The sequence below is a fragment of the Schistocerca piceifrons genome, chromosome 2, assembly GCF_021461385.2.
Source record: "Schistocerca piceifrons isolate TAMUIC-IGC-003096 chromosome 2, iqSchPice1.1, whole genome shotgun sequence".
Taxonomy (NCBI): Eukaryota; Metazoa; Arthropoda; class Insecta; order Orthoptera; family Acrididae; genus Schistocerca; species Schistocerca piceifrons.
In genome coordinates, this window is record NC_060139.1 from 413,082,228 (window position 1) to 413,226,406 (window position 144,179).

The 144,179-nt window shown below is 40.8% G+C and overlaps 1 protein-coding gene across 1 annotated transcript; it reads right to left on the reverse strand.

Annotated features, from left to right (window-relative positions):
* Positions 1 to 17,816: 17,816 nt before the first annotated feature.
* LOC124776678 (probable tRNA (guanine(26)-N(2))-dimethyltransferase) lies at positions 17,817 to 79,536 on the reverse strand. The gene is made up of 9 exons (XM_047251781.1): positions 79,246 to 79,536; positions 79,084 to 79,171; positions 65,099 to 65,286; positions 64,558 to 64,786; positions 59,175 to 59,323; positions 48,110 to 48,272; positions 46,443 to 46,657; positions 21,700 to 21,999; positions 17,817 to 18,048 (listed from the first exon to the last, which is right to left on the reverse strand). Exons 1-9 carry the CDS (start codon positions 79,470 to 79,472, stop codon positions 17,934 to 17,936), a joined length of 1,674 nt encoding a protein of 557 aa, XP_047107737.1. The 5' UTR covers positions 79,473 to 79,536; the 3' UTR covers positions 17,817 to 17,933.
* Positions 79,537 to 144,179: the final 64,643 nt, after the last annotated feature.

Sequence of the window (144,179 nt, forward strand, 5' to 3'; positions counted from 1 at the left end):
TGGACTCGCATTCGGGAGGACGACGGTTCAATCCCACGTTCGGCCATCCTGATTTAGGTTTTCCGTGATTTCCCTAAATCGCTCCAGGCAAATGCCGGGATGGTTCCTTTCAAACGGCACGGCTGACTTCCTTCCCTAATCCGATGAGGCCGATGACCTCGCTGTCTGGTCTCCTTACCCAAAAACAACCAACCAATCAAATGTTCCTTCAAAAAGGACACCCAGGAGAATTACCCTGATTTAATCTTTGTACCACTGAAAAATGAATGAAATAAGTATTATTATTGTCAGCGGTGTTGGGAAACAGCTGAAATTTTTAAAACTGGACAAAGCTCTAAGGTCGATGTAATCCCTATCAGATTCTACACTGAATTTGCGACTGAGTTAGACCCTCTTCTGGTTACAATGTTGTAGATCCCTTGAACAAAACATCATACCCAGTTCTTGCAAAGAAGCACAGACCACGCCCGTCTACAAGAAGGGTAGTAAAAGTGATACACAAAACTACTGTCCAATACCCTTGGCATTGATTTTGCTGTAGAATCTTAGAATATATTCTGTGCAAAACATAATGAAATATGTTAACATCGTGACCTCCTCAGTGCCAACCAGTATTGATTCCAAAAGCATCGATAATGTGAAACCCAACTCGCATTTTTCTCCCATGACATTCTGAAAGCCTTGGATCAAGGCAGCCAGGTAGGTGAACTATTTCTTGATTTCCGGAAAGCATTAGTACCACACCCACACTTATTGTCAAAAGTATGATCACATGGGCTACCAAGTGAAACTTGTGACTTGAGGACATTCTGATACGGAGGATGTAGAATGTTACCTTGGATGGGGAGTGATCATCAGATGTAGAAATGACTTGACCTGGCAGACAATCTTAAAAGTAATTTCACACTTTTTGCAGATGATGCAGTTATCTATGATGAAGTAATGTACGTAAGAAGCTGCATAATATTCTGTCAGATCTTGATAAGATTGCAAAGTGGTGCAAAGATTGGCAAGTTGCTTTAAATGTACAAAAATGTAAATTCATGCACTGCACAAAATGAAAAATACTTAGTATCCTATGACTGTAATATCAGTGAGTGACAGTTGGAATCGGCCAACTCAAACAAATACCTGGGTGTAACACTTTGTAAGGATATGAAATGGAATGAATATATAAGCTCATTTGTGAATAAAATAGGTGGTAGACTTTGGTTTTATCAGTAGAATACTAGGGAAATGCAATCAGTCTACAAAGCATATTACTTAAAAATCACTTGTGTGACTGACGCTAGAATACTTCTCAAGTGAGTGGAACCCACACCAACTACGACTAACAGGATATATTGAACATACACAGAAAAGGACAGCACGAATGGTCATAGGTTTGTTTGATCTGTGGGAGAGACACTGAAAGAACTGAATTGGCAGACTCTTGGAGATAGACGAAAACTATTCTGAGGAAGTCTATAAACAAAGTTTGCAGAACAGGCTTTAAATTATGACTCTAGGAATATACTACATATCGCTCACATTGGGATCGTGAGGACAAAATTAGAATAATTACTGCATGCACAGAGGCATTCAAACTATCATTCTTCCCATGCCCCATAAGTGAACGGAGTGGGAAGAAACCCTAATAACATACAATGGGACGTACACTATGCCAAGCACCTTACGGTGGTTTGCAGAGTCTAAATTTACATGTAGATGGGGATAATCCTCCTGGTTGGAACCCAGCAAATATTCCCAAATTATACAGGTAAAATACTTAGAAATCCACAGGAGCATATATCTTAATTCCATGTTTTTTTGGTTTGTCATATACAGGGTGATTATAATTAAAGTTAAATTTTGAAAACGCTGTAGAAATAGCACCGCAGGTCAGAATGGCGACAAATTGAAACGGAATATTATCTGAGAAGGGGGAAAACGTGTGGCAGAAGAAAAAAAATAGTGTGAAAATTGATCAACAGGTGGCGCTGTATGAGTCAGAATATATAAATGAAAACACCTGTCATACGCACGACCCATTGAAGTTGGCATAAACACGCCGGGTACGGCTTTTCCTCCTTTCGCATCTGTGACGTTCGCCATGACTGTCTCAGTGCAGAATCGCACTCTGCTTGTAAAGCTGTATTACAAGAATGATGACTGTGCAGACGTCGCTCTGCAAAAGTTCCAGACACTGAAGGGTTTGAAAAAAGGCGTTGATCCGACGACTGCCGTGGGTCTGGAGAAAGTGATTCGGAAATTCGAAAAGACGTTTGCTTTTGATGTGCAACGTGGTAGAGGGAGGAAACGAATTGAATCGAAGAGACAGGTGCTTCCGGTCCTGTTACTTGTACCGTCACTGGTAAGCGCTGTGTCTTTTGCGTAACCACATCATTCCCGCTCTCCAACAGCGTGGATGTATGGATGGGGTCATTTTTATGGCAGATGACGCACCTCCGCACATTGCAAATCCAGTTAAGCAGTTGCTGAAGTGCCATTTCTGAAATGCTAGAATTATCAGCCGCCATCTCCCTACAGCCTGGCCGTCCCGATCATCTGATGTTAATCCGTGTGACTTCTTGCTGTAGGGATATCTGAAAGCTGTTGTATTCAGTGTTCCTATTGCAAACTTAGCTGCACTGAAGACATGCATTGCACAACACATTCTGAACGTGATCCCGGAAACACTTCGATCAGTTGCGGAACATGCTGTGTCTCGATTTCAACTTGTTGCACAAACCGGTGGACAGCATATTGAATATGTTCTGCGACAGTCACACGGAAATTAATAATACCATTTGATTTTGATTGATGCTTTTTATGCGGTTTTTGGCCTTAGGACAATTAAAAATCGTTTTTTCTCATCCGATGTGATATGACCTTGCCATGGAGGATGGGCTTTCGTAGCTAACAGTATCACACCTGTACATCCATACACACTGAGCAGTACAGTTTGTTTAATGTCAAACGTACACCTTAGGCATTGCTGCATGATAAGTTCAATAGATATGGCGGTCGCCGTGCCATGTCCCAATGCAAGAAACATCAACTGACATCAGACTTACCAATCTAGACATTCAGAGCTACCTTCCAGTTTTTTACGTTTCGAAGGGATATTTTACTTATTCAGAGTTAGGTTGACTGCGCTGTAGCGAACGTGTACGCAAAGATGAAGCTCTCGTTGCCGATGCGCTGTCGAAATATACGCCGTTAAGCACAGTTCAGCAGATCAGCAGGATGTTTTGAAGAAAGTAAGTGCTTCTGTGGACCGTTCAAGTGCAGAACACGGTAGAAACAAAGTGGGAGCAATTGAAACAGTAGGAATTCTGCGAGAAGTACAACCCATCGTTGTAGTTGCAAATGACCAGAACGAGACCGAGGGCGATGGTCCCTCCCAGAAAAGGAAGAGGCGGAAAAGTATTATTAAAGCAATGTTATGCAATGAATACTGTGTTGACACTAATTGTTATGATATACGTGGAAGACTTAGTTAAAGTTACAGTTAACTGCATTTCCAGGTTCAGAAAGCCAAAAAATCGCATTCACGAAAAGCAAAAACAAGACGATTTCTCTAGTTTCTGGAGAGCCCTTCTCCAGCTTTGAAGCTGGAGACGGGAAGGGCATCCTGAAGAGAGGGAAAAAATTTCAGCAAAGAAAACGGCCCAGCACCGATTAAAGCTGAGGTAAAACCTTTAGAAGCCAAGCTCGGAGACGCCAAAAAGCTTTTGGAGCTCCACTTTGGTGAAGACTGAGCGACCAATGACAAATTTAAGTTCTACATCGAGGTGTTAGATGAGCAAGAAGGCACTCCAGGAGTCTCTCCTGCCGCTGCAACCATCCAAAGATTCCGGAAGCGATTTTGAGTTGATGGGCAGTGTTGAGATCGATGTCACTTAAAAACCATATTCAGCTCATTTCAATTTCTAGAATTTTTGTCGCTGTTTTAACTAAGATGCAACTTTCCGCCAATTATATTATTTTGTAAAATTTTGTCGATGTTTTGCTAAGATGCAATTTGGAGCTTGTTTTATTTTATCCATTATCTTGTGATGTCAAAAACGCGATGGCCTTCTTTTTTTTTTTTTTTTTTTTTTTTTAACCTAATGTTGAGCGTTCATATCTGTTCTCTTTTTGATGTTAAGTAAGTTTTTCCTGGTAAAATAATATCACCTTCGTATTTTTATATGATAATTTTGTAGAATTTTTATACTTCTCTTTGAAATAAAACGTATTCTATTTATATTCACAATAATTAAATTTACTTATTTTGAGAAAAGAAAGGAAGTATTTTACTTTAATAGTTTGTATGGGGAGAGTTTTCCGCGATTATCTCAGTATCGCTTATCGTGCAGTTAGCGGCTTTTGCAGCTGGGCTACTCAAATCTAGGGCGCCACATAATGAATTCGAAACGTTTTATGTTCATTACGAGCCGAAATTTTTCAATGCTGTCCCCATCAGTACCACACAGATCCTCTAACCTTTATCTGTTACCTTCTTTAACACCAACTAAAAATAAGAGGCCGATAAAGGCTTTGGCTTCAGTAACATCTACTGGTGTGACGTCTCTCTCATGCTGAAATGTACCTCTGACACTCTCAATATACTGATTTGTACACAAAACTATAACAGACATAATGTCGTCATCTATCTGTCAATTCCAGCATTCCAAAGGCGTTCTCGTTGCTTGCGCCCCCCGCCCCCCCTTAAGTCCAAGCAACTTACGAATAATATTGTGAGCCTTGAAATGTATCCTCTGCGATGATAGAACTTTATTCCATTTTGTCTCATTGTTCCATTCAATATAGTACTGATCGTTTTCCTCAAGTACTTGCTTGTCATCTTCACTGTCTTCTTCCTCTGTTTCTGAATCTTGCTGCCGAATTTCAACCACGTCATCACTAACTGTGTCCACTTCATACACAAAATGCTCTTGAACTTTATTATTACCCTCTTCGAACAAGATCTTTTTGATTTCCTCAACATGCTTTGGGTTGAGGACCTCATGTCTTACTGCAGTCTGCCATGATCAAGTATATCCCATATAAAATCATACACTCCTGGAAATTGAAATAAGAACACCGTGAATTCATTGTCCCAGGAAGGGGAAACTTTATTGACACATTCCTGGGGTCAGATTCATCACATGATCACACTGACAGAACCACAGGCACATAGACACAGGCAACAGAGCATGCACAATGTCGGCACTAGTACAGTGTATATCCACCTTCCGCAGCAATGCAGGCTGCTATTCTCCCTTGGAGACGATCGTAGAGATGCTGGATGTAGTCCTGTGGAACGGCTTGCCATGCCATTTCCACCTGGCGCCTCAGTTGGACCAGCGTTCGTGCTGGACGACGCTTCATCCAGTCCCAAACATGCTCAATGGGGGACAGATCCGGAGATCTTGCTGGCCAGGGTAGTTGACTTACACCTTCTAGAGCACGTTGGGTGGCACGGGATACATGCGGACGTGCATTGTCCTGTTGGAACAGCAAGTTCCCTTGCCGGTCTAGGAATGGTAGAACGATGGGTTCGATGACGGTTTGGATGTACTGTGCACTATTCAGTGTCCCCTCGACGATCACCAGTGGTGTACGGCCAGTGTAGGAGATCGCTCCCCACACCAAGATGCCGGGTGTTGGCCCTGTGTGCCTCGGTCGTATGCAGTCCTGATTGTGGCGCTCACCTGCACGGCGCCAAACACGCATACGACCATCATTGGCACCAAGGCAGAAGCAACTCTCATCGCTGAAGACGACACGTCTCCATTCGTCCCTCCATTCACGCCTGTCGCGACACCACTGGAGGCGGGCTGCACGATGTTGGGGCGTGAGCGGAAGACGGCCTAACGGTGTGCGGGACCGTAGCCCAGCTTCATGGAGACGGTTGCGAATGGTCCTCGCCGATACCCCAGGAGCAACAGTGTCCCTAATTTGCTGGGAAGTGGCGGTGCAGTCCCCTACGGCACTGCGTAGGATCCTACGGTCTTGGTGTGCATCCGTGCGTCGCTGCGGTCCGGTCCCAGGTCGACGGGCACGTGCACCTTCCGCCCACCACTGGCGACAACATCGATGTACTGTGGAGACCTCACGCCCCACGTGTTGAGCAATTCGGCGGTACGTCCACCCGGCCTCCCGCATGCCCACTATACGCCCTCGCTCAAAGTCCGTCAACTGCACATACGGTTCACGTCCACGCTGTCGCGGCATGCTACCAGTGTTAAAGACTGCGATGGAGCTCCGTATTCCACGGCAAACTGACTGACACTGACGGCGGCGGTGCACAAATGCTGCGCAGCTAGCGCCATTCGACGGCCAACACCGCGGTTCCTGGTGTGTCCGCTGTGCCGTGCGTGTGATCATTGCGTGTACAGCCCTCTCGCAGTGTCCGGAGCAAGTATGGTGGGTCTGACACACCGTAGTCAATGTGTTCTTTTTTCCATTCCAGGAGTGTATATTCTTGTAACATAATCCAGACAGATGCATTGTATCAATTTGTAACTTTATATTCAGACAACTGTACTATTTGATTAAACGGTCCAAAAATTACATTTTAAATTGGCTTTGCACAACTTACTAAGTTATGTTTATAACCAGAGAAACGAACTGTTGAAACCAAATGCGAGGAAGTGCAATGTATCAAACTGAGAAATCAGCACACACACCTCGACAACAGAGCAGTCGCGTCGATTCTGAAGCATAGAACAACGAAAAACGTTTGCAGGAGGGAAGTACTAGCGAGAAGGTGCGGTTGTTGTTGTTGTGGTCTTCAGTCCTGAGACTGGTTTGATGCAGCTCTCCATGCTACTCTATCCTGCGCAAGCTTTTTCATCTCCCAGTACTTACTGCAGTGCTGAAGAAGCTTGCACAGGCAGAGACCTATATCTAAGGACAGCAAAATCTGGCACCTTCATTTTGAAATGTAAGTGGTTTTCTTCTTGTAGTTAGTGGTTGGCACTGAAGGTGTCGCTCACCTTACCATAACCATCTGGTATATTCATTGTAATCTGAAAATGAGACAGTGATTTGGGTGGTACATATGCAAACCGTCTGGCTAGTGTTTCTCCACCAGCAGCACTCCAACCCCAGAAACTGTAGCAGACTTGAGTTAGCGACCATTTGAGAATGATGACCTCGTTTGCCCCTGTTTTCCTGTCGGGTCAGCTCCTTCAAAGCCCTGGTAAAGCTGTAAGTTGCTGCAACTTCAGCTTTCAGAGGCGCTGACTGGAATCTTCTACATCATCACCATAACGAATGAGTGTTTTTGCATCCTGAATATGTTCTCTTGCTTAATACCCTGTCATCAGACTGATGAGCACCTATCCCTCTACGGCGCCGTTCTGCTGATCAATACAGGAGCCGTTCATCGTCCCCTGTAATGCTGTGATGCAAAGCTCCTGCCTTTTCAAAAAACACTTTTCAGGGTTAACATTGTTGTTGTGGTCTTCACTCTTGAGACTGGTTTGAGGCAACTCTCCATGCTACCCTATCCTGTGCAAGCTTCTTCATCTTCCAGTACTTACTGCAACCTACATCCTTCTGAATCTGCTTCGTGTATTCATCTCTCGGTCTCCCTCTACGATTTTTACCGTCCACGCTGCCCTCCAATGGTAAATTTGTGATCGCTTGATGCCTCAGAACATGTCCTACCAACCGGTCCCTTCTTCTTGTCAAGCTGTGCCACAAACTCCTCTTCTCCCCAATTCTATTCAATATCTCCTCATTAGTTATGTCATATACCCATCTAATCTTCAGCATTCTTCTGTAGCACCACATTTCGAAAGTTTCTATTCTCTTCTTGTCCAAACTATTTATCGTCCATATTTCAATTCCATACATGGTACACTCCATACAAATACTTTCACAAACGACTTGCTGACACTTAAATCTATACTCGATGTTAACAAATTTCTCTTCTTCAGAAACACTTTCCTTGTCATTGCCAGTCTACATTTTATATCTTCACTACTTCGACCATCATCAGTTATTTTGCTCCCAAATAGCAAAACGCATCTAATACTTTAAGTGTCTCATTTTCTAATCAAACACCCTCAGCAACACCTAATTTCATTCAACTACATTCCATTATCCTCGTTTCGCTTTTGTTGATGTTCATCTTATATCCTCCTTTCCAGACACTGTCTATTCCGTTCAGCTGCTCTTCCAGGTCCTTTGCTGTCTCTGACAGAATTACAATGTCATCGGCAAATCTCAAAGTTTTTATTTCTTCTCCACGGATTTTAATTCATATTCCAAATTTTTCTTTTGTTTCCTTTACTGCTTGCTCAATGTACAGATTGAGCAACATCGGGGATAGGCTACAACCCTGTCTCACTCCCTTCCAAACCACTACTTCCCTTTCATGCCCCTCGACTCTTATTACTGCCATCTGGTTTCTGTACAAATTGTAAATAGCCTTTCGCTTCTTGTATTTGACCCCTGCCACCTTCAGAATTTGAAAGAGAGTATTCCAGTTAACATTGTCAAAAGCTTTCTCTAAGTCTACAAATGCTAGAAACGTAGATTTGCCTTTCCTTAATCTTTCTTCTAAGATAAGTCGTAAGGTCAGTATAGCCTCACGTGTTCCAATATTTCTACGGAAACCAAACTGATCTTCCCCGTGGTCGGCTTCTACCAGTTTTTCCATTTGCCTGTAAAGAATTTGTGTTAGTACGAGGGCCGTTCCAAAAGTAACCTCCGGTTGATTTAAAAAAATACACCAAGTTAAATAAAAATATTTTAATATATACATCTTACAACTACATCTTTGCACTATTTTTCTACATAGTCTCCATAGCGATTGAGGCACTTATCGTATCTCTTCACAAGCTTTGAAATTCCTTCTGCATAAAAATCACCCGCTTGTGCCTGGAGCCAGCCTGTGACCGCATCTTTGAGCTCTTCGTCGTCATCAAACTGCTGTGACCCGAGCCATTTCTTCAAATGCATGAAGAGGTGATAATCACTTGGCGCCAGGTCTGGGCTGTAAGGTGGATGGTTGATAACGTCCCACTTGAAGGACTCAAGAAGGCCCGTTGTTCTGCGAGCAGAGTGAGGACGGGCATTATCGCGCAAAAAAACGATACCGGAAGTCAGCATACCACGGCGTTTGTTCTGTATAGCCCGTCGTAACTTTTTTATTGTTTCACAGTACATGTCTTGATTAATGGTCGTACCACATTCCATGAATTCAACCAACAACACCCCTTTGGCATCCCAAAACACCGTTGCCATCAGTTTTCTGGCAGAAAAATCTTGCGAGGCTTTTCTTGGTTTGGTAGGCGAATTTGAATGTGCCCACATCTTTGATTGTTCTTTTGTCTCAGGGTTCACGTACTTAATCCAGGTTTCGTCACCGGTCACGATTCTGTTTAACAATGGTTCTCCTTCGTCCTCATAACGTGACAGAAAGTCTAATGCAGAGGCCATTCTTTGAGTTTTGTGGTGGTTGGTAAGAATTTTGGGCACCCATCGTGCACAGAACTTACGGTAACCCAATCTTGCTGTCACTATCTCGTACAAGAGAGTCTTAGAAATCTGTGGAAAACCAGTAGACAACTCTGACATTGAGAAACGTCGATTTTCACGAACTTTTGCATCAACTGTCTGAACGAGTTCGTCAGTCACCAATGATGGTCTACCACTCCCCTCTTCATCATGAACGTTTTCTCGTCCACTTTTAAATAAACGTACCCATTCACGGACAACTCCTTCACTCATAACTCTTGGTTCGTACACGGCACAAAGCTCACGATGAATAGCTGCTGCAGAATATCCTTTGGCTGTAAAAAACCTTATGACAGCACGCACTTCACATTTGGCTGGGTTTTCTATTGCAGCACACATTTCAAACTGCCACAAAAACTAAACTAGCGCAGGTACGACGTTCACTCGACCACGGCTTGATGCAGACTGACCTGTTGAGTGCGTGAACGCACAGATGGCGTCGCTACTCCCCCCACAACCCGCACTGTGACCAATCGGAGGTTACTTTCTGAACCGCCCTCGTATTTTGCAGCTGTGACTTATGAAACTGATAGTTCGGTAATTTTCACATCTGTCAACACCTGCTTTCTTTGGGATTGGAATTATTATATTCTTCTTGAGGTCTTGGGTATTTCGCCTGTCTCATACATCTAGCTCACCTGATGGCAGAGTTTTGTCAGGACTGGCTCTCCCAAGGCCGTCAGTAGTTCTAATGGAATGTTGTCTACTCCCGGGGCTTTGTTTCGACTCAGGTCTTTCAGTTCTCTGTCAAACTCTTCACGCAGTATCGTATCTCCCGTTTCATTTTCATCTACATTCTCTTCCATTTCCATAATATTGTCCTCAAGTACATCGCCCTTTTATAGACCCTCTATTTACCCCTTCCTCCTTTTTGCTTTTCCTTCTTTCCTTAGAACTGAGTTTCCATCTGAGCTCTTGATATTCATACAAGTGGTTCTCTTTTCTCCAAAGGTCTCTTTAATTTTGCTGTAGGCAGTATCTATCTTACCCCTAGTTAGATAAGCCTCTACATCCTTACATTTGTCCTCTAGCCATCCCTGCTTAACCATATTGCACTTCCTGTCAATCTCATTTTTTGAGACATTTGTATTCCTTTTTGCCTACTTCATTTACTGCATTTTTGTATTTTCTCCTTTCATCAATTAAACTCAATATTTCTTCTGTTACCCAAGGATTTCTACTAGCCCTCGTCTTTTAACCTACTTGATCCTCTGCTGCCTTCACTACTTCATCCCTCAGAGCTATCCATTCTTCTTCTACTGTACTTCTTTCCCCCATTCCTGTCAATTGTTCCCTTATGCTCTCCCTGAAACTCTGTACAACCTCTGGTTTAGTCAGTTTATCCAGGTCCCATCTCCTTAGATTCCCACTTTTTTTGCAGTTTCTTCAGTTTTAATCTACAGTTCATAACCAATAGATTGTGGTCAGAGTACACATCTACCCCTGGAAATGCCTTACAATTTAAAACCTGGTTCCTAAATCTCTGTCTTACCATTATATAATCTATCTGATACCTTCTAGTATCTAGCATGGTTAACATAAAAATATAATATTCTCTGTTCTTGTTATTCTAACTCAGCATACACAACATGGTTCATTGGCTGTTTAATAATTTACATGCTATTTCCTAAGATTAATTCAGTCAGTCAGTAGCTGATGCATTGGGAATTCGACTGGTCAAGTGCTTTTCCACTTGAAGTAGATACAGATTACGCAAAGTCGAGTCAGGAACACATTCTGAAGTAGCTGCCCAGTGATAATGTGACCCTATAAGTTCATCCAGCAAATAGAGAACATCAGATTGCCAGGTGTGGTTTAGGTGGGTTTTATTATGGATTGGTAGCACCTCCAAGAGTTTTCCTGGCCAGTACAATGAGGACTGTGTCATTTTCATTACAATGCTCCCAGTGACAGTAGCAAGGAGACAATAAGCAGTTCTTGCTGTATCGCAGTAATAACATTAATCAATAATACAAAACCTGCACTTCCAGTCTCATCATTCCGTTGGGTCACTGCTCATAACAATTTTTGATCACTATTTCAGCTGAAAACCGGAGAAAATCCAAAACATATCACTACTTTGGAAATATGGGCTCGTTGCCAGCACATTCCTTTGACATCCTAATGCTTATACTCTCCCTAGAAGTAAGTATACCTCACCATGTATGGGCGTGAACCATCCAGGTTATCCTTCTCAAAGGCGACGTTGAGGGGGGGGGGTCAGTCTCCTCCTCCTTCGAAATACTGGTCTCCTATGGTCCACTATGAACCATCAATGACCACATACACATTCAGCTACGTCAGCATACCCATAGTCCACTTACGCATTATTCTACCTACCAGACCAACTATTAAATAACGTATCAAAACAGAAACACAAATCACCCTTAACTCAGAAAACGTAATAACTCCAACAAAATAAGGTAACTATACACAGTGTGTCCCAGATCCAATACGACTTTGGATATGAAAAATAAAATTCGTAGATCATGTTCACAAAATCAATGTATTTATTGAAACTAGTCTCCCTTGAATCAATACACAGCTGAAATTGGTTTAGAAGTGTTTTCAAACAGTCACTGTAATCCTTTTTTGGAACTCCAGTACAATTTTCTCTGGTGTCTTTAGCTGCAACTTCATTGGCAACTTCAGTCTGGGGAATAACCAGAAGTCGCCCAGGGACAAGTCCGGCGAATGATGCAGGATTGTGATCCATTCACTGGCCAAAATCTCGCGCACGATCTTCACTTTGTTGGCTGTGGCGACCAGGAACCTGCCCCTCGGTATTCGACGAATTCTCGTCCACAAACGATAGGGGGCGCCGAGATAATATTCCGCCTTAACAGTTTGTCCTTCTGGTATGAGCTTCTTGTAAATGATTCCTTTAGAATAGGAGAATACTGTTAGTGTTGTCTTCACATAACTCCTCTGCAAACGCACTTTCTTTGGTCTTGGCTTCTGTGGGCTCAACCACGCTGCGCTCTGCCACTTTCTAAGAGGCTCGTATTGGAAACACCATGTCTCGTCGCCAATTACATCAACTTTGTGAAACCAGTGTAACTTTGCGCTGCCTGTAACAAGTCTTTGCATTGCTGGACTATGCCATGTTTTTCATCGCCAAAATTCTGGGCACAATAGCTTTCGGTATTCCTGATACCTGCTTGATGGTTTCTACGGAAAGACATCTCCTGATGCAATGATTTACACGAATTTTTGCACATTTTCGTTTGTACGACTTGTTCATGGATTTGATGCTCATGGGGCATCCTTACTGGCCTCTCTGCTGTCATGAAATAGAGCATACCACCGAAAAACATTTGAGCGGCTTACACAAACACTGCCATAAGCACTTTCCATCATATCAAACGTGTCATTAGCTGATCTGCCTAACTTCACACTAAACTCGATGCTGCCTTGCTGCTCCACCGCCATCTGTCAGAAAAGTACTGTTATATTCGTGACTAGGACGCCTGTTGCAGCGACGACCTTCTACATGGCTGTTGTTGAAACTTCAGTGCAACTCGCCATAAGATAGCGCTGCAGTATGGAATTTCACTCAAGCAGTCATAACGGAACAGGTACACACTATGTATGAACATGACAATTTACCATCAAGTTTCATCATATATTCCGTAGGCCTCTACACTTCTGCGTAAGGTACCTCGCAGGCAGCCTGCGCATGGGCTTTCGATTCCTTCTTTCCCTTCTTATTCCTTGTGACCTTCTTCGCAAGTAATAACACTAATACTTTTGTTAAGGCATCTGGAGAGTCTTTAAAACTTCTCACGTGCTTCAAGAGGACAACAGTTGTTTGTGTCAATAATTCTAACTTAATGTTTAAGGTCGTTTCTATGATTTGGTATGGCCCTTGGAAATGTATAACAAATTTCTTCGTTTTACCTTTTGGTGTAGAGGGGCTCATTATCCAATTCTATAATCCAGCAAGTTAACAATATGCTGTTGCGTGTTCTCTTGCTGTTCAGTTGCCTTAGTATTCGCATTTTTTCACTTGCTTCCATACGTCTCTTAAAATTTTTGCAATATTTCATACCAATTCCCACTTCTTCGCTATCCTGAGTTTAATAACTGAAAAAGGTGATGGCATGATCATTCTGTAAATTACCTCACATAGCAAGAACCCAACACTACCATTCACCTTCGAATTACAAGCAGCCAGAACATAGGGTAGGTAAACATACAAGTCATTGTGCTGGCTATTTACATAATAGCTTTAGGTTTTACAGACTGGTTCAGTGAATGAATACAGTCCTCCCATTAGCTTGTGGGTGCAAGGAACTAGTTCTTAGTTTCTGGATATGCAATAGGTGATGTATTTACTTGCGACATGAAGCTGGTGCTCTGACCTGTAATTATCGTTCTGGCTATGCCAAACTTCAGTAACCAGATATTCACAATTGCTTATACTACCATACTCGTTTGCTGATTTGAAATGGCAACCATCAGAATGTAACATGAAAAATGCTCTATGATATTTAACAGATAGCGTTTACCACCAATGTTTGGCAAAATGCACCCACGACATCCATCTCTATCACTTCAAATGGCTTGGCTGCATGCTATGAAGTAGTACTTTCTGATGGCTTAAATCAGCATGTTAAGCACAAGGCACACTGTTTCTCACAGCCTCTTTCTGCATCAGAATGTTAACCCACAATACGTTTTTCTTTATTGTCCAAGTCCTGACAACACGAGGTTGAGAGAGTCCTTTATTACTTCTCCTCTTATTGCTTCAAGCACTAAGATGCAAGGCTCAAGCTTCAGTGTCTTACATAACAATCCATTGCGCACAGCAAACTACAGCTACAGTTTGAATATTTCACAGTCTTTGTCAGTAGTTTGTGCCCTTTATCATTCTGTAAGGCTTCAACCAAGCATTTGTGTGACACTAGCCTTTCTGTTGATCCCATTTGAACTGCCATGCTTCCTGCCCAACTTCTGAACTACCTTAAAGTCGATATCACTTAATTTCAGTGCCTATCAAGTCAATCTGCTCGAAGGATCTTTCAACCTTAATCACCACTTTAATGCTGCTTGGTCAGTCATGATTTTGAATTTCCTGCCATGTGGGTAACACCCAAAATACGTGACACCGTATATTGAGCTTAACATTTCCTTTCCCATGGTTGAGTCATTATTTAGCTATACCTGTCTTGATGTGTAAGCTACCGGGTGCTCTTTTACTTCCTGACCTATGACGCATTTCCCATTCTATCATCTTTTTGCTCAAATTTCAGGACATGATACATTGAGGCACCAGGAACCATATGAGCACTAAGCACAAAGTTTAAGCTATGCTTTGTGACTGTATGGAAGTGAATATCAGAGAAATCGATAAGACAGATTTTTTAAATGTTATATACAACATGGTACTACAGTTGATTCACCATAAGATCAACAGGTGTCAGGAGCATGTACAAATGCTACCATTTCAACTCCAATGACATTGTGCTCTAGACCTTTATGGTTCTCAGTGCCTCTTCATAATTTGGAAATATTAATACAGAGCGAGTTGTTAGCGCCTCCTTTAATTTCTCAGATGTGGTATGGCATTCAGCCATTCACTAGAATTTCATATCTTTCTTTAATAGATGTTGTAATGTCAGTATTTCTTCCAAGTCATCTGTCTTCTGATTGGTTTGAAGCAGCCAACCACTTGCTGTCCTATGCCAACATCATCTTCTCAGAATAGCACTTACACCCTTCCTCAATAATTTTTAGATATATTCCAATATCCCTCTCCCTCTACAGTTTTTATGCTCTACAGCTACCTCTGCTACCATGGAAGTTATTCCCTGATGTCTTACACATCCTATCATCCTGTCTCTTGTCAGTTTTTTTTCCGTACAGTCCTTCCTTTGCCTTTGAATATGTCTGTTTGTGTCTGTAGATGTGTGGATGGATATGTGTGTGTGTGCGAGTGTATACCCGTCCTTTTCTTCCCCCTAAGGTAAGTCTTTCCGCTCCCGGGATTGGAATGACTCCTTACCCTCTCCCTTAAAACCCACATCCTTTTGTCTTTCCCTCTCCTTCCCTCTTTCCTGACGAAGCAACCGTTGGTTGCGAAAGCTAGAATTTTATGTGTATGTTTGTGTGTCTATCGACCTGCCAGCGCTTTCGTTTGGTAAGTGCACCATTGCCAAGACCACTTTCTCTGGTCACACTTTCTTCTACTCCTTCCCCTATCACAAGTTCCAATCCCCCATGACTAATAGATTATCATTTCCTTTTACATACTGAATTACCCACTGTCTATCTCTTCATCTTATGCTTCTGATGTTGGCATGTATGCCTGAACTGTTGTTGTTGGTATTGTTGCTAAAAATTCTAATGAGAACTACACTACCGCTGAACTGTTCACAGTAATTCACTCTCTGTCCTACTTTACCACTTATAACAAAACCTACTCCTGTTAGACCATTTTCTGCTGCTGTTGAAATGCCCCTATATTCATCTGAGCAAAAATCCTTATTTTCTTTCCATTTCACTTTAATAGCCTCCACTGTATCTACACCGAGCCTTTGCTTTTTCCTTTGCATACTGTTTATCTCTCCCTTGGCAGTCCCCTCCCAGAGACCTGAATGGGGGACTAATACGGAATTTTTTGTCAATGACACATTTTCAAGTACAGGCTACATATTCTGTGGATACATGTTGTGTGTCTCAAACGAAATGGTTGCGCTGTGAGACTCTGTCCACTCCTCCACAATCTTTGACAAGGCTGACGGTAGAACGATGGTGACTCCTTACATTGGGAGTCTTTTATTCAAAATTTTAGCAGTACCTAAGTTCATGAGGTATCAGGGAACAATGTGGGTGCTCAGTGTATTACACTTCATCTGTTTGAGAATAAAACTGATGGTGACCCATCAGAGTTGTGCAAAATGTTTAATAAATCACATCTTGTCAACATTTGGCAAGTTAAATCAAACTTTTTTGATATTTGATGAATTTTTGAAACCTGGTGTTCCTGACAACTGCATCACATGCAGCTACAGGTCTTTTAGGTGTCATCAATATCCTGACAAAATTAAATACTTGTTACTGAAACTACATTCTAAAAAGAGTGAAAGAGATAATTTTGACAATTACTGACCTATTTCTTTGCTACCAATTTTTTCAAAAGTTTTTGAGAAGGTAACGTAGAAGAGTAACGGCACATCTCAGTATGCATGATCTGCCATTAAGAATCACAGTTTGGTTTCTGGAAAGGAGTATCGATACAAAATGCAATTTCATCTTTTGAGTGTAGCACACTAAGAGGGCTAAATGGTAAGTTGAGGACAGTTGATATTTTCTTTGTTTTAACAAAACCACTTTAATGTGTGGTCTATACAACACTTTTGTATAATTTGGGACATTATGGGATTAGGGAGAGAGCTCAACAGTGGTTTACCTCATGTATGGAAAGCAGAAAACAAAAGGTTGTCCTCAAGTGTCAACCAACAGGGAACAGGTTTGACTCTGACTAAGGCCTTGTACAGTGGGGAAAACCACAAGGTTCATTTCTGGATCAACTGCTTTTCTCAATACGGCAGAGTATTGATTATCAGAACATCAGTCAACCGAACACCCACTTACCCGAACTGTTACTTGCTCGCACGTGCTTTTTCAAACTGTAACTCTGTCATGTCTGTACATGTATTTGATTATTGGATTTGCTGTTGACAATAGCGAATCATTCAGAAGAAACTGCAATAATCATTCAGTGAACACTACACAGAAAAATGATAAGAATTTGGATAATACTTCCTACAACACTGTACAGAATCCGCTATTCAACAAATTTCATTTTCTATAGGTTGCCAGCAGAATTGAAAAGATGAGTGATAAACTACTTGTATTCAAAACCAAGTTTAAAAGTTTCTTTGTGGCACAGCTTTCCTATTCTGAACAGATATTGCTCACAGTAGTTGATAATTTTCCTCTGTAATGTGTTATTTATTCATATACGCTCTCACATTTTTTGGGTTTTGTTAATTATTTAATTTTTTGTTCATAAATTTTATAATCAGTATTCTGTAAACTATGTACTGACTCCTTCCATACCAAGAAGCTTTGTCTTGTATTTCTATTGTTAAATAACCAAAAAATTGTGGGATATTCAACCAACTATTCAAATAGCAAGTGATTATGCTGAGAAACAGTGTGATACATTTGCTAATTATTGCATTACTATGCCTGTTGTTTCTATAACATATAGTTTGAGTCCACCATATCTTTTATCTTTTTGTTCCACCAATTCTTGCTTTATAGCATTCATACTGAAATATATAGAGAAAACTATGAGCTACTGATAATGGAGAGAGAAAGGCACTCTTTATTTCCAGGCACATGCTATCTCGTGAGATACAGTAGTTACATCTGGCAAAACAGATGCAGTACATTGTTTTTAAAACTAACTTTCCATTGTTTTACACAGGCACTGAAGCATCGTCTCTGAAGTGTTTGCCTGACGGACTAGTAGACAGTGATCGATTTCTCTTTCCTTGATTTTTCTTCCGTTTAGGTAACTCTTCAGAGGGTAAGCTGAAAAATTACAAAATTATTTACATAGCAATAATGAAGTAATAACTTGAATGGTTTTGTTAATTTTGTCTTTCTATAGCTAAAGAAATTTACCGTCACCTCTTCGGTTAAAGTTTAGTTTTGGGAAAGGTAGATGAACCTTTCCATGATAAAAATTCAAGCATTTAGCTTAGAATTATAAGTGAGGCCACTACTAAAATTTTAAAGATGAAAATGGAAAAACTGTTTTAAGCAATAAAGAGACCTGCAAATTTTAGCTGAATACTTTGAAAATATATTAAATTGTGAAGAGCCTAATGACAGCTAATTTCAAAAACCACAACATGAAAATCCGTCATTGGAACCACATATAGTAGAAGAAACAGAGAAGATTATCAAAGCACTGAGTAATAACAAAGCACCAGGAGAGGATGGGATAGTAGCAGACTGTGGAAACTAGGGGCTTATCCGCATGGCAGAAAATTCACAAAGTAATTAAAGACATTTGGACAAAAGGAATCATACCCAGTGACTGGAAACAAGCATTGATCCATCTTCTCCATAAAAAAGGAGATAAAACAGACACCAACAACTACAGGGCTATATTCTTGTTACCAGTAACATACAAAATACTGTCTAAAGCACTTGAGTACAGGAACAAGCAGACTTAATATAGGAGATTATCAAGCAGGATTTAGACAAGGCAGATCATGTGCAGAACAGATTATTAATTTAAAAACAATTTTGAGAGTGAAAACTATACAAAATAAAAATACAGCAGTTACTTTCGTAGACTTCAAGAAGGCCTATGACTCAGCTGACAGACAAACACTATCCACATACTTTATGAATCAGGGATGGACGAAAACGCCAGAAGACTTGTTAAACAAACGTTCACAGATACAACACCTACAATTAAATTTCAAGGCAAAATTTCTGAACCATTCAAAATCAAAACAGGAGTTCGACAAGGAGATGGACTGTCCCCAATTCTCTTTAACTAGGTTTTAGATAAAATAGTAAAAACATGGGAAAGCATATTAAAAACAGAGGCACAAAGGGTATAAGCATGAGCCAAGGAAAGAAAAAATTCAAAGTGAAATGTTTAGCCCTTGTGGATGATATGGCACTGATAACTGAAAACCGAACAGACGCAACAGTTATACTTGATCTGTTACAAGAGATTACTGAAACGACTGGGCTAAAAATATCCTATGAAAAAACTGAGTATATAGAACACACACATAATACAGAAATGAAACTTCCTGGCAGATTAAAACCGTGTGCAGGACCAAGACTTGAACTTGGGACCTTTGCCTTTAGCAGGCAAGTGCTCTACCAACTGACCTATCCAAGCAAGACTCACACCCCATCCTAAAAAAAGGGCTAAAGAAAAATTTAAGTAATCGAACTGACGTTGGAAACATATCTCCCTTTCCTGAAGAAATTTCATTTTAAATTATGAACATCAGAAACACGGTGTTAACTTGTTTTTAACTTCGTCTAATCTTAGCAAAAAGTTCCTACTCTCAAATAACATAGAAGATTCAATATCATCTATGCCCTGAATGCCTCGGTATATGATTCTCAAAGAAGACATGCTCAAGCTGAGCCCTGAAATGACATCCTTCCCTGATATCCTCCCTATTCAACCTAAAGTTCCCTTCCATCACCCCTCAAAACTTCACAATTTCTCACATCCTATGACATACCTACATCACCATTCTTAGTCCACAGTTCCTGCAAGTGCAACTACCACCTACACCAACTGCATCACTAGCATAACATACTAAAAAAAAAATATCAAAATTATTTATCAGTTCAAGTGTGTTCATCGCATGGTTATATTTTCTTATGGCTGACTATACCAGTTCAAAACTTGCCATGGAATTCGGTAGCTTGACGTAGGTGGAGGGGGCGGGGGGTTATGATTGGCAGAAGAATACACACAGGTGATGAAAAGGACATACTTTGGCATTGTTTGCCTTGTTCAGCTCTAGCAGGTGAAGATGAAATGTGCACCAAAGGCATTAAAAAAAAAAAGGATTGGTTACAGTTCTATTATGTTCAAAATGCTTGACTCCTCATGTTATAGGCAAGTACCGAAAGCCAAGAGCTTTTACAGGTATTTCAGATTTTCCTGTAATTTGTGGAGTTCTTCTCCATTTAGGGATGACCTCCAAATTGTTTAAAGACTGAGTTTTCCATAATTTCATACTTTCTGTGGGAAAAAATAATTAAAAAAAGGACTTTGTTTGCCCAAACAGACAACAGTTGTAGCATACCCTCCATCACAATTTACCTTCCAGCAAACATTACCTCTGTTTCAGCTAATGCATCAGGCAGTAATTAAAAATTACAAATGTCTTTACAGAGCTTCTTTTCTTCACGAGATCATACATTCATACAATTCAGGGGCAGATTAAAAAAAAATTAACATTAAAGAAGCTATTTTCGGAACTGCTTTGGTGTGGAATAAAGTTAAGCCTGCTACCCTTTGCTCTTTGGAAGAAATAAACTCCACTATTCCAATCAAAAATTAAGCTAGTGTTGAACCATTAGGTGTCGCTCAAAATAAAATATGAAATCTGCGATGAGATGAGGTTTGGGACTGGACAGACACTGACAACTAAGCACTTGTAGTTGAATTGCTTGGAACTTTGTGCTGGGTGAGAGATTCATGAGAAATGCAAGCCATGTAAGGAGCCAATACCATGCAGAACTCTCTGTAAAACAGAACTTGGGTTCCATACAGACCTGGCAACTTGTTTGTTTTCAACTCTTTCAGTTGCTTCTCTATGCCAGAGAGCCTATTACTATGTCCTCCATAAGGGAGTCTGTGTGATGCTCAGACTATGATATGTTTGTACAGTCCTCCAGTGAGAATGATTTCTTAAATGCAAAACTTAAAACTTAGCTTTTCTTTTGTTATCTTATATGACTCACCAGGCTGGTCAACAAGTGACTGGATAAGTGCCTTTGACCTGCTTAGCAATTTTACGTAGACAAGAATTTTCTCAGCTTCTCTGGAATATCTTTTGTTAAGATATGACAGTGGAAGTTGCCATATGCTTTGTTCTTTTTTGAACTGAGATTACAACCATCTCTCCTTCTTTAGCATTTCTTAAATTTCGATATTTAACCAAGGTGGGTTTTTTCTGCTGTTAATACACTTACTTGGCATATCCTTCCCCAGAGCACAATTCAGCGTTGTGTTTGCTATAATACAGACTTCATAAGCCTGTCTGAACAACTTGCAGGAATGTAGCTTGGAGACATCTTCAAGAACCAGTTGTTGAAGACATCACCCAGCTGCCTTCTCGTATGTTGTTTCAACATTTCATACACTGGAAGACATTCAGGTTTCACATTTATAAAGGCTGTTTGCATTTTCCCAAAAGTTTCTCTTATTCTGAACTATCCACTTATTTCCAGTCTGACTTATTCCCCTGCATGACAAATCTGTGTTTCCACTTATGTGTAACCTAACGTTAAATCTCTATTCAGAAAAACAGCATGAATTTCTACTCGTAGGCTACCATGTGAGGCTTTGGTCTACTTCAATGATATTTGTCCCAGCTGTGGCAGATATCACACAGTAACAAAAATTATGTAGCAAGAATCATGCTGTGCTGGCCTTTTTAGCATTTAAACAACAGAGACAGCAATTACCTTGCTTTGGCACGAGTGCCTGGGCCCCAGTACCGCTGTGGGTTTTCCTGGAAGCGTACAAGACCCATCTGGCGAGATTCTGGATTAGCCTTCTCATGCAGATTAAATGAGATTGTTGCTGCTGGTGTCCGGGAAAGTATAGCTGCAGCATGAGACGGGAGTCGATCCCTACGGACTGGATGAATCTGCTCCCAAGCCCGCATTACATCCCACAGAAAAGAAACTGGAGCATCAGTCTTCACAGAGTTTTTGTGAGCATGGGACAAAGATACTCGATAACCTGCATTTAGCAACGCAGACCTGAAACAGAAAATGAAAATTTTTATCAAACAGTCTAAAAACTAATTTTGACTTAAGCATCACAGAATCAGAAAGTGCTGTTAAAATGCTTCACTATTAAATTAACAGCATTTATTTCAGCTGCAATGATGCAGCCCAACTGACGACAATGTAAAAAAAGTAAAATAATTGAGAGACTAAAATGAAGATATATTCCTGATTACCTCCCAATGTGTAAATAATGGAACTACGAGGATGATTCATCAAATGGCAGAAGGTATGAATTTATGAGAAAAAGAAAAAGGAGGACTAATAGATTATAACTACATAGATTTTCTTAACAGAACTTTCCCTGTAGTTAGTGGTGGGCATGATAAAAAACACTTAAGATTTTTGCAAAGCAACAGCTAATAAAACTTAATCATCAACATGTACAGAGTTATTAGCAACATGGACAATCTGTGTACCATATTTTTAAGTAACCTCATAACAAGATTCTCTGTTTCCCTGCAGTATCAGTAATTGATATCTAAGTATTTCCAGTTATGAACATATAAACAATGATCAAGAAAACAAACTATCACTTGCCTTTAAGATGAAGTGCTCAAGCTTTCAGTTTGTTGTCTTTCTCCAGGGTGCCTGTCTGTTTCTTAAACTTTTTGCTCTGAAGAACTAAAGGAATTCTAAGTCTAAGCAGTCATATGTGCTTTTTACGTTCATATGTAGATATTTATCTGCCAGTCATACATATAGGACACACACGGTTTTTTGCCCATTTCAGAAGAAAATATAGGGAACAATGAAAGCAGGTCCCATACTTCACACTGACTTCCACTCAGAAATGGAAGGGACAGGTGATGGGGAGGGTGATGGAGGAGAGGATATTGACCACTGACCTTCCTCACACATTGCAACAACTATTCCTGTATTTTATGGTTTGTACTAAGTATCATCTTACGAACAAAAGATTTCTTTTTTTCTAATATTAAATTTACTTACTCCACTTATATGAGACAATTTCTTAACATTTCCCAGGGTGGCATAGCACCTCAGTGAGCACACTAAATTTGACTACAGAGGTTATCAATCAATACTCATATACATTTTTAATGGCTAAACCTGATTCAACAGTTACCTCACTTTCAATAGCACATAAAACATCTTAGCTAAAGGATGCATCAATAAGTCGTACATCAGGTCTCCAACTAGAGTCCTCTAACAGGAAATGAGGGGAGATGCATGCTCCTACTACATAATGATGCAGTAATGAAGGTTACCAAAGCACGTAATGAAAATCTGGCAATTAAAGATGGTTGCATACTGTGCACAATTCTCTCTCTCTCTCTCTCTCTCTCTCTCTCTCTGTGTGTGTGTGTGTGTGTGTGTGTGTGTGTGTGTGTGTGTGTGTTGTCCTCTAACTGCCCATTTCAGAATTCACACAGTTCTATAACTGAGTCGTTTACAGGCAAAGAAAACAGAATGATACCTTCAGTATCTTTCAGATGACTCCTTTAACAGCAGCTGTGTGGGATAGAACTATGAGAGGAAGATGCAGCAAGTGTATGGTATGAGAATGCTATACATGGGCACAGGAGCATGATGGCGATGACATGGAGAAGTGGATTGGGAGGAAGTGCAGGACAGAGGGATGTGGGTGCTGAGTGTTTCTGGGGAATAAGTGTGGGAAGACCACAGGAATGAAGAACATGTCACAAGGATAACTCCTATCCACATAATTCAGAAAAGCTTCCATCAGGATAACGATTCCTACGCAGAGTTTTCTGAAAATTTCACAAACACATTTCTCCCACTGTATCATCACACTCCCCTAATCTTCTCATCACCTCTAACAAGGAACCCCTTGAGTGCGAAGTCATAAGCTCAACCTTTAACACAACTCATTTGAAAGTGCTGTGTTAAAAATAATGCCAGGACAAATACTAGCTGCTACTGACTGACCATGTGCATCAGGAGGGCAACAGAAAATGAGTGTGTGTGTGATGTGCAGAGATCAACCTTCTATGAGATGTAACTATTACACTTCACAAAATGGACATCGCCAACGTTCAAGAAATGTTCAAAACAAACCATTAGCTTGCATCATGGACACCAAATGAAATAGCGTGCCAAAATGATCACAAAGGTTCACACCATCAAGATCGAAGGCCAACTCCTTGGGAGTTATAAACTGTGCAGCTTCTATCTCATTGATGGATTTGTCCAAGAGCCAGCAAAGCTTTTTTTTCTGTCAGTACTCAACACTTCCACTATTCAGTGAGTCGTGTTCTTTATTCCTAAATTATTAAAATTTTGCCACAACTTTACCTATTATATTTACAATTCCTTTACTGAAATAGTCTTTTGGTAATAGGAACATTCTGATTGTATTTATATTGTAACTTCCTGTTTAAGGGGAAAGAAGCATTATATTAAATATGAAGAAGTAACAAAGAATGAGGAGAGTTTACGAGTAAGGTAACTTAAGAAAAATACCAATGGAGAAAATGAAAGCAAGTTCTTCAAAAGAGAATGCATGAGTTGACTTAACACTTTGAAAACCTAGACTGAAAGGGTTGTGATGAATTAAGAGTACAGTTTATTTATTTACTTATTTATCTTTCGTTAGCTGTATGTACCTATTATTAAGTCTATTTGTGGTCTTGGTGTAGAAATCTGTTGAAAACCTACATTGAAAGGGCTGTGATGATTTAAGAGTAGTTTTGTGAACATTACACACACTGCCTTAAGCCAAGAAATCAAAAGTCTCGGAGTCCATACCAGGAAGCCAAACGAAGCTCAGGAGAGTTGTGAGTGGGGGATGTCCTAGTCCGCATTACGGAAAAAGAACAGACTCATGTTACCATCTACATTCATATTCTGCATCATAAAGGGCATAGCAGAGAGTACTTTTCATTGTACTATGTAATAGTGTTTCCTCCCATTCCATTCATGGATGGAGTCTGGGAAAAATGGCTGTGTGAGCTCTGTACTTCCAAGGTACATTTGTGAAGTGTCTCACCAATATTGAGATAAAATTAATAATCATGGAAACATCAGGTGTAATCGATACTTATAGCACCAATTTTAGCTGCCCATAGTGGTAATTATACATGTTGGTCAGCCTTATAGACAGTGGTGTAATAATGAATAGAAGAGAGAATACAGGTATAACATATTTTACTATTACTGTTATTATTGTGTAGTATTTATGTATTAGTATCTCCCATTTAGCTGAGAGTCTTGGTTTAGAAATCTGTTGAACACAAATGTAAACAACAATATGCACATTTGATAAATGATGCAGTTGGGTGTTGAGTGTCATGAATCTTCTGTGTCCTGTATAACACTGTCAAAAGCATCACATCAACTGGAAATGTAGCTTTCTTCCAGGCATGCTTGACCATGTTGTTGAATATGGGGGTACTGAATTGATTATGTATAAGTGCATGGTGTCTGATGATGGCGTTACGACTATGGGGTTCAATATCACTATTATAGAGTAAAACCCACTCATAAATATGTTTAGCAAACTATTTCCATTGGTAAGAAACATACATCCAAAAGCTCAGTAAAGGGTGTTGTGTCTGGTAGAGTAATTGTTACCTGTATGTGTTTATGTGGAATTAGGAACATGTCCTGTTCATGGATTGAAAATAAATCCAGAACCAGACAATATTTTGATCTAATGATGGGAGACATACTGTTATCTCACTGCTGTTCAAGGATACGCTTGTAATCCAGAACCAGACAGTATTTTGATCCAATGCTGGGAGACAGACAGTTATCTCACCACTGTTCAAGGATATGCTTGTCACATTGTCTGATTTTGAAGTTGTTATTTATATGTTTGAATGCTGGTTCATTTTCTTTTGCATAAGAGGCCAAACATACCACTTGGTTTACGGAACACAATGAGTAGTGGGCAAAGAAGTCAACCTTCCACAGAAAAACCTGGATAAATTGTACACAAATGTGATATTCTAGACGCTGATTGCACCCTGACAATCGTATCTCATTTGCCTATGCTACATAGTGTGTATTCTCTGTGATTGTCACATTTAAATCCAGATTGGTTGGTATTTAGAATTTCAGCTACTGAATAATTAGGAATGGTAGTGCCCATGAATTCAATACCAAATGCAATCACAGAATACTCTACATCTTCCTGCACTCAATTATGCTTGTATGTTACAAACTGCATAACTTTTTGGCTCACAGTCTTAAGAACTGCCTTAAATTTCCACACTCAAGTAGATCCAGTTTCGAAACTCATCAGTCCACGCACTCTGGCTATTGTACATGCCCATCACCTTATTTCGATATCATGCACAGCTATGGAATTAGTCCTTGCCTCTTGAAAAGTAGACCAAACATACTCAACTATTACCTCGGGTTTGTCACATTTTCCAAAACATTTCTGATATGAGATACAAAATTCCTGTGTTTGACACTTATGCTCAATTAACTTCTTGACATAATCAAAAGAAACATAGTCATTAGCTAAATCATCAGTAAAAGGCTCATAAACTGGTTTGAAATCAGTAGCATCCTTAGAAGGCATGTGCACCGGTTCTTCATTTTTCAGGATTTCAGTGGCAGTGGCATCTCCAAGTTTCATGGGCAAATCAAAGATAGTGTTTGCACAGTCTCTTTCCTCTTCCCACACTTCATGTGATGAAGAAAATAATTCAATCTGGTATAAAGCCTCTAACATCTTTTTTGTGTCAACTCTCATTGTGCATGATACAAACACAAATGCAGAATGTCCAATTACAGTTCACTATATAACTTAACACAATAATACAGTAGAGTTGAATATACATCTCTTGCCCTGTCAAGGCACTATAATGCCACACACACGGATTACCTGCAACCAAGGTTCTGTCACAAACCAGTTAGAATGGGCAGCAAAAATGTGTGTTAATGATGTCTAGTGGATCAGTTACGCCTAAGTACAAACATTAGTCCAATGCCCATGAGACACTTTGCAAATGTACCCTGTTAGTTTAAACTTGACTTCATCGTCCATAATTAAGCAACAAGTAGGGAGATGTAGTATATTCCTTGATTCGTAATTTTTGCCAGATATTGAAACTTTGTTAACAGATAGTTGCTGGCTATCTCAAAGCTTCTGCCAGTTCACATTTTTCAGAACTTCTGTAACTCTCTCCCATGTATCAACAAATCTGTGATCATTCTTACTGTCTTTCTTTCTAGACGTTCAATATCTCTTGTTGGTCCTGTACAATCTTTTGTAGATTGACTGCATTTTCTCTATACTCTAGCAGCCTTCCACTTGTTTCACCTATGATTCAGCTTGTATGATCATATTATTTCATATTCATTCCCATAAATTATTACACTCAGTGTTTTATGTGACTTGACTTGTTCTAGCTGTGACTCACTGATATTATAGTCACAAGACACTACAATTTTGTAATTTGTGACAGGCACATTTCCAAAGATTTAAAGCAATTAGATAATTTTTGTACCACCTCACCCTTTTCCCAATCTGTCTCAAATGTGCTAGAGAACACGAAAGAAATGGTGAGAAGAGGTAATCACAGCTAGGGTTTGGTTATCAAAAAATGATTTTTACTCAGTGAAACACATACAAGATGTAGAAAGTCAAGACTTTTCTCTTACTGGGGACAAAGTGGATGTGAACAGACAAGATGGATAAGAACATTATTTTTGAGAAATTATTTTGCAGATTGCATGTATTTTTCCTAGCATTTGATTTACGGTATCTGTAGGCTCTTCAGACCTTCAGCAGGAAAGTGCATGTGTTAATAATAGGGGGGGGGGGGGGGGGGATGTCTAATAGAATTATTCTGAGTGACTAAATAGAAACTTTTAATCGTGTCATAGTAGGAATTGATTTCAGCAACTCAATGTAATATATCTCTCTCAAAAGAAATACCACTTCTCAGTGGGCAATACAAGAGGAAAGAAGTAAGATTAAACTTCACCAGTGAGCCATATTGAAACAGACATAAATGTAAACACTTATGCCCCATATACCGTATTTACTCGAATCTAAGCCACACTTTTTTTCCAGTTTTTGTAATCCAAAAAACCGCCTGCGGCTTAGAATCGAGTGCAAAGTAAGCGGAAGTTCTGAAAAATGATGGTAGGTGCCGCCACAACTAACGTCTGCCATCGAATACATGTAGCGCTGCACAGACATGCTTTGCAGGCACAAAGATAAATACTGGCGCCAAAACCTCTGCGTCAGTAAATAAATTAAAAAAAAAAAAGGGTGGAAGACGAGATTTTTTTCTCTGCCCCGAGTTTCGACCACTGTATTTTCATACATTATCCAACGAAGTAAATACAAATTCCGTATTGTTCATCTTCGAATGTAGCAGCATTTCATTGTACTACAAAAATCCGACTGGCAAGACTGTTTGGAATGTTTGTCAATATGGCCAACTCTACGTTCTGAATTTTTTCCTACATGGGACAAACCCACCGTGGTTCAACAACGAAGTTAGGAAACTACTGCGAAAGCAAAGAGAGCTTCACTGCAAGTTTAAACGCAGCCAAAACCTCTCAGACAAACAGAAGCTAAACGATGTCAAAGTTAGCGTAAGGAGGGCTATGCGTGAAGCGTTCAGTGATTTCGAAAGTAAAATTCTATGTACCGACTTGACAGAAAATCCTAGGAAGTTCTGGTCTTATGTTAAATCAGTAAGTGGCTCGAAACAACATATCCAGACACTCCAGGATGATGATGGCATTGAAACAGAGGATGACACGCGTAAAGCCGAAATACTAAACACCTTTTTCCAAAGCTGTTTCACAGAGGAAGATCGCACTGCAGTTCCTTCTGTAAATTCTCGCACAAATGAAAAAATGGCTGACATCGGAATAAGTATCCAAGGAATAGAAAAGCGACTGGAATCACTCAACAGAGGAAAGTCCACTGGACCTGATGGGATACCAATTCGACTCTACACAGAGTACGTGAAAGAACTTGCCCCACTTCTAACAGCCGTGTACCGCAAGTCTCTAGAGGAACGGAAGGTTCCAAATGATTGGAAAAGAGCACAGGTAGTCCCAGTCTTCAAGAAGGGTCGTCGAGCAGATGCGCAAAGCTATAGACCTATATCTCTGACGTCGATCTGTTGTAGAATTTTAGAACATGTTTTTTGTTCGCGTATCATGTCGTTTTTGGAAACCCAGAATTTACTCTGTAGGAATCAACATGGATTCCGGAAACAGCGATTGTGTGAGACCCAACTCGCTTTATTTGTTCATGAGACACAGAAAATATTAGATACAGGCTCCCAGGTAGATGCTATTTTCCTTGACTTCCGGAAGGCGTTCGATACAGTTCCGCACTGTCACCTGATAAACAAAGTAAGAGCCTACGGAATATGAGACCAGCTCTGTGGCTGGATTGAGGAGTTTTTAGCAAACAGAACACAGCATGTTGTTATCAATGGAGAGACGTCTACAGATGTTGAAGTAACCTCTGGCCTGCCACAGGGGAGTGTTATGGGAACATTGCTTTTCACAATATATATAAATGACCTACTAGATAGTGTCGGAAGTTCCATGCGGCCTTTCGCGGATGATGCTGTAGTATACAGAGAAGTTGCAGCATTAGAAAATTGCAGCAAAATGCAGGAAAATATGCAGCGGATAGGCACTTGGTGCAGGGAGTGGCAACTGACCCTTAACATAGACAAATGTAATGTATTGCGAATACATAGAAAGAAGGACCCTTTATTGTATGATTATATGATAGCGGAACAAACACTGGTAGCAGTTACTTCTGTAAAATATCTGGGAGTATGCGTACGGAACAATTTGAAGTGGAATGATCATATAAAATTAATTGTTGGTAAGGAGGGTACCAGGTTGAGATTCATTGGGAGAGTCCTTAGAAAATGTAGTGCATCAACAAAAAAGGTGGCTTAAAAAACACTCATTCGACCTATTGCTCATCAGTGTGGGATCCGTACCAGATCGGGTTGACGGAGGAGATAGAGAAGATCCAAAGGAGTGCGGTGCGTTTCGTCACAGGGTTATTTGGTAAGCGTGATAGCGTTACGGAGATGTTTAGCAAACTCAAGTGGCAGACTTTGCAAGAGAGGCGCTCTGCATCGCGGTGTAGCTTGCTCGCCAGGTTTCGAGAGGGTGCATTTCTGGATGAGGTATCGAATATATTTCTTCCCCCTACTTATACCTCCCGAGGAGACCACGAATGTAAAATTAGAGAGATTCGAGCACGCACGGACGCTTTCCGACAGTCGTTCTTCCTGCGAACCATACGCGACTGAACAGAAATGGGAGGTAGTGACAGTGGCACGTAAAGTGCCCTCCGCCACACACCGTTGGGTGGGTTGCGGAGTATAAATGTAGATGTAGATGTAGATGTAGATGGTTGCTAATAGGAACTTTAATGAATTGTGAATCACATGCAGTATTCTCTTCACCATAAGAATAATACGAATATAAACATTTTGCCATGTATTCTTTCTTGTTTGCTGCTACCTCATTTAAATCCTGTATGCCTAATAAACTACGAAACTAGAGTGAGACAACAGTAAATACGGAAGAATATACATATCATGTCATGTTTATATTCGTATTATTTTTATGCTGAATAGTGATAGTCAGAAATGAAGCATGGCAATTGACTAGATTTTTAAATCTAAGATGACTCTAATTTCTGTGCAGAAAGTAACGTACTAAAGAGGCGCCTGCAAAGATTTTCAAACGGAGAAAAATTTTCGCTAAACTCTCGTTCAGAACATCTTCTATCATACGCAGTCAATTATTTGGTTCTTGTTGATCATTATCAAAGAAAGCAGCAGTGTACGTAACAACAAATGGCAGGCTCTTGCCATTGTTTCGCTAATGAGACGATTCCTCTCTCTCTCTTTTTAATTGTAAGCGGTGGTAGCGTGCACAAAGGCAAGCTTTTGTGGCGGTGTTCGTAGCGACAAACACTTGACTGTAGAAATGGCTTACGAAGTCACCGCCACACTTTTAATAGCGGGCCGACCGGTCCGCTGGAACAGTAAACAGAAAGATGAAACCCCAAACACTCTGATTAAATAAAAGTCGGTACTTATCTTTATTACTGAAGATACAGAAACACAGTAGTGAACTCGGTGTCTACAGAAATCTGTCTAGTTCGAGTCGGAGCGGCTAGGTCAGCGTCGGCTGACGACAAACAACAACTCTACTGCGATGAACACACAACTGACTAGCAAGTACACAATTCGGTGGCGAGTATACAACTGAGCGGCGAATCCAGAACTGTCCTAGCGCTCGCGACTCCAGCGCTTCAGAAGCAAGAAGCCAGCGGTGGCGCGCGCAGACTTGCGGCGATTTGCTGTCTCGCTGGCGCTGCTTATGCGGACGGCGTCCTGACTTTGATGCTGCCAACCTTTTGGCAGCGGGCTCGGGTGGCATTACTGGCTAGGACATAACACTCCTCCCCCCCAAATCGCCGCACCGTCGTTGAATAATGACGTGGCGAGCGTCGACGGCGGGGGAGGGGTCTGGCCGCAGGCGTAGCAGAAGAGTCTCCGCCCTGGAGACTGTTGTCGGTGGCAGTCCCCGGTCCGCACCCCAGCATTGGCTGCGCGGGGCCCCGGGAAACACCGACTGAAAACCGAGGTCAGGGTGCATGCCTGTGACCACGGGCACAGCTTCTGGTACTGGACGCGACGGGGCGTCGGGACACACGAAGAGAGGCAGCGGCTCCTGACGCTGCGTCGACGGCTGCTGAGTGGGCGCCGGACAAGGCGCTGCGGTGTCAGACTCCTTGGGGGTGCCCAAGGAAAGCGGCTGCAGGACAGGCTGCACAGCCACCGCTTGGGAAGGCGGCCCGGCTGAGGGGTCGACGTCCATCAGCTCCGAAGGCGGTGGCGACTGAAGAGGGACCGCAGGCGCCGGAGCGACCACCTGGGGCGCTCCCGAATGAAGCTGCGCGAGAGGCATCAACGGGACGGGCTGTCGGCGTGGTAGCGGCGACGGCTGCTGCTGCTGCTGCTGCCCTGGGGGCGGCAGCGAAGTCGGAAGGCGCGGCTGGAACCCGCCGCGGACCAAATCTGTGGACAAAGAACGAGCGGCAGAATCCGGGCGGCCAGCGCGGCGCAACTGGTTCTGATGCCTCCTGTGCACCCCAGTAGCACCTTGAACAGTATAAAAACCGCGACCCTGGACACTTATCACGGTACCACGTTCCCAACGACGGCGACCATGATAAACTCTGAAAAAAACGGCGTCGTTGCGCTGAAAACGCGTGCGATGCTCAGAAGCGGCGGGTCGATCCGGGGGGTGCAACAACCGTAGTAGGGTGCGATGACGACGGCCGTGGAGAAGCTCCGCAGGCGAAGGGCCGTCGCGTGGCGTGGTCCGGTACGACGACAGGAACGTGATGAGGGCCTGCTGACGAGAGTGCGTAGCACGAAGGCGGTGCATATGATCCTTGAATGTGCGTACAAAACGTTCCGCTGCACCATTCGATTGAGGGTGGAACGGCGGAGTAAGAACATGGCGAATGCCATTGGCAGAACAAATACTTTCAAATTCAGCAGAGGTAAATTGTGGACCATTGTCAGACACTAAAACTTCTGGAAGACCCTCAATACAAAAAATTGAAGTCAACACCTGTATAGTTTGTGCAGACGTTGTAGACTGCATGGGCACAACAAACGGAAAATTACTAAATGCATCTATCACGATGAGCCAACGAGAATTCCAATATGGACCAGCGAAATCAATATGTACTCGCTGCCAGGGACCGGCAGGGCGTGCCCACTCAAAATAGCGTTGAGGCGGAGCAGCTAGGTGTTCGGCACACGTCGAACAATCTGTAGGCATCTGCGTAATCTGCTTATCAATGCCGATCCATGTACAATGACGGCGGGCAAGCTGCTTGGTGCGGACCACTCCCCAATGACCTTGATGCAACAAGTCGAGGACCTTTGATTGGAGCACTTGGGGAACCACTACACGAAGCTGGTCATTCTCGGTGCGTAACAGCAAAACTCCGTGCGAAACAGACAACAGATGACGTTGCGGATAATAGCGACGAACCACAGGATCCGATATGTCCTTTGCCTTGGACGGCCAACCACGTTGAACAAAACGTAATAGTAAACTCAGATGAGGATCCGTAGCTGTCTCACGTGCCACCTGACGATAATCAATCGGAAAATCCCGGAGGGATTGATGCTCATCGGCGTCAATCTGATGGCAAGTGTCTTCAGAGGAATCGAAGACATCATCCGCAGCAATCGGCAATCTAGAAAGCGCGTCAGCGTTTGCATGCTGAGCTGTAGGGCGATACAGTATCTCATACTGGTATTGTGATAACAAAAGAGCCCAACGTTGTAGTCTCTGAGCTGTCCGCTGAGGAACTGGTTTAGACGGATGAAACAGTGACGTCAAAGGCTTGTGATCTGTTACTAAATAGAATGGTCTACCATAGAGGTAGTGATGAAATTTTGTGACACCGAACACAATAGCCAACGCTTCCTTGTCCAATTGGCTATAATTACACTGAGCTTTGTTGAGCAATTTAGATGCGAACGCAATAGGACGTTCGGTGTTACCGACTCGGTGAGACAACACAGCACCGAGGCCGAAAGAAGAGGCATCACAAGCTAACACCAGAGGCTTGTTAGGGTCGTAATGGACCAGACAACGATCATTCAATAAAGCCTCTTTAAGCTGCTGAAAGGCTGATTGGCAATCAGCTGACCACACAAACGGAACATTCTTACGGCGGAGACGATGCAACGGTGCAGCAATCTGTGATGCATTAGGTATAAACCTAATATAATACGTCAATGTGCCAAGAACTGCTTGCAATTCATGCAGATTGCGAGGGGCGGGCAAATCACGAATAGCTGCTAAATGTGACTGGGAGGGATGAATGCCTTGAGCATTAATAACATGTCCCAGATACTCCATCTCCGTAAGGAAAAATGAACATTTATCGATGTTGCAACGTAGGCCTGCCTGAGACAACACTTTAAACAAACACTCCAAATTACGGAAATGTTCAGCAGGCGTCCGACCGGACACAACAATATCGTCTAAATAGTTGCAACACGATGGCACATTAGCCAGAAGTTGTGACAAAAAACGCTGAAAAACAGCTGGAGCTGACGCACAACCAAAAGGCAAACGCAGAAATCGGAACAACCCCAACGACGTGTTTATGACAAAATACTGTTGTGATTGCTCGTCGAGGGGCAATTGCAAATATGCTTCACGGAGATCAATTTTGGAAAAGAAACGAGCTTCCCCTAACTTATCCATCAGCTCGTCCGGTCTAGGCAAAGGAAAAGAATCAATGACAGTCTGAGGATTAACTGTCGACTTAAAATCAGCACACAAACGTAACTTGCCAGACGGTTTCTTTATAATAACTAAGGGAGAAGCCCACTGGCTCGCTGAAACGGGTTGAATAACACCGTTGTTTTGCCAACGACGAAGTTCATCTTCTACAGGTGCCCGGAGGGCGTGAGGCACTGGACGAGCACGACAAAATCGAGGCTGAGCATTATCTTTTAACGTAATATGAGCGGCAAAGTTCGCAGCACAACCTAGTTCGTCTTTAAATATGTCACTGTATTGTTTACACAAATCGGTTATGCTGTCTTGAGGAACAACAACAGAATTAATTTGCAACACATTGTCTTGGATAGACAGGCCAAACAAGTCAAAACAGTCTAATCCGAAAATGTTTACACTGTCTGTAGCGCGGAGCACTGTGAATGAAACTGTTTTTGTATTGCCACGGAATGTGGCTGGCACGCTACATACACCTAACACAGGAATTTGTTCTCCACTATAAGTAGCCAAAGAATGTTTTGCCGCTGAAAGTTTAGGGCGGCCGATAGCCGCATACGTAGCACTATTTATGAGAGTCACAGACGCACCAGTGTCTAATTGAAAATTGAAGGTCTTATCCTGGATGCGTAGCTTCACAAATAGTTTATTACACTGTCTCTGGATCGGTGCAGTGGAGGCGGAAGACACAAAATCAGCGCGTTTAGCGCGTGTTTGCTGCTTACGACAACTCGTGGGTTGGGCGGGTGGAACAACAACTCCCGCGTCACTTGCAGTCGGTACATCACTTTTCACAGCGTTTGAATTACGCTTGGGTCACATAGCAGAGGGCTGGGTGGGTGGCTTATTGCGAACAAGTTTATTACCCACACGAACCGTGGAAGAGTCTTTAAACGCGACCTTCTGGGCGGGCTGGCTTTGAAGAACATGAATATCCATGGGCTGGGCAGCACTAAAATTGGTCTTTGACAAAAGTGACAAACCGCGTTTCTTAACGGGCAACGTTCACGAGGATGAGCAAGAACACACTTAGGGCAAGACTTAACTCTATCATTTTGCACACGCGGCTGACGAATGTGTTTAACATGACGCGGCCGGCTAGTGTTTACAGTCTGACTCTGCCGGTGGGGCCGCGGGCGTGACAGAACTTGCTTAGCACAGGCAATTTGAGAAATACATGGCTGACCTAACTCACACTCAGCATAGTCAAAAGTATCTTGGGCTTCAATGATGTTCATCACAGTCTCTAATGACGGGTCAGACAACTTTAAGATAGCAGCACGAATACGAGAATCTGCAATGTTTTGAGTAATAGCGTCTCGTAGCATGACATCACTGTAGGAAGCTCCACACACACAAATAAATCGGCACTGACGGGTGAGGCCCCGTAAATCTGTTAACCACTGTTTATTAGATTGATGTGGCAGTTTCTTTAATCTGAAGAGCTTGAATCTGGCTGCTGCCACATGAACTCGCGACTCGAAATACTCAGCAAGCTTGTTAACAACAACGTCATAGTCTAAAGTTTCTGGCTGGGATTCCGGGAACAACTTACAAAGTAGTCGATAGATTTCCACGCCTGCAGTGGAAATTAAATAAAGCTGCCGCTCAGTACCTGTGATTTTGTAGACTGACATGTGCGCCTGCAACTGCGCGAAATATTCTCGCCATTCTTCTCTGGATTCATTAAAAGCCCGGAACTGTGGTGCTGCCTGTGCTTGTTCCTTTTGTGTTGGAGGATTAGCCGCTTGTTTGGCGATTGCTTCCACCAGACTTTGTATTTGCTGACTCTGTAACAAGATCAACTGTTGTAATTCGGCAGACATAGTGAACACAAATTAAACCAGCCCCCAAAATTCTATCGCTACAATTAGGAAAACCAGAAACAAGTTGAACCAGCCCTGCACACGAGTTCGGAAGTCCTCGTCGCCAGTTTTGTGGCGGTGTTCGTAGCGACAAACACTTGGCTGTAGAAATGGCTTACGAAGTCACCGCCACACTTTTAATAGCGGGCCGACCGGTCCGCTGGAAGAGTAAACAGAAAGATGAAACCCCAAACACTCATATTAAATAAAAGTCGGTACTTATCTTTTATTAATGAAGATACAGTAACATAGTAGTGAACTCGGTGTCTACAGAAATCTGTCTAGTTCGAGTCGGAGCGGCTAGGTCAGCGTCGGCTGACGACAAACAACAACTCTACTGCGATGAACACACAACTGACTAGCAAGTACACAATTCGGTGGCGAGTATACAACTGAGCGGCGAATCCAGAACTGTCCTAGCGCTCGCGACTCCAGCGCTTCAGAAGCAAGAAGCCAGCGGTGGCGCGCGCAGACTTGCGGCGATTTGCTGTCTCGCTGGCGCTGCTTATGCGGACGGCGTCCGGACTTTGATGCTGCCAACCTTTTGGCAGCGGGCTCGGGTGGCATTACTGGCTAGGACATAACACAAGCCAAGCTGCGAGCGGCGACAGGGCGTAAACACTCATTATCAGAATGCGACAAACAATGCATGACACAGTACAGTAATACATTTTCAGCTTAGAGTGACGTAAACACCTATAACAAAGAGAACGGCGTTATCAGATCAAAGAAAAATAAGCAATCGATTCAAACCAGACGAAGCATGTGAAAAAGGAAAGGTACCCGTATACATACGGACGGAGCGCCTGACGCATAGCAATGGCTACCTGGTAAAGCTTAACTGCGAAGCTTACGACTCGAACCAAACTACTGTAGCTGTATCGTCATTCATTCGACCTAAATTGTGTCTCATATTACAATGGACCAGCTTTCAAATGGTTCAAATGGCTCTGAGCACTATGGGACTCAACTGCTGAGGTCATTAGTCCCCTAGAACTTAGAACTAGTTAAACCTAACTAACCTAAGGACATCACAAACATCCATGCCCGAGGCAGGATTCGAACCTACGACCGTAGCGGTCTTGCGGTTCCAGACTGCAGCGCCTTTAACCGCACGGCCACTTCGGCCAGCATGGACCAGCTTTGTTTCGATTTGGAGGTGCGACCTAAAACTTTTCTTTCCCTTTGAATTTCGAGTCTCAAATTTCAGGTGCGACTTAGATTCTGGAAATTTTTTTTCCCTTGATTTCGAGTCTGATTTTTCAGGTGCGGCTTAGATTCGAGTGCGGCTTAATTCGAGTGAATACGGTACACTGAGTTTGCAAAGTTTTAAAAACATGTATCTGGCTACTAATGTGCACATTGTTTGAAAACATTTTGGAACATGGAAACAGATTTCCCCAGTAGTGTTGGTAAAGATCAAAGGAAACAATGTTTCAGCCCAGATACCACATACCATTGCTTCGTGATGTCAGCGCAGGTTTATATTTCACGTTGTGTCATCTGGTAAACAGAGTTATTTCTTGTTGTCTTTTTGCTTGCTGTATTGAGTTTTCCCATAAGAAGAGGGGTTGGACAAGGCAGCAGATCATTGAATTGTTATCACTGTACCAGGCTGACAACTGTGTGTGAAATGTACAAAGCAAGCAGCACAAGAACAGTGCAAAAAATTAGATGCTCTGTAGAAAATGCTATATTTGTTACTAACAGTGACTGCGTTGAAAAGAAAATGAAGTACTTTGTTGTCCAGTATAGACGGGAAAATAGCAAGGTGGTGAAAAGCAAATGCATTGTGAATACAACAAGAACTGGAATTTTGAGTTTAAAGTCATCAATGGGAGTGGCTGTGTCACGGGCATCAACAAGCTGTGTTAATTCCTTTGTCATATTCAAAAGCAACCCCAAAGCAGAAGAACCTGTTGAGGAAGTAATTTTTTATGATTTATGCAAAAACATATCAAATGAATAATAATTCAATAACATGCATTGTCAATGATGTTTTTCATTTAGTTACCCTGTAATAATCCTTCAGGCTTTCCACCAGTGCTCCACAAACTTCAGGTGCTAATTGCGATATCGCTTACTTCGAAACGTGACATAAATATGCAATGTTCTCAAGTGAATCTCCTTTTTGCAAAACTAAATAGTAACAGCAGGTCTTTCGTTGACTGTAACTGCTTTCCTGAAATTTGTGTCTTTTTTTTAAACACACAGTATTACTGTATTCGCCAGAAGTTTAAAAATTAGGCGATAATATCTGAAAGAAATTATGGAAACAGAAGTGTCTTCCATATTCAGCTCCTGCAGCAAGTTATTCCTATCTGTTCTTCTGTGATATGTTTTTGCCCACCAATGACACAACGACAAATGACACCCTTCATTTTGTTTGTGTGAGCATTTGAGTATTAACAGTGCAGACACCATGTATCATTAAAGTTACCCTGTCACTAGTCATTAACAAAGCAGATGATAAAAAAACACGTTTGCCACCAGTGTGGACAGACACAGAGGCATGAAACAAAGATAGAAACATGCTGTGAAACATTACAGGAAACATACTTTCAATGGTTTCAGTGGCCATGTGCACACAGCTTTGCATATTTTCGACCTTGTTTTTGACTATTTCACTTCAAATTTAGATGCTTCGTGAACTTTCACTATGGAGAAGTTCCCCTGAATTTATTTTAAGGACTAATTAACCACTTTTACCATATTTACCCAATTGTAAGATGAGGTATTTTTCCCAAATTTGACATTTGAAAAATACAGGGTAACCTATTTCAAGATTTAGCTATTGCCACCAAGGTTAACATTTTTATGTTGTTTAAAGCGTATATAGGGGTCGGCTTACATTCACAGATGAAGCTATGGCTATTGAGGTCATGCGCAGATTTATTTTATTTTATTTTGAAGAATTCGGAAGAGCAGGGCTGTGCAAAGGATACTCGAATTCGAACAGGCTCAAGATTCCACGATGCACCAAAACGCTCTATAGTCTATGCAGTATTAATGTTGCTCGAACAATCAGGTGAGGTTTGACCCATGCAACAGTAGTGGAAGGTGTATGCAAGAAACTATGAACTATCCACTACAACAATCTATTGCTCTGCTTAAAATTTGATGATTCTGTGAAACACTGGAGGAAACAGTACTTACAAACTCTTGTTGTATTTGAGCAGATCTGCAGTAAAACTTCTCATACATATATGGATATTGTGTACAAACATTAATACTGCTTTTAAGGTAAGGGTAACATTCAAAAGTGGACATTTTGACTCTCAAAAAACATTACTTGATTCTGAACGGAGATCAACATTTAATTTAATTATGAGAGTCAGTAATGATTTACTAAGTGGGTTGCAAATCAGAAATTCAGTCACTGTTCACATATTAGAATATCGGGTAAAAATGTTACCATCTTTTAATCAGGTTTAGAACATAGTGGTGACATTCTAATGAAACACGAATGAAAATTAAGTCACAATGAAATGTCTAACAAACAAAATACATTATATTGAACTGTAATTGTTTTCGTGAGAATAAATTGCAGCGGCAAGAGCTGTCGTGAAGATGGTACTAACAGTTGTCAGTAGGTGGTGGGAGTGGAGAACTGGTCTGAATCATGACCATAATCCTTTATTTACGTATTAGTTACTGACATTCCATATGACTTGCACACTAGAAGATTTTTCAGTGTGTGTTTCACAGTTGCTCAGGCACAGCACTTCAATTGGGGTGGAGGAGGAATAGTGATACCAGCTTGGTTGAAAACTAGATGAGTGCAGGGAGTGGAGTAGGGTGTGGGCAGCAAATTACATCATGTTTCCAACCATGGAAAACTATACATCTACATCCATACTCTGCAAACCACTGTGACGCGCATGGCAGAGGATACATCCCACAGTACAAGTTGTTAGGATTTTTTCCTGTTTCATTCACATATGGGGCGACCGTTTGAATGCCTCTGTGTGGGCTGTAATTATTCTAATCTTGTCCTCACATCCTTTTGTGGACAATGGGGGTAGATGGTTGTAGTATATTCCTAGAATCATCATTTAAAGCCAGTTCTTGAAACTCTGTTATTAGACTTTTTTTGCAATATTTTACATCTACTGCCATCTGCCTGAATCTATTTGCAGTCAGAACTGAACGGATTTAAAAATTGGACAAATACTAAACAATTCTATTCATTTCTGCGGGAGACTATAAGGTCCAGTGGCATACTTGTGTGTTTTGTGTTGTGATTTTGTCACTCATTGGGACACCACTGGAACAAAGGGGATGTGTCAAATAATACTTTTGGAAGCAAGAGACATTGTAACATTCTCACATCAGTAGAGAAACAAAATCTGATATTTACTTGGGACAACTGTGTTTTCAGGTCCCACTGTAATCACAACCTCAGAAACTGCAACATATTCCGAAGAAGCAGCCAAGTATATGTGGAATGAAGATATAAATTTCACAGTTCTTCTAATAGGGTGATGATTAAAAACAGTTATACCACAAATGACAGGGTTAGTAATTGAAAAATGTAGAAAAGAAAAGTCTGCAAATTAACACAAATCATTTCTTTTTGTTTATTTTATTTCTCCTTGAATTCTGTCTTGGGTTATTCGGCAGACGTTCATCTAACAATTCGAAGCACAGGCACTGGACTTGGCAACTTGCAAACCTAAGGTGTGGTACAGGTACGTCGATGATACTTTCGTGGTGTGGAGCCATGGTGAAGAACAGCTCGGTGACTTCCTAAGACACTTGAACAGCCTCCATGCCAACACAGCATTTACCATGGAAGTAGAAAAGGGCAAAAAACTGCCATTTCTAGACATGCTGGTCACAAGAGATGGCGAAAACCTGGGGCACAGCGTGTACCAAAAACCGACAAACACGCACCTATACCTGCACAAACTATCAAACCACCACCCAAGCCAGAAAAGAGGCATGATTAATACTCTCGTAACGAGAGCAGAACAAATATTTGAGCCGCAGCACCTCAGACAAGAAATGCAACATCTGGAAAGTGTTCTGAGGAGCAATAGGTACTCCACAAATAATATTAGAAGTGTAACAGAGCCAAACACTCGGCGAAGTGAGGAATCAAAAAAGAAATGTCGGGTACAGCCTTTCTGCCATACCTTCCCAGAGTGATGGACAGAATCGGCCGTATATTGCGCAAACATGGCGTAAAGACAATTTTCAAACCGACAAGGAAGATCAAAGAGTATCTTAGATCGGCGAAGGAGAAAAGGGACCCACAGCAATGTTGGGAATATACCATATACCATGCACATGTGGAAAAGTTTATGTCGGAATGACTGAACGATCAATTAACACCAGGATCAAAGAGCACAGGCGACATTGCAGGTTGGGGCAGGTGGAAAAATCGGCCGTGGCAGAGCACGCACTAAGTGAGACCTACCACGTAATAAAATTCGCCTACACGGAAGTTCTGGCTGTAGAGAAGCACTATCACACACACTTCTTGAGAGAAGCTGTAGAAACACGCAAACAGTTTCAACAAGAAAGAGGAAAGCCTTAAGGTAAATGAATCCTGGCTTCCCGTACTGCAGCGAATGACCATTGCAGGTAGCAAGAGGAGAACCGCACTGGAAATGACCGCGGAGAAGCCCTCGGTTGTTGGCGCGCCAGATACATATAGTCTGCGACCTCGAGCTCGGCTCCAGTTCACCACCAGCAATGGAGGGTGAAGCTTTGACAATGCCAGCCACTCGTGCTGGCGAAACGTCAGTAAAATTAAATGAACATCGGCTGAATAACCCAAGACAGAAGCCAATAGGCAGTTTGTCAACAAGTGGCCACGAAAGCCTTAACAATTTTGTGTCTCCTTGAATTACCAAAATGTAGACAATCCATGAATGGAAAAAATTTACAACAGGTACAATGTTAACTTTTTAGGCTGATATTTTATGTCAACAAAACAGTTCCTAGTTTTGATTAGTCACAATATGTTAAAAATAAATTTCTCTCAACCCTCATGTAACATGTAAAACAGATCATCTCACAATCAGGGTTGTCTTGTTGTTGTTGTGGTCTTCAGTCCAGAGACTCGTTTGATGCAGCTCTCCATGCTGCTCTATCCTGTGCAATCTTCTTCATCTCCCAGTACCTACTGCAATCTACAACCTTCTGAATCTGCTTAGTGTATTCATCTCTTGGTCTCCCCTTACAATTTTTACCCTTCATGCTGTCCTCCAATACAAAATTGGTGATCCCTTGAGGCCTCAGAATATGTCCTACCAACCGATCCCTTCTACTAGTGAAGTTGTGGCACAAATTTCTCTTCTCCCAAATTCTATTCAGTACCTCCTCATTAGTTATGTGATCTACCCCTCTAATCTTCAGCATTCTTCTGCAGCACAACATTTCGAAAGTTTCTATTCTCTTCTTGTGTAAACTATTTATCATCCATGTTTAACTTCCATACATGGCAAGACCACATACAAATACCTTCAGAAACTACTTCCTCACACTTAAATTTATACTCAATGTTAACAAATTTCTCTTCTTCAGAAACACTTTCCTTGCCATTGCCAGTCTACATTTTATATCCTCTCTAATTCAGCCGTCATCAGTTATTTTGCTCCCCAAATAGCAAAACTCATCTACTACTCTAAGTGTCTCATTTCTTAATCTAACTCCCTCAGCAACACCTAATTTCATTCAACTACATTCCATTATCCACGTTTTGCTTTTGTTGATGTTCATCTTATATCCTCCTTTCCAGACACTGTCCATTCCATTCAACTGCTCTTTGCTGTCTCTGACAGAATTACAATGTCATCGGCAAACCTCAAAGTTTTTATTTCTTCTCCATGGATTTTAATTCATATTCCAAATTTTTCTTTTGTTTCCTTTACTTCTTGCTCAATATACAGATTGAGTAACATCGGGGATAGGCTACAACCCTGTCTCACTCCCTTCCCAACCACTGCTTCCCTTTCATGCCCCTCGACTCTTTATAACAGCCATCTGGTTTCTGTACAAATTGTAAATAGCCTTTCGCTCCTTGTATTTGACCCCTGCCACCTTCAGAATTTGAAAGAGAGTATTCCAGTTAACATTGTCAAAAGCTTTCTCTAAGTATACAAATGCTAGAAATGTAGGTTTGTCTTTCCTTAATCTATCTTCTAAGATAAGTCTTAGGGTCAGTATAGCCTCATGTGTTCCAACATTTCTACGGAATCCAAACTGATCTTCCCCGAGGTTGGCTTCTACCAGTTTTTTCATTTGTCTGTAAAGAATTCATGTTAGTATTTTGCAGCTGTGACTTACTAAAATGATAGTTCGGTAATTTTCACATCTGTCAACACCTGCTTCCTTTGCGATTGGAATTATTATATTCTTCTTGATGTCTGAGGGCATTTCGCCTGTCTCATACATCTTACTCACTAGATGGTAGAGATTTGTCAGGGCTGGCTTTCCCAAGGCTATCAGTAGTTCTAATGGAATGTTGTCTACTCCTGTAGGCCTCGTTTTGACTTAGTTCTATCAGGGCTCTGTCAAACTCTTCATGCAGTATCATACCTCCCATTTCATCTTCATCTATGTCCTCTTCCATTTCCATAATACTGTCAAGTACATTGATATTCATACAAGTGGTTCTCTTTTCTCCAAAGGTCTCTTTGATTTTCCTGTAGGCAGTATGTACTTATCCGTAGTGATATGTGTCTCTATATCCTTACATTTGTCCCCTAGCCATCCTTACTTAGCCATTTTGCACTTCTGTTGACCTAATTTTTGAGATGTTTGTATTCCTTTTTGCCTGCTTCATTTACTGCATTTTTATATTTTCTCCTTTCATCAATTAAATTCAATATCTCTTCGGTGACCCAAGGATTTCTATTAGCCCTCGTCCTTTTATCTACTTGATCCTCTGCTGCCTTCACTATTTCATCTCTCAAAGCTTCCCATTCCTCTTCTACTGTATTTCTTTCCCCCATTCTTTGCAATCGTTCCCTAATTTTCTCCCTGAAACTCTCTACAACTTCTGGTTCTGTCAGTTTATCCAGGTCCCATCTCCTTAAATTCCCACCTTTTTGCAGCTTCTTCAGTTTTTATCTACAGTTCATAACCAATAGATTGTGGTCAGAGTCCACATCTGCCCCTGGAAATGTCTAACAATTTAAAACCTGGTTCCTAAGTCTCTGTCTTACCATTATATAATCTAACTGAAACCTTCCAGTATCTCCAGGCCTCTGCCATGTATACAACATTCTTTCATGATTCTTGAACCAAGTGTTAGCTACGATTAAGTAATGTTCTGTGCAAAATTCTACCAGTCAGCTTCCTCTTTCATTCCTTACCCCCTTCCCATATTCACCTACTACTTTTCCTTCTCTTCCTTTTCCTACTATCAAATTCCAGTCACCCTTGCCTATTAAATTTTCGTCTCCCTTCACTATCTGAATAATTTCTTTTATCTCATCATACATTTCATCAATCTCTCCATCAACTGCGGAGCTAGTTGGCATATGAACTTGTACTCCTGTGGTAGGTGTGGGCTTCGCATCTACCTTGGCTAAAATAATGCGCTCACTATGCTGTTCATAGTGGCTTACCCCGCACTCCTATTTTTTATTCATTACTAAACCTACTCCTGCATTACCCTTATTTGATTTTGTATTTATGACCCGGTATTCACCTGACCTGAAGTCTTGTTCCTCCTGCCACCGAACTTCACTAATTCCCACTACATATAACTTTAACCTATCCATTTCCCTTTTTAAATTTTCTAATCTACCTGCCCGATTAAGGGATCTGAAATTCCATGCTCCAACACATAGAAAGCCAGTTTTCTTTCTCCTGATAACGACGCCCTCCTGAGTAGTCCCCGCCTAGAGATCCGAATGGGGGACTATTTTACCCCCGGAATATTTTAGCAAAGAGGACGTCATCCTCATTTAACCATACAGGGTTGTCTTATACTCTGGTAAATACTGTAATAAGTAATTCCTAGAGTTTCATTAAGTAAGGTGGAGCTAATGACCCTATTTCATATAGTGACAGGTGACATCAAAGCATTTGTTCCAAATATACATGTGGAAATATTCTGGTTAGTGGAGTTTCTGACACATCTCAATGTTTATGACTTCATATTTCCTGAAACATGTGTTGTACAACGATATAATTTTGAGGGTACATTCAGTGATATGTGTGGCTTCTGTCTAGAAAATGTGTTGTGAATAGAGTGAGTAGTAAAAAAATAATAAATTGAAAAGATATTTCTGATGCTGAAGTTTTACTGCAATAACAGTGAAAACTCAAATAGGTTTTAAATTATGCATAAAAGTTGTTGCAAGTCACTAAGTACCCTCATTCTCAAATACTGGATGAATATAGTCTGGATGAATTTAATTTGCACACTATGCATTACACAGCCCCAAGACATATACATTTTCTAACTTTAATACTGTACTTATTGTGTTAATTTTTGAACATAAGATTATACCTCTTAATGAGTGAATTATGACAGCATATTAAATGGTTAAATATAGTCAATAATTATACAACATACTGACGATCACATTTTTGTTGTCCCTGGAAGCCGTTAGATAGTCAAGCTGTAACAGGAACAATGTGACTGTTTTAACTGTTTCATAATAAAGTTATCTACCTCTTGCTTAATCAAAACACATTTTCATCTGAGAGAAACTATAATGAATCTAGATGCATGGTACTGAGTAACATGTAAACTCACAAAACATTAATTAGCTGCAGTATAACTGACTAATGAGCCACAACTACATTAAAGTGTGTGATCCATACTCTTTACAGGAAGATGTGGCAGTAACTGTGATTACTGAATGATATTGTGATGTGCCATATAATTTTGGTGGCACAAACTCGATGAACTTTATGAGTATCTCCAGTTTCAACTGCATAATTTTTCACATTTCTCAGCATTCATTATCTTCAAATTCTAGGGCTTAAAACTGTTACTGATTTGTAGGTGCAATATTTAGAAACCAACTCAAATAACATCATACCATACTGATAAGTCATGCTTCTATGGCACTGTTCTCTATGTAAATTGTAACAATCTATTAAGATAACCTTCAGTTTGTTTACTTTTTATATTCATGCCACTTTAGTGAAGCTTTGGCATCTCCTTTTGTACTGTTGTTAATACTTGTTTATTATTAGTAGATTTTTGAGCAGTTAGAACCCATAATATAATTTTAGTCATAACAGATTAAATTAGATTTTACATGAACACAAATCTTACAGATTAATGCTGCTAACACAAACCTGAAATGAAGAAGAGACATGGTTTCTGAGCGAATAGTAGAACACAACTTGTCTACTGTATAATACAATGGAACATCCGGTAATTCTTCGCTCACTAGAGCCAACATACCCTGCATTCGCTTTTTGGTACCAAATTCACGTTCTTGTACGATGGTCTCTAGCTTTGATACAAAGTCCATGTCATGTATGTTGGCACTCCAAACAGGACCCCCAATCTGTTGGTATACAATGACAATCAATAAGTGATGAGTAAGGACATTATCCAGTGAAAACAGTAGAGTGAAGCATGGGTTAACATTAGTTGCCTAGTACAGTTTTCAAATGGTTTATCAATAATTTGTGTCATATTATTGCACTTCAATTGATTGTAAAACATGTTGCCATAAATTTAAATCATTTTCAGAATAAAAGGTTTGTTTGTTAAAAACCCTGTGTTTCTGCATTGATTTCAAGGATTATTCTTCTAAAAATGTTTCCTAGTAATAAAAAATGAAATTAAAGTAATAAAGAGGAGGTTAGTACTTTTCTTTTTTTAGAAAGTCAAGACTAGAATTCTCAGTGGATGTGGCTATAGCATTAATATGTCTACAAAGATAATGACTGCAGTGTAGGTCAAATGTCTATGATGCCCTGGTGAATGTGGAAGATTTTGTTCCACATAGCAGTTGGTTTCAAAGTTCTACATATATGAAGAATATCAAACTGCACATTGGCTCCTCACTCACATTCTCTACCATACTGTTCGAGATACGTGGTGGCCTCACAACCTTCTCTGATCAAACCTGCCAAATGTGTCACAAGCATAAATGAATTGTTTTGTAACTCTTCCTTCAATTGCCGCCCCACCCTCCCCCAAGACATCTTTTCTAACAGCTGCTTTATCCTGCTGCATCACAGGTGGCACTCAATTTCCCAGATCATACCTACAGTGTTCCTCATGATATTTGTAACTTCATATTCTGCTACACCTCCCTCTTCCCACATCATGTCTCTTCCATGTCCCCAATGTCCGCCCATACTGAGATCACTACCCTTCCCAATTTGGGCACACTGGCGGGAGAGCAAGTCTTTTGCCTGTGCAAGCTTTGCGAGTTAGATTACTCTCTGTACTACAACATATATTTACAAAATTCCTCTCTTTCATTAACAAGTCAACTGCTCATCAATTAATTCTGCACACTGACAATACTTGATGACAGTACTATTCAAGTGTAAATTAATGTAAAATTTTCATAAATCAATGCACAAGACATCTCTTTACAAATGTCTTTTCTGATAATACAATGGATAAAGTTGCAAAAGACCCACAGTAGTACAGATATCTCCTTTATGAGACTTTAGATTTGGGGCATGCAGTCACACAAAATCCATTTCTTCAACTGATACATCAATCTACAGATATACAGTTGAAATATCATTGAAAAAATGAAGGTTTCGCACCCACAGACCAAAAATCTAATGAATTAGTCAATGTACAACAAAACATGAAAATGCACATCATCTTTGTGACCAGAAATGGTACTGAGTATTTGTATTAACATAATTCACTGAAAACCTCTACAACTAAGTTGGTAACAAATGTGAATATTAGTCTCAAAATGTTACTTTATTATGTACAGTCTAAGGAGCTACTTTGAAAAGGAAAGAAAGTAGATAGCTCAACGTACACGATGTTTATGGCCACAGTGTTCACAGGTTACACCAACAGAAGGTGCACTTGGAAGAGAGAACTTGTCAATGTGTGGCTTGTCCGGATGTTGATGAACAAGACCCAAGGGCTGCAGAGTGACTGACTCACATCCTACGCAAGTGAATACCATTGCCAGCTTGCTGAAACAATTTGAAAGATTGAACACAAATGAAACAAGTTTTTAAATGAATGACTGAAGTTCATGGCTTCTTAAAACAATCTGCGCGCACGCAAACGCTTGTGCTTGTTTGTTTGTTTGCTTTCAGTGCAATTAAAACAGTCTCCATCATCACTTTTCCTCTTTGGCTTGCATTTCTTACCATTGTCCATATGGAGAATATGACCAGCGACTGTGATGTAGTTGCAGCAAACATAGATACACGAATCAAATGCAATATTGAAATGGAAAAAAAAAACTAGGAGTGTCCTTTAACGCCTCTGTATATCTCTTAGGGTACAATTAATTACAGCATAGTACAGCTTTAATGGAAATCATTTATATCACTGTCCATCAATTCATTGAATGTGGGAATGCTAACTGATATTGTATATTGTTACAATTCTAATATCTTCTGTCGCATACATCACGAGGTGTTTCAAGCTGCAAATCTATATATACTGTTTCAGAATTCCTATTACAAGCTTCTACTGATTGTATGGGGTTTGTCCATAAAGGAACTGAGTCTGGCAAAAAGAATTTATTCATTCACTCAGTATGTATTGTTAAAATTCTTCAAAATACTCTCCTGGGGCACCTGCATTCATGACCACGTTACTAATGTATGTTTGTGTGGTGGTGCTCGACCTAGGGGTAAGATGGTTCAAATCCTGTGATGCTATTGATGGTGAACTGTCTGTTAGAGGGAGACGTTACAAAAAAAAAAAAAAAAAACTTCTCCTTGGGCACCAATGTGATCCATAAGCTGCAAAGGCTCCCTAGAAGTCAGTTGCTGTAACCTCTTTCTGAGACTCTGTGACAGTCCATTGCATGAGGGGAACATTGATGAAAAGGCTTCTCTTGAGCTTTTGGAACAGAAGAAAGTCTGGTGGGCTCATGGCAAGGTTGCAACATCTATCCGGGCCAGGTAGACAGTCAGAACCCAGTTTGTCCTCGATGGTGAGTGTTCATCGGAGGTGAGGGTATCATCTGGAGTGCCCCAGAGAAGTGTGGTAGGTCCGCTGTTGTTTTCTATCTACATAAATGATCTTTTGGATGGGCTGAATAACAATGTGCGGCTGTTTGCTGATGATGCTGTGGTGTATGGGAAGGTGTCGTCGTTGAGTGACTGTAGGAGGATACAAGATGACTTGGACAGGATTTGTGATTGGTGTAAAGAATGGCAGCTAACTCTAAATATAGATAAATGTAAATTAATGCAGGTGAATAGGAAAAAGAATCCCGTAATGTTTGAATACTCCATTAGTAGTGTAGTGCTTGACACAGTCAAGTCGATTAAGTATTTTGGCGTAACACTGCAGAGCGATATGAAGTGGGACAAGCATGTAATGGCAGTTGTGGGGAAGGCGGATAGTCGTCTTCGGTTCATTGGTAGAATTTGGGAAGATGTGGTTCATCTGTAAAGCAGACCGCTTATAAAACACTAATATGACCTATTCTTGAGTACTGCTCGAGTGTTTGGGATCCCTGTCAGGTCGGATTGAGGGAGGACATAGAAGCAATTCAGAGGCGGGCTGCTAGATTTGTTACTGGTAGTTTGATCATCACGCCAGTGTTATGGAAATGCTTCAGGAACTCGGGTGGGAGTCTCTAGAGGAAAGGAGGCGTTCTTTTCGTGAATCACTATTGAGGAAATTTAGAGAATCAGCATTTGAGGCTGACTGCAGTACAATTTTACTGCCGCCAACTTACATTTTGCGGAAAGACCACAAAGATAAGAGAGATTAGGGCTCGTACAGAGGCATATAGGCAGTCATTTTTCCCTCGTTCTGTTTGGGAGAGGAACAGCGAGAGAAGATGATAGTTGTGGTATGAGGTACCCTCCGCCACGCACCGTATGGTGGATTGCGGAGTACATATGTAGATGTAGATGTAGATAATGCAGGTGGTGTAGGCTGGACCATTGTCAGTGGAACTTCAGCCCACTGTCATGATGAAGCTTCTGGCATGACAGAATATCAATAACAGCTTTTGCACCAAGCACTCCTCACTGTACCAGAGCTTGGACACAACTGTCGCCCAGAGCATTGCTTAGCTTAGAGTGCGTACCACGAATAACCCTGCTGCGGAGCACGCTGCTGGTGACTGAAATGCTACTCAGCAGCCCATCTTATTACTTTATGGACAATCTATGTAGAGGAGACCTCGTGGATAATATTTTCGTAAGGTACTCTCGTTCAGAAATGAACCATTTGGATATGAAATAAGTTTGAAGACACCTCAATAGCCTCAACTGTTATCTGGACATGCTGCAATAGTTTACATGTCCACAAGTCGAAGAATTGCAAACTGACATCATGCTCCAGCAGGATGGTGCCCTTACCAGGCCTTGATCATCAGGAGGGTTGTGGACGACACATTTCCAAGTTGTTAGATTGGTAGAAGAGAATCCATTTCCTTGCCCCCAAGGCCTCTACACATAATCCCATTAAAAATAAAACGTAAAATTAAATTCTGAATGTAATTTTTGTTTATGTGACCAGTTTCAGTGTTTCACTAAGCCACCTTCAGGCCCCCTGACCAACATGTAGGAGAATCCCACCTCATGTGCGGTTGAAATAGTGGCCAGCATTAAGGAACTGGTATCTGTAGACTTCTACTTTCAACAGCGTGATTCCTTCATCCATCAATTGAAGATAAGAGCAATCAAAATATAGATGTGTTTTCAAGAGTATTTTCAACATATGAGAGTCAAAGTGTTGCCCCCCTCCCTCAACACCCACACTGAGCACAAGCCTTTTTGTAGTTTTAAAAGAAACTAATAGGGAGTTTGGACTGAGAATTCAAGACTCTCTTTTTGAAGCCCCAAATATTACAGTGACAACATCAAAATCTGGTAAAGAAACATCTGACCAGATCAAATATTTGAAAGATGATTTCTTTCCCAGTGAGGGAGAAAAATCTGTGCTATTGTTACATTATTGGGGCAGTCAGTGTGAAAATCTGTACAGAGCGTTGTATCAGAAGACAAGGAACTTGTTCAACTTGTGATCCCAAAGGCCTCGATGGCACAGGTACAGTCGTGAAGTGTAAACTGCTGTCAACGATGGAAGTACTTTGTGATAAAGTTTACAGATCTAGCTCTCCTGAATGTAGTAATATCAATCTCCAGTTGAGAAACAATATAATCAAGCTGCAGTCAGTAGTACATATTCAGTTCACTTTGCCAAGGCTTACCATTGTACTGAAATATGCTCGAAACAAATCAGGATATTTAGAGGATCACCCGTGACAATTTTAAACCCTGCAGAATTTTGTTTTACACTGTCTTCTCTGTCGTGTATATTACGTAACGAAATATTATTCATTTCATGTGCATGGTGTATGAAAACATTATGTTTTAAGCATTTATTTTCAGATTATCATTATTGTAATGATTTTGTGTCACAACGATGAGTTACTTATAATTTTCAACTAACAAATTACACATATGTGAAATGGTAAACTAAAAAACAAAACAAAAAAGAATCAATGTAAATCCTAAAATAAGAATTTAAAATATTAAACAAATATAAGTAAAATAAATAACTAGAATAATAATGAATGTTTAGATACTTTAATTAGGTGTGTTGAAAATACTCAGACAGCAGATTGTGTGAAGCTTATTAAAACAAAAACAAAAAAAATGGAATTTCCGAAACCGTTTTATTATACATGGATATATGGACCTTGAGAGCTTCCTTAATGTATGTTGTGACAAAAGCTTTCATTTTTCAACATACACTGATGGATGTACAAAATTTCAAATTATTACAAAATTTGGTTATACATCTTTCAAGAATGTCATGTTTTGTCAACTTTTATATGAGAAACATTTTTTATATACCTTCATTTCAAAGAAATTGCCTCCAAACCTAATTTGCCAAATTACCTTTTGGGGCATGTTTTACTCCTTAAAAATGAAATTGGATAGAAATGAAAACATGTGTGTTGCATTATTCTGACCCCTCCACATACCCAGCAAGTTTAATCAAGATTGATTATTGACATTTGGGACTGTTTCCTTGTTAGATATTATGCACGCTACAGATGGCGCACACAATGAACTCCTTTAAATGTTTTCTAAAAACTTCGGGTGTGTATGAGCACATTATGCTACAATCCACATCTTTCTACGCATCCCCATTTATGAAATATATGTCATCAAAATTGTAAATATCATTTTGGAACAGGCTGTACATCAGATTTTAGATCCGAGGAGTAAGGATACCAACTCGCTAATGGTTGTGGTGCTAAGTCATTGCTAGGCACATGTTTATGACTGAGAAAGTTCCTAGCTTTCATAGAATCTATCTTCAGAGCTACTGAGCATACACAATTGTACATCAGTACAACTACATGACTGTAGCTGACATTCCACCAGCACTGCAGCTCAACTGGGTTGAGGGATTGTGTTCGATGCAGTAGGCGAGGAGAGGAAGGGAAGCAGAGAGTGGGAGACATTTTAGGCAAGGGTGTTTGATGGCTGGGGAGTATGGGAAGGAGAAGCAGCAGGCACCCCAAACAGCAAATTTGCTCTGGCCACTGGCTGGGGGAGTTGTACACGGCACACAAAAAGATGGAAGAGCAACTGGGAGGGGAAGATACAACAGAGGAACAAGAATGCCCAGAGCATATATACGGACAAGGGGGAAAAATTTTCGATTTTCTTTTTAAAAATACACTTTTTCCTGAGTGAAAATACACTTTTTACATGTTAAGTGACAGTATATTTTCCCTCGGGGATGAAAACTTATCAATCCTGTGAATGGTAAAGGTTTTATACATTTGTGACACACTTTTGTCAGTCTATGGTAGTTCACATCACATGATCTTGCCATCCATGACAGCAGACAGTCAGAGCATAGGAGATGTAAGCCAATATCAATATCATAGTTAAGTAGTGCGAACACACAAATAGGAAAAGTTCGTGGCTTCAATTAATATGCATATAGTTTACCTTCAAGAAAAGCTACAAATAATATTGGTCTTTTCTTGTGTGTGTTACTCTTTAAGATATTTCGAACACAAAAACTTTCAGATGATGACATAAATGGCTGGTCTTCTGGACATGAAATTTTTCTAAGTGGCTTGTCCTCAAAGTGTTAAGTTTTGGATGAGAGTCAAATGCTCTATGATTTAAGAAATATATCACACATTTTCACAACAAAGTTTATTTTGAAAGAAACACTTCCCAAGCCACAACCGAAAAATTTTCCTGCAACCTATTAGAAATAGGTTTGTTTGAGCAGTTTCCAGAGAGCCCAGAAAATGGGCATTACTGCTCATGCACAGTTATGATGACATACTCTGCTCATAAGGCCTTTTGTTACATTTCTGTCTGAAACTTCATGCACACTGTAGCACCACATGATCATAAGCATGACTGCATCATGTTGTTCAGAGGGGATAGTCAGACATTTTCCTCAATAAGATTTATTATTCAGAATATTCTTTTCAATATTTTGATACCATTAATGTATCTACTTTTACTGGAAACCAGGTTAATTAATAAGATATTAAGAGCTACATTTATCACTACAGTATGCAATAGCAGATTGTGAGTGAGCTAATATGTTATTTTGGACGTACTGACACTACTCATTACAAAGATTGGCATCCAGACTTCCGAGTAACATGTTTGATTTTCCTGAAACCAATTAACTTATCAGATAACTGATGTTATAGTTTGGAAAAACCATGATTTTTCATTGAAAATTTACCCACTGCACTTGTCAGATGCCAGCTTTTACCACTACTTTCCTTGCCCTAATTTTTATGAACTGAATGTGTAAGTAATTAAGCTTTTAATAAAGAAATTTTACAATACCTCATAAATTCCAATGTGGTGTCTGTACTCATAAATGTGTTATTCCATTGCACGCATAAAAATAGTTCTATGAACTTGTACATTTTATTATTAACCCAAACCCACAGATTTTGCAAGCCAAATCACTATCACAATATAAAGATCATCAAAATTAGCAAACTATAACCTAGCAGCTTTTCATACCATTATGCAGTTTCAAAAATACTAAAGTGTTCATACATCAGGTCTTTATATGGCCAACCCCACTCAAAATCTTCAGTATGTGCACTACTATTAAAACATTAACATCTCCCTGTCACTCACACTAGTAAAATTCTTGTGACCAGCACGCAATTGCATAACGTCATGTAGGGGTGTCAGCCACGCCCCCATCTCTGCAAGAGTCAGTGCCAGGTTAGCATATGAGTAACGTGTAGGCCTATGTGAAATGTCATGAGACTGTGACTATTCTGTTTTATGCTAAAATCCATTCTGAGACCGGTCCCAATCAGCATACGTAATACCATTTAGAGAAGTCTCCCTGTCATCACTCATACTCTCGGTGTATTCATGCAACTTAATAACATGTGAACTTCACCACTGACTTATGTTACTTTTCATGCACTTCTCTTTTGAGTTGTCTGTGAATTACTGGCATTTTGGGCATTTACTGCACATACGCAATGAATATCTATTATTTCACAATTAATAAAATATTCAGGACTATTATGCCGTGGTTGAAGAGATTTCATTTTAAAGCCCAACGTTTCGTTCCCATCTGCGGTGGACATTTTGAAGGGAGATTGTAGCTTTGTTGAATGTCTGACTCACACTCTGGCTTGCTACTGATAGTCAGTAGCAAGCCAGGGTGTGAATCGGACATTCAATAAAACTACAATCCCTACTGAAAATGTCCTCAGCAGATGGGGACGAAACATTGTGTTTTAAAGTGAGATCCCTTCAGCCACGTCATAACAGCCTGGAATATTTTATTCATTGTGACAATTCCAACTGTGAAAGTTTACACTTTACTACCTACTATTTGTGTAGTTACATCATGGACCATAAGAAGTGCAGTATTTTTCATACAGTACAGCCACTGTTGTGACATTATAAGGTTAGAGCTGGGTAGTGAAAATGCTCTATAAGTTTTGTTCTATATGTCACCTTGGTGAAAGGAATGGTGCAGTATATTTTTTGTGTGAATGGGAACTGTCATCAGGTGTTTTATTGATAAATATGGAAAAAGTGATAGCTAACAAAAGAACTGTGTAATGTAAAATATACAGAGCAGTTCCTGATAACCAGCTTATACTGTAGTAACCAAGTAATACATGAAACCAATCCAAATAACACAAATATAGCTTTACTCATAAACATATCAACAATAACAGAAATAAAACTCTCATGACTCCACACATAACAAGAGAAAAGAATCATATGGAACATGCAACGTATAGAACATCTGATATGTGTAGTACAAACTAAAAGAACATAGCCAAAGCGAGTCACCACTACTCTGCGCTTATATAGGTGTGAGTCACTGGTAGATGAAGCGGCAGAGACCATGCTGTGTGCTAGCTTCCCACAGATGGCCTCTAGTGGTTGGCTCGAGCTGATACATTGGCGGTTGATTTAAGTAAATATGCGCAATGACACTACACTTGGTGCACTCACACTTAAATGCACTAATAACAGAATACAGTACACCACTCCCTTATGTAAAGATGGTGACCAGGTGAGGGAGGAGACGCCAGCAGCCCAACGAGAGATAGATTCATCAGATCCCGAGTGGCAGCAGCCAGTGCTGACGCTGGGGGCAGGACAATATGCCGGGCAGGTACAGCAGCATAGGGCCACAATACGCAGAGATGTTGGCATGCCCAAGGGTGCTGGGCCCGTGCAGAGACTGGCAAAAGCATTAGGAGGTGGGTGCCATCACCATTTCTGTGTTGTCATCAGCAGACAGGGCTGTGTGTGGAGGAGCCTGATTGGACCCACTGGCAACAATGGCTGAGGCGATGATGGTGAGGAGGCCAGTGAAGGCGGCCAGGCCAAAGCAGCATGCTGCATCAATGGTACCGAGGCTGAAGATGGACCAGCACCCAGCAGATGGAACACCAGGACACTGCCCATGGAAGAGACAGCCAATGGTACGGGGATGCCTCCACAGCAGGCAATAATGGGCTTGAGGCGGAGAGTGACGGGACGGGCTGCAGCAATGGGGGGTCACACCTGTGAACCAGTAGCTTCTGGTGGCAAGTGGGGCCATAACTGATCAAAGTGACATGTCACCAGGCCGTTGGCAGTATAGACATCACAAAGGTGGTGTATCTGGTGGCAGACAGCATCGGCTGGCATCCACTCGGGCCTGCGACCAAACCCTTGCACCCACCGATGCAGTACGGGCTGCAGAAAACAGAGGAGCATGCGTGGCTCCTAGCTGTGAAGTAATTCAGTCAAGCTCCACTCCCCCATAGGCATGAAGCTATATAGGTGCTCAGAAAATGGAGAAGGGCATTGTCCGGTGAAGAATCCACAACAAACTTTTTCATTTGGGACTTGAATGTACAAACTAGACATTCTGCCTCATCATTTGATAGAGGGTGGAATGGCAGAACCATTATATGATCATAGTCGTGATGGGAAAAAACAATTGGAAGATGTGAGAAACAAACTGGGGTCCATTGTCAGAAACTAAAGTCCAAGGCAACCCCCAAAAAAACCTCAAAAGCATATAAATTGTGACCTCAGCCGATGTCAATGGAAGTGTGAGGGTTAAACAAGGAAACCAATGGTTTATGGTCAGTAATAAGTTGAAACTTGGAGCCATACAAAAAGCATGGAATTTCTGGAGAGCATAAATGATGGTAAGAGCCTCTTTTTCCCCTGACAGTAATACTGCTGGGCTGAGTGACAGATTTTGAGGTGAAAGTAACTGGTCGTTCAGAACTGTCAATATATTGGTGCACTGGGGGGGGGGGGGGAGGGGGGGCAGGTTACAGAGAGTAAAGACTTCTGGCACACTTCCTTGTCTGGCACTAAACATATAATTATGCTGAGCACTGTAAAGTCTGCATAACTGTCATTATGGGCATCAGTAACTAACTGACACTTATGGCTATGGGTGCGAAGTTTGTCTGCACAGGGCCTGTATGACTGGTTTGGTTTCTTGCAGCATCAGTAGAATTCAACTCACCCTATAATGACATGCGTTCGACGGTGGCTGGACAATAAACTTCACATGTGATCAAAATAAGAGCCGCCAGTTCTTGTGGAGTGGCAAGCTGACACAGTAATTGATACACCTCATGTGGAATCCATGAAAGGAATAAGACTTTGCACAAATTTGAGTCTTACACACCAAAATCTTTATTCATAAACCTCTGAAAAATAACAGAAATAAGCCTCTCATGACTCCACACAAAACAAGACAAAAGAATCATACAGAAGGTGCAACTGATGTGAGCAGTATAAAGCAAAAGAACATTGTCAGAGTGAGTAAGCACTGCTCTGTGTACATACAGGTGCCAGTTGCCAGTAGATGGCCCAGTGGAGACTGTGCTGTGTGCACGCTTCCTACAGGCAGCCTCTAGTGGGTGGCCCATGCTGATACAGTGGGTGGTTGATTTAAGTACACATGCACAGTGACACTACTCTTGGCACACTCAGATTCACATGCACTAGTAGCAGGACACAGCATACAGAAATTTCATGAACTATCTTCAAAGAGACACTGAGTACAGGGGTGTAAGGCTGGTTCTTGGAATAGACAGAGACCAGGGAGGCGGAGAAATTCAAAGATCTTTTGAACCAGTACAGCACAGGTTGTGAATTAGCCATTACAGTGGAGCATGCTATACTCAGCAACATGTTCTGCCGCTGGCTAGCCAAAGCCACCATTTGGCACTGTCCATTCATTTCAGGTGGGCAGTTTGCTGGAGGCCATGCTCACAGAAGCGCTGTGCAGAAGTTACAGCACAGTTGGTATATGACATGACTGCTTTCACAAGCAGTTCTTCCTCTAGAAGACAGAAGACAGGACTGAAATAGAATATATGTGTGTGTGTGTGTGTGTGTGTGTGTGTGTGTGTGTGTGTGTGTGTGTGTGTGTGTGTGTGTGTGTGTGTGGAGAGAGGGGGGCGGGGAGGTTACCATATCAGTTAGCATTGGAAAAGAGCATCGCAGAGAAACTCGGCAATGTTTCTGTTTTTTTGGTGTGTTTATTGATCGCAGAATACCCGCAAGCCACTGTACATATCTCATCAGCTATCGTATATTACCCAAATTAGTAATATCCATGAAACAGACTTTCGTCTGATTTGATGTGCTTCATACATTCAGTGTGAGGAGGGGACAGGGGAGATAATATATTCTGAATAGATGCCATATGCTTTCACAGCTGCATTAAATTTTCTTATCAGCTTCAGTATCATATTTTTTACGAATGAATACTTTTCTGTATTTTCTCCAAATTAGTTTATTTAAAAACAAAAGTACCTTACAAAATCCTGTGAGGGAACCTACAGAATGAAACTGATAGACCTCATGTCATGTATATTAAGTGCATTGATTTAGGTAAGTAAAAAGGTTGTATGTACTGTTAAACTGCTTATGGTTTCATACACACGTTTACTATGATTGGGAGAAAGAAAGCAGTGGTATTTAAAGGGAAGAAAAGGAGCAACCAAAAACAAACAAGGTTCAGCAATCTTCAGCTTGAAGAATGGTTTGCATACGTTTCTGAGTTTCAGGAAAACCAAAATTAAATTAATAATGTTTAATAAGCAGGGAAATATGTCTATCAAAATTTTTACAATCTAAAAAACAGATGTGAAAGATTGTTTCAAGATTTTCTTTTCACAGATTTACTGAATATTCAAGACACGTATTGCGGGGCACTGAGAATGCTTTGCTAGTTAAACAAAGAAAGAAATGTGTGACTATTTCAAGGTATTTTATTAAGCCACACAGATGTACATTACATACATGGAAATCACAGTTTTAACGCATTTGGAGAAACAGAACATAAAATTTATCATTTCAGCTTCAGTGAACATTATAACTGACACTTACCTCGTTGTTCGTTTGCAGTGAACAGGTCCACTGAATACCCTGACAAATACTCTGATATAGAAGTCAACACTAAGTGAGAGGAGAGGAACAATGTATCGTCCATAACGATTTGCGTGGGCTTCGATACACTGCAGTAGTATCCTCAGTGCCTATAAAAGATAATTTTTATCCTTTAATCATACTACTAAAGGAAAGTAAAAACAGAATGTTTACACATATTTAGTAAAGCACCACTGGAAATTTCCACCACATAATATTCAAAGCTTAGCCTATGTATTAACTCCTCATGTGCCTGAGCAAATCATTTGGGAAGTGCACTGCCCATGAAAGGCGAGGTTCCAGGTGCGAGTCATGATAGATCACACAGTTTTCATCAATAACAAAGTTTCAAAACAATGCATACTTCACTGAAGAGATTAAAAAACTCATTATATTGCATTCTTATCTGATGCACCTGCTGTGTTTACCTCCCTCATTTCCATCCCATGCATCTGCTTCTCCCTCCAGGCTGCCTTCTTCCCTCGCCCACTCCACCCGACATAAGCCCACTCAACCTGCACTCAATTCAGTCACACTTTCAAACTTTCCTCTGTGTGTGTGTGTGTGTGTGTGTGTGTGTGTGTGTGTGTGTGTGTGTGTGTGGGTGGGTGGGTGGGTGGGTGGGTGGGTGGGGGGGGGGGGGTGCGATGAATGTTGCTCATAAATTACTTATGTTCCAGCAGGACTTTCCATTACCAAGCATAATTTAGTATGTCACACTTAATAAATGTTAATCTCTTTTAATCTTGCCTGTCTGCAACTTGATGTGTCTTCTTTATATCTATCTTTTCGTACATTGTTGATATTCCTACCTGGAGTTTCCATTGTTTAATAAATAAAAGAGTGTGTCAGATGTGAAAGTAGATTAGTGTGTGCCCCACAGAAGTATTTAATAGTCGTTATGTTCATTACATACATAAACATGGTGAAAGACAATGTCGTTGACGACAGAAAATTATTATAGCACCAATAAAATTGTAGCTTTAGTATCCTGAATCAAAGGAGAGGGAAAAGGGAATCATCAAAGCTCTCACCAGATGGTATTCTGGAAATGGGGCAAGACATTTGGCTATCTTGCAACATTCAGCAGGGGAACCACTACAGGCAACTTCAATGGGCAAAGCCTCTATCTCAGAAGCAGAATAAAATGAGCTACACAGAAGTGCACTGTTTATGTTATTCACTGACTTGTAAAATGTTTGGAACATTTGTTCACTCTTGATGATCTTGCATTAAGTGGACTTGTTCTTTGAGCTCAGCTCTCTTCTGTCAGTCACATACAAACTCAGTAATGAAGTTCCTCATGGGATACTTAAATGGCAACAAGGCTTCAACACTAGTACATTTTCAACTACTTCATTATGGAGCCAAAGTTTTTGATCTGAGTTAATAAAAGTTGATGCCACAATAGTAAAAGCAGTATGAGCTCCTTTTGAATCCCCTGATGCAGTAAAAGGTGGCATCAGTTCCACCTGCTCCTCCATTCATGAATTTCAACAAACTGAAGGAGAGTTTGGAATTCAACCTCAGTCACTGTATGCTGTATTGCTAGATATGTAGTGCTGCTCACAGAAAGATATTACTGTTTTTATTCATGTTATGTCTTTCAACATTGTCACATACAGGGTGTTTCAAAAATGACCAGTATATTTGAAACAGCAATAACAACTAAACGAGCAGCGATAGAAATACACCGTTTGTTGCAATATGCTTGGGACAACAGTACATTTTCAGGCAGACAAACTTTCGAAATTACAGTAGTTACAATTTTCAACAACAGATGGCGCTGCGATCTGGAAAACTCTATAGTACGATATTTTCCACATATCCACCATGCGTAGCAATAATATGGCGTAGTCTCTGAATGAAATTACCCGAAACCTTTGACAACGTGTCTGGCGGAATGGCTTCACATGCAGATGAGATGTACTGCTTCAGCTGTTCAATTGTTTCCGGATTCTGGCGGTACACCTGCTCTTTCACGTGTCCCCACAGAAAGAAGTCACAGGGGTTCATGTCTGGCGAATAGGGAGGCCAATCCACGCCGCCTCCTGTATGTTTCGGATAGCCCAAAGCAATCACACGATCATCGAAATATTCATTCAGGAAATTAAAGACCTCGGCCATGCGATGTGGCCGGGCACCATCTTGCATAAACCACGAGGTGTTCGCAGTGTCATCTAAGACAGTTTGTACTGCCACAAATTCACGAAGAATGTCCAGATAGCGTGATGCAGTAATCGTATCGGATCTGAAAAATGGGCCAATGATTCCTTTGGAAGAAAATGCAGCCCAGACCAGTACTTTTTGAGGATGCAGGGACGATGGGACTGCAACATGGGGCTTTTCGGTTCCCCATATGCGCCAGTTCTGTTTATTGACTAAGCCGTCCAGGTAAAAATAAGCTTCGTCAGTAAACCAAATGCTGCCCACATGCATATCGCCGTCATCAATCCTGTGCACTATATCGTTAGCGAATGTCTCTTGTGCAGCAATGGTAGCGGCGCTGAGGGGTTGCCGCGTTTGAATTTTGTATGGATAGAGGTGTAAACTCTGGCGCATGAGACGATATGTGGACGTTGGTGTCATTTGGACCGCAGCTGCAACACGGCGAACGGAAACCCGAGGCCGCTGTTGGATCACCTGCTGCACTAGCTGCGCGTTGCCCTCTGTGGTTGCCGTACGCGGTCGCCCTACCTTTCCAGCACGTTCATCCGTCATGTTCCCAGTCCGTTGAAATTTTTCAAACAGATCCTTTATTGTATCACTATTCGGTCCTTTGGTTACATTAAACCTCCGTTGAAAACTTAGTCTTGTTGCAACAACACTGTGTTCTAGGCGGTGGAACTCCAACACCAGAAAAATCCTCTGTTCTAAGGAATAAACCATGTTGTCTACAGCACACTTGCACGTTGTGAACAGCACACGCTTACAGCAGAAAGACGACGTACAGAATGGCGCACCCACAGACTGCGTTGTCTTCTATATCTTTCACATCACTTGCAGCGCCATCTGTTGTTGAAAATTGTAACTACTGTAATTTCGAAAGTTTGTCTGCCTGAAAATGTACTGTTGTCCCAAGCATATTGCAACAAAGGGTGTATTTCTATCGCTGCTCGTTTAGTTTTCATTGCCGTTTCAAATATACCGGTCATTTTTGAAACACCCTGTACATTGTACTATTACCAGTTTTGACTTATATTCACATCAATATCACATGACTTGTTTAAACAATAAATGAGGACATGGGATAGTAAATACCCCTTTCTTCTTTATTTTTTATTGAGATTGTCTAATGATGACTTGGCAATAAGTTTAAACTGGCAGTGATACCATTTGTGAGACCTCAGGCTGAAATATTAATAAATAAAAAATACAAAATGGTCCTGTGTTTCCTTAAAGTAGCATGCCTAATCTGTGTAGCCATTATTGTTGTTTTCTGTTAGTGATTTGTACACAGCACTGAACACATTAGCACCCTTCAAAGACCCCGGAAACTCATTATTTGCTCACATCTGCAGTTTGTAGAGTATGTACATTTGTCATCAAATTCAAGTAGCAGCCATCCCACCCAGATACAGTGAATGTTACACAAAATAGGTCATTCCTATTTGGTCCTTGCAGACTTCATTTGACGGTGTAACTTCAACGGCATAGCTTTCATGGAACCATTCATACACAATGCGTTAGTGTATTTAGCACCTGGTCGCAAGTGCGTGATGGCATTAAGAGTTTTGGACTTAAGTCTCAGCGAAATCCTCAAACTGCCCAGGCTGTCTCATAAAGTAGCCTCAGTAGTGCAATCAGCACCTGACAAGGATTTCACAAATTTATGAAAATCAGAATTTTCTTCATCAGTCAGTGTTTTCCACAGTAAACATACAGCTACAGCAAAATAAAGTGACAGCAGTGGTATTAGTTGTCCAGAATCAGTAGTCACCAACAACAAAAAGTGTGTAGTTTGCAGTCACTCACACTCAATCGGTTCTTCGTAAGTCAGTATTTGGCCATTTTATATGTTGTCAAAAAGTGCTGCTCAGGATACACAATGTCAAAATCAGTTGCAGATGCCTTGTCTGGAGTTTTATCACACTTATAACCTTAAACCCATGATGGTGGAAATAATGGTGCAAAATAAATTTGTTGCAGTTTCAAAACCAGTCCAACATAGACCTGTATCTGATACCTTGCCTCAAAGAATTGCCAATTAAATTACCAGGTACAAATACTTTATCAAAGATCCATTTGACTGACCAGTATTTACAACTGCTACTTGATAAGGTGATGAACCAAATATTAGACCTAAAAATAGTATCTGAAATGTACAGATTTAAAGTTTGATGTTTGTGGTAACAATACAAAGGTATCTGGAAAAATTAATTCGTGGTATTCTCCATGTGCCAACTAGTTTGAGGATACAGACACCATTTGTGTCCCTTAAGACTGCTATTCGAGAAACTCAACGTTAGCAGCTTATAGTGCAAGCTGGTTCTTCAACTGGAGCATCAGTACCTACACTACATACGAAGTATCGACTTCCAGAACAAAGGATTACTTAAGATCACATCTGAGTACATAAAAGCAGTACACTACCTACTAGCCCCCAAAAACTTATAAGAACTGCAACTCTTCATAGGTAAGATCAGTCATAATAATAAATCTGTTCCTACAGTGGTCCAAACAACTTCCACTTAGGAAGGCATGAAGGCCTTTACAAAAGTAAAAAACAAACAAGGTATGAATACAGGTTAAGATGCTTTGATTGGCAACAAACCGGATACCACCACAATAGTTCCTTGAGCCAATGATGTGAAGTACAGTATCTCTCATTGTTACAAAGCCAGTTGTAGTACAATACCAGACCTTCTTACAGTTTTGTGCATCACCAAAAAGCTCAGAAATATCAGCATATTTATAATGTGTAATAGTCCTTGTGTTAAATAGCTCCCTGAATACCATATACATTAAAGGATAATCAACAGTCCCTCTAAAAAAAAATGCATGACACACTAAACATCAGAAACAACAAGCAATACAGGCCAGGAAATAAGCAAGTCTCCACTACTCTCAAGCTGAATGCGTTGTAGTACAAGTTATTGTCAGGAGTCTCCTGGTATTAACAATGAGACTGAACAAGTAAGTACTGTGACACGGTCTACCTGAACTTCGGAGTTTACTCTCACAACAATTTAACATGAATCATTAAAAAAATTTAAAATCTGATACAGAAAAAGAAACAGAATTCTATAAAAACACACAGAAACATCACTAAATAAGAAACACTATGAAACTGATACACAAGATAAAAATACATGCAACATTCTTATGTGCTATTGACACTAACCATCTCGTGACATGCTCTTATCCTGAGAGATACAGCACCATATTTCACATAACAAGTCTCTGGTGTGTTCCCAGCAAGAACGGCCATGTCAGTGCTAGTGACAAGCAGAAGGCCACCATCAGCTACTGACTGTACAGCTGAATCTAAGAACTGAGAGGGGCACCCATATGGATCAAGGTCAATAGCATCAAATCTGTCTTTTGGATGCTTGTGTTGGTACATCAGCATGCTGAAAAAAGAGGAAGACTAAAAATATTACTGTTTGCCCTAACTCTTAATAATAATTATTGCAAAGTGTCAGGAAAACTTGCACTGAAATAAATGATGTATTAAGTACTAATATTATATTTAATACATATTATAATAAAAGAAAAACAACAAATACATAAAATGGCAGTAAACAAATTATGTTTTGTTGAAGTTCAGAAAATAACTGCAGCAAAATTAATAGCAAATTTTAATTCACAGGACTACCCATCACTCTTGTAATATAGTTCTCAGAGGAGTAAGGAAGAAAAATTGAAAAGAAAATTATCATTACCCCGCATCAGATTGTGTTGTAGTCACCAGTTCCTCTACTCCATTATGAGCTACATTTGTCTGAATGCTTTTGACAGCTTTCTCACTAATATCATTGGCCACAACCTCTTTTACCCCTGGAACTTCTTTAGCATAGCGAATGCTTCGCAGTCCAGTTGCAGAAAGAGCTTCTAAGACTCTTATACCATTCTGAAACCAGTAAAACAGTTATTAACTCTTGCATCATAATATTAGAAACCTATGTATCATTCAAATTTATCAATATAATGATGCAAATACAAAATGTAATTTTCTCATTTTTTTTTATGTTCTCAGTGTCTGAACCCCATATACAGATGGATGCCATTATCTGTGAAGCTATACAAAGACTGCAGCAACTGCCTTAAAACATCAACTAACTTTCTCCTTAGGTACATCAACAGTGCAATATCCCTGTCTGACTCCTGTTCTCCAGATACCACCCATGCTTGTGCTGCTAACTCAATCTGGTGAATCTTTTCGACTTGCTTAGCCACATGTCCTGCTTCCCTCAAATATGAATGTTTAGAATCTTTAAAGCCAGCAAGAACACAGCATCAGGAAACTTTCTCAGATGATCTTCACTCAGATGTACCTTAGTTGTCTCTACCATCTCAGTTCCATATCTAATACCAAACAAACTGCATCAGTCAAGATCCTAAGTTCCTTTACACTCAAAGGAAATTGGAAATTTCACTCTGTCGTTCAACTTCAGAACCTTTCTAATGGAAAAGGTGACACAGAACCATAAATGAAGTAGTTTTTCTGATGATCCCACTTTGATCAATGACCACTCCCACAGACCACCTTCCCTTTTACAAATGTTCCATAACTCTCTAATATTGCATGCCTTCACTATGTTCTCTATATTTTGTTCATCATGAATACGTACTCATCTAGTGTTATGCTTATCTATAGTACGATGTGTCATCTCTGTAATCCTTTCATTTAAATTACTTGACCCTCTAGTCCCACCCACGTCATTCAAAGAGTTGCAAAAGGTCTTTAAAGTGACATATGTGACAGGCCAAAAAGAGAATAATGCATCATGCAAAAAAGGTATCGCACTATTTAACATTCAGATGATGCAAAGCTGAATAATTAGGAAAATATTACTTTTTAAATTCTGTGGATTGTGATTTTTATATATATTGTGAATTAATATGAAAATTTTATTGTAATGTTGTAGAAGTTAATCAGAGCCTATCTGAATGGAGAAACGATGAATAATGCTGAAGTACGTATTATACATGATAATGGAAGCCCAGGCCATCAAAGCAGACTGGTAGGAAGACAACGAATGGCCGTAGCCTACAATCAAGCACTATTACAAAGTGTGATCTCTCAGGTTTTCTGGCACAAGGTACAAGGGTAGTAAATAAATAATGATTTTTTTTTTTTGACAACATACCTTTACTCATCCTCATGATTCTGATGATCCTTCTCAAAGTAGTCTCCCATGCATGCAATACACTTGTCCCAGAGTTTCTGCCAGTCTTCAAATGCACGCTTTCAAAAGCATCTCACAGCTTTCACCACTGCTTCTGATGATTGCTAATGCCTCCCATGAAGGCATTTCTTCATGTTAGGGAACAGAAAAAAGTGACATGGGGCTAAATCCGGAGCAGAGGGAGGGTGAGGGATGCACTTCACGTTGATTTTTGCAGGATATTCAGCAACAACATCGGCAATATGAGGTCACGCATTATTGTGGTGCAGCATCCAGCCTGCTTCACAAAAATGTGGTCTTTTGCGCCTGATATGGACTTGCAATGTTTTCAGGACATCCCTGTAGTATTGTCCAGTTACTGATGTGTGTGCAGGTACAACATGCTGACAAACCATTCCATTAATATCAAAGAATGAGATGACCATAACTTTCCCAGCAGAAGCACCAGTTTTGCTTTTTAGGGGGTTGGTGATGAAGGAGATTTTCACCCTGAGCTTTGCTGTCTGCTTTCAGAGTCAAAATGATGTAGCCAAGTTTCATCAGCAGTGATTACATTTGAAAGAAACTCAGGACCTTCCTCTAATGTCAACTTTAACAGCATGCAGAGCTAATATGTGAATGTCCTTTTGTTCGGGAATCAGAAACAAATGTCATTTGTAGTTTTTCTGTCACTAACGTCTGAATGGCACCCATTGAAATGTTCAGTATTTCAGAAAGTGGGAAGTCATCTTAAGGTAATATGCCGATCCTCTCTCACAATGACAGCTGCAGTGTTCATGTTTTTTTCCGTAAGAGCAGTAAGCAGTAACTGGAGCACCGGGTCCACCTTCCTTTGAAATTTATTGTCTCCCCTCTTTAAACATTTTAAACCATCTTTGAGCTGTGCTGTAGGGAAGAACAGACTCTCCATAGGCCTCCTGTAGCATTGTATAGGCCTCAGCTGAAGATTTGTTGAGACAAAAGCAGAATTTCAAAGCCACATATTGTTCCTAGCATGCTACCTCCATTGTAGCGGTATGCAATACTGAACATGTCTGACCTCGTCTGCCTCTCACAGGCGGGAACCAGGTGTCCCAACAATGAAACTACCACGGTGTGTTTGTTGCACATTAAGCTAACAGAATATCATAAGATTAAATTTTAGAGTAAGAAATTATGACCATAAAAATATTATGTTCATTCTTTACTGAACAGCCCTTGTATAATGCCATTCCTTTGCTTTTATGTAGTTCTTTCTGAGGATCATAATGGTTTTCTTTTTAGGGCAGTAGAATTTTGGGTCTGGAGTTGACTGAGTGTATTGATCAGAAGACTATGGTAACCTAATTAGAGACAGGAAAGCATTGTATTTAGAGTAAAATTGCTACATCTTGATGTTTTCAGTAGTTGAAGTCTGATTAACATCATTTTCAGTTTGTCCAAGATTGGGAGAGAAGAGACAAAAACATTACAACAGTAACATTTGATTTGTGTAATGAAATACAAGGTGTAGAACTTTGCTTCCGCCATTTGCCAATAGGTGGCGACAACGGTAAGTAGCGGTCGAAAGAAACAGATTGCAGACATCAGGCAGTTAGCTTGGACCTTTGTCAACATAACCTCATTCAAACACTAGTCAATTTGTGTCTGCATCATAAAGTTGTTCTTGATTGAAAATGTCAGTTTACAAGCCTAATTCTCGTCATTTGTGGGAGGTGTTACTGTTTTGTTTCAATATGGAGAAAACAGTGGCTGAGTCCCATCGAATGCTCTCGATTATGTATGGTAAGAACACTATTAGTGAAAGAACATGTCGTGAGTGGTTTCAACGCTTCAAGAACTGTGACTTTTACGTCACAGACTGGCATAGTGGTGGAAGAGAGAATGTTTTCGAAGAGGCAGAATTGGAGACATTGCTGAGTGAAGACTCGCATCAAACTCAAGAAGAAGTGGCACGATTAGTGGGAGTGACACAAGTCATTTCAAAACATCTCAAGGCTATGGGCATGATTCAGAAAGAAGGAACTTGGGTCCCGTGTGAGCTGAACCCAAGAGACGTTGAACAGTGTTTGTGTGTTTGTGAACAGTTACTTCAGAGGCAAAAACGCAAGGGATTTCTGCATCGCACTGTGGCCGGGGACGAAAAATGGGTTCATTATGATAGCCCTAAACACAAAAAATCATGGGTATATCCCGGTCATGCTTCCATGTCGACAGCTCCAAAATCATGCTCTGCGTTTGGTGGGACCAGCTCGGCGTCGTATACTATGACGTGCTAAAACCAAGTGAAACAATCACAGGTGCTCATTATCGAATGCAATTAATGCATTAGAGCAGAGCATTAAAAGACAAACAGCCACAATACAGCGAGAGGCATGATAAAGTGATTTTGCTGCACGAGCACACTTGACCCCACATTGCAAAAAGAGGTAAAAATGTACTTGGAAACGTTAAAATGGGAAGTCCTACCCCACCCACCATATTCTCCAGACATTTCTCCCTCTGACTATCCCCTGTTTAGATGAATGGTGCATGGCCTGGCTGACCAACACTTCCAAACTCATGAAGAAGTCACAAATTGGATCAATTCATGGATCGCTTCAAAAGATGAACAATTTCTTCGATGCAGAATTCGTACACTGCCCGAAAGATGGGAGAAAGTAATGGCCAGCAATGGAAAATACTTTTAATGATACTTGTGAAACCAATTTGTCTCATTAAAGCCTCAAATGTTGCGGAAAAACGGCAGAAGCAAAGTTGTACACCTTGTACTATGTTGCAGAAAAAAAATAGTACTCAGTAGTTAATATTGAAGTAAATAACTTTTTGAATGGGTTTGTAGATACGTTTCAATGAAAGTTGTTGGATCAGTAATTTTATCAATCATTATCCAGTATTTGTAACTAATCCATAGGTAGCACCGTGCCTCATGAGGACAGTGACTGTTTGTTTTTCTCCTTTGGTATTGTTGTAGTTAAGCTATTTTGAGTGTTACAACAGACTCAGGGGTATCTGAATGATGAAATGGATGCTATGGCTAATGCGTTCTGGACACTGTGTGATGATGTAGGTTGTGTGTAATATTGACCCCACATAAAAAACTTTTTTGGTGCCCAATTTGTAAGTAGATATTTCATAACTACACAAAGCAAGGAATAGCACTATTTAATGCATAAAAAACTGGCTGCCCTGAGTTTACACCACTTCTCATAACCAATGGTTTGGAATGTTTATGAGTAGGGACACACTAAAGCCTGAAGTTGATCAGCATTTGCTTCGATGTTTAAGATGTAGGTTAAAGGCCAAGAGCAGTTTTAGGTGGGGAATACTGTCGTACTAAAAGACAGAAAATTAAAAAGAATATTGCATACCAGCATAAAAGACTATTTTGTTGCTTACACCAGAAAGTAGATTTAATATTAGAGTACCAAAAGAAATAAACTGAAAAAATACATTTATGTTACTCATTTAAAGCTCATAATGAGATCACAGTATTTATTTATCAGAGGATTTTATAAGGAATAATTTCCAATAGGGTTATCTTTCTGCTTTCCTTAAAAGAATATACTACATCAAAATCTACATCATACAGGTGATTTTCTGTTACAAGAAACCTCATCTTTCACTTTTTGCTAAATGTAAACATTTCTGAGGAACACAGAAGTGTGCCCGTAAAGTTCAGTTGTTATCTCACAATGACCTAAAAAATCAAAAGCTGACTGGTAATCAAATACATACAATTTCACAGACCATTATAAAAGTGCTTCCTATTTAAAACAGTAGTCACATCCTGCCCTTACCGAAGGAAAATTCCATAAATGTCATAAAGCATTTGTGGTTCTGCATCTACCATTGTTTGTGAATACATGCACAATTCAAACGAACATGTCCCCCATTCATGTAATCCTTGTATGTACCCATTCAATAAGTTAGAACAATTTTCGCATTGATCTCTCACAGCTGAGCAATATTCTATGATGGGTGTCACAGTGTCTCTGTGGTGCAGAAAGTGGAATAAGGAAAAGTCTGCAGCCATCCACAAGACTGCTGAACGAAATCTGTACATTTTGGTTGCACAACAAATCACAAAAATCTACCAAGGCTACCAGTTCAACTAAAAACTAAAAATTACAATTACAAACAACTTACATTGGAATGATTACATAGACAATGTGATGGGAAAATAAAAACAAGACTGTGTTTTTTGGCAGAACACTTAGAAGATGCAATTGGTCTACTAAGGAGTCTGCCTACACTAAACTTTTCCATCTTCTGCTAGAGTACTGCCGTGCAGTATGGGATACTTACCAGATAGGTTTGACAGAGGGCATTGGAGGGCAGTTCATTTTGTATTATAATGAAGAGGGGATAGATGTCATGGATATGGCAAGCAAGAGGGAGTGTCTGTCATAAAAAGAAAGGCATTTTAGATTGCGGTGAGATCTTTTCACAAAATTTCAAACACAAACTTTCTCCTCTGAATGTGAAAATATTTTACAGATCCCAATCTATGTAGGGAAAAATGATCTTCGTAATAAAATTACAGAAATCAGAGCTTGTAAGGAAAGATTTAAGTGTCCATTTGTCCCTTGTACTGTTTGAGAGTGGAATGGTACAGCAATAGTCTGAAGGTGGTTTGATAAACTGATACTCTAACTAATTTATTGGGTTACATCTACTTTTTCCTTAAGGAGAAGTAGCCCTATATATTATCTACATTTATCGTGAATTAAATCTGATTTCAGGTTTTCTAACAAATATAATTAACTTAAAAATGTTTTAGGAAACTAGCAATTTTTACCAAAGGTTTTTGTGTTGCCTTAATAAAAATCTTATTTTGTGTATTTGCTTCAGTTCTCATAGGGAACCAGTAACCTTTTAGCTTAACAGATTAAAAGATAATCAGCAGGCTTAACTTACAAAGTTATTTTTCACTGCCTTGTAATGCATTGCAACAGCCAAAACAAAGCACCACCGTGAACGATGTTGTTGAACATGAGATGAGTTGGCTGACATTTGTAAGCAGCTGAAAATCGCCGTGACTACTGTCAAATGATTGGCAGCTGATGCAGATTCAGTGTGTTGGAAGAGCGCCTGAGAGTTGTTTACCTGTGATATCAGTACCAGAGGCATCTCAAATACTATCCTCTACTGTGGATCCTGCCTCCTCTGCAGAAAGTACACGATCTGTTAGTACTCAGCCACTTGACTGCGAGTGTCATGTTAATGGTAAATCGAGGCATCCTGTACAGGGTGGAAAGGAACCAGGGAGGACTGAGGGTGTTGTTCCGATCCCCTTAACTAACAAATTTGAGGTGCTGTCTTTCACTGAAACTGTGCAAGTGGAACTCACTTCACCTGTTCTGGGGAAACCTGTTATGTCTGGTGTCAACAGGAGGCACATGCGAAAGGGTATGGGCCTATTAATAGTAAGCAGTTCAAAGATGCGAATGACTGTACCCTTTAGGAAAATGGCAGCAAGAGGCAGAAAAGGACACCAGGTGCACTCAGTGTGTATGCCTAGAGGCCTCATTCATTGAGGAAGCTATTGCAGCAGCCATTAAGAAAACAGGGTGCAATCAACTGTAAACTGTGGTGTTTGTTGGAACAAATGATGCCAGTCGTCTGAGCTTCGAGGTCGTACTTGGGTCATTCCTGCGATTGGCAAAAAGGGTTGAGAACACCAGCCTTGAGCATCGGTTTCAATGAAGTTCACAATCTGTAACATTGTCCCCAGAACTAATCACAGGTTCTGAGTCGAGTCAAAGGACTTTGGAGGTTCTGTGACAAGCTAGGCTGTAATTTCCCAGACTTGTGCCACAGTGTTGAGAACTGTAGAGCCCCCTAAATAGGTCAGGTGTGCACTACACATCAGAGGCTACAACTCCTGTAGCTGACTCTGTTTGGGATTGATACATGAGTTTTTTTTAGATTAGGTGACTCTTCATCCAATCCACTTCAAGATAGCGATAGGAAACAGAGGAATAAGAGTAGGACTGAAAGAAATGCCTCGAACAGATGAGAGCATTAAAATCCTAACAATTAACTGCAGAAGCATCACAGCAAAGTGCCAGAATTTGAAGCACTCCTGAAAAGCAGTGAAGCTCACATAAAACTAGGTATTGAAAGCTGGTTGAAAGCTGAAACTGATAGCAGTGAGATTTTTGGGGAAAACAGGACTGTATATTGAAAGGATGGGCAAATGGGAAATGGTGATGGTAGATTTGTCGCAGCAGATAAGAAACTCATATAGGCCTATACAAAGATAGAAACTGGAGCTGCATGTAAAATTATTTGGGCAAGTCTCAGCATCAGGGGTGGGCATAAAGTGATAATTTCATCACTCACCAGACTCATCTCCCAATGTAACCGAAAACCTTAGAGAAAACCGCAGGTCACATGTATGTAAGTTCCCCAATCATACTGTAAACATTTTGGTGGAAACTTTAACTATCCAGTAATGAATTGGAAAAATTAGTTTCATCAGTTGTGGTTGTGATAAGACATCCTGTGAAACATTACTAAATGCCCTCTCTGAAAATTATCTAGAACAGTTAGTTAGGTACCCCACTCATGATGAAAACATTTTGGATCCAATGGCAACAAATAGACATGACCTCTTTAAGGAAGTCCATTTCGAAACTGGTATCAGTGACGGTGACATGGTTGTGGCAACAATGATTACCTAAGTCTAAAGGGCAACTCAAAAAGCAGCAAGATATACATATATATGTCCAGCAAACTACAGAAACAATTAGTAGTGTCATATCTCAATGAGGAACTTAGTATTCAGTCACTGTAGAGAAGCTTCTAAATAAACAGAGATTACCGCACAAGATGTGTAACACAAGGCATATGGCTATAGATGGAGAGATGCTGAATGAAACAGGTTTGGCTGTCAAGAGACCAATGTGTGACGCCTTCAACGACGACTGTAGCAGAATATTGCCAAGTGAGCTTTCACAGAACCCAAAGAAATTCTGGTCATATGTAAAGGCTGTTACTGGCACCAAAGTTGAGTATCCATTCTCTAGCGAATGAGACAGGAACTGAAACTGAGGGTAGCAAAGCAAAGCTGAAATGCTTAACTTTATTTTCAAATGTTCCTTTACAAAGAAAAATCCAGATGAATTGCCCAATTTAATCCTCACGCAATTGAAAAGATGAATGAAGTAAGTATTAGTGTCAGTGGCATTGAGTAATAGCTGAAATCTTTAAAACTGAACAAAGCTCCAGGGGCCAATGGAACCTGTATCAGATTCTATACTGAATTTGCAACTGAGTTAGCTCCTCTTTTAACTATAATCTTTCGTAGATCCCCTGAACAGAAAATAGTGCCCAGTTCTTGGAAAAAAGCACAGGTCAAAACCAAATGCAAGAGGGGTGGTAGAAGTAACCCACGAAAGTACTGTCCAATATCCTTGACATCAATTTGTCGTAGTATCTTAGACTATATTCTGAGCTCAAAGATAATGAGGCATCTTGAAAAGAATGACATCCTCAATGCCAACCAGCATGGATACCGAAAACATCAATCACATTAAACACAACTCACACTTATCTAACAGGACACACTGAAAGTGTTGGATCAAGGCAATCAGGTAGCTGCAGTGTTTCTTGATTTCCAAAAAGCATTTGACTTAAAACCTACACTTACTGTCAAAAGTACAATCATATGGGGTATCAAATGAAATTTGTGACTGGATTGAGGACTTTTTGGTACGGAGGACACAGTATGTTAACTTGGATGGAGAGTCACTGTCAGATATAGAGCTAACTTCAGCTGTGACTCAGTGTGTTGGGACCCATGACATTCATGTTGCATGTTAATGACCTTTAATGAGTTTAAAGACAGTATTAACAGTAACCTCAGACTTTTTGCAGATGATGCAGTTATCTATGATGAAGTACTGCCTGAAAGAAGCTCCATAAATATTAAGTCAGATCTTGATAAGATTTCAAAGTGGTGGCAAGATTAGCAACATGGTTTAAATGTTCAGAAATATAAAACTGTGCACTTTTTTAAAAAAAAAAAAAAAAAAAAAAAACTTTATATCCTGTGACCGTAATATCAATGGGTTGTAGTTGGAACTGTCAACTCACACAAATACCTGGGCGTAACACTTTGTAGGGATACGAGATGGAATGATCATACAGGCTCAGTTGTGGGTAAACAAGGTGGAAGAGGTAGATTTCCATTTATAGTGTCACAGAGATACTGAAAAAATCACAACTAGCAGACTCCTGAAGATAGACATAAAGTATCCTGAAAAATTATATTAACCAAGTTTCAAAAACTGGCTTTCAATGATGACTCCAGCAGTATACTACAATCCCCTATGTATCACCCACATTAGGATTGTGGGGATAAGATTAGAATAATTACTGCATGCATGGAGGGATTCAAACAATAATTCTTCCCATGCTCCATATGTGAATGGAATGGGATCAAACCCAAATAACTGGTACATTGTGACTTACCCTCTGCCATGCGCCTCACTGTGGTTTGCTGAGTATAAATGTAGGTCCTCTACCAGGCACTTAAGTGTTAATTTCAGAGCAGTCACATGGATGTAGATGTAATAAGTGTTTTACAAGCAATCTACTTTTTAACCTGATGGTATTTTTCCAGTGTCCTTTCAATGAAGCAAAGTCTAACACCCACTTTATCTACAATTCAGGATATGTGACCATACGCCACAAATCATTACATTGGCATATTTGTATGAGTTGACTGGCTTTAACTGACACTCCCACATATTATAGTCGAACATGCTAAGTTTTTTGCACTTTTCGAAGTGTAGAATTTCACATTTCCCTGAACATTTAAAGCAATTTTCCAATCTTTATGTCATTTTTAAATCTTATCAAGATAGGCTTGATTATTTGTGCAGCATTTTTCAGGTAGAACTTCATTATGGATAACGGCATATCCTGCCAAATTTGAGAGATAACTATCGATGTCTACCATGAAATTAATATCCAGTACAAACAACAAGGGTTAAAAACAATTCCCTGAGGGAAGTCTGAAGCTACTTCTAAATCTGTGGATAACTCCATCCAAGATAACATGCTGACCACTCCCCCTCCCCCTCCCCCCCAACACACACATATTGCCTTGATCAATGGCTTTCGGAAGACATGTGAAAAAAGTGCAAATCGGATTTTGTGACACCTGTGTTTTCGAAAGCCATGCCACTTGACTTGGAGATCACTAAGATCGCAATACCTCATACATACATACAGACATACATTAATCCTTGTTCCATAGATCATGAATACAACATTTCGTGTCACTTTAACATAAGTTTTCTTTACACAAAATAATTAATTAATAATTTTTTTTTTTTTTACAGTTACTACTTCATATCTAAGAATTCATCTATTGAGTAGAAGGAGTTGTCATTCAGAAATTCTTTTAATTTGCTTTTAAATGTTGGTTGGCTATCTGTCAGACTTTTAGTACCATTTGGCAAATGACCAAAGATTTTTGTGGCAGCATAATTCACCCCTTCCTGTGCCAGAGTGAGATTTAATCCAGAATAGTGGATATCATCCTTTATTCTAGTATTGTAGCTATGCACTTCACTGTTATTTTTGAATTGGGATGTGTTATTAATGACAAATTTCATAAGTGAATATATATATATATATATTCTGATTACACACATTTGTGCAATGAATATTTTCTCTCTTAATGATGAATTGCCCCAAAATATGATACCATATGAAAGCAGTGAATGAAAATAGGCATAGTGGGCTAATTTACTTACGTGTTTATCACCAAAATTTGCAATAACCCTAATAGCATAAGTAGCTGAACCTAACCGTTTCAGCAGATCATCATTGTGTTTCTTCCAATTCAATTTCTCATCAACGCACACAACCAGAAATTTTGAGTATTCTACCTTAGCAACAGACTTCCATTCATAGTCCGTATTTATCAATGGTATTATGCCAGTTACTGTACAGAATTGTATAAACTGTGTTTTCTCAAAATTTAGTGAGGGTCCATTTGCAGGGAACCACTTAATAATTTTCTGAAAGACATTATTTGAAATTTCCTCAGCTGATTCTTGCTTCCTGGGTGTGATTACTATACTTGTATCATCAGCCAAAAGAACTAACTTTGCATCTTCATAAATTTAGAGTGGCAAGTCGTTAATATATATTAAGAACAATAAGGGGCCCAAGACTGAACCCTGTGGGACACCATTCTTGATACTTCCACAGTTAGAGGACTCTGCTGGTTTTTGTAGACTATCTGTACTGTTAACTTCAACCTTCTGCATTCTTCCAGTTAAGTATGAATTAAACCATTCGTGCACTGTCCCATTCATACCACAATACTTTAGTTTATCTAGAATAATTATGTTTGAGCTCAAAACATGTTCTGAGATTACGCAACAGATGGATGTCAATGATACTGGATGCTAATTTCGCCCATCACTTCTGCTATTGTTCATGTGAGATGTGAGCTGTGAGCTTTCTTCCAACTACTGGGCACAAATACATGTTTGACAGATGTATGGTGTATTATAGTTAAATCATAAATTCTATACAGAATCTGGAAAGAATTTCCATTAGGCCTTGAAGACTTATTCAGTTTCAGCTGTTTCTCAACCCTACTGACAGTAACAGCTACGTCACTCACCCTTGTAGAAATGTGCGAATGAAACTGGGGCTGAAGTCCCTTATTTCCCTTTGTAAAGAATCATTTGGAAATGGTATAAAGTACTTCAGCTTCTGCTTTGCTACCCTGAATCCCAGTTCCTGTGTCGTCTATGAATGTCTGTACACTAACTTTGGTGCCAGCAACAACCTTTGCATATGACCATTTCTCTGGGTTCTATGAGACACAATTTGATAAGATTCTGCTATGGAAATAACTGAAGGCTCCACTATTGACCTTCCAAGTGTTTCACTGAGCATATTTCTATCTCTGGCCCTATGCTTTGTTTTACACCTACTGCTCACTATTCATAATTTTTTGCTCATTTTATGAGCACATCAAGGTCTATGGAATGTGTGACTGATTCCTGCTCACAGGTCATGACCAATAACTTTGCCTTTTCTTGTCCATTAAAATATGATATGAAATCAAATAACCTGTTAATGCTGCATGTTTAATTCTTACTAGAGCCTACTAGTGAATTATCATTATTCTCACAACAGACATTCATATTTTATCATTTTATTAGACTGCTTTTTATTTCTTATATAAGTTAAGAATATGTTACTACCTGCTTTAAGAAGTCGTGACCTTGATATTGAGATAAAATAAATTAAAAGACATGACAATGCCAACTGCCTTGTACAATATGTGCTTCTACACTATCTATAATTATCTCACCATCATTTATATGATTTAAGGCCCCCTAACACATTCCACCGTTGTTTCTGAACATCTTTTCCTACAAAAAAAAAAAATGAAGGAATCTCTAGTTACAAATTTCAACACTTTTCCTTTCATCCATTCATGAGAATGTCAACTGACATCTGATAAAAAGATTTTATTTCAGTTTTGGATACCAATTTTATAAATGAAATTTCTCTGATACTACAGGGCTTGATTTGAGAGCATGATGCCTCATAACAGGAATCTATACAAAACTCAGTGTTTTGTGTTATTGAGTTCACTTCTGCTCATTAAAGGTTTTGTCGACCCACAATTTAATCCATCAACAAAACCACATGCATAACAAGTATAGAAACTTTCCAATACACAACAGAAATGATGCTGGTATGGTTGTCAGCATACAGATATCCTGATCTGTATCCTAACAATCATTTGTGTCTTTTTGTTGTAAGTAATTACAAAAATATTTTCAGTAACAAATTTTTTAATTAACACAGGGCTGAAAGTTTTTGATGTGTACTGGAAAGTTTCTGCATTCATCTTCGATACGGGTTAGTTAATGGATCTTCCATTCTCAAGAAGATGATCTCATTTTTTGGGTCTATGGTAAAAAACTAAATCTAAAGTAATTTAGTCTAAAAGACAAAATCTTTGCTTACTAAAACCAAATTTAATCCAAAACATTAGTCTTGAGCAAATACCATTTTTATGAATGTACTGCAATGAATAATGATTACCATTTGATCTTTTTACACGCAAAAAGTACTGACAGTTGCAAAAGTGCCATTAATTTCCGTAGGAAAAAATAAAATTCACAAGACTACAGAATGACTGACAACTGAACAGTTATTTCATGATCCATAGACGAAACCAGTTGAATTAATAAGTCAAACTACCTCTGACAACTTATGAAAACTCCACTTAATCTCTCTTGCTAGCATACATTTAATGGTACTTGCTGTTAATAACATGAGTTCATGATGAACTGACCTAACTACAAGACAAAAATAAAACATATTGAAATAAACAACATACGATAGCAATTTCTATTACCTGTTCTGTACATTAATTATTGCTCAACAGGCTCTATATCCACGAATATTTCTCAAATAACATTGAATGATTTGGAACTCGATGAATGCAAATAGTTACACCTTCAAATCAAGTAGACATTACCAACCTCGTATCTGATTCCCGCTTGTGGCTGACTTTCTTGTGGACCCTGCTTTTCCAACCTTTCATTCGCAAGTAAGGTTAGAACAGCAGTACTGAAAATAAAAATTTAAAAATAGTACTTACGGCGACATTGTTATATTACACGACAAAGACTACAATGTGATACCTTATATCCCTATTAAACTGCTGAACCGGATTATAAAATACGTTGTTTGTTGACTCAATAATAACTTTTGCCTGCCCTTCTTCTATAGTTACAATATTTTGTTTTGCTTCCGTGTTCGGTTCTACACATGTACTAGCCATAATCGTTTTCACATCGAGTGTATTACGCTTCAGGGTTGACGCTACTAATCGACGCAGTTGTATAAATACAGGGAGTCTTTGTGTCATACAAGTCTATCTGATCTAAATGCTTGACATCAAAACAACAACAATGCCACATGTCCATCACACTGTAAACAAATTCAAAGATGTACACGACCAACCAACATCCAAAGATGTAAAACACAAGACCAAGACAATTACAAAAATGATGAAACGATTTTTGTGTTTTCTCTTCAAGGCGAGTACAATCTACAGGTACGGAAAAATGATTTTTGTGTATTGTCTTCAGTAATGCGTAAAGCAGTTTCACTTCTTTCACCGACTTACCTCGAAGATGGCTCAATCGCTACCAGCCGACACACGCTCGAAAGATAACAGAATGTTCTTATGGCCAGGAAAATGTCAAGAAACATACATCAAACAACATATATGAGGAGCTACATATCTCTCATTTACCTCATTCAATTTGTTTTGTTTCTTTCTAAGTACGAAATAACGTCAAATACAATTAAGGCCAGTTTACACTGGCCATCGTGTCACGTCACGTCTAAACATTCTACAATGCATTTCAATTGGCAGCATTCACGCAGGCCGTGAACGGGCTGCCACATCACACCAACGTTTCCCTGGAAGAAAGTTTTGACGGTATCTGGGTCTGCTAACATCGGAAGTTAATCCACTTTCGCCACGCTCTTTCAAGTTATTGTCTCGATCTTGTGCTTTTGTATATTCCTAAGTTAATACGACTGTTAGCTGTGTAATAAAAAGCTGAGCGAATCGCTTTTGTCTGAAACAAAGTCTCATAGCTGTCTCGTGTCAGGTGCTGAGACTGAGAGATGAAGATGTGCTATTTCCTTCATCCTCCTATTCAGATGCAGGCCATGATTAGTGTAGAGGGGTGGGGGAGACAACCACACTAGACACAATCCCTGTGATTACTGGAATGACAGGGAACATTGTTTAGGTTAGAGTTAGGTTACAGACAGAGATTACTGATATGATTTACAGTAGTACAAGAAGATAATTGTATTGCATTGTATGGAACTGGGGAGTTAGAAACGACAGAGAGGCTTTGTCCCCACTGTAGCCTGCACCGGTACACAACCCCACTACAGGCTACAGCAGTCCACTCACCCCACTGCCGCCCCACAACGAACCCACTGTTATTGTGCGGTTCAGCCCCCAGTGGACACCCCCCCCCCCCCCCCCCTCCCAAGGAATGTCTCACACCAGACGAGTGTAACCCCAATGGTAGTGTGGTAGAGTAATTATGGTGTACGCATAAGTGAAGAAAGTATCTGGGCAGTAATCGCCGACATAGTGTAACTGAGGTGGGATAAGGGGAACCAACCCATATTTGCCGAGACAGATGGAAAACCACCTTAAAAACCATCCACGGACTGGCCCAGCACACAGGATGTCGACACTAACCTGCTGGGGGGATTTATGTCAGGGACCGGCACACCTTCCCACCTGGAAAGCAGTGCATTAGACTGCGCGTATAACTGGGCGAGTCACAAGAAGATAATACTTGTAACAGTTTCAACAAAAGTAAAATTAACTGCTTCATCAGAACATAAAAGTGTTGAAGAAAAAGATAGATGAGCTTATTGCATGCCTAGAAGATATGAAAAATTCTGAAGTGACAGATGTTCTGTGCCTCTCTGAACACAATGCAACCACAGGAATGGAGAAGTTAAATATCATGGATTATGGGCTTGCATAATGTTCATGTGGAGTTGATGTGGAAAAAGGAGGAGTTGTAACATATGTAACATTTGGACACAAAGTCAAAAATATTGAAATAAATAGTTTTTGTGTTGATCAGATCATACAAGAATGTGCTTGTCAATTGTAACTATAGAGTACTTCTCTTATAACTGTAACAGTCTACAGGTACCATCTAGGAAACTTTCAGCTATTTACGAGAAATCTAGCTGCATTTTTGGGCTACCTGTCAGATGAGAAGAAACAGTATTTTGTGGAGATTTCAGTGTAGATTTCTTAAAAGAAATGGGAAGGGAAAATGAACTAAAATTATTATTTGGGTTTTTCAATTAAATTTCAGTAGCTAGTTTTCCAATTAGTGTGCAGCAACATTTTTATAGACAGTGCTCAGGCAGAAATAATTAACGTTTTCGCAATTGCTAATGGACGATCTGATCATGATACACAATTAACGGAAATAAACAGTATGGTACCTTATAACCTGGAATCAGGTTTATACAAAGCAGAGAGGGTTTCTAATGAGAAGAGGATACAGTGCTTTAAGAGTAGGCTAAAATGGGTGGTATGGGATGAGGTATATGCAGAAAGAGATGCTGATGTCAAATCCAGTTTATTCCATAGTGAAGTTGGGTCAATATTTGAAAGTTGCTTTCCTAAAAAATTATCCAGAAGATCGATAAAAAACACGTTAACTGTTGATAAGTAAGGGATTTAAAATCTCATGTAAGAGGGAGAGGGACATTTATGTGAATGTCAGAGGAAGTCAAAATCTGATATTACTTGCATACTACAAAACATACTGTAGTATTTTAATGGAAAGTCATTAAAAGGTCCAGAAGTATGCATGTCCAGACAGAAATAAATATTGGGACATGTGGGACATGAAACTTCCTGGCAGATCAAAACTGTGTGCTAGACCGAGACTCGAAATCAGAACGTTTGCCTTTCGCAGGAAAGTGCTCTAAAATCTGAGCTATCCAAGCACAATTCACTCCCCATCCTCACAGCTTTACTTCTGCCTCGTCTACTACCTTCCAAACTTGACAGTTCTCCTGCGAACCTTGCAGAACTAGCCCTCTTGAAACAAAGGATATTGCGGAGACATGGCTTAGCCACAGCCTCGGGGATGTTTCCAGAATGAGATTTTCACTCTGCAGCGGAGTGTGCGCTGATATGAAACTTCCTGGCAGATCAAAACATCCCCGAGGCTATGGCTAAGCCATGTCTCCGCAATATCCTTTCTTTCAGAAGTGTTAGTTCTGCAAGGTTCGCAGGAGAGCTTTTGTAAAGTTTGCAAGGTAGGAGACGAGGTACTAGCAGAAGTAAATCTGTGAGGACGGGACGTGAGTCGTGCTTGGGGAGCTCAGATGATAGAGCACTTGACCGCGAAAGGCAAAGGTCCCGAGTTCGAGTCTCAGACCGGTACACAGTTTTGATCTGCCAGGAAGTTTCATATCAGCGCACACATCGCTGCAGAGTGAAAATCTCATTCCATGTGGGACATGTCAAACAGAAGACAGGAGAGCCAATCGATGTACAAGATTGCATAGCAGTTGAACTGAATAACGGTGTTGTGACTGATAATTCACAAGCAGCAAGTACTTTTAACGACCACTTTCTAAACACAGCAGCAAATACAGGATTAAATGGTTCATTTGAAGAAACAAGAGACTATATTAGACTGTCCTTCCACAAAACTTTAACGAACTAGAAGTTGCTCCAACATACTTCACTAAAATTAATACAATTATCAAAAATCTAAAAAAACAAAAGCTCATATGGGATTAATGGAATTTCAAAATGGATTATGAAAAATGTTTCCAATGTATTGCGTTATGTCCTTAGTGATATATGCAATGCATCATTGGCACAGGGAATTTTTCCAGACATGATTAAAACACATCATAAGAAAGGTGACAAAATTAAACAACTATGGTCCAGTTTCCTTACCGACAACTTTTTCCAAAATATTCGAAAAAGTAATATACTCAAGAGTAGTTGCATACTTAAGTGGAAACAGTTTAGTTAGCATATCACAGTTTGGATTCCAGAGAGGTTGCTCGACTGAGAATGCTATCTATATACAATCATCACTTCCCCCATGAACCATGGACCTTGCCGTTGGTGGGGAGGCTTGCGTGCCTCAGCGATACAGATGGCCGTACCGTAGATGCAACCACAACGGAGGGGTATCTGTTGAGAGGCCAGACAAACATGTGGTTCCTGAAGAGGGGCAGCAGCCTTTTCAGTAGTTGCAGGGGCAACAGTCTGGATGATTGACTGATCTGGCCTTGCAACATTAACCAAAACAGCCTTGCTGTGCTGGTACTGCGAACGGCTGAAAGCAAGGGGAAACTACAGTCGTAATTTTTCCCGAGGACATGCAGCTTTACTGTATGATTAAATGATGATGGCGTCCTCTTGGGTAAAATATTCCGGAGGTAAAATAGTCCCCCATTCGGATCTCCGGGCGGGGACTACTCAAGAGGACGTCATTATCAGGAGAAAGAAAACTGGCATTCTACGGATCGGAGCGTGGAATGTCAGATCCCTTAATCGGGCAGGTAGGTTAGAAAATTTAAAAAGGGAAATGGATAGGTTAAAGTTAGATGTAGTGGGAATTAGTGAAGTTCGGTGGCAGGAGGAACAAGACTTTTGGTCAGGTGATTACAGGGTTATAAATACAAAATCAAATAGGGGTAATGCAGGAGTAGGTTTAATAATGAATAAAAAAATAGGAGCACGGTAAGCTACTACAAACAGCATAGTGAACGCATTATTGTGGCAAAGATAGACACAAAGCCCATGCCTACTACAGTAGTACAAGTTTATATGCCAACTAGCTCTGCAGATGATGAAGAAATTGATGAAACGTATGACGAGATAAAAGAAATTATTCAGGTAGTGAAGGGAGACGAAAATTTAATAGTCATGGGTGACTGGAATTCGTCAGTAGGAAAAGGGAGAGAAGGAAACATAGTAGGTGAATATGGATTGGGGGGAAGAAATGAAAGAGGAAGCTGCCTTGTAGAATTTTGCACAGAGCATAACTTAATCATAGCCAACACTTGGTTCAAGAATCATAAAAGAAGATTGTATACCTGGAAGAATCCTGGAGATACTAAAAGGTATCAGATAGATTATATAATGGTAAAACAGAGATTTAGGAACCAGGTTTTAAATTGTAAGACATTTCCAGGGGCAGATGTGGATTCTGACCACAATCTATTGGTTATGAACTGCAGATTGAAACTGAAGAAACTGCAAAAAGGTGGGAATTTAAGGAATTGGGACCTGGATAAACTGAAAGAACCAGAGGTTGCAGAGAGTTTCAGGGAGAGCATAAGGGAACAATTGACAGGAATGGGGGAAAGAGATACAGTAGAAGAAGAATGGGTAGTTCTGAGGGATGAAGTAGTGAAGGTAGCAGAGGATCAAGTAGGTAAAAAGACGAGGGCTAATAGATATCTTTGGGTAACAGAAGAAATATTGAATTTAATTGATGAAAGGAGAAAATATAAAAATGCAGTAAATGAAGCAGGCAAAAAGGAATACAAACGTCTCAAAAATGAGATCGACAGAAAGTGCAAAATGGCTAAGCAGGGAAGGCTAGAGGACAAATGTAGGGATGTAGAGGCTTGTCTCACTAAGGGTAAGATAGATACTGCCTACAGGAAAATTAAAGAGACCTTTGGAGAAAAGATAACCACTTGTATGAATATCAAGAGCTCAGATGGCAACCCAGTTCTAAGCAAATAAGGGAAGGCAGAAAGATGGAAGGAGTATATAGAGGGTTTATACAAGGGCGATGTACTTGAGGACAATATTATGGAAATGGAAGAGGATGTAGATGAAGATGAAATAGGAGATAAGATACTGCGTGAAGAGTTTGACAGAGCACTGAAAGACCTGAGTCGAAACAAGGCCCCGGGAGTAGACAACATTCCATTAGAACTACTGATGGCCTTGGGAGAGCCAGTCATGACAAAACTCTACCATCTGGTGAGCAAGATGTATGAGACAGGCGAAATACCCACAGACTTCAAGAAGAATATAATAATTCCAATCCCAAGGAAAGCAGGTGTTGACAGATGTGAAAATTACCGAACTATCTGTTTAATAAGTCACAGCTGCAAAATACTAACACGAATTCTTTACAGACGAATGGAAAAACTGGTAGAAGCCGACGTCGGGGAAGATCAGTTTGGATTCCATAGAAATGTTGGAACACGTGAGGCAATACTAACCTTACGACTTATCTTAGAAGAAAGATTAAGAAAAGGCAAACCTACGTTTCTAGCATTTGTAGACTTAGAGAAAGCTTTTGACAACGTTAACTGGAATAATCTCTTTCAAATTCTGAAGGTGGCAGGGGTCAAATACAAGGAGCGAAAGGCTATTTACAATTTGTACATCAACCAGATGGCAGTTATAAGAGTCGAGGGGCATGAAAGGGAAGCAGTGGTTGGGAAAGGAGTGAGACAGGGTTGTAGCCTCTCCCCGATGTTATTCAATCTGTATATTGAGCAAGCAGTAAAGGAAACAAAAGAAAAATTCGGAGTAGGTATTAAAATTCATGGAGAAGAAGTAAAAACTTTGAGGTTCGCCGATGACATTGTAATTCTGTCAGAGACAGCAAAGGACTTGGAAGAGCAGTTGAACGGAATGGACAGTGTCTTGAAAGGAGGATATAAGATGAACATCAACAAAAGCAAAACGAGGATAATGGAATGTAGTCAAATTAAATCGGGTGATGCTGAGGGGATTAGATTAGGAAATGAGACACTTGAAGTAGTAAAGGAGTTTTGCTATTTAGGGAGTAAAATAACTGATGATGGTCGAAGTAGAGAGGATATGAATGTAGACTGGCAATGGCGAGGAAATCGTTTCTGAAGAAGAGAAATCTGTTAACATCGAGTATAGATTTAAGTGTCAGGAAGTCGTTTCTGAAAGTATATGTATGGAGTGTAGCCATGTATGGAAGTGAAACATGGACGATAAATAGTTTGGACAAGAAGAGAATAGAAGCTTTCGAAATGTGGTGCTACAGAAGAATGCTGAAGATAAGGTGGGTAGATCACGTAACTAATGAGGAGGTATTGAATAGGATTGGGGAGAAGAGAAGTTTGTGGCACAACTTGACTAGGAGAAGGGATCGGTTGCTAGGACATGTTTTGAGGCATCACGGGATCACAAATTTAGCATTGGAGGGCAGCGTGGAGGGTAAAAATCGTAGAGGGAGACCAAGAGATCAATACACTAAGCAGATTCAGAAGGATGTAGGTTGCAGTAGGTACTGGGAGATGAAGAAGCTTGCACAGGATAGAGTAGCATGGAGAGCTGCATCAAACCAGTCTCAGGACTGAAGACCACAACAACAACAACTTACAATCATCAAGTAACATAACCCTTAAATAATAGTATATTGCCAGTTGGTAGTTTTTGTGATCTCTCTCAGTCCTTCGATTGTTATACTCTCTTAGAAATACTCAAGTTCTATGGGATTATGGGCTTTACACACAGCTGGTTTGAATCATACTTAACAAACAGAATGCAAAAAGTTGTGCTGAAAAATTAAGATAACGTAGGAAAAAGTAGAACATTTTAGTGACTGGGGCCCACAGGGCTCAATTTTGGGGCCACTCCTGCTTCTTATTTACGTGAATGGCCTTATATTTAATATTCAACAAGCAAACATGGTACTTTCTGCAGATGATACTAGTGCTGTAATAAATCCCATTAGAGAGAAGGCAGCAGAAGAGTAGATAAATGATATTTTCCAAATAATTATTAAGTGGCTTTCTGAATATTGACTCTCCCTAAATTTTGAAAAAACACACTACATGCAGTTCTGTACAACAAACAGAGTCATATCAGCAATTGATGTAACACATTAGCAGGAGACAGTAAACAGAGTAGAATGTTTCAAATTTTTGGGTGTTCATTTTTGTGATGAAAACTCTAACTGGAAGAAGCGTATTACTGATCTTTTCAGGCAATTAAGTTCGGCTACTTTTGCTCGTTGTAGAGCTGCTAATTTGGAAACAACATATTTTGCATATTTCCACCCAGTAATATCATAAGGAATAAGTTTCTGGGGTGGCTCATGGTTTAGAAAGAAAGTACAAATTGCACAAAAGCGAGCAGTAGGCGTAATATGTGGCTTTTACCCGTGGACATCTTGTAGGTACATCTTCAAAAAGCTAAATATTTTAAGTGTGCCATCACAATACGTGTATTCGCTAATGAAATTCGTCATAAATACTCTACCAAAATTTGAGAATAATATTGATGTACATATATGCAACACTGGAGGGGAAAATGACCTTGACTACATATTGTTAAAGCTGTCAGTGGCTCAGAAAGGAATCCAATGTCCAGCAAAATTTTTTTTGATCATTTGCCTAATAACATAAAATGTCTGACAGGTGAGGCAAGTTTTAAATCTAATTAAAAATTTTTATCTTCTGGGTAACTCCTTCAATTTCACTGATGAATTTATACTTAAGAACTGGTAGTCATAAAAAACTGTAGCAAGTGTAGAACAAAAAATTATAATTTATTCATTAATATTAACACTAATCATATATAAATACCCTGTAAGCTAACTCATTCCACATCATTTCGATAGAAGAATCGTTCAAATGATGTATGGAACTTGTAACTAACTATATTAATGTTTATTTTATTATTGTGCTTTGTTTTTGTGACAAATTTCAAATGTTGCATGATAATTTCGATATTTTCCCCATTGACTGTTCTTCCACAAGTGCGGTCAGATATATGAATGTGAAAAGTGAAAACTTATTTAGGTTTTATAATAACAGAACGCATAATAACATAAGTTGGTGAAACAATTTTCATTAAATAATATTTCAAGTGAAAAGGAGTAAAATACAGTTGTTTAAAACATTACTAGTTATGCAAGGAAAACTATAATGGATAAAGTAAGTAGCTCTATTTATTCCCTTATAAATACTGTTTGAGTTGTTTATATATTTACATTTTGGCTCAGCACTCTACCACACAAACTTGATCATGAACATTCATTATAAAGTTTGCTTTAGTCATTAAATTACTTTGTTACTGTTAGTTCCTCACTTCTGAAATGAGAATCTGACTCTTTGTATCACAAACTGTAGCTTGTATACTCACTGTCACCATTCAGTACTGGGTTAAGCAAGCTGACGTGACATAACACATGATGCACAATAAGAATACATCCAGGTGTGATAGTGCCATGATGTGATGTGACATGATGACCACTGTGAATTAGCCTTGTAGTTGTCTCCTTCAATAGTGCTGACTTTGTCACTGTGAAAAGGGACATTAATGATAACTGCTTCATCAATTTATTTAGCTTTTTCTTCACACACAATTTTGGACTTTTCTCTGTCCATATATTGCAAAACCTAAATCACTTTTTCAAGTTTCACATAATTTTTGTTGCAAATCCACTGTGTGACCATCTTCAGAGATAAAACACATATAAAGAACCAGTTACAATGAGTTAACATGCACGCCTTATTATATGTACAAGTGTGTAAGCTTAAAATATGAGTCAATAATAAAATACATAACAGAAAATGTAACTTAAAACATTAAAACCGTTGGTGAAAGTAAGTAGTTTTGATAATATGTATGAAAGTTGTAATAGGTAGTGGCCTAAGTCACCTCAACAAACAGTGCCTCCTTTACTTATCAGAAAGGCATAATTTGTTTTACATAATTACCAGCAAGATACCCAGGATTCACATTGGTCTGATCAGTATTACTGTCACTAGATTTTTCCGTATTCCTAACACACGGACTGGAATTACACCATTAGTGGAGACCTAGATGAAATACGAGTAGCAGCTACACATACAAGCATGAGTTTTGTTGAGGTCCTAAGGCACGATGACCAGCCCTCTGTTACCTCTTCTGAGAGCCATGTGAGTGCTGAGTTGAGCAGGCTGCTGCTGACTGAAATGAAACCTCTTATAAGTGCAGCACCTGTTGCTGCGACTGGGATATGGGGATATACTACACATGGTCTACACTTGATAGAAAAGATAGGTTGGCTGAGATTCTTGCAGCAGATATTTTGGGGCCTACCATCAGACAAGGCAAGATACAAATGACAATTATTGAACTGAAAAAAAGGTAAATTAGTTACAAACTATGGCGTGCACAGACGTTATTCAGCAAGTAAACGTCTCTACAGATATTCGGATTTGCGTTATGACATGTTCAATATGCCTGCCATTATTGGATATGATGTGGCACAGACGAAAAGTGAAATTCTGCATGACCCGCTGTAGTACCGGAATATCGATACTGTCGATCACCCGCTCATTGGCTACTTTCAGCTCAGCAATGGATTTGGGGTTATTGCTGTACACCTTATCTTTAATATAGTCCCACAAAAAGGAGTCACATGTGTTCAGATCCGGAGAGAATGGAGGCCAATCGAGAATCATGCCTGTGGCCTCTGGAAACCCCCGAGCCAGAATGCGGTCCCCAAAGCGCTCCTCCAGGAGATCAAAAACGGTTCTACTTCGATGGAGTCGAGCTCCGTCTTGTATGAACCACATCTTGTCGAAATCAGGGTCACTTTGGGCGATGTAGATGAAGTCATCTTCCAAAACCTTCACGTGCTGTTGGTAGTCTTCATGTCATCAAGTAATATCACACCAATTATTCCATGACTGGACATGGAATGTCACACAGTCACCCAGTGGGGGTGAAGAGATTTCTCGATCTCGAAATGCGGATTCTGAGTCTTCTAAGTGCGCCAGTTTTGCTTATCGATGAACCCATACAAATGTAAGTGGGCTTCATTGCTAAACAAAAACATACAGCACATACTGATTTCCATCATGCCCTGTAGCCACCTGTGTTTGAGTGTCCTCTGCAAACTGTTCAGAAGTTATGAGGAATTTATTCCATATAGTTCAATAATTGTCACCTTACGAATGCACAGAAAAGTAAGGTTTCTTCATATGATTAAAATATTAGAGGATTGAGTAATAAGGTACAAGAGCTTCTTGTCTGTTGGAAAATTTAGAGAGCTCTAAAAAGATTGATGTCTTATGCCTATCTGGGCACCTCATAATGCACAGAGTTAGATTAGTTACAAATAAAAGATTACACGATAGCATCATACTCATGCAGGACTAATATGGGGAAAAAAGGCATTGTTACACACATTTAGACAGAAAACGAGTTCAAAAACATTGCGACAAGTAGATTCTGTAGTGATCAGCTCATAGAAGTGTGTGCTTGTGAATTAACACTAAAAAATAGCTCACTTTAAATTGTAAATATGTACAGATCCCCACTGGGAAATTATGAACTGCTTCTGAGGGATCTATATTTCTTACTACAGTATTTTTCAGGCAGCAACAATCAGTTAATAGTCTGTGGTGTATTCACTTTAGATTTTTTAAAGGCAATTTAATGAGAAAAATGATGTGGCTACAATTTGACCTCATTAATTAACTTCCAGTGTCGGTGGATAAAGACAGCAGCCTCTAATTGAGAATGTTTTCTTTGGGGAAGACCAAAACAAGAAAATAAATTTTTGCCCATTAAGAAGCGCTCGCTCTGGTCATATGCATGGTTGGAATAAATAATGTAGTGGCTTAGATCATAGATACTCCTCAGTAAAATTCTTTTAGAATAGTTAATGAGTGCAGCTTTTAGGAATGGTTGACAAGAGATGACCTAGGATGAAATTCATAATTAATCAAATGCTAACATAAATTTTTTTCTATTCTGTGATACATTTATCTCATTATTTGAAAAATTTTTCCGAGAAGCTAATCAGGAAGGTTATCACACAGCCATGCAAAACAGTATGTGTCACTAGAGGGATTAAAATATCTTGTGAAAAGAAAAGGGAAATTTACCTGTTGACAAGAACAAGTGAGATCCAGCAGTAGCTGTACATTACAAAAACTACGTAAACTTACTAAGAAAAGATATTAAAACTCAATGAACATGCATATAATGTTGGAAATCAATAATTCTGATGAAGGCTTAAGATCATATGGAATGTAGTGAAATGAAAAACAGGAGAACCAGCTACAGGCAAAATATCACTATTGAACTGAATGGAAGGGTAATAAATGATCAGTCACAGGTAGCAATTATATTTAATAATGATTTCTTGAATATAGCAAAAAGTGTAGGGATAAACAGTACAAGGGAAACATCACAGCTGCTAAATCTAATAATCTGTTTTGAGCCCCAACCAATAGGAATTTGAAGAGGAAATGCATATGAAAGGAACCCTGTATAATATAATAAAATAATGGAATAGATGATAATAAAATGTTGAAATGTGTGGCTTTTTAAAATGTATTGAATTAATGAGATTAATTTTTCGGCATGAATGACAAGCGCAATAAGCTGAGCTATGCCTGGAAATAAGTTCGTATTAGTTCATATTATTTTGTAGGGCGAAGTAGTTTCTTTCTCCACTGTAGACTTGTGCTTACCATTCTTTATAATGCTACGTTTGGTCGCCGTGTTCACCTTTGAAGTCTTGACCGTGTTCCCATTAAGCTTATCGGATCTTCGTAATTTTCCAAAGTACACAGGTGGGCTTCAGTTCTTGTAATTATTGTACTATTTGAAATAACAACTCACACGACCTTTCTGTTAATAAAGCAATACTGTGTTTTTCTAAACGGTGCACATATGAAATACATACTCCTCACTTAATTCATAGCGACCCCAAAATGGCGGTCTACAATTACTCGCTAAAAATGGCGTTTCTCTCTCGTTCACTAGCTGAGCGCGAATCGTTCCTTCCTCCTACTGGTACCAGAAAAAATCCTCTGTTTTTTAACAACTGAAAGTCAAAAAATACATGATGGTAGGCATGGGCTCTATGATGGGCTACCGCTTCATCTTCTCTCTTTGCCTTTAAAGATGACGAAAACATAAAGGAAATTCAAAAGTTTTATCACAAATGCCCCCCTACTGTATACTGTCGGAAATAAGTCTCTTTATTTAGGGAGACAGTATACAGTAGTCTTATTAACCTCATAGTTCAGTCACTTGGTGCACATCAATGGAGTTTTAATACCCTTATGCTACTACAAGTATATCTACAAAGCTCATTTTCTCGGCCATTACAAATTCATACATATAAATACATTCACATATACTTATATCACGTAATTACATTCACATATATTCATATTACATATCGCACGTCCATGGCGTGCTAACGTCGTAGTCTCTTATTTCTCCTTACATTTGTTAAGCACTATTACCAGGGGTAAAATGTTACATTTCTTAAATTGTCCTTTCACTATATTTTAATAATTGTTTTTCTCCTTGGCTTTTGGTTCATTAGCCATTCTGAGAAGCTGTCCTTTTGGCACACGTTACCTCAATGTTCGCTGCACTTATGGCCAGCAGCAGCTCATTGTTTAACGCGCCCGACGCAGTGACGCAAGCGCCACGTGAGCAGCAGCACTGCCCGCACACACACTGTAATGTCGCTCCAGGCTCATGAAGTCGGTGTTGTATATGCCCTCCAGTCCGGAGACTGGATACGACGGATTTAGCTCCAACGCTCAACCCGAAGAACACCAATACCTCATCTCGCGCCTGGGCGAGGTTTTCGGCCAGTGACATTGAAGGTAAGAGCCGCACTGCAGGATACGGCATTATCTTCCGTCGTGCATTATAGTTCAGCGGTTCTCACACCTCAACTCGTGGTTATACGGATTTCCTCTGATATCTCTGTCGCACACGCATCACACTCTCTGTGTTCACTTTGGTAGATTGTAGCGTTTACTCATATTACGGCTGAGCCGTTATTTTCAATATTATTAGGCCTTAATATTTTTGTATCACTTCACGCGTGCGAGTATTTTACTCGTCCGTCGCGTTGCACTTCACATACATACATAAGTTGTTCTTCTCCAAGTATAAAATCGCACATAAAATTGATAATAGTGCATACATAGACATAAACATTGACAATAATAGAGTTGACACATAAATTTACAATTCACATTCACATTTCATATACGGACTTCATGACATGCACCCTCTTACACACTAATATGTAAATCAGGAGGTATCTTTCATTTATTCTGACTATTGGCATTTTGTATTCTTGTCTTGCAGGACCGACCTCCTGCGCGTTTTTACTTCCACAACTACACATAGAAAAGAAGAAAAGAGTACATACATACATTTTACATAGACATCGACATTAACAATAATATAGTTGGCAAATAAATGTCCAATTCACATTCACATTTCGTATATGGACTCTTATGTTAAGCAGCATCTGACACAGCAATAAGTAAATTAGAAGGAATCTTGCACTTGTTCTGAATGTTTGCTCTTTCTTGTTATTGTCTTGCAAGACCGACCTCCTGCGCGTTTTTACATCCACAACTACAGTAGAAAATACTACATACATATTTTCATAGACATCGACATTGGCAATAGTACAGTTGACACATAAATGTACAAGTCACATTCACATTTCCTATATGGGTTCCATGTTAGGCATCATCCACCTTACACACTAATAAGTAAATTAGAAGGAATCTCTCATTTGTTCTGAATTTTTGCTTTTCTCTTGACTTGCAGGCCCAACCTCCTGCGCGTTTTTACCATCACAAATACACATAGAAAATACGTTCCAGCACTACTCACTACATGGAAAACAGGATTCGCTAAGGTCTGCTTCAGAAATCAAGCTACTTCTAGGATTGCTATTTGTAGTGCGTCGTTAGTGTACTTATTCTATCCTTGGCATTTGATAAATCTTCATACTATGTATAATACTTACAAGTGCTCGTTCACGAGCGAGTGTGGGGGATGTTTTATTCCTTGAGAATCCTGACTTCATCACAGCTTGTTAATCGTCGTAATATTCCACATTCGTGAACACATATTTCAACCCATATTTCTGCCTTATTGATTCGACGACATGTACATGTTTACCTTTGTGACGTGTGACCGATAATTTTACCATATTTTTGTCATGTGTAGCTCCACTCATAATTCATTATCGCTAAATAAGAACGCGCATGTACTAAAATAATGCTTTCGCTCCTGTGTGCGTCAAGAACTCAGTGTAGAAAATATTGTTTCACTGCATTTTGTGTTCATTCCTCATACGAATCGTGTATCATATTTTCATTTATATTAATCTTATAGTTTCTCGAGCTGTAACAGTTAGTCTCTAAGGAAATATTTTTCATAGTAGGTTGTTTTACATTCTGATGTCTGTGTAGCAAATCACTGTGCTGTGGTGTGTTTTAAATGTTATCATGTACCATTGTTACTATCGACTTCACTGTTTCTTCTATACTCCTCACTGCTTCTTCGTGATGTTCGTTTTCATAATTACTTACCGTACATGCATCATCATACTTTGCTTTCCACACTCATACAACCATTCATTCTAAGACTTAAAACTATATAGTGTATTCTTTCTTACGTCGGCTTCGTGGCCCTTTCCTAGGTACCCTTGTAATATTAATCTTCATATTCATCGCCGTATACCCATATACCTATTCATTAAAAATATTCCACATAAATCGGCATTTATACTCATGTACTACCTACAGGGTTCTCGCACTAGAACCACCGCCCTATTTACTTCTTCCCACAAATATAAATGAACTCGTATTACTCTAATACACTTTCATTCTCTTCCTAGATTCACTCCATGCACGGTACATCACCACAAACGTAGATTACCTAATTAATACCTTCAATCGAATCTAATAAAAGCTTTCACTCTCTCTACTTCAAAATATTATCCAGCAGTGAAATTTCATTTATTTCTCCATATCGCTTTTGTAAACATACAGTACTTATCTCAGTTCTTTTGTTTTAAGTTCATGTAATTACGTTGTGTGCATATTGGTTGGTTTTTGTATTTACTTAGCTTATCTCCCGCGTGTTGTTCAATTCATGTTTACAGCTTTATTTTGCTGCTTATACTATAAGGTATCGTGTAATTAATAGCAACTAACAAAGGTGAGTTCTGTAATAACAAATTTGTGGATATGTATTCTCCCTGTACATTAAGCTCACTACTATTAATGTTATCTGTAAAGAAGTGTAGTTCTATAAGTGTACAACTGCTCCTCTCGCTAACTCTTGTACGATATGTTATTTTATAGTTTACGTCTCAGTCACACGCATTTTTCTATGTTTATATCTCATTCTACCTTTCACATCGTCGCTCACTTATGTGTTATATGTAAGTCGCTTAGTTCTTAAGTTATGTGCTAATCGCGTTCCTTCAATTGTACATGTTGTTACTTCCCTTTTCAACTTGTCTTAATCCTGTTGTATATAGTCGGATAGGTCATTTCCTGTGTTTATTCTCTTCTACGTTGAATACTGAGAAATAAGTATAACTATGTACGCTCAATGGATTGTATTAAGTTCACAAATTTAGCGTATTCTAGTTTCCTTATAGTTTACTTGCGTCAATGCGCTCATTTTCTTAAAGCTGCATATGCTTAACTTACTGATGTACTCTTAAAATTAATGCTCTTTACAGTATAGTCGCCGACTTAGGAATAAATGTCTCCATTCGTTTAGTTTGTGTTGGTCATCTACGTCAGAGTAACTAGCTGATAGGTACCCCACTTCGTGTCGCTTCCGTTTTGTCCAGCTGGTTGCGCGGTGTGGATGCCGATTCGCTTAAATTCTAGAATGGTTTCCGTCGCGGTGCGCAGTGTGTCTTTGCGCATCGTACAGGGGACACTGAACTCAACCTTGCTTTTTGCCTACTTGGCCCCTACGATCAGCTGTTAGCCGCTTCGTATGTAATTGTTAAAGTACGCTCTGCTTTAAGCGCGGCAGCACGGCTCAGTATACCTCATCGCTCATGTCTCTCGCTTAAAGCTCGCGCGCTGTGAATTAAGTCTTAAGAAAGTACAATATCAAAATACAAGGAAAATTTATTTTCACTAGGCTGCATCTCACTCTCTGCATGTTAGATAGTAAAAGAAAATTGAACATTCCTTATTGATTAAGCAGGATAGTAAAAGAGGGAGAGGGCACCGTAAATATAAATATTGTACCACCTAGCTGGAGAGGAACCGAGCGCCAGTCGGTTTATTCGTCATAGAGCCACAAACCTCCTACCTTCTTGCGTTTTACTGATGCAACAGATAAGGACAGAATGAGACTTGAATTTTCATTTAATAAATTTCCGCAAATCTTTATGTGGATACACGCCTTTTATTTTACCATTTTTTATATTTCCTATCAAGTAGCACCCCGGATGTGGCTTGTCAACAATGATATACGGACCAACATATAACAATCGCCATTTTTTATTCAATGCCTTTAATTTCGATGATTTCGGATGCGTTCTTAGTAGTACCTCCTGTCCAATCTGGAATTCTGTTAGGTTTTTCAATTTCCTGTCGTAAATTCCTTTCCTTATTTGAGGTTGCTCTTCCAATGTTATTAGCGCTCGCCGTACTTTCTCATCTAAGACTACGTCTTTGTGCCGTAATTTAGGTATCGGTTTTTCCCATTCATCTAGCTCCACCTTTTCAAACATTAGTTCGGCCGGTGTGTGCCCTGTTGATGTGTGTGGTAGGTGATTTACTATGTGCTGAAACGGACCCAGGTATTCTATCCATTTCCTTTGGTTCTGTGGTATATAGGTGCGGATAAACCTATTACATTCACGGAAGCACCGTTCGACGGGACTTGCTTCCGGGTGGAGCTTGGATACTAAAATATGACGTATGTTTTGTGTTTTTAAAAATGATTTCCATTGATCACATGTAAAATTTGAGGCGTTATCAGTTAGGACTGCTTGGGGTTTCCCAATGCGTGGTATGTAGTCTTCCAGAATTCGCCTTATAATTGGCCCTGACCTAACTGTTTTGACTGCGTACAGCTGGAGATACTTACTAAAAACATCATACAGGGCTACGATGTATTTAACTCCGCCGCGGGCTTGGGGATAAGGTCCTGCGGCGTCAATAGATACAAGATCTCCTGGTTGCTTTGATATTATTGGGTTTAGTACGTTAAGACATGCCCTATTCTGATGTTTGACCTTTGGCACACCGCACAGCGTCTGATTACTTGCTCTATACGTCGCCTCATATTATGGAAATAACAATACGCAGAAATTTTGGCGGCACACTTTAGCACTCCATAGTGCCCCCATGTGCGGTGCGTGTGTTGAATTAAGTTTTCCACGTATTCCTGAGGTATGCACACACACCTCTTATCCATTCGTCGATCTCTTCTGTGAAAGAGGACGCCATTATGTATAATGTAATACTGCTCTAAACGTTCGTGTGTTCTAGCCTGCAATGTTTTCCTTACCTTGCTCCATCTCGGGTCTTCTTCCTGTAAACGTTGCATGTTTTTGCACATTTTAATATAATATGGTTTAAAAGTTCCATCATTTATTAAAAGCACCTTGAAGTCTGATGTTTGTTCCTCTAACTCGAGGAAATCGGTAAGACCTTGCGGTAACCGTGATAGTGCATCTGCCAAAACATTCTGTTCCCCTTTTATGTACACTATCTCAAAATCAAACTCTTGGACATACATGCACCACCTCGCTATTCTCTTATGTAACAACTTGCACGTCAGAAGAAAGGACAAGGCTTGATGATCACAGTAAACTTTGGTATGTTTTCCCCAAAGGTAATATTGAAATTTACGAAACGCCCAAACTACTGCTAACGCTTCTAGCTCAGTTACGGAATAAGATCTTTCACATTCTGTGAGGGTTCTACTGGCAAAACTGATTACATTGACTTCTTCCTTACCATCCTTTGTTATTATTTGAAAAGGCACGCACCGAGCCCCTGATAACTAGCATCGGTGCTTAAACAAAAATCCAATTCCATATTTGGGTGTTTCAGGATAGGCGCGTTATTCAGCGCCTGCTTAATCTGCTGAAAATCATTTTCACGTTCTTTAGTCCACAACCAACTGTGGTTTTTACGCAGTAAGTTTAGTAGTGAACTACTGTTCAACAATTGTTGTGGCAGAAACTTCCTGAAAAACGAGGCCATTCCTAGAAAACCTTTTAATTGTTTCTTAGTATAGGGTGTTGGGAAATTGCGTATCGTATCTAGTTTACTGGGGTCAGGTAGAATTCCTACTGGTGAAATAATATGCCCTAAGAATTTTATTTTTTCCTTTCCGAATTCAGACTTTTTAATGTTAACTGTGACATTGTATTCATCAAATTTTTGAAAAATCTTTTCCAAAATACTTACATGTTCATCCCATGTTTGAGTTGCAATTAATAGATCATCAACGTAGAGTGTAACCTGGCTAAGCAGTCCCGGTCCAAGTACCCTGTCTAATGCTTCAATAAATACACCAGCGCTCACATTTAATCCGAAAGGCAGCGCCCTAAATTGGTAGCTCCTCCCGGCATTGATGAAAGCTGTATACTTTCTACTCTCTTCATGTAACAAAATTTGCCAGTACGAAGCTTACAAATCCAGGGATGTTAAATACTTAACGCCATGAAACTTTAATAGCTGCTCTTCTAGATTCTCTGGCCACGTTCTTGTAGGAAAGATGATTTTGTTTATTTCCCTCGCGTCTAACACCAACCGCACCGTTCCGTCAGTTTTACCAACTGCGAGAATCGGACTGCAGTAAGGTGAGTGCGATGTTTCAATAACCCTCCACCTAATCATACGCTCTATTTCTTTTCTTACTGCCTCTTTCTTTACCCAAGGGGTGCCATATGACGTTCTACAATATGTTTCATGCGGGTATACTTCCATTTTATACTCATATCCCTTAATAACACTAGGTTGTTAACGAAAAATGTTATGATATTTGAAGAGTAATTTTGTCAGTTCACTTCGCTGTTCATTGTTAAGACAAGTGGATTTACTTATTTTACTGTCTACTATTTGCTCATCGAGGATCTCCCTACCAGCGTCATCAAGTTCCATCTCCTTTGCCATTAAGGATTGAGGGTAGACAAGTTTAACATTAATGTCTGGTATCGGCCTAATCTGATTTGTCATCGTAGTTCTTATTAAGTCCACAGTCAGTGTGCGCTCCCCTACATGAAATTGGCATTCCCCGCTGCCGATGTCTATTTTTATCTCATATCTTCTGAACACCTCCATACCAAGTATACAGTTCACTATAAGTTTGTCTACCAACAAGAAAGTACACTGCAAAATTACACCACATATGTAATGGGTACGCTGGCCTGTAATTTTATAACTTTGGATTTACTTCCCATCGCCGTTACGATCTTACAGTTCTCTACAGGTAGTGTGGGAGCATTTACTTCCCTCGCTATCTCTTTGAACAAGCTAGTAGACATTAGGCTTGTCGACGCGCCAGTATCCAAAACAACTAGTACATCTATGTTTCCCACCTTTACCTTTATTGTTGCTTGAATAATTTCACTTACCTTGCGTGTTGTTTCTTTCTCTTCGATAAACAAGTCTTCTTTCATTTCTGCGTCCTTATCATACCTTAAAAATAGATTCCGGATATGCTGTATGTGTAGGTTTGTTTCAGTGTCTGCTTCCTTCTTTCCGTTCCTGTTCGTTTTAGTGTTTAAATCGCTCATATTAGTGCTGTGGCACACTGATAGTTCATTACCTTCTTCCTCTAGTCACGCTCGATTATTATTTCCTGGGGCCGGTAAAGGTATTGTTTCGTTTTCTGCCGTCACTTCTACTATGTTTACCGTATGTTCGCGTGCTCGCCAGTTCGTGTCCGGTTGTTTCGATTTGACTGTACGGGCTGCCTGTTATCTCTCGGATCCCTGTGTTGCATATTCCGTTCCTGGTAATTTGCATTTCCTTGTCGCCTATTGTCGAAGTTTTCCCTCGAATTTCTATTGTATCGGCCATTATCGTACCTATGGGGCTGATATTTAGTTTCGTACCCTCGGTCACCCGGTGGCTGATGGGTAGACCGATTGTACGGATTTCCGTTGTGGCGCGGCGGTGCATACGGATGCCATTCATTCATACGCACACGACCGTTATAATTTCCAAAGCCATTGCCGTTACCGTAGTTCTTCCCGTTTGGGTTGTGCCCATTACCGTTACGATAACTAGGCGCGGCTTGCCCGTCCTCATGAATCAGATCTATTGAGTCGAGCACTGAAAGAAAATACTCGAGATCATATTCGGGAACAGTTATTAATTTTTCCCTAACATTTGCAGGTAACTTGTTCTTTAAGATTTTCAGTACATCGACATGAGATATCGGATTATTCCAGTAACGGGTCTTGTTTAGGTATTTTTCAAAATAGCTTCTTAGCCCCCCGAATTTTGAATGATATGGTACTGGGTTAAATACCTCTCGTCTTAACCTCTCCTGGATAGCTGTTGACCAGTATTTATCTAAAAATGCATTCTTAAACTGATCATATGTCTCGCAAAGTTCTGACGTCTCCGTAGCCCACAAAAGGGCATCACCCTCGGTGTGTCCTACTACATATTTAATCTTTGAGCTTCTGTCCAAGTCCTGGGCAGTACATTTCTAAAGGCTCGGACAAACACTACCGGGTGCGTTCGCTTTTTCTCATTTGAGAATACGGGAAACTGTCGATGTTTTATTAAGCTCTCATCCATTAACAACGCTGTCCAGCACAGCGGAACAGCATTTCCCTGCGGTGATGGTATATTTGTTTCAGCAGTTTTGCCCGCTGCTCGCGTCGCGCGTCGACATGCGGTCGCGCGGCGTGGGTTGGGCATTGTTGTCCGCGCCACTGATTTCTCCCACTGGCGGATGGCTGTTATTTGCTCCGCTTACCGCCCCAGGCGATGATATTACCGTACTTTGTTTGTTAACTATTTCGTCTCTTAACCGTTGTTCTAACTGTCTGATATCATGTCCTACGCGTTTTAAGATTTCTTCTTCCTTGTCCCCCATTACTTCCCTTATCGCTTCCACATAGGTACGCTGTTCACGTACGCATTTTTCTGCGAACGTTGTATTTTCGTCCTTTGCATTGCTCTTTACCGATTCATAAAGCTGCACAATGTCTGAGTTGATCCTCTTGTGTTCTAACTTGAGTAATCCTACCTCCAATGTGATTTTTTCTACATTTTCTGGCAGGTCGTCACAGAAAGAATGTAGTTTCGCTACTTCTGATTGTACATTGTCTAAGTTGACCTGCGTATTCTTTTGCATTGCCTGTAAATTCTCTTGGATTTCTCTAATTCCGGATAGCTCCTGTCGATACGTGTGTGTTAGTGTTTCAAATTTTTCGCCCATTATGCCTTTTAATGTCTCACCCATATCGTGAACCGAAATTTGTACTTGTTCATTAATTTTCCTATCCACCTCCGTGGAGATTTGTGAAATTTGCTGTGTGAACTTCGTGTCCAGACTATTGAGTTCTGTGCGCAAATTTTTTACCTCGTCTGAAATGAGTGTCATGTTTGTATTAACCTTCTCGATCTCGGACTTTGCTGTGGTCATGTCTGCTTGTATCGTTTGTAAACTTGACATTTTAGTCTCTAAACCCGACATTTTTGAATTTATGTCTGCTTTCATTACATTCATGCTTGTTTGTATGGATTTTGTTAAGGCTCGAAATAAGGATTGCATATCTTCCGTATTCACTTCCGGCCTACGCCTGTCAGCATCTGCGTCCGTACTACACGTACTGTTCTCATTTAAAATATTCTCTTGCCTCGAGGTGCCATTAGTTACGTCTACTGTAATTAACGTATTGCTTGTAATTAAATGTTCTGTATTCACGGGCGTCGAATGCAACAATGGCATGTCGCGCCCAGCATCCAAATAATCACCGCTAAACGGTTCCAAATCACTCATTGTTGCATTTTGCAAATGAACATCCAATACATTGGCATTCTGATTTTCGAATGACATTTCCTTATTGTTTTGACCCTCCATTATAGAAATCCTTATACCACTGCAGGTATCAAAATAAAAATTTTCTTTTTTAAGTTTTTACTTCCGCGCTACTTCTCACGCAAAAAAATGCATATACAGTTGTATGTAATTGTAGTCTCAACTGTTCTTCAATCAATATATTTTCCGTACTAATAAAGAAATGTCATTATCTCTACTTGACTACAATAGCGTTAATCTCTGAAGCTTTAGGTTCTGGATTTTAGGAAATAGGTGGATAGATTTTCTAATAGGTCTACTGGGAACGCATTCTCTACATGCATTGCGCGGTCCTACCTGATTGTTGTCTTGTAAATGGTACTACCTCTATTGTGCTTTGTTATGTGCTCTTGGTATTGTCGCCTTCTTCCTTCTAGTTTATTTATTATTTCCTTTTGATAGTATTTCTTCAGTATCACATCACCGTCTCCGTCATATCATCAGCGTACATGGAACATAAAGAAATTGTTAACATACATGTATATTCATTTTCCTAACAATACTAGTACTCACAGTTTTGCCCACTACGTATAGTGCCTGTCACCTATCGCCACTTTATAATATAATAAAATAATGGAATAGATGATAATAAAATGTTGAAATGCGTGCTTTTTAAAATGTATTGAATTAATGAGATTAATTTTTCGGCATGAATGACAAGCACAATAAGCTGAGCTATGCCTGGAAATAAGTTCGTATTAGTTCATATTATTTTGCAGGGCGAAGTAGTTTCTTTCTCCGCTGTAGATTTGTGCTTACCATTCTTTATAATGCTACGTTTGGTCGCCGTGTTCACCTTTGAAGTCTTGACCGTGTTCCCATTAAGCTTATCGGATCTTCGTAATTTTCCAAAGTACACAGGTGGGCTTCAGTTCTTGTAATTATTGTACTATTTGAAATAACAACTCACACGACCTTTCTGTTAATAAAACTGATGTGTCGGCAGCTGGGCCAACACCTTGTAGAACGAGATGGCTGAAAATGCACGCTAGACTAACGCAGACGGGCGTGAAGTACTGGAACAGGCTACGTAATTAATGCTATGAAGAAAAGTACGTAGCTGGATTAATACTTATCTTTAATCAATCATTGTGGTACATCGCTCTTGACTATACACAGGAGACTTTAATTACAATCACTGTAAGGCTAATGGCGCCTTGCTAGTTCGTAGCCATTAACTTAGCTGAAGGCTATTCTGTCTCTCGGCTAATGAGAGAGAAAGGCTTCATACATCTAGTCGCTAGCTAGGTCGTCCGTACAACTGGGGCGAGTGCTTGTTCGTATCACGAGACCTGCCTTGTGGTGGCGCTAGATCTGCGATCACACAGTGGCGACACGCGGGTCCGACATGTACTAAATGGACCTCGGCCAATTTAACCTACCACCTAGCAAGTGTGGTGTCTGGCGGTGACACCACAAAAACAATACTGTATTTTTCTAAACGGTGCACATATGAAATACATACTCCTCACTTAATTTATAGCGACCCCAAAATGGCGGTCTACAATTACTCGCTAAAAATGGCGTTTCTCTCTCGTTCACTAGCTGAGCGCGAATCCTTCCTTCCTCCTACTGGTACCAGAAAAAAATCCTCTGTTTTTTAACAACTGAAAGTCAAAAAATACATGAGGGTAGGCATAGGCTCTATGATGGGCTACCGCTTCATATTCTCTCTTTGCCTTTAATGAAGACGAAAACATAAAGGAAATGCAAAAGGTTTATCACACCTGGAAACTGAAAGTGCCAAAAGTGTTGTATCAAGATCAGTTAACATCAATGCCTTAACGCACTCGTCTACAATTATGCTGACTGTTAATCTGGATGGTAAATTGGCTGGAAACTCATTTATTGTGCTGCAAGAAGTTGATGTGCTCTTACCCATATGATTCTTTCTCGTGTGGAGAATATGGGAATATTTACCTCACAAGAAGCAAGAGTGGGAAAATGGGCATAAGAGAACTGCAACTATGATATGAGCACTGACTTGGCCAATAGCTGGTAAAAATAACTTGCTTTTACTTGATTCGTGGTCTACATGTAAAAATCATACTCCTTTAGAGCAAACTCGCCCTCCTGGAAAGTGTGTGACATTGCAGTTCGCATCACATGAAATCAATGGGCAAATTCAGCCTCTGGATGTTTGTACTTTCCATGCCTATAAGACATATTATGGCAATATCTGCAGCTACACCTTAAAAGATAGCTAGTTTCATGATAAGCTACACAAGAAACTGTTTCGCATTTGGTTGCATGCCATTACATTCCATCAGTTCTCATGACCCCATTATGGCAATATGATTCTAAATGATTCTTTGAGAGTGGGTGCCTAGCTGAACGTCCTGCACATCGATCTCGATGGTGCGAACTTGTGTGATCACCGTGACGTACCATTTTTATCTGGTGTTCATGATGCAAGTTAATGGCTTATTTTAAACATTTCTTGAGCATTGACGATATCCATTTTCTGAAGTATAATACATACATCCGATAGAAGGTTGAGCCCTGCGCCTCCCGCCTACTCATTTTCTGTCACCCACTTGTGACTCATTAGCAGCTAATATTTTTCCTCTCCTAATTGTTAACACAAAACTTTCAAGTGAGCCTTACTAAGACTGAACTTGTCGTCTCGTGCTCAAGGGGTTCCTTTTAAATGCCAAAGTCAATGCTAAAACGCACATGCATGTACAAGGATACTGTGGGGGCGCAGTGTTGACTTTATTCTGTTGTAAACACACATATGGCACAGTTATGCTATTTCATTTGTTGGGCTTCCTGTAGAGGTGCTCACGGGGTCCTTGCTCCATCACTGGAGAAATGGTCAGAGGAGGCAGCAGCAGTGCACATACAAAATGGTGTAATAGGAATGCAAGACCAATCACATTTAGAAGGTATTATCAGAAGACCAAGTCATTGGTAGTGTTGTCATCATGACCTTTCACCAAATCGTTTTTAACTGATACAGTGAGTAATCATCTTTAGTAAAAAGCATTTGCTGTTGGTCGTCAGACTGCCTTTTTAAGACATTTTCCAGTGTTTATCCTACACTTTTATGAATACTAAGACAGACTAGTGTGGTGTCTAAACCAGCATCTTCTGGAGAATTAAGGTAACTGCTATTACCTTCTGTGGCCATACATACAACACAGGTAATTAGGACCGAAATTGGTTAGAAAACTATGCTTTGTGTGCCTGTAATTTTAATTATTTAACCTGTAAATTGATTAGGAAAATTCATGCTTTCATTGAGATCTTATAATAAATAAAAGTTTTATGAGACGTTTATTAGTACTGCAGAGGCTTCATAAACGCAGGACTGAGGACCTAAGTCTATATTATTAATATTCTTTTATCAAAATCCCTATTTCAGTTCTACTTAAAACTATATCAAAGTCATCCACACATTATGGTCCTTGCTAGGGTATCATTATCATGTTCTTCCAAATGATTTTCAGGCCTGGGAGCTGTAGCATCCATTTTTCTTATAGACATTGGGACCATTACTTTAACATATATCACTGCTAAGTATGCAGTTTTGGTGAGCAGAGTAGTACTATGCATGTTGCTTGTCGTTGCTGGACTCTACACTCCACTGCATAGCCCTGGGGTGTCCACATAGCAGAGCACACAATATAATGTTATTGGACTGCAAGTTCAGCCACATATAGGAGGTATGAACAGAAAGTAATGTGACTGGAAGTGCTTTAATCATGACATTAAGCTGATGTTTTTTCGCTTTTAGAGTGAATATTTATCATTAGTAAAAGTGTTTTGTCATAGACATTTAAGATTACTAAGACAGTCTCGATGGAACTTTACAGAGAATTAAACTAGACATAACCAACACTTGAACAGGACACTCAATGATAGGTTGGCTGAGCTTGTTGAGATAATACACAGGGGGGGGGGGGGGGGGCACCATCACACATAGAGAGTTGCCTGTGATTATTGGTGTCAGAGAGGCATTTAGAACCATGGTTCAGACACCCTGCTTTTAGAGGAGTCAAAGTGACAGAAGAGCCCAACAAAATGCTTAAGTTTGCAGAGAAAAGTAAGGGTAATTAATTTTGTCAAAATATTAGAGGTTTGAGTGATAAGGTAGAACAGCTTCTTGTCTGTTAGGAAACTTCAGTGATCTCTGAAAAGAAAGACATCCAGTGTCTGTTTTAGCACCACACAACCACAGGGTTAGATAAGTTATATGTGAAATATTACAACTTGCACCCACAACTAATATGATAAAAGAAGGAGTTGTTACATATGTTAAGAAAGAACACAAGTTCAAAATCATTGAGACAAGTAGATTTTGTAGTGATCAACAGAAAGAAGTACATGCTTATGAATTAATACTGAAAAATAGCTCACCTTTAATTGTAACTGTATATATATATATATTTATATATATATATATATATATATATATATATATATATATATATATATATATTCCACTGGAGAATTTAGAACTGTTTATGAGGAATCTGGATTCCTCACTGTGCTATCTGTTAGAGAGCAGCAAGGAGTTAATAGTCGGTAGTGACTTCAGTGTAGGTTACCTAAAGAATTCTGATAAGAAAAATTATTTGGAAAACTTATTTGGATCCTACAATTTGGTCTCAGTAATTCACTTTCCAACACAGTCAAATAAATACAGTAGAAACCTAAATAATAATATTCTCTATAGTGAAGCTCAAAGCAAGGAAATACTGTTTATCTAACTCTGATCATGATTCACAGATAGTTAGGACAAATAGTAAAGCGCCTTACATTGAAGATAATCCTCAGTGGTAACCAGTTAGGTTAGCGGTGGTCTAGCGGTTCTAGGCGCGCAGTCCGGAACCGCGCGACTGCTACGGTCGCAGGTTCGAATCCTGCCTCGGGCATGGATGTGTGTGATGTCCTTAGGTTAGTTAGGTTTAAGTAGTTCTAAGTTCTAGGGGACTGATGACCACAGTAGCTAAGTCCCATAGTGCTCCGAGCCATTTGAACCATTTAACCAGTTAGGTTAATTAATGACTCAGGACAGTACGTTTTTAAGAACAGTTTACAAGAGATGACCTGGGATGAAATTCATAGTGACCCAAATGCTAACACAAAATTTCATCTATTCTGTGATAACTTCATATCATTCTGCTGGATGAGTTTCTAGTTGCAGTAAGAAAATCAGTATGGCATTCACGTGCATTAGAAGAGTGCTATTTTAATGGGGCATTTGGTAATAGCAGAAATATGTGACTAGCATTCATCAGCCAAGTCAGTTTTGTCAGATACATGCTATAGGATCAAGACTGGGAAGCAAATTTGTTATTTGAGGTTACTGTGGGTGTCAAATGCACATCCACCTCAGATATTTTTGTTAGTATGTAAAGAATATGGAAAAAGTCTAGTGATAGTAATTGTGGCAATGCAAAGGTGGGTCCTGACTGTTTTGCTGGTAATGATATAGAACAAATTATGCCTTCCTCATACATAAGTGAGGTATCGTTTGTGTAGCAAATTTAGATCATCACCTATAAGAACCTTTTATATGCAGTCCTAATGTCATTCTGCAATTTATCTGTTGGGGGAAGCAATATGCACTATAAATGACGATGATGTAATCATGTCGGTACTTAGTAATGGGGATGTTACAGCATATCTGCAAGCAACATAAGATTCACTGATATAAAACGTGGCCAGAAATTTCATAAAAGCACATTATTGGATTTGCTCGTCTATATGACCCCAATGCGTGTGCTCCCTGCCGCCGTTGGATGGACGGCTGCGGCAGCGAGTCGTGTACTCTTGGCTCACTTGTTTGTTGCGTGGTTTGATTCTTGATTTCTTTGCGTGTGCCGGCCGCGGTGGTCTAGCGGTTCAGGCGCTCAGTCCGGAACTGCACGACTACTACGGTCGCAGGTTCGAATCCTGCCTCGGGCATGGATGTGTGTGATGTCCTTAGGTTAGTTAGGTTTAAGTAGTTCTAAGTTCTAGGGGACTGATGACCACAGCAGTCAAGTCCCATAGTGCTCAGAGCCATTTTCTTTGCGTGTTTTTGGTGTTTGTGTTGTTTAATTCATGAATTTCCGGCGTGTTCTGGTGTTTGAGAGTTGTAGCATCGCGTTTTGGTGCCTGAGAAGTGTAAAATCGCGTAGTCTCCTTCCGCTGCCGAGCAGTGTGTCAGCAGTGCGCAAGTAGCAGCGTTACTGCATTTACTAGGCAATCTTGTATTTTTATAACCGTTTAAATTTTGTGTCGAATTGTTTGTGCTCTCTGTAGATTAGTTCAGACGTTCTTTGCACAACAGTTTTTAGCATGGATAGGGACTGCAACTGCTGTGTTCGGATGCAGGCTGAGTTGGCATCCCTTCGCTCCCAGCTTCAGGCAGTGTTGCCTTCGGTCACACAGCTTGAGGCTGTTGCCAATGGGCATCACTGTGGGGGTCCGGATGGGGGTTTGTCGGGGACGGCCAGCTCGTCCCACGCATCCCCCGATCGGACTAAGACTGTGTCTGCCCTGGATACTGCCCACATTGAGGCTGATCCCTCACCTGTGGTAGAGTGGGAGGTCGTCTCGAGGTGTGGCAGGGGGCGAAAGACATTCCGGAGGGCTGAACGGAAGGCCTCTCCAGTTTGTCTGACGAACCGGTTTCAGGCTCTGACTCAGGTTGAAACTGATCTTCGGCCGGACATGGCTGCTTGTCCTGTTCCAGAGGTTGCCCCTCAGTCTGCAAGATCCGGGCGGTCGCAGAGGGTGGGCTTACTGGTAGTTGGGAGCTCCAACGTCAGGCGCGTAATGGGGCCCCTTAGGGATATGGCAGCAAGAGAGGGGAAGAAAACCAATGTGCACCCCGTGTGCATACCGGGGGGAGTCATTCCAGATGTGGAAAGGGTCCTTCCGGATGCCATGAAGGGTACATACAGGGTGCACCCATCTGCAGGTGGTCGCTCATGTCGGCACCAATGATGGGTGTCGCTATGGATCGGAGGAAATCCTCTCTGGCTTCCGGCGGCTTTCTGATTTGGTGAAGACTGCCAGTCTCGCTAGCGGGATGAAAGCAGAGCTCACCATCTGCAGCATCGTCGGCAGGACTGACTGCAGACCTTTGGTACAGAGCCGAGTGGATGGTCTGAATCAGAGGCTGAGACGGTTCTGCGACCGTGTGGGCTGCAGATTCCTCGACTTGCGCCATAGGGTGGTGGGGTTTCGGGTTCCGCTGGATAGGTCAGGAGTCCACTACACGCAGCAAGCGGCTACACGGGTAGCAGGGGTTGTGTGGCGTGGACTGAGCGGTTTTTTAGGTTAGATGGCCTCGGGCAAGTACAGAAAGGGCAGCAGCCTCAAAGAGTGCGGGGCAAAGTCAGGGCATGCGGGGACCAAGCAGCAATCGGTATTGTAATTGTAAACTGTCGAAGCTGCATTGGTAAAGTACCGGAACTTCAAGCGCTGATAGAAAGCACCAAAGCTGAAATCATTATCGGTACAGAAAGCTGGCTGAAGCCAGAGATAAATTCTGCCGAAAGTTTTACAAAGGCACAGACGGTGTTTAGAAAGGATAGATTGCATGCAACCGGTGGTGGCGTGTTCGTCGCTGTTAGTAATAGTTTATCCTGTAGTGAAGTAGAAGTGGATAGTTCCTGTGAATTATTATGGGTGGAGGTTACACTCAACAACCGAGCTAGGTTAATAGTTGGCTCCTTTTACCGACCTCCCGACTCAGCAGCTTTAGTGGCAGAACAACTGAAAGAAAATTTGGAATACATTTCACATAAATTTTCTCAGCATGTTATAGTGTTAGGTGGAGATTTCAATTTACCAGATATAGACTGGGACACTCAAATGTTTAGGACGGGTGGTAGGGACAGAGCATCGAGTGATATTATACTGAGTGCACTATCCGAAAATTACCTCGAGCAATTAAACAGAGAACCGACTCGTGGAGATAACATCTTGGACCTACTGATAACAAACAGACCCGAACTTTTCGACTCTGTAAGTGCAGAACAGGGAATCAGTGATCACAAGGCCGTTGCAGCATCCCTGAATGTGGAAGTTAATAGGAATATAAAAAAAGAGAGGAAGGTTTATCTGTTTAGCAAGAGTAATAGAAGGCAGATTTCAGACTACCTAACAGATCAAAACGAAAATTTCTGTTCCGACACTGACAATGTTGAGTTTTTATGGAAAAAGTTCAAGGCAATCGTAAAATGCGTTTTAGACAGGTACGTGCCGAGTAAAACTGTGAGGGACGGGAAAAACCCACCGTGGTTCAACAACAAAGTTAGGAAACTACTTCGAAAGCAAAGAGAGCTTCACTCCAAGTGTAAACGCAGCCAAAACCTCTCAGACAAACAGAAGCTAAACGATGTCAAAGTTAGCGTAAGGAGGGCTATGCGTGAAGCGTTCAGTGAATTCGAAAGTAAAATTCTATGTACCGACTTGACAGAAAATCCTAGGAAGTTCTGGTCTTACGTTAAATCAGTAAGTGGCTCGAAACAGCATATCCAGACACTCCGGGATGATGATGGCATTGAAACAGAGGATGACACGCGTAAAGCTGAAATACTAAACACCTTTTCCCAAAGCTGTTTCACAGAGGAAGACCGCACTGCAGTTCCTTATTTAAATTCTCGCACAAATGAAAAAATGGCTGACATCGAAATAAGTGTCCAAGGAATAGAAAAGCAACTGGAATCATTCAACACAGGAAAGTCCACTGGACCTGACGGGATACCAATTCGATTCTACACGGAGTACGCGAAAGAACTTGCCTCCCTTCTAACAGCCGTGTACCGCAAGTCTCTAGAGGAACGGAAGGTTCCAAATGTTTGGAAAAGAGCACAGGTAGTCCCAGTCTTCAAGAAGGGTCGTCGAGCAGATGCGCAAAACTATAGACCTATATCTCTGACGTCGATCTGTTGTAGAATTTTAGAACATGTTTTTGCTCGCGTATCATGTCGTTTTTGGAAACCCAGAATCTACTCTGTAGGAATCAACATGGATTCCGGAAACAGCGATCGTGTGAGACCCAACTCGCTTTATTTGTTCATGAGACACAGAAAATATTAGATATAGGCTCCCAGGTAGATGCTATTTTCCTTGACTTCCGGAAGGCGTTCGATACAGTTCCGCACTGTCGCCTGATAAACAAAGTAAGAGCCTACGGAATATCAGACCAGCTGTGTGGCTGGATTTAAGAGTTTTTAGCAAACAGAACACAGCATGTTGTTATCAATAGGGAGACGTCTACAGACGTTAAAGTAACCTCTGGCGTGCCACAGGGGAGTGTTATGGGACCATTGCTTTTCACAATATATATAAATGACCTAGTGTATAGTGTCGGAAGTTCCATGCGGCTTTTCGCGGATGATGCTGTAGTATACAGAGAAGTTGCAGCATTAGAAAATTGTAGCGAAATGCAGGAAGATCTGCAGCGGATAGGCACTTGGTGCAGGGAGTGGCAACTAACCCTTAACATAGACAAATGTAATGTATTGCGAATACATAGAAAGAAGGATCCTTTATTGTATGATTATATGATAGAGGAACAAACACTGGTAGCAGTTACAGCTGTAAAATATCTGAGAGTATGCGTGCGGAACGATTTGAAGTGGAATGATCAAATAAAATTAATTGTTGATAAGGCGGGTGCCAGGTTGAGATTCATTGGGAGAGTCCTTAGAAAATGTAGTCCATCAACAAAGGAGGTGGCTTACAAAACACTCGTTCGACCTATACTTGAGTATTGCTCATCAGTGTGGGATCCGTACCAGATCGGGTTGACGGAGGAGATAGAGAAGATCCAAAGAAGAGCGGCGCGTTTCGTCACAGGGTTATTTGGTAAGCGTGATAGCGTTACGGAGATGTTTAGCAAACTCAAGTGGCAGACTCTGCAAGAGAGGCGCTCTGCATCGCGGTGTAGCTTGCTCGCCAGGTTTCGAGAGGGTGCGTTGCTGGATGAGGTATCCAATATATTGCTTCCCCCTACTTATACCTCCCGAGGAGATCACGAATGTAAAATTAGAGAGATTAGAGCGCGTACGGAGGCTTTCAGACAGTCGTTCTTCCCGCGAACCATACGCGACTGGAACAGAAAAGGGAGGTAATGACCGTGGCACGTAAAGTGCCCTCCGCCATACACCGCCAGGTGGCTTCGGAGTATTGATGTAGATGTAGAATGCCAGGTTGGATTAATGGATGTGTGATATAATTCTCACACGCCCTGTCTTAAAGTTATGGTCCCTAAACAAGTACCTTAGCAGAATGCTATAAGAGGAAAATATTACATGCAATGATTATGGAGACTTTTCCAAATCTAGTGTCGCATTTACTGCCTTGCAAAAGAACTAGGGAAAAAAGCTTTAATAATACGTATTATCTAAAGCCTTCTCCACTCACATCTGGCTCTGAACTTGACTCTGATATTAGCTGACGTATTGTTGATTAACAATGACAGCATCGTAGATTTGATGTTGCCTGAGCTCCAACATCTTACAACTGATGGTATCATTATGTCAAGTACATGTAGGTGTGTTTTTTGCTACTAAATAATGCGTTTTTGTTAGTAAGACTATATGGGAAAAAGCAGCAGCTCACCGACGTGTTCGGTGTTATACGTGAAATGAGTATTAGAAAATTATTTTAAAGTATATTTATTCTTACTGCGCCCTCTGGCTGCAGAGTGCTTTAGAGAGGTGACACACTACAAACCTTATTAAGAACTGGCTTGTTGCGATTAGAGACATTGCTCACAGTATGTGGTCTCTTCTCACATCCTGCTTTTATAATGATGGCAAAGCAGAGCAGCCTATGGACAGCGCACTGGAGATTCACAGGTAGTGATATGAATTTCTTAACAGTTAACGCTAGTGACAGTCACAGCACAGTGATTCCTCCTTCATGTGATTGGCATCAGCCGATGTTCGCACTTTGATGCTTTGTACCATAGACTAAATATTACATTTACGTGGGCTATGACACCTCTGAGCTTCCTGGAGCCTTGTGGAGATCGCAGGATTTGGGAAAAAATGGTGGTGGTTCTTTTGTTATCAGATATGTACAGCTTCTAGTGTAGTTTTTCCAGCAGTCATTCTGTGTTGTTCACAGTTTGAATCACATTAATGGCAGGTTAATTGCAATAACTGCTCTTTGGAGAATATACTTATCGACAGATGATAGGCGAACTCTGCAGCTCTCTCTAAGTTCACATCTTATTGTATAACGAGAGAGATGTTGGGACATCTGTGAGTCGATGGCTGTGTGTGCAGAAACAGTTTATTTTCACAGCACTGTGACGATATCTCAGTCTCATTCATGTGCGGCGAGACTTAAATACTTTGGATTATTCCAGAATCAACCGTCGAGTTTCATGCGCATAACCGTCGACTAGTCCATAAACAAAAATCATATCTCATTATTCTTCAAACGAATACTGTGCCGCCATGCTTACTGTATGACTAAATCGCAGATGACGTGTGTGTGCTCCGAAGCGAAGCTTACGTGCGCATGCCTCTGATGTGAAGTGGAAACAAAAAGCAAGACCTATTCAACACGTGTGCGTGTCACATTGGGGCAGTGACAGGGCGAGGGATGTTTGTATGTGTGAACCGACAACCGTAGCGCTGATCGTCACCCGACGAACGGCAACAGGGGAATCCCATGGTCAATCTGAGAGCGTGGCGCCAAGTTTCCATAGTTTAAAAATGGTGCCTTGTCGACCTACACAACATTAGTAATTTTGACTCAATCTGGCATCAGCGATCCAGGTTTAAAATTTCGTGACACAATTTTTCTCCACCCTGTACATACAGGGTGAGTCAGGAAGTAAGGTACATGCTTTGAGGGGTGATACTTGTGGTGGTTCTAATAAACATATGCTCTTTTCTTAACTGTTTCCGGGTAAATCAATGAAAAGAACTAGGAATGGGAAACGTGTAGCATCGTCCTTACTAACTGTGTCAGTACGCAGTTCACTTGCACATGGTACAGTTGTTTACCTCAAGTATCAGTCCGACAGTGCTTGTCGCAGTGCACGGTTCTACAGTGTTGTTACGTGAACAACAAATACAGATTTGTGTAGTGAAAATGCCACGGATCTTCACATACTCATAGTATGCTGACATGCTGTTTGTCTATGGTTTGTCCAATGGGAAGTCCAGAGCTGCTGTGCGAGAATACCAACAACGATTTTCGAATCGCAGAGTGCCAGATGCCGGCCAGTGTGGCCGAGCGGTTATAGGCGCTTCAGTCTGGAACCGCGCGACGGCTACGGTCGCAGGTTCGAATCCTGCCTCGGACACGGATGTGTGTGACGTCCTTAGGTTAGTTAGGTTTAAGTAGTTCTAAGTTCTAGGGGACTGATGACCTCATATGTTAAGTCCCATAGTGCTCAGAGCTATTTGAACCATCGAGGAGTGCCAGATAGCAGGGTGTTTCACGGATTCCCTGAGCGTGGTTCGCTTCCCAGAGTAAATGTTGTCTCTGAACATCCCGTACAACAAACTCTTAATGAAGTTGAGAACATTCTTCAAGTAGTGGAACGCAAGCCTACAACTATCTCTGCCCAACTTAGTATTCCACAAACACGAGTGATACGCACAGTACCCGAGCACGGTCTGTATCCCTTTCATCGGCAGAGTGTACAACATCTGCATGAAGGAGATGGTGCCCTTGGCAAGGCTTCTGTCAATGGATCATTGCCAATGAGCGATTAATTCCATGTATTCTGTTCACTGGAGAGTCAACATCTACCTGCAACGGAATCAACAACATGCGCAACTCTCATGTATGGGCAAATGAAAATGCGCACGGTACTCTGGATACGAATTGTCAACGACGTTTCTTAGTCAACGTGTGGTGCGGTATTATTGATGACCAACTCATCGATCCATTTTTTTTTTTTTTAGATAACCGTCTTACTGGGAAACGGTATCTTGAGTTTCTTCAAAATGTATTACCAGAATATGTGGAGGATATCCCTTTGGAAACACGAGTTCGTATTTACTTTCAGCGTGGCTGAGCTCCTACACGTTCCATACGGCCTGTGATACAGTATCGCAACACGTATCCTGGTCGATGGATCGGTCGCCGTGGAGTCATTGTTTGGCCACCGAGGTCACCCAATTTTACTCCACTGGATTACTGTTTGTGAGGGTGGATGAAGAGCGACGTCTACAAGCGCAGAGCGGACACAAGAGAGGAACTTCTCGCTCGTATTTTACATGCTTGTGGCCACGTAAAGGAGTGCAAAATTGAGCTCCGATCGGCGACACAACACCTGTCTACAAAAGCAGCAACATGCATTGAAGTTGACGGTGGACTGTTTGAACATCTTCTATGAGGAAACGTACACGATTAAACAAATTATAATTATAACAGTATCTTAATTTACTGTCATCTGCATCTTTCCTGTTCCTAGTAGTTTTCATTGGTTTACCCAGAGACGGTTAAGAAAAGGGCACATGTTTATTAGAAGCTTTTTGTTCAGGATCACCAGTAGTATCATCCATCAAAGCATTTACCTTTCCTCCTGACTCACACTGTATATATTACTATTAATTCTATAATGGCACTACTCTCTTAGCAATTAGCATACCAAATATAGCATCTTAGGTTCACACAAATTAAACAAACAGGTATGGTTACAAATAAATTACATGTATAGACAAGAAATTCATTCTAAATACTATATGCTTTGATGTATGGTATATACATTAATCCTCACACCTTACTAATGGAACCTTTTTAAGCCCTGAAAGGGACTCAGACCCTTCACTCTAGCAAATTCAGGATACCCAGGCAGACAAATGTGCCCTAGAAGTCACTTTATCGATCTCATGTCTGACCGATGGTCACTTGGTCCTGAGAACTGCTTAGGAAGCATGGTAAAATGCTTCATGTGGTTATGTATCGAGAGTTTACTCCAGCTAACAGATCACATCAGGGCATTCCTTAAAAACAGTAACAAAGGCATTTACTAGTTGCTGTAGTTCGATTTGTTGTGATCTATGGAGACAATCAGAATCATAGACCTTTTCCAGATGACACTGTACATTTGTGCCCAAACTATCCTGTTATGGTGGTTCAAGGTCATTCACCTTTCCAACAAATGACCTTCCCTTACGCCATTACTGGCAAAACCTTCCATGGCTCCTTTTTGCAGAACTTCATAGTGCAGGGAGCTCATCTCCCCTAGCAGGATTTAGTCGGTCATTACATTGACTGTATTATTTAATTAAAATTTCATGTCATAATATTAAATGTAAATGCGAGAGACTTCTCAGTTTTGATCTTTCATTAATTTCAAAGCTAAAAAGCGTAGTGATAAATTTCATTTACTAAAATTCACAGCACTGAATGAGTTCAGTTTGTTTCATTTTGGCTGCCTAAAGGCAGATGAGATTCTCTCCAGTTTTGCCTTGCAAATAATGAACAAGAAATATTGAAAATCATTACATTCCGCAATATCTCAGTTAATCTTTGTGAAGTTTGGTACATAAATAACCAGTAGCCGATGAGACCCATGTTAATAATTACAGTTTGCGTAAGAATATACATATTTTCTTTTCTGAATAGCAGCGCTCACGCAAACTATTTATTAGAAGGCGGTGAGTCGCGCATAGTGTTTAAAACATATATCGTATGTACTTCGGGGCAGCCGATGTCTGTACGAGCGTTATCGCAGTATAAGTTAATTAAAAGTCTCATGCTAACCCACAATATTTAAAGCCACCCCAACCAAAGTCATATATAATTGTCCCGTGATAAGTGGCTACACACATACACATATATACACGTATACCGTGATAGAATACTGTGGGTCTGCTCTCTGGTGACCTACCAATTCTAACAATATTCTTCAAGACTTCGATTGTCTCTGCTGTGGGTCTGCTCTGTTGTGGCCCATTAACAATCTTCATGTCAAGAGACAGTATTGTGTTTCTGTCAGGAGAACAACACTACTTCTTCAAGACTGCATGGAGATCCACTACGTACATGTGCATTTTCTTTTACTGCTCAGACTTTGTGCATAAAACTGTCATAGACTACTCTTCTGATAAATGATTAAGACTGTCTTTATGGACTGTGAAGACAATTTTTTGCTTTATTGACCAACAGTAAATTACTAATAATGTGCATCTGATCTATTTGATATTGTTAATGTAACTTTTTTTAACAAATTAGTCTTGACCACTGCCCAAAACACTTTGTAAAATTTTTTGAGAGGAGCACAGAGGCTATGTAAGTAGCCTGTTTACATGTTTGTATGTTGGCAGCACGATAGTCTGCATTAATAACTCTGACAGTACTGTGCGCCCTCTGTAAGAGACTGTGTGGCTGGTCCGACTTGCAGTTGGGAGTGTATAGTCAGCAGTGATGGAGGTTGGAAGTTAATAGATAGCAGTTAGGTTAGAGGTTTGAAGTGTTAGCGCGAGTGGACAGTCCGGAAGTGTGTCCGCCATTCAAATGTATGATCGTTGACAATTATAAATTTTTTTGGAGCCGCATGTCAAGGATGACTATATAATTTTTTGAAATGGATGTCACATTATTAAGGTAAAATTTGCTAAAAAATCTTTCCTTTGCTAACCACATGCCTATTAGTAGTTAGCGCCTACAGTAGTTAGAATCTTTTGTTTAGCTGGCTGTATTGGTGCTTGCTGTATCGCTATAGTTCGTGTAATGTAGATTTTTTGTGAAGTAAGTGTCTTATGAAATGTATAGGTTATTGTTAGGATTTCTTCTGATTCAGGGCCATTCTTTTGTGTTAATTATTTGAGCAGTCAGATATCGTTTGAGTTGTATTTGTCAGGAATAATTCTGGAGGTCAGATGTGAAATGAATGACAAGCAAAGTGACAGTACGTTCAGTTTCACTCAGCAGTTTAAGCAGGTTCACTTGCATTCAGTTTCACTCAGCAGTTTCATAATTAAATTTAGAAGTTTCACCTTCTCAGTTATTTCAGTCCAAATAAGTTAAAACATAGTAAAGATATTTCACTTTCTTAACAGTTTGTAGATCCGACAGACTGGATTCACTATTAGGATTTCTTTATTTTCAGATTCTTTCTTATTTGGATATTTAGTTTACACAAATGACTACGCTATAACATCCAAATCCACAAAGGCAATAACTTCAACAATGAAACGCTGATGTGCAAATAGCACATGATGGCTGCTGAACAGAATAAAACAGTCTCAGAACGATATGATTCTAGAACACTTTATGCACAGATTTCTGTCATTGTGATCAAAACAGAGATTGATTTCAACAGTTGAAGTCAAACTTCGCAATCTTATTATTTACTTTTGCGGAAGATTTTAAAATTAAACTACGCAAAAATAAATAAATAAATAAAAATGAAATTTCTAACTTTCTTTTATCACCAATGGAAAAAGTCGTCGTCGTTTGCACAATAGTGGTATTTGGCAGTTTCTTGTTCCGCTTGGTGTATTTCCTCTCACATCTCATGGTTACAACATCGAATTGTTTGAGCATGAAACAGAGAAGGCAGACACACAACAACAAAACTCCTTTAAACAATTGAAAGTGTGGAGTTTCCAAAAATAATGTTAGTAATAAAAGTTCCAAAATAACATTGAAAGGCCTTTTACAAAAACAATTAATAATAATATAATCAAAGAATATTCACTTATTAAATGTCAAATTATCAACTGTACATTTTTGAGAGGTACATAATTAATTTCATTTAATTATACCACATGGAGTAGGATCTCTTTCTTTATGATAGACCTTACAGTTGGTGATGTAATTTTCATTTTATTTCCCCTGTGGCTCTCTTGCAGACACTTAGTACGGACAACGAACACGTGCACGGTTGGAAGACGCGCACCTTGAATTGAACATGAGTTTAGAAACGGGATTAGCGTTACAAACCTGAGCGTGTTTCAAGGCACTGCTGCCCCTTTTGTGCACGGAAAAGGAAACACGCGCTCAGGAGACCATCCAGTAATTCTGCCAATCAGTGCCAAGTCGAATAACTGCACGCGTAACGGCTAGAGTTGGACCAACGCATTATTGACTTGCTCTGCTTTACATAATGTGTTCAGCAAGCACGCTATCTCGTAAACGGCTTTTAATCTACCCATCTAGGTATTGTGGGTGAAAGGAAAAGCGCTAGAAAGCCGTTACTTTACAACTGGCACACAGCCTGCAAAGAGACTTTCCACAGTGCTAGTGAAAGAAGTCACATGCATTCTCACGGCCAACCTCAACCCCACAACCCCATTAACCCTTCAGGGAACTATTTCAGAAGGCTGCAGATTTGTAATGTTACATTTCTGATTACTAATAGTGGCGACATTTTTTAGTTTCTAGCAAGAGCACAGCAATGAATCAGATACATGGCTGCAAATGTGACTAAGAACAAGGACTGAACACGTTAAATGTTTTGGCGGTAATTTCGCGCAGTGTAAGACGCAATTAAAGAACTTTTTATTTCGCAACGTTCGCTCAGCTACTGCTGGAAGGCTGTGGTCAAGGGACCGATTGGCACAGCGGATGGCAGGCGCGGGCGATGTTGACATTTTGCAAACGATTCTGCGAGGCAGGTTTACGACACCGCTCGCAAGCTAGGAGGCACTGCCCGGCGGGCACTGTATACAAATGTGAAATAATCAGGGCATCACAGGACACTGACGTGATCTGAAGAACCCATACGTTGTAGTTACAACAGCGCCCAGTGATGTGTGTATAGGGTCCGAAGCGGCTGAGGAAAGCTGAGCAATCCACTTGTCCCCTCCAGTGGAACTACGTCAGAGGCGTAGGGAAAAGCGAGCCTGGAGGTTCAAAGCGGGCAGTAGTGTCGCCATTTTGTCCGCGTCTAGAACCGGAGAGAATGACGATTGTTTAAGTTGCAGGCCAACTGCGACGACCTTTTGGTGATGGATATCGGCGGCCAACCGGCTCGCTGAAGCTACCTCCAACCTCCGCTGTACGACGCGGCATTGCCGTGGTGGGCCGCGTCGCGCCTTGGAGCTATACCGGCGCGGGGAGCTAGAGGGCTGCTAGCCTCCGCTCTTTGGGTGGCATCGTCTGGCGGACTGCAAGCTGCCGTCCGCAGGGGCGGGATGGGGCGCGAACTCGCGGCCTCCCGGCTGCAGAGTTCTCCGTGGTCCACGCTTGTCTTCTTCAACGAACACAAGAACAACTCGAACACAGTATTGGTGAATACCAAGCTGGCTTTCGCCCTCACCGATCCTGTGCAGAACAAATTTTCAATTTGAAGACAACACTAAAATACAAAGCAGTCAGAAACAGTCCGATCGTTTGTTCCTTTGTTGATTTCGCAAAGGCTTATGATTCAATCGATAGCCGTTTTTGGGCCGCGGGCACAGTTAACGTGCGCTTCGGCCACTTCAGCCATCGCGCGAGTGGATCGCTGCGTGTGCAAGGCTGGGCAACCGGACACCGGCGCTGCAGATTCCGGCGTTCGCGGTGGCGCTGACCCGCCCACGCCGCGTGGCGCCATCGCCGAGTTCAGTGCAAGGTCCGCTGTGTATCTACGATTTAATATGTAAGTAGGCTGTTTAGGTTTTTATGTTGGTAACGCCACGTACCGCTCTCTATTAAAATCGCTGACTGCGCTGTGTGGAGTCTGTGACTGGTTGGACTCGTTGTTGGAAGTTATTCGCCAGTGTAGTGTTGGGCAGTAGATTGTGAACAGGCTGTAGGGTTGGGCAGTTGGAGGTGAGCTGCCAGCAGCGGTGGATGTGGGGAGAGAGATGCCAGAGTTCTGAGATGTTAATATGAGTGGACGATCTGGACGTGTGCCCGTCAGAAAAAGGAAATTTGTTAAACTGGATGTCACGAATTTGTATATATATATATATATATATATATATATATATATATATATATATATATATATATATATATATATATTGACACAAATCCAGAATCCCCACCACCTACACTAGAGGAGATCCAAAGACATATTCATAGACTGAAAAACAACAAGGCATCCGGAGAAGATAATATCACTGCAGAACTACTTAAAAATCTTGGACCAAATTCCCTCAAAGAACTCACTCAAATCATCACAGACATTTGGCAGTCAGAAAAACTGCCAGAAGATTGGAAATGCGCCCTAATTCATCCACTGCATAAAAAGGGAGACATGGCAGATATAAACAACTATCGAGGAATCTCCCTTCTCCAAGTCACTTATAAAATCCTCTCAGCTTGTCTTCTTCAACGAACACAAGAACAACTCGAACACAGTATTGGTGAATACCAAGCTGGCTTTCGCCCTCACCGATCCTGTGCAGAACAAATTTTCAATTTGAAGACAGCACTAAAATACAAAGCAGTCAGAAACAGTCCGATCATTTGTTCCTTTGTTGATTTCGCAAAGGCTTATGATTCAATCGATAGGCAATCTCTCTTTATTATCCTTGAGGAGCTAGGACTCGATCCGAAAACCCTAAACCTTATCAAAGAAACGCTCACAAACACAACTTCTAAGATAAAATTCCTGGGTGAAATATCAGAGCCCTTCCTGATCAAAACCGGTGTCAGACAAGGTGACGGCTTGTCTCCACTCCTCTTCAACCTTGTCTTAGACAAAGTCATCCGAGAATGGGAAAAAGAACTGAAGAATCAAAATTACTGGAAGCCTATACAACTAGGAAGATCTAAAGATGGTATTAAAATTTCATGCTTGGCATTTGCAGATGACGTGGCCATTCTAGCAGAAAACGAGACCACAGCAATTAAACAGATAGACATTCTCAAAGAATGCACCGAAAAAGTTGGGCTACAAATTTCCTTCCAAAAAACCAAATTCATCTGCTCAAATATTGAAACTCAAAAACTGACTACAAAATATGGACAAATTGAGAGAGTTCCATTCTTTAAATACTTAGGCGAGGTCCTAGAACCAACAGGGGGAGAGAAAACTGCACAAAAAGTTCGACTGCAAAAACTGAAAAGAGCATACTGGAAAACCCACAACATCTACAATAAAAAGTGTCTCTCCATTCACTCAAAAATACGACACTACAATACAGTAATCAAGCCCGAAGCACTATATGCCAGCGAAACACTCGCACTCCATAGAAAAGGCGACCTGGAAGGCATCCTGAAAGAGGAACGCAAAATTATCAGAAAGATTCTTGGCCCAAAAAGAACGGAAGATGGATACAGGTTACAATCTCGGAAAACTACAGAAAAATTATCTAACCTCGCCGCAGACATCCGGAAAAGAAGACTAATATTTTACGGTCATATCCACAGACTCCCAACACCCAGACTCTCCCACAAAATTTTAATATACATTGAAAAATTGAAAACCATACCCTGGATACAAGAAACCAAAACAGATCTAGCAAATGCACAAATAAATTCTTCAGAAGTTACAAACAGAAATGTATACAGGCAAAAAATCAATAGTTGGAAAGTACAACCCGAGAATGAAGTTTGCAAGAGACAGGGGAGAAAATGGATAGAGGAAAGAAAGAGAATTCATGGGGAAAGAATGAGAGAAGTTTGGAGAATTAAAAAATTGAATCGGAAAAGCTTTACGTGATCCGTATGGGTCCAATCGCACATAATAATAATAATATATATATATATATATATATATAATGACCTTTGAACATTATTAAGACATTGTTTGTTGTCTACCAAAATCTTTCATTTGCTAACTATATGCCTATCAGTAGTTAGTGCCTTCAGTAGTTAGAATCTTTTATTTAGCTGGCAGTATTGGCGTTCGCTGTATTGCAGTAGTTCGAGTAACGAAGATTCTTGTGAGGTAAGTGATTCACGAAGGGTATAGGTTATTGTTAGTGAGCGCTATTCTTTTGTAGGGATTATTAAAAGTCAGATTGCGTTGCGCTAAAATATTGTGTGTCAGTTTAGATAAGATCACAATAAGTAAAGAGAAAACAGTCTCAGTACGTTCAGTTTCACTCTGGAGTTTGAAAATGAAGCAACGTAGAAGTTTTACCAGCACAGTCATTCTTTACATTCAAAGGGGAAGTTTCAAATGAAGCAAAAGACACATTTGCCTGTATTTTTCTGCATGCATCGGCGTGAGTCATTCTTCTCTCCCAGACCATACCTCTTGGTCGTTCTGACGTATTACACAGCCTTTGAGCTCAGGGGGTTGCAATAGTTTCGATACTGTTGTTGCTTTGTGTTTTATTACCTGTTTTTAATTCACAGCATTGTCATACAATAGCGTATTGGACTTACATAAAGTGCACGTCCCTTAGTCCATCCTACATTTTAATGAGCCCTATCTGCGGGATGCACTGAACAGGAGTAAACTAGTGGAAATGAATACAGTAAGTATGGAGCAGCAGTTTTATTCAACTCTGCCATGGTTTTGGACGAAGGAAGTTGGCAACATAAGCAATTTTCTTGATGTCTATCACAGTTTAGGACAAAGCAAGATGGGAACATAGGTGGACGCTGCATGTAGAAATAGCGTGACGCACTCTGACGATTTGACGCTGGCCCGTGGCGCGGTCACCAGCAGTACTCGCTGTAGATGCGGCCGCTGCGCGTGCGCCGCACGAAGCGCCTGGGCGGTGGCTCCGAGTCGCGCTCCTCGTGCACGAACAGGTCGGCGTCCGGCGCGCGCAGCGGTCGCTCCGCCTCGTAGCTGCGGGCACAGGCGGAGACGCGTCCACGGTTACTGCTGTCTCAAACACTGTCACACTTGCGAGCACATTCCGGCCCGTAATGCTGCGGCCAATTCAGTTTCTCCCCACATGTGGGGACTTTGTTCGAGGGAGGGTTGACCTGTGAATATCCAATTGACACTCTGGCTTTTCACCTGGAATACAAGAGACATTCAATAAGTAATACAAACGACTTTTTTTTCTGAAAGCATTATTCAGGACTCAAGATACCATATTATTTCCCACTCTTTTGGCTACAAAACTATATTTTTCAATATAATCTCCGTTCAGTGCGACGGAGAGCCTGTATGCTAGCATGGTACCAGTCTACTGCATCAGTAACCTCGCCATAACTCACCTACTGCTTCCAGTGCAGAGTATCCTTCGATGTGCCAAACAGGTCGAAGGTGCGTGATCTAGGATGTACGGTGGTTGAGGAAGAACTTTGGAAGCAGTACCAATAGAGACATCCAGCTCTGTAGTGAGGTGTTTTGATAATGATCTGTCCGTTTCTAGGCGCTTTAGTCCGGAACCGCGCGACTGCTACAGTCGCAGGTTCGAATCCTGCCTCGGGCATGGATGTGTGTGATGCCGTAGGTTAGTTAGGTTTAAATAGTTCTAAGTTCTAGGGGACTGATGACCCCAGATGTTAAGTCCCATAGTGCTCATAGCCATTTGAACCATTTTTTTGATAATGATCTGTCGATCATCTCGAATGAGAGTTTTCCCACGATCCAACACTGCAAGAGTAACGGCTGTGTGCGACCTTGTTGCAACGATGACAGACGCTTCGCCAGACGACTCACCATGCTTCTGTTCACACCCGTGTCTCCAAAGATACTCTGTAAGAGCCTGTGAATATCTGCGAAGATCTGATATTCCGCAAAGAAAAAAGCAAATAAATAAATAAATAAATAAATAAAAAATAAACCAATGACATCTCTCTGCTTGGAACGCAGCTCCGTTCAGACGCCATTTTGAAGGTTAACGCATTGGTACGCCACCCATCGGAACTTCGTGAACCTATAAGGCTTGAAGCGGGAATATTCCACGATGTTCCACAACAAATTTCGCATTTTCACAACCGAAATTGGCCAAGAAAAGAAGTGTTACATCGCTTATTGAATGCCCTCGTATCATTTCTGCCACCAACGAAGTGAAAAACTTGATGGCATACAAGTGAACTCGCTCAGACTACAATTTACTTAGAATGAGGAAACACAAGTTTGGCACAAAGAATTACCTGTGACAGAAATAAGCCATTAATCTTCATTGGCATTGACCTTTGGAGGGCATTATGAGTTGCTTATCTATTAACTTCTGTCGTCATCACCAGCGCCATCACCGTCATCGTCATAGGTAATTTTCCACCTGCTGCTAATTAATGATGTCTTTCACAAATCCGTACATACTGTGAAATCGTATCGAGGGATACTCCTCTGTTCCTGATGTCGTCTACCTGTCTCCAAACTGCTCATCATCTTCGTTAGTTCTAATCCAGAGAAACTCATACAAGTCTGAAAAAAGCTACGCAAATATTCAAGCAGACCTTGATAAGATTTCGAGATGGTGCAAAGACTTGTTCAAAATGTTCAAATGTGTGTGAAATATTATGGGACTTAACTGCTAAGGCCATCAGTCCCTAAGCTTACACACTACTTAACCTAAATTATCCTAAGGACAAACACACACACCCATGCCAGAGGGAGGACTCGAACGTCCGCCGGGACCAGCCGCACAGTCCATGACTGCAGCGCCTCAGACCGCTCGGCTAATCCTGCGCGGCGGTGCAAAGACTGACAGCTTGCTTTAAATGTTTAGAAATGTAAAATTAAGCACTTCACAAAACGAAGAAACCTTATACCACGTGACTACATTATGTAACGGCTGGAATCGGGCAGCTCATACAGATATGTGTGTGCAGCAATTTGTAGGGATGTTTAAAACATTCTCGGTCTTCTTGCCACGTCTCGAATTTTTGATAATTACCTCTATAGCCTTCATCAGAAGAAACTGACTGTATAAACTACTCCTGCTGTGGCCTTATACAGCCCATAGACTGCTCGTGATTGGTCGGTAATTACGTATTGCTATCGCAACTCGTGTCAACGTCTGCGCTGGTGGCGCCATGGCTCCCGTAGCCGCTTATACATTGCAACAAATAACTCTATCTCGTCTCTGCATCAGAGCTCACTTCCACGCACCTCTAATATTGTATCCTCTGCCACGGTTAAAGTACTTGCCACACATTCATATTTCTGCAGCCTCTGTAATTACAGAATCGTAGTTTGTAGGATCTTGGGACAAAACTTTTGTTTCGTCAAAAAATATTTTGTGTTTATTTGTAAGGCTGTGCTCAGCAACTGTAGATTTCTCCAGTTCTCGATTTTTTAATACGCCGTTGATGTTCTGCACAGCGGTACGGATGGATTGACCGCCGTCTGCTTCCGTGCTCACAAGGGATGCTATAAATCCCAGGGATCCTTTGGCTACACCTCATCTTTCAAGTACTCTTCCTATTTTGCTGGGTGTAGCGACGCAGAAAGGAAGGAACACCCTCGGTGGCTCAATCACGTGGATCTTCAACATTTTCACGTTTCCTTTTGTTGGAGATCGTTAACAATATCAGTAAGCATTTAAGGAGCGCTTGGGTGGTGTATTGTCTTACTGATGATACGGAAATAATATGAGCAGACAGTAAGTTCCCATATCATTCACCAATTAGAGCCTATTGCAACACTCCCACAACGCTCAGCAAAACGATGTCAGACAGAGGGAACCGAGCGTCAGCCTGAAGTCCAGACGCTGTTTCACAAGAAGGTACATTCAGAGAGAAAGAGTGCTTATACAGGAGTCTGACTATGCAGAAGAAACTAGCCAGTGCCTCTGAAGGGTGAAGGTGCACAGCAATGCACCTCCAGCTAGGCTGCTGCAGCAGCTGACTAAACAACATTGTCAGAACAAATAAAGTAATCCTCATCTCCTAGCGACATCTGATCACTGCCGCCTGTTGCCCTGGGGATCCTGTAGCAGGAAAAGTCCTGGCCAGCAGGCTTTCGTAAACTCTAAACTCTGACCAAACAGGTCTCGTAAGGCCAAACCGTACCGGCCGACCACCGTGTCATTCTCTGCCGATAGGATGTTGATGTGGAGGGGCATGTGGTCAGCACATAGCCCTCCCGGCTGTTGTCAGTTACTGTGGCCAGAGCCGCTACTTCTCATCAAGTGCGTCGTCAACGGGCCTCACAAGGGAAGAGTACACCTCGCTTGCCAACAGCGCTCGACGGACAGGGACAGTGACTCACCCAAGTTCTAGCCAAGCCCAATAACACTTCCGTGATCTGACGGGAACCGATGTTACCGGGGCGTGTACATGAAACCGAACTGCACCGTCTTCATCATTAGCTAATAACACCGCCGAGAAAACCGCTGCAGTGGCAGATGAAGCACACAGTCACTTTCCAAGGACTTTGACTCCATTAGCTAGAAGCGCCTGCCCCAGCTGGGAACGATATATAGACAACTTGCCACCTTTGGACTCTTGGGTCACCTGCCAGGTTACTGTCTTCTACTCGCGACCATCTCCGTAGTGGGTCACATGTTCATGCCTGGGATATAGGCTGCCTTGTTTTACTCTTGCTGATCATCACCTACTGTGGGAAATGCAGTTGGCTTTGGCCATGCTAGGATCTACTGTTTAAAAGCAATCGAACCCCTCCTACAACTTCTGGATGGGGATGACAGGTCAGACGGAATTGTCGCCTACGCAGATGACCTATTAGTTTTAGTCACTGCAAACAACAGAGCCCAGTTAGAAGAGAAAGCCAGTGGATTACTACAAACAATTACTCAGTGGTGTCACAACAACAAACTCAGGATAGCCGAAAACAAAACAACATACACTTTACTGAAAGGATCACTCCAAAGGAATCCTTCGGTTAAAATTGGGGACACAAACATCGAACGAGCACGCATTACGCGCTATCTTGGGGTACACATAGATGAAAAATTGAATTTCCACTAACACATAAGGCTAACAACAGACAAAGCAGAAAAAATACTCCACAAACTGGTGAGGCTAAATTCAAAACAGTACAGACTACCTCTACCAGTCATACGTACATACCACTGTGCGCTCTTCGAATCAGTACTCAGCTTTGCAGCTAGCACGTGGGCACATAGACTGAACGTGGTCACCAACAAAGCATCCGTCAGACGAGGGCAGAGAAGTGTCCTACTTAGGTTATCTGGAGCCTTCGGTACCACCTCTGCGGATGCACTGTGTGTGGTGCTCGGAATATGCCCCATAGATATCACGATCAAATACAGAGCTGCAAGGTACTGGTTAAAGGTGGGGAGACTAGATAAGGTACACACAATAACCGGTGTGCCCATAGAGACGATACGTCACCTTAAAAGTTGGCGTCTGGATACATGGCAAGGTGAGTGGGATGTAAGTGATAAGGGACGTAGACTGCACAACTTCCTCCCTGACATAAGGGAGCGGTTGAGAATGAGACATATCGATCCCAGTCGCGGTATGGTACATTTCTTAACCGGGCACGGACCTTATCCCACGCACTTAAACCGCGTGAGTCTGAGGCAGACACCTACATGCACATGCGGGGAAGAAGGTTCCCCAGAACACACTGTCTTTTTCTGCGGGCAATATGCGAACAATAGACATACACTGCACTTAGATTACACAGATACAGACATAGATATATACACAGCAATAAGAGACGAAGAACAATGGGCACAATTAAACGCACTGACAAACAGTATTTCAAAAACAACACATGAAGAGTATACGCGGACACGACGTCACAGACATGCCTATGTGCAGCGTAACAGAAATCTCCAGAGAACGGACAGCGACACCCACAGTGACAGCGAAAATAGTGACAATGAGGAGGAACAGGAGGAAGCTGAGATGTGACAGTAAATAAGCAAATTGCTGGCAATCTAGCCAAGAAAACACCAAATGCTGTACATGGATGCGCACCTAATGTAGTTAATACATAGGATTAGTAACAAATAGGATAAGAAACATTTCTCTACTAATAACCATTTGTGTGTGTGTGTGTGTGTGTGTGTGTGTGACTGGCGGTCAACGGCTCGATGAAACCATTCCGAGGTATTCACCGTCAGTCACACTCGGTGATGGTACTAACAAATCTCTCATCTATCCTATCTTCTTTTTATATTCTTCTTGAAAACAAGAAAATTTTATTTATATTTCAACCTCAAATTAATTTTATTTTGAATCATTCTTTGTAAATTTTGTAGATAAAACAAAAGGAAAGAAAACTGTAAAAAGATGAAAAACGAAAATTGTAAGATGTACGACCTGTTTTAAACATCAGGTAACAGGTCTATAATTTGGCAATAAATAAATAAAAAAAAAGTCCTTCCTGGTGTGGTACGTTGCAGCCACAGGGCAATCAGGCTGCCAGAAGCTGCGCCTGTCACCCAGTGGCGGTGGTATGCGGCTATGTCAGCCTCCAGTGACTAAGACGACGCCGTCGTCTTCCTTGCTAGCGTGTGCTGTCTCCCAGGTTGGCGGATGCTGACATCGACATGTGGCATGTCGGCAGCCAGCTTCGTCACTAAGGAACAATAGACTTTGTCTGTTGCACTCCTGTTTCTGTACCAAAAGGAATAAAAGACTACTTTCATCATGGATGTTTCACTGATGGCTTACTGTGCGATTCCAAAATGGTTCAAATGGCTCTGATTACTATGGGACTTAACATCTATGGTCATCAGCCCCTAGAACTTAGAACTACTCAAACCTAACTAACCTAAGGACATCACACAACCCCCAGTCATCAAGAGGCAGAGAAAATCCCTGACCACGCCGGGAATCGAACCCGGGAACCCGGGCGCGGGAAGCGAGAACGCTACCGCACGACCACGAGCTGCAGACTGTGCGATTCCAGTCAACACTTCTACAGCCCACATCCAGGTGAAGGAGTAGCATTTTTCCCTGACCTACGAACAGCTGAGTCCTCCATCACTGTTGGATCAGCTCTCATTCTCATCATTCTGTTCTCAGATGTGTCTGATGCCAACATTCAGGTGTCAGAAGCCTGTCAATGTCAACTGCAGCTGACTGTCGAAAGGACACTTCAATTGCAGCGTCATCGTCAGTCGACGATGCGAATGTGATGAGTGAACTTTCTACTTTGGTGTACAGCAGTCGTAAGGAGAACTGACGTGCATAGGACTCTGCATGTGTGACTTGTCAAACTGGTAGGACCTGCGGGTTTGTTTCAGTTTAAGGGAAACTGTATGGAATACTATTTACAGTCAGTGAGATGCCAGTAGTGTAATTTGGCGGTCCACAAACTGCCTTGTATTCAGTATGTGCAGGCAACATGTAGTATTTGCCAACGTATGACAACATCAGGGTACATAATCGAAGTTGTTTGCTCTTCACCTTAAAGACTGGAAGCACTTATTTTTGTATTTTTGGCACATGGAGTTTGCACAAATTCCAGAGTCACAAACACAAATGACAATGACTCAGGAACCGATTCAGTCTTTAGCGAAAAAGGTAACTGAGGTGAAGGATACTAATCCTGCTTTGAAAAGGGAAGCGGATACTTTGATGAACGTCAATGCACATACACAGGGTGAACTAGCTTGGACCTTAGAAACAAAAGCTTCATTCAGTAGACACACTCCTTTGATGAATTTGACTGCAGCAAGTTTAGTAACCCCTTTTTCTGGTAAAACAACTGAGTATATGACAACAGTTATTGATAATTTGCAAGTTGCCATGAGTCTGCATGGTTGCTTGGACGATATATGTTTGCACATGTCCAGACTATGGTTAACGATAGAGGCAAAGATGTACATAGAATACTATTAGGGTTTGAATAAAGCACGTACATTTGAGCAACTCAAAAATGGTTCACACAACTGCAGACAGAAAACTTTAGAAGCAGCAGTATTCCACAAAAAAATGGTTCAAATGGCTCTGAGCACTATGGGACTCAACTGCTGAGGTCATTAGTCCCCTAGAACTTAGAACTAGTTAAACCTAACTAACCTAAGGACATCACAAACATCCATGACCGAGGCAGGATTCGAACCTGCGACCGAGTATTCCACAAACGGAACGACGAGGTGGAAACATTCTCGGGTTGTTGTTGTTGTGGTCTTCAGTCCTGAGACTGGTTTGATGCAGCTCTCCATGCTCCCCTATCCTGTGCAAGCTTCTTCATCTCCCAGTACTTACTGCAACCCACATCCTTCTGAATCTGCTTAGTGTATTCATCTCTTGGTCTCCCTCTACGATTTTTACCCTCCACGCTGCCCTCCAATGCTAAATTTGTGATCCCTTGATGCCTCAAAACATGTCCTACTAACCGGTCCCTTCTTTTTGTCAAGTTGTGCCACATACTCCTCTTCTCCCCAATTCTATTCAATACTTCATTATTAGTTATTTGATCTACCCATCTAATCTTCAGCAATCTGTAACACCACATTTCGAAAACTTCTATTCTCTTCTTGTCCAAACTATTTATCGTCCATGCTTCACTTCCATACATGGCTACACTCCATACAAATACTTTAAGAAACAACTTCCTGACACTTAAATCTATACTCGATGTTAACGCTTTCCTTGCCATTGCCAGTCTACATTTTATATCTTCTCTACTTCGACCATCATCAGTTATTTTGCTCCCCAAATAGCAAAACTCCTTTACTACTTTAATAAGTGTCTCATTTCCTAATCTAATTCCCTCAGCATCACCCGACTTAATTCGACCACATTCCATTATCCTCGTTTTGCTTTTGTTGATGTTCATCTTATATCCTCCTTTCAAGACACTGTCCATTCCGTTCAACTGCTCTTCCAAGTCCTTTGCTGTCTCTGATAGAATTACAATGTCATGGGCGAACCTCAAAGTTTTTATTTCTTCTCCATGGATTTTAATACCTACTCCGAATTTTTCTTTTGTTTCCTTTACTGCTTGCTCAATATACAGATTGAATAACATCGGGGAGAGGCTGCAACCCTGTCTCACTCCATTCCCAACCATTGCTTCCCTTTCATGCCCCTCGTCTCTTATAACTGCCATCTGGTTTCTGTACAAATTGTAAATAGCCTTTCGCTCCCTGTATTTTACCCCTGACACCCTTAGAATTTGAAAGAGAGTATTCCAGTCAACATTGTCAAAAGCTTTCTCTAAGTCTATAAATGCTAGAAACGTAGGTTTGCCTTTCCTTAACCTTTCTTCTAAGGTAAGTCGTAAGGTCAGTATTGCCTCACGTGTTCCAATATTTCTATGGAATCCAAACTGATCTTCCGCGAGGTCGGCTTCTACCAGTTTTCCATTCGTCTGTAAAGAATTCGCGTTAGTATTTTGCAGCTGTGACTTATTAAACTGATAGTTCGGTAATTTTCACATCGGTCAACACCTGCTTTCTTTGGGATTGGAATTATTATACAGAGTGATTCAAAAAGAATACCACAACTTTAAAAATGTGTATTTAATGAAAGAAACATAATATAACCTTCTGTTATACATCATTACAAAGAGTATTTAAAAAGGTTTTTTTTCACTCAAAAACAAGTTCAGAGATGTTCAATATGGCCCCCTCCAGACATACGAGCAATATCAACCCGATACTCCAACTCGTTCCACACTCTCTGTAGCATATCAGGCGTAACAGTTTGGATAGCTGCTGTTATTTCTCGTTTCAAATCATCAATGGTGGCTGGGAGAGGTGGCCGAAACACCATATCCTCAACATACCCCCATAAGAAAAAATCGCAGGGGGTAAGATCAGGGCTTCTTGGAGGCCAGTGATGAAGTGCTCTGTCACGGGCTGCCTGGCGGCCGATCCATCGCCTCGGGTAGTTGACGTTCAGGTAGTTATGGACAGATAAGTGCCAATGTGGTGGCGCTCCATCCTGCTGAAATATGAATTGTTGTGCTTCTTGTTCGAGCTGAGGGAACAGCCAATTCTCTAACATCTCCAGATACTGTAGTCCAGTTACAGTAGCACCTTCGAAGAAAAAGGGACCAAAAACTTTATTGGCTGAAATGGCACAGAAAACGTTCGCCTTAGGCGAGTCACGTTCATATTGAGTAGTTTCCCGCGGATTCTCAGTGCCCCATATACAGACATTGTGACGGTTGACTTTCCCGTTAGTGTGGAAAGTTGCTTCATCACTAAACACAATCTTTGAAACGAAAGATTCATCTGTTTCCATTTGAGCAAGGATAAAATCACAGAAATCGATTCTTTTAATCTTATCAGCTGCAGACAGTGCTTGAACCAATTTCAGACGATAAGGTTTCATAACTAACCTATTTCGTAGGACTCTCCATACAGTTGATTGTGGAATTTGCAGCTCTCTGCTAGCTCTGCGAGTCGATTTTCCTGGGCTGCGAACAAATGCTTGCTGGATGCGTGCTACATTTTCATCACTCGTTCTCGGCCGTCCAGAACTTTTCCCTTTGCACAAACACCCATTCTCTGTAAACTGTTTATACCAACGTTTAATACACCACCTATCAGGAGGTGTAACACCATACTTCGTTCGAAATGCACGCTGAACAACTGTCGTCGATTCACTTCTGCCGTACTCAATAACACAAAAAGCTTTCTGTTGAGCGGTCGCCATCTTAGCATCAACTGACGCTGACGCCTAGTCAACAGCGCCTCAAGCGAACAAATGTACAACTAAATAAAACTTTATAGCTCCCTTAATTCGCTAACAGATAGTGCTTAGCTCTGCCTTTTGTCGTTGCAGAGTTTTAAATTCCTAAATTTGTGGTATTCTTTTTGAATCAGCCTGTATTCTTCTTGAAGTCTGAGGGTACTTCGCCTGTCTCATACATCTTGCTCACCAGATGGTAGAGTTTTGTCATGACTGGCTCTCCCAAGGCCGTCAGTAGTTCTAATGGAATGTTGTCTACTCCCGGGGCCTTGTTTCGGCTCAGGTCTTTCAGCGCTCTGTCAAACTCTTCACGCAGTATCGTATCTCCCATTTCAGCTTTATCTACAGGGTTATTACAAATGATTGAAGCGATTTCACAGCTCTACAATAACTTTATCATTTGAGATATTTTCACATTGCTTTGCACACACATACAAAAACTCAAAAAGTTTTTTTAGGCATTCACAAATGTTCGATATGTGCCCCTTTAGTGATTCGGCAGACATCAAGCTGATAATCAAGTTCCTCCCACACTCGGCGCAGCATGTCCCCATCAATGTGTTCGAAAGCATCGTTGATGTGAGCTCGCAGTTCTGGCACGTTTCTTGGTAGAGGAGGTTTAAACACTGAATCACATAACCCCACAAAAAGAAATCGCATGGGGTTACGTCGGGAGAGCGTGGAGGCCATGACATGAATTGCTGATCATGATCTCCACCACGACCGATCCATCGGTTTTCCAATCTCCTGTTTAAGAAAAGCCGAACATCATGATGGAAGTGCGGTGGAGCACCATCCTGTTGAAAGATGAAGTCGGCGCTGTCGGTCTCCAGTTGTGGCATGCGCCAATTTTCCAGCATGTCCAGATACACGTGTCCTGTAACGTTTTTTTCGCGGAAGAAAAAGGGGCCGTAAACTTTAAACCGTGAGGCATCCAGAAGCTTGAAACTGCGCATACCATCGCCGAATGGAGTTAGCAGTTGGTGGATCTTTGTTGAACTTCGTTCTGAAGTGTCGTTGCACTGTTATGACTGACTGATGTGAGTGCATTTCAAGCACGACATACGCTTTCTCGGCTCCTGTCGCCATTTTGTCTCACTGCGCTCTCGAGCACTCTGGCGGCAGAAACCTGAAGTGCGGCTTCATCCGAACAAAACTTTATGAGTTTTTCTACGTATCTGTAGTGTGTCGTGACCATATGTCAATGAATGGAGCTACAGTGAATTTATGAAATCGCTTCAATCATTTGTAATAACCCTGTACATTCTCTTCCATTTCTATAATATCGTCCTCAAGTATATCGCCCTTGTATAGACTCTCTATATACTCCTTCCACCTTTCTGCTTTCCCTTCTTTTGTTAGGACTGGGTTTCCATCTAAGCTCTTGATATTCATACAAGTGGCTCTCTTTTCTCCAAAGGTCTCTTTAATTTTCCTGTAGGCAGTATCTACTTTACCTCTAGTGAGATAAGCCTCTACATCCTTGACATTTGTCCTCTAGCCATCCCTGCTTGGCCATTTTGCACTTCCTGTCGATCTCATTTTTGAGACGTCTGTATTCCTTTTTGCCTGCTTTATTTACTGCGTTTTTATATTTTCTCCTTTCGTCAATTAAGTTTAATATTTCTTCTGTTACCCAAGGAGTTCTACTAGCCCTTGTCTTTTTACCTACTTGATCCTCTGCTGCCTTCACTACTTCATCCCTCAGAGCTACCCATTCTTCTTCTACTGTACTTCTTTCCCCCATTCCTGTCGATTGTTCCCTTATGCTCTCCCTGAAACTCCGTACAACCTCTGGTTCTTTCAGTTTATCCATGTCCCATCTCCTTAAATTTCCACCTTTTTGCAGTTTATTCAGTTTTAATCTACAGTTCATATCCAATAGATTGTGGTCAGAGTCCACATCTGCCCCTGGAAATGTCTTACAATTTAAAACCTGGTTCCTAAATCTCTGTCTTACCATTATATAATCTATCTGATACCTTCTAGTATCTCCAGGATTCTTCCATGTATACAACCTTCTTTCATGATTCTTGAACCAAGTGTTAGCAACGATTAAGTTATGCTCTGTGAAAAACTCTACCAGCCGGCTTCCTCTTTCATCTCTTAGCCCCAATCCATATTCACATACTATGTTTCCTTCTCTCCCTTTTCCTACTCTCGAATTCCAGTCAACCATGACTATTAAATAATAATAACTTATTTTATCTCATCATACATTTCTTCAATTTCTTCATCATCTGCAGAGCTAGTTGGCATATAAACTTGTACTACTGTAGTAGACCGAGCGAGGTGGCGCAGTGGTTAGACACTGGACTCGCATTCGGGAGGGCGACGGTTCAATCCCGCGTCCGGCCATCCTGATTTAGGTTTTCCGTGATTTCCCTAAATCGCTCCAGGCCAATGCTGGGATGGTTCCTTTCAAAGGGCACGGCCGATTTCCTTCCCCGTCCTTCCCTAATCCGATGAGACTGATGACCTCGCTGTCTGGTCTCCTTCCCCAAAAACCACCACCACCACCACCACTACTGTAGTAGGCATGGGCTTCGTGTCTATCTTGGCCACAATAATGCGTTCACTATGCTGTTTGTAGTAGCTTACCCGCGCTCCTATTTTTTTATTCATTATTAAACCTACTCCTGCATTACCCCTATTTGATTTTGTGTTTATAACCCTGTATTCTCCTGACCAAAAGTCTTGTTCCTCCTGCCACCGAACTTCACTAATTCCCACTATATGTAACTTTAACCTATCCATTTCCCTTTTTAAATTTTCTAATCTACCTACCCGGTTAAGGGATCTGACATTCCACGCTCCGATCCGTAGAACGCCAGTTTTCTTTTTCCTGATAACGACGTCCTCCTGAGTAGTCCCCGCCCGGAGATCCGAATGGGTGACTATTTTACCTCCGGAATATTTTACCCAAGAGGACGCCATCATCATTTATCCGTACAGTAAAGATGCATGCCCTCGGGAAAAATTACGGCCGTAGTTTCCCCTTGCTTTCAGCCGTTCGCAGTACCAGTACAGCAAGGCCGTTTTGGTTAATGTTGCAAGGCCAGGTCAGTCAATCATCCAGACTGTTGCCCTTGCAACTACTGAAAAGGCTGCTGCCCCTCTTCAGGAACCATACGTTTGTCTGGCCTCCCAACAGATACCCCTCCATTGTGGTTGCACCCACGGTACGGCCATCTGTATCGCTGAGGCACGCAAGCCTCCCCACCAACGGCAAGATCCATGGTTCATGGGGATTCGGAAAATAAATGCATAAACCTATGGGTTGTACATTGAACAAGCAGTATAGGTATCCAAAGAAATATTTGATGAGGAATTAATGTTCAGGGAGAAGAAATAATAACTTGATGTTTCCCGGTGCTGCTGCAATTCTGTAAGAGACAGCAGAGTATTAGGAAGAGCAGTTGAACGGAATGGACAGTGTCTTGAAAGGTGAGTATAAGATGAACATCCGCAATAAGCAAAACAAGGATAATAGAAGGTGATCGAATGAAATCAGGAGACGCTGAAGGAATTAGATTAGGAAACGAGACACTTGAAGTAGTAGATGAGTTTTGCTATTTGTGCAGCAAAATACTTTATGATGGCCGAAGTAGACAGGACATAAAATGTGGACTGGCGATGGGAACAAAAGTATTTCGGAAGAAAAGAAGTCTGTTAATATCGAACATAGATTTACGTGTTAGGAAGTCGTTTGTGAAAGTATTTCTGGAAAATGTAACCATGTATGGAAGTGAAACAAGTACGATAAACAATTTAGACAAGAGTAAAATAGAAACTTTTGAAATGTAGCGCAGGAATGCGGAAGATTAGATGGGTAGATCACATAACTAATGAGGAGGTACTGAAAAGAATTGGGGACACATTCTGAGACATCAAGCGATCACCAATTTAATTTCGGAGGGAAGTGTGTGGGGTAAAACTAGTAGACAGAGACCAAGAGATGAGTACAGCATGCAGATGGTGAAGGATGTAAAATGCAGTAGTTATTCGCCAGATGAAGAGGCTTGCACAGGACAGTCAATCCACATTTCAAGGATTCAAAAAGGCACAGGCAACTAGCCACGTATTAGTGTTTCTGAATTAAGAAAAAGAGTTTCTCCTGTCCTGCAACGTGAGCAGTCAGGCAGTGGGATGAATGTTGAGTCAGAGAATAGGTGACAATGAAAAGCCAGTAGCGTATGCATGAAGACAAATAAAGTGAAATGTGACTAACCAGCTTAAGAAAAGGAGAATGAGCGTAATCTATGGTATCACTTACTTTCGTTGTTACCTGTACGGTAGAAAATTAAAAGTTGTAATGGACAATATGGCAATAAAGTGGTTATCAGGGCTGAAAGAGCCTTCAAGCAGATCGATTCGATGGGCACTAAAATTAAGTGAATTTGATTTTGAGGTAGTGCACATATCCAGCCGGAAGCATAGCGGTGCGGATGGTTTGAGCAGGAAAAATTGGGTCATAAAAGTGAAACTTCCTGGCAGATTAAAACTGTGTGCCGGACCGAGACTCGAACTCGGGACCTTTGCCTTTCGCAGGCAAGTGCTCTACATCCCCCAGGCTGTGGCTAAGCCATGTCTCCGCTATATCCTTTCTTTCAGGAATGCTAGTTCTGCAAGGTTCGCAGGAGAGCTTCTGTAAAGTTTGGAAGGTAGGAGACGAGATACTGGCAGAAGTGAAGCTGTACGGGGCGTGAGTCGTGCTTGGGTAGCTCAGTCGGTAGAGCACTTGCCCGTGAAAGGCAAAGGTCCCGAGTTCGAGTCTCGGTTCGGCACACAGTTTTAATCTGTCAGGAAGTTTCATATCAGCGCACACTCCGCTGCAGAGTGAAAATCTCATTCCGGGTCATAAAAGTGCTTGACTGCAGCCTTGTAGAGTGGAAAGAGGCACAGAGTGCTGAGGAGGACGGTCAGCTATTCAAAAGGCAACCGTCGTTCGTTATGCAAGTTGGGCTACTGTGTAGGACGATGAAGTTCGAACGATAGCAACATGACAGCTGCAGCAGTGAAGGAAGAAGTATTAAAAGAAGCTCATAGTCACATGTTAGCAGGACATGGGGGGCAAAGAACAACAGATCATGTAGTAGCTGAACGGTTTTGGTGTAGAACGTAAAGACAAGACATCGACCAATATGTGAAGAATTGCGTGTCATCCTCCAAATTATTATAATGTATTGTATTTCCTTTTTGTTTGTTCCGAAGATAGTGACTATGAATTGTTACGACCAGGATCGATCTTGGGCAATGACAAGACTAGAACTGCAAGCTAGACGGATATTAATTAATAGTACAACCTATGTTACAGCGGGGACTACATTCCATCTCCCACTACTACCAATGGGACAAATATAATGAAGCTGACGAACCCTCATTGTATTATCCAGAAAAGCCACTGGACGTACTTCCGACTTACAACTTAACTGACTTAAAAAAACATCCTAAAACCAGAACTGATAGCTGCGCAGAAAGGTTGTATTAACACTGAGTAAATGTGCAGCAGTACCACAATGAGCAGCACGATAATATTATGACCATGAGTGTCTCGGGTTCTGTAGCTCTGCCTCTGCTTCGTGTAAGCTATGTCTACTTTCAGCTGAAAATCACATGAGCTGTTGCTTCCAGTGCATCAGTTACATACAGGGCTAACTATAGAAAATAACGTTTGGATCAAGGGATAGCCAAAAAAACTATGTGGTTTACGCTAAGAATTAGAGAAAAAGGAAGAAAAGAATCATGTATTTTCATGTCGACTTGTAGAACACATGTTAAGATATTTGTTGTTTGGAAATGTAAAGAGGCCACAATCCAGAGATTGGATTTCTTCAAGGGGAGAGGATTTGCACCACGATTCCATCTGGTACGATTAACTGTTCCTGCGATGCTAAGCAAACAAACATAAAGAGGGAAACGGGTGTTAGCCTGAAGTCTGGGCACCATTTCAAAAGAAGACACATTCATAGTAAAAAAAAAAAAAAAATGATTATTTGGGAAGCTGAGGAAGCGGAAGATGCTAGCCAGCGCCACTGAAGAATAAAGTTGGGCAGTATTAAAGCTCCACCTAAGCTCCTTTAGGAGGCGACTGAACGAAAAAATCAGAATAAATGAAGACATCGTCACCAAATGGCGACATCCGACTGCTAAAGCCAGTTGTCTCACGTGGGGTGGATGCTGTTTTTGGAGAAGTTCTGGGCGTCAGGTACTCATAAATAAACCCCCCTTCCCCAAATCAGACCCTCACCTTCAGATGTTCTCAAATGGTTGCCAGCATTCCCTGAACACGACTGCATAGTTGTGTGTACATGATGCTGAACGCCACAGTCTTTGTTAGCTGTTAAATTCCAGGCGAAGATCACTGCAGTGCCAGATGAAGCACGCAGTAACCTTCCAAGGACTTTGTCTCCAGTAGCAGCTGGGCGTCTGTCTGAGCTGGGAACCGTATACAGACAACTTGGGACACCTTCGGGCAATCTGTTGGATGACTATCTTCTGCTGGTGACCACCTCGCTGGTGAGTCGCATATTCAACCCTATGCTAGGGGTTGCCTGGTTTCACTGTTGTTGCTCACTAGCACCTATAGGCTCTCATCATTGCTGGTTAGTGCGGGTATATGCCTTCGACTTCACCCACGCTGGTTATTCTACCATGGTTTAAACACTACCTATCCTAGTGTGCAATGCTGCAGTCAAGGGGCAGCCAGACTATCAGGAACTACTCCTTTCACAAGTCAACAGCGGCATGTGGCAGCGCAATCCTACTGCTACCATGGTGGTGCCAGTACCTTTTGTTGCTAGAATGTGCCATCTCCTGGGTTGAGGTTGCTGACATTAGTGCGCAGCATGTCGGCAGCCAACCATGTCAATGAGGGGCAATAGTCTCCCGCCTACTGCAATCCTGTCTCTCTACCAAACTGAACAAAGGACTGTTATAATCTAGGCTGTTCCACTAATGGTTTTCCGTGCGATTCCAGTCATCACCACCTCTACAAGCCACGTCAAGGCGAGGAAATGGTACCGTTTTCTGTCATACGACTGGACAATTTATCCGTCATTGTTGGGGGTCACAACAATTCCGTATAACGTCCCTGACATGAAAATACCAACATCACCTGCCTGAATGGTGTGGTGACGGCAAGTTGGATGCATCGCTTCATGTGGTTACTGAGGTATTTACACTTTAGCTTTGGGGTGTATGCACGTATACTTGTTTTGAGCGTCTGGTAACAGAGTTCTTGCGGCCATACTGACCTCTGTTACATTTGATGAATTGCGAGCAGAAGTTCATGTGCGGGCAATGGCTTCTTCATGTCATAACCAGGTGGTGGATATGGATAGTACGGCCAGAGACCGGTTGCTGTTGTATAGTACTGAATTGGCGGATGATACGCTGCACTGTGCCCTTTCTACCAGTTATTATATACAGTTACCGATGGTGGCTCCTATCATCAAGCCATTTGGCTTACAACAACTTCAGTCTTGAGACTTAAGCGAGGGTGGTTGTCCCTCATCGAGGTACTGAGGGTAAAACCTTGACACGATCGTACGTTTCAAGCATAGAGCCTAGGTGACCTCTTGCGTCAGACATCCACGATCTTGCCGTGACATTAAATTCGTTGATTTTGCCCGTCTTGCATTTGACTGTCATGTCGACAACCACATCAAGCTTTGATGATATTCCATGCACGTGACACGTAAAGACGCTCTATTAAAAATATTTCCACGCTATCTCGTTCTTCATCTCAGCAGCTATTTGTAGGTCAGTGGCTCATGAGAGTAACAGGACTGCAAGACAAGATTCGTAAGAGAGCAGTCAAAGGTGTAAAATGAAAGTTTATCTTACGTTTCCACGCATCCACTAAGCATGTAGGTTAAAGGTTTTTTACTGGTGCTGTAGATAACTGCAGAAATAACAGTCTACGCTGAAGAGAGGTGAACTACAGAATTTTCTAGCTAGGTTGGACTACCTGACACAACTGAAACGGACATTGGATTAACGTAAAGAAGGAAGGTAAAGTCAGGTAGGGCTTAAATTCTCGTAATTCTCGTCTATAGAGACGTTATATGATACGGGTAGGTCCTTAAACAACAAGAACACGAGAAGCAACCCACCGTGACCTTACCGAAGGAACTGTCTCGGAATGCGCCAGATGTCATTTAGGAAAAACCCGGAAAAAAAGAAATCCACATAGCTAGAGGGGATTTGCAAATATCTTTACCATATCTGCCAGAAGCAATTTTGAAAACGGCACATACTTCTAATGCTGATAATTACCTAGAACTACTTATCAGATGGACCATGCGCGACACTAGTCGGAGTTTATCGACAGGGATTAGTGGCCATAATGCTGATATATCTATGATGATTATCAGAACTAAGCTGTGTGTCACGGACACGATACAGGATTTGCGATGGACACCATTAAAAAAAAGGTTGCGTAAGAATCTTCTCACGAAATTTCAATCATCATCTTTCTTCTCCGAATGCGGAAGTATTTTGTTGACGCCAACCTATACAGGGAGAAACAATCATCATTATAAAATAAGGGAAATCAGAGTTCGCACGGAAAGATATAGGTATTCGTTTTCTCCGCGCGCTGTTCGAGAGTGGAATAATAGAGAATTATTCTGAAGGTGGTTCGATGAACCCTCTGCCAGTCACTTAAGTGTGATTTTCAGAGTAGCCTTGTGGATGCAGATGTAGTTGTATCGGAAAGACCAGATGAATTTTCATGTCTGGTAGATCAGAGCGAAATGCAGGCATTTACCTCGAACGGCACACGCAAGACATACGTGCTGCAGATTCAAGCATTGCTTAGACAAACACATGGCGCAACGGATAGCGCGAGGTAAAGAAACACTGTGGAAATATACCAAGAGAAAATTCATTAGGAAGATGATATTAAAGCTCCATCCTTAAGACAACTAAGAGCAACAGTCAAGTGTTTGCAGCAGTTTTCTCATATGTCACAAAAGCCAGCGAGAAGTTTTCCATAGCTGTTGTTGTTGTGGTCTTCAGTCCATAAATTGGTTTGATACAGCCCTCCATGTTACTTTATCCCGCGCAAGCTCCTTCATCTCGCAGTACCTACTGCAGTCTACATCATTCTGAATCTGCTTATTGTATTCATCTCTTGGTCTCCCTCTGCGATTTTTACCCTCCACGCTGCCCTCCAGTACTAAATTGGTGATCCCTCGATGTCTCAGAACATGCCCTACCAACCGATCCCTTCTTTTAGTCAAGTTGTGCCACAAGCTCCTCTTCTCCCCAATTCTATTCAATACCTCCTCATTAGTTATGTGATCTCCCCATCTAATATTCAGCATTCTTCTGTAGCACCACATTTCAAAAGCTTCTATTCTATTCTTGTCCAAACTATTTATCGTCCATTGTTTCACTTCCATACATGGCTACACTCCATACATATACTTCCAGAAACGACTTCCTGACACTTAAATCTATACTCGATGTTAACAAATGCCTCTTCTTGAGAAACGCTTTCCTTGCCGTTGCCAGTCTACATTTTATAAACTCAACCTCGACCATCATCAGTTATTTTCCTCCACAAATAGCAAAACTCATCTACTACTTTACGTGTCTCATTTCCTAATCTAATTCCCTCAGTATCACCTGATTTAATGTGACTACATTCAATTATTCTCGTTTTGCTTTTGTTGATGTTCATCTTATATGCTCCTTTCAAGACACTGTCCATTCCGTCCAGCAGCTCTTCCAGGTCCTTTGCTGTCTCTAACAGAATTACAATATCATCGGCAAACCGCAAAGTTTTTATTTCTTCCCCATGGGTTTTAAGTCCTAATCCAAACCGCTCAATATGCAGATTGAATAACATCGGGGATAGGCTACAACCCTGTCTCACTCCCTTCCCAACCATTCCTTCCCTTTCATGCCCCTCGACTCTTACAACTGCCATCTGGTTTCTGTACAAATTGTAAACAGCTTTTCGTTCCCTGTATTTGACCCCCGCAACCTTCATAATTTGAAAGAGAGTATTCCACTCAACGTTGTCAAAAGCTTTCTCTAAGTCTACAAATGCTAGAAACGTAGGTTTGCCTTCCCTTAATCTATCTTCTAAGATAAGTCGTAGAGTCAGTATTGCCTCACGTGTTCCAACATTTCTACGGAATTCAAACTGATCCTTCCCGAGGTCGGCTTCTACCAGATTTTCCATTCGTTTGTAAAGAATTCGTGTAGTATTTTGCAGCCGGGACTTATTAAACTGATAGTTCGGTAATTTTCACACCTGTTATCATCTGATTTCTTTGGGGTTGGAATTATTATATTCTTCTTGAAGTCTGAGGGTATTTCGCCTGTCTCATACATCTTGCTCACCAGATGGCAGAGTTTTTTCAGGGCTGTCTCTCCCAAGGCTATCAGTAGTTCTAATGGAATGTTGTCTACTCCTGGGGCCATGTTTCGACTTAAGTCTTTCAGTGCTCTGTCAAATTCTTCACGCAGTCTCATATCTCTCATTTCATCTTCCTCTACGTCTTCTTCCATTTCCATAATATCGCCCTCAAGTACATCGCCCTTGTATAGACCCTCTCTATACTCCTTCCACCTTTCTGCTTTCCCTTCTTTACTTCTTACTTGATATTCATAGAAGTGGTTCTCTTTTCTCCAAATGTCTCATTAATTTTCCTGTAGGCAGTATGTATCTTACCCCTAGTGATATATGTCTCTACATGGTTACATTTGTGCTCTAGTCATCCTTGCTTAGCTACTTTGCACTTCCTCTCGATCTCATTTTTGAGACGTTTGTATTCCTTTTTGCCTACTTCATTTATTGTATTTTTATATTTTCTCCTTTCATCAGTTAAGTTCAATATCTCT

Coding starts and splice junctions, on each gene's coding strand:
- LOC124776678 (XM_047251781.1), bottom strand. CDS start 79,472: ATGACACAAAGACTCCCTGTATTTATACAACTGCGTCGATTAGTAGCG. Junction 79,172..79,245: donor CAGTTTAATAGGGATATAAG/GTATCACATTGT, acceptor TTTTATTTTCAG/TACTGCTGTTCTAACCTTAC. Junction 18,049..21,699: donor GGCACTCGTGCCAAAGCAAG/GTAATTGCTGTC, acceptor GTAATTTTTCAG/CTTACCCTCTGAAGAGTTAC.